General features: G+C 45.0%; 1 protein-coding gene and 1 long non-coding RNA gene across 2 annotated transcripts; one reads left to right on the top strand and one right to left on the bottom strand.

Moving 5' to 3' along the window:
* Window positions 1-48,119: 48,119 nt before the first annotated feature.
* On the bottom strand, window positions 48,120-63,074 carry LOC128045180 (uncharacterized). Its single transcript, XR_008199140.1, has 3 exons — window positions 62,666-63,074; window positions 58,821-58,961; window positions 48,120-48,292 (listed from the first exon to the last, which is right to left on the bottom strand). It is a non-coding gene; the product is annotated as an uncharacterized LOC128045180 (long non-coding RNA).
* On the top strand, window positions 51,288-107,319 carry NGF (nerve growth factor). Its single transcript, XM_052637656.1, has 3 exons — window positions 51,288-51,318; window positions 97,566-97,689; window positions 106,490-107,319. Exon 3 carries the CDS (start codon window positions 106,502-106,504, stop codon window positions 107,225-107,227), a length of 726 nt encoding a protein of 241 aa, XP_052493616.1. The 5' UTR covers window positions 51,288-51,318; window positions 97,566-97,689; window positions 106,490-106,501; the 3' UTR covers window positions 107,228-107,319.
* Window positions 107,320-144,179: the final 36,860 nt, after the last annotated feature.

The following is a 144,179-nucleotide window of genomic DNA, read 5'->3' on the forward strand; positions in this document are numbered from 1 at the left end:
GTGAACACCCCCTTCCAGTGATGAAATAAGGTGATCTAGAATTATAATCCCATGCGACCTGATCTAAAAACTGGAAAACATACAGGAAACAACTATTTTCAGACATTGGATGATAGCACAAGAGTGCAGTCAGTGAGAAAAAGGAGACAAATGAGGTGAGGCTTACCAATGCCTACGCTCTCTGTCTGGGGGTAATTCCAAGACTGGGGTACAGGAAGGAGAAACCCCAAAAGACTCCACCAATCTTGTTTTTCTTTTAAATATATAACTGCATTATCTTTTATTTAAAATTATTCTTATTTTTATACAGTTTTTAAAGGTCGTTTTCCCTTTACAGTTATCGCAAAATATTGGCTATATTCCCCACATTGTATAATACCCTCTAGAGCCTATCTTACAGCCGACAGTTTGTACCTCCCACTCCACCAATCTTGTTTTTTGAAAAGACAACTATCAGAGCTCTGGAAAGCTGAAGCAGCAAGACTTTCAAAAACAGAATATATAAGAGAAGAGAGTGACTCCAAGGAAAAGCTCCAGAAATCTGAAGAAGAATTGAATACCAATCTGTATACGTGTAGAGTAAATCCAGTGAAGTTTAGCATGAATAACATCTGAGACAAGAGCAATTACTCAAAATTATATGATGATTTCAAGAGCTCTCACAGGGCTGGGAATTGTAAAAATTCTCTTTGGACAAAATGGAGGAATCTTTATAAAATACATGGGGTATAAAATACAGTCTCCAGAAACATCCAAAGTTACAATTAGGACTAAACCAGTCTGAAATGAAGACAACTCCAGTCCTGCCTTAAAAGAGTTTAAAAACAAGCTGCAAGAAGCTCAAACTAATCTGCAATACCTTAATTGCCTGCTGATAAAAGTTAAACACTCTTTAAAGTAACATAGCATCCAATAAGATAATATTCACAATTTCTAGCCTCTACTCTAATATTGCTAATATACAAAGCAACAAAGTTACCTGTAACTAGGACAAAAGTCAGAAACAGACCAAGAGAAAAACAGTACTGATGAAATTAGCAGCAAAGACTTTAAAACTATTATAAATACGCTCCTGAATTTGTAACTGACGGAATTGTGTCACCCCTCAAAATCCATATGTTGAAGTCTTAATCCCCAGTGTAACTGTACTTAGAGATAGGGCCTTTAATGAGGTCATAAGGGTGGGGCCCTGATGAAACAGGATCAGTCTCCTTGCAAGAAGAGCCACCAGGGCTTTCTCTGTCTCTGCCTCCCTACCATTCTCCATTTCTGTTTTCTCACTCTCTCCTCTACCCATGTGAGGACACAGTGAGAAGACAGCTATCTGCGAGCCAAGAGGAGAGTTCTAACCAGGTACTAAATTGACAAGCATCTTGGACTTGCCAACTTCCAGAACTGTGAGAAAGAAATTTCTGTTGTTTAAGGCACCAAATCTGGGGTATTCTGATATGGCATCTCAAGCAGACCAATACATTTCTTCTGCTCAAGAATGTAAAAGAAAACATCTCCATGATGAGGAGAGGATAAAGACTCAGAAAAATTTAAGAAAAAAATACAATAACTGAAATGAAAAATAAATTGGTTGACATTGAGAAGATAAGCTACTGCAGGAGTAAGCATCAAGGAAGTTGAACACATAGCAATAGATACTATCAAAAATGAAGTGCAGAGAAAAAAAAAGAATGAGAAAAAGTGAGCAGAGATTCAGTGACCCATGGGACAATATCAATGGTCTAACATATATTAAATTTACAAATGGAGTCCCAAAAGAACAGGAAAGAGAAAGCAGATAATATATTTGAAGAAATAATGACCATTGTTTTTCCAAATGTTATGAAAAGTGTGAGTCTACAGATTAAGAAACCCAACAAATCTCAAGCAGAATAAACATAAAGAAATCACGCTATGGTATGTAATAATCAGATTTCTGAGAACCAGAGATAAAGAGAAAATACTAAAACAAGCCAGAGGGGAATACATAATTATACAGATAAACCAATATTTGAATGATGGTAGACTTCTCATCTGGAGAAGGAAATGGCAACCCACTCCAGGGTTCTTGCCTGGAGAATCCCAGGGACGGGGGAGCCTGGTGGGCTGCTATCTATGGGGTCTCTCAGAGTCAGACATGACTAAAGCGACTTAGCAGCAGCAGCAGCAGCAGCGTCATCAGGGGCTTCCCAGGTGGCTCAGCGGCAAAGAATCCACCTGCTGATACTGGAGACGCAAGAGACGTGGGTTTGATACCTGGGTAGGGAAGATCCCCTGGAGAAGGAAATGGCAACCCACTCCAGTGTTCTTGCCTGGAGAATCCCAGGAACGGAGGAGCCTGGTGGGCTGCCGTCTCTGGGGTCGCAGAGAGTCGGACACGACTGAAGCGACTTAGCAGCAGCAGACTTCTCATCAAAGAGAGTAGGACAGAATACAGTGGACTGACATCCTTGAAAATGTAAGTATTTGATGCCCCTGAACCCTACACTTTAAAAATATAAATTAATGTGGTAACTTTTATATTATGCTCATTTTACCATAATAAAAAAGAAATACCAAAAAGTTCAATCTAGAATCCTATATTCAGCAAAAATATCTTTCAAGACTGAGCATGAAATAATGCTAAAAAAATCTCTGAAATGTTATCAGATGTTATCAGATTATCATGCCATATTATAACCAAAAATGTTTAAATTTCTTCAGATAAAATTAAACTAATGATAGGAATTTGAATTTTGACTTAGGACTAACGATCATCAGAATACAAAAATAATTTTTTGACTTAAAAAATCTTTTAAAGAGATAATTAAATGGCTTAAAGTAAAATTAATCATGTTGTTGCTATTGTTTAGTCACTAACTCGTGTCCAGCTCTTTGCAAACCCATGGATTGCAGCACACCAGGCTACCTTGTCCTTCACCATCTCAGTTTGCTCAGACTCACGTTTATTGAATTGGCAATGCTATCAAGCCATCTCATTTTCTGCCACCCCCTTCTCCTTTTGCCTTCAATCTTTCCCAGCATCAGGGTCTTTTCCAATGAGCTGGTTCTCATCAGGACTTTAGTGTTTACAAGATAATGAAGAAATAAATAGATGACAACATAGCATAAAGGCAAAGAGGTGAAAGGGAAGTTAATGATGGTGAGATCTTTATAATGTAAGTGAGGAGGTATAGTGCTATCTAAACGTGGACTGTAAAAAGTCAAAGATGCTTACTGTAAACACAAGAGTAACCACTAAAATAATGAAACTAAGAAGCATAGCTAATAAGCCAATAGAGGAAGTACATTTGAATTAGTAAAATTACTTGATTAATTTTTTTAAGTAAGAAAAAAAGAATAAAGAATTGGTAGACAAAATAGAAAACAAATATCAAAGTGGCATTTAACTTAAGTAATTAAATGTTTAACAGGTAAAACATTTAATGTTTAATTAAATGTTTAACTTAAGTAATTAAATGTTATGCTCAAAGCACCCCAATTAAAATGCAGAGGGGGTTCCATGGTGGTCCAGTGGCTAAGACTCTGCACTCTCGATACAGGGGGCCTAGTTTAGATATCTGGTCAGGAAACTAGATCCCATATGCCACAACTAAGAGTCTATATGCCACAACTAAAGATCCCATGTGCTGGGGGACATTGTCCAACCAAATAAATAAATAGATATTTAAAAAATAATAATAAATAAATAAAATTCAGACATCATAAGATTTGATTTTAAAAAACCCCAAAACAAAAACAAAACAAAAGCCACAACTGAATCCAGATATATGTTACCTACAAATACTCACTTGGCATATAAACACTGATAGGAAAAATATATTATGCAAACATCAAACAAAAGAAAGCTGAAGTGGACTTGATAGTATCAGAAATGTGATTCAGGAACAGAAATAATATCAAGTATAAAGATGGACATTTTATAATGATAATGGTTTCGATTTATCAAGGAGACGTATTGACAATAGCCATCATTTCACTATATACAGTTAACTCTTGAACAATCTAGATTTGAACTGTGCAGTCCATCTATACACAGATTTTTTTCAATAAACAGAGTGCCTAGATTTTCATTTTGTAGATTTTTAAATTAACTAAGTGTGGGGGAAATTTTGTGTTCAATTAGAGCGCACAACATTGTGGAATCAAAAGAACAAGGGTTTGAGTCCTAATTCCATCCAAACTGTTTCATCTTCCTGCCCTTGGTTGCATCATTTATCAACTCCTTTGTTTTTTCTGTTTTTAAACTTACTTACTTATTTATTTTTGGCTGTGCTGAGTTGTGGCAAGTGGGGGCTACTCTCTAGCTGTGGTGCTTGGGATCTAGAGTGGGTGGGCTGAGTAGCTGTGGCTTCCAGGCTCCAGAGCATGGGCTCAGTAACTGTGGAGCATGAGCTTAGTTACTCTGTGGCATGTGGGATCTTCCCAGAGCAGAGATCGAACCTGTGTCTCCTATATTGGTAGGGAGATTTTTTTTTAACCACTGAACCACCAGTGAAGCCCAGTTCGTTTGTTTTTGAAGCAATGAAAGTAGTACTTGGATTTTTGACTGCTTGGGGTTGGCTCCCCCAACATCCGAATTGTTCAAGGGTCAACTGTATATGTTTATTAAATCATCATGTTGTACACCTTAAGCATACAATTTTTATTAAAAATCAATCCAGAAAAAGAAGACAGATAATATTAAATGTATGCAAATCTAATAACAAATATTTTAAAATAATTAAATAAAAATGGATAAAACTGAAAGTAGAGGTAGATTATGAGTATAATTACAGATTTTAATATTCCTCAGTAATCATAAAACAGGTAGACAAACCATCTTAATTGATGTTTATAGAACACACCACCCAACTAGAGTAGAATAAACATTTTTAAGTGAACATAAAACATTCACCTAGATCATACTATGGGCCTTAAAATAGGTCTCAATAAATTCAAGAGGCTTGAAATCATACAAAGACTATTCCTTCACTGTAACAGAAACAAACCAGAATTAATAACAGAAAGTTAGCTGGGAAATCCCCAAATATTGGGAAATTAAACCACACAGTTAAAAATACACCATGGGTCAAAAAAGAAATCACAAGGGAAATTAGAAAATATTTTGAACTGAAATAAAAATGAAAACACAACATAAAATTCATGGGATGAGGCTAAAACAATGCTTAGAGGGAAATTTATAGTGTTAAGTGATTATATGAGTAAAAAGTTCTTAAATCAATTATCTAAACTTCTGCCTTAAGAAGCAAGAAAATAAAAGTAAATTAAACTTGAAGTAAAATGAAAACAGAAATAATAAAGATATAAGGACACCAAAAAGCTTAAAATGGACAAATAACGAAAAAGCTATGAAGCCAATAGCTGGTTCTCTGAATATATCAATAAAATTGATAAGCCTGAAGTTTATTCGCCTGAGACTTCCCCAGGGTTAATGCTGAATGTTCCAGATTTTAGGATCCATTCAGGTTTGAATGAACTGGCACAGTTGGTCACTCTGCTGTACCCAGATTGATCAGGAAGTAGAAAAAGAAGGTGCAAATTAACAACATCAAGAATGAGACATATTTGATCTGTGTGATTCTTTGTTGGCACGCTTACTTGGCCTTTTCAGAATGATCAGCAGCACCCCTGGTCTCTACCCACTAGATGCCAGCAATATCCTAATTTTGTGACAAATGATGACATCTGTAGTCATTCTTACATGTCCCCTGCATGGGCAAAATGACCCCCGAGAACCACTGATCTGATATACATGGGTCAACTGATTAGCAACAGCAGTACCAATGTAATACAATGGGAAAAAATACACTATTGAATAAAGTGTGTTGCAACAATCATATCCTTACAGAAAGAAATGAATCTTTCACTATATAAAAAATTGCCTTTAAATGGATTATCTACCTAAACATAAGAGCTAAAATTATGACACTATCTGTAAGAAAGCACAAGAGAAAATCTTTGTGACCTTGGGTAAGCCAAAGCCTTTTTGGATTACTTAAAAATAATAATACATTGAGCATCATCAGAATAAAATGTCTGCTTTTCAAAGAAATTGTTAAGAAAATGTAAAACAAGCCACAGTCTGAGAGAAAATATCTGCAAAAAATAACTTGTTTTGGAATATACAAAGAAATTTTTGCTGTTTTTGTTACCACTGAACCACCAGGGAAGCCTATAAAGAAAGTTTATAACTCAATAAAAGAAAAACAACCCAGTGAAATTTAGCAAAAGATTTCAACAATCACCTTACCAAAGTAGATATGTAAATGCCAAATGAAAGCCCATAAAAAGAGTCTCAACATCATTAGTCATCAGAGAAATTAAAACCAAAATGAAGTATAGCTATATAGATACTCATCAAAATGGCTACATTTTTTTGTTAGATGAAATAAACTAAAAATATCTGACAGTACCAAGTGTTGACAGGTTTGTAGAGCAGCTGGAACTCTCATAAAATGCTGATAGGTATACAAAATGGTACAGCCTCTTTGGGAAACATTTGACAGTTTCCTATGACATTAAATATCACTTACCATATAACCCAGCCCCTCCAGTCCTAGGTATCTTCACAAGAGAAATGAAGACATGCTCACACAGTGGCTTACAGGCAAATATTTATGGCAGCATTATCATAACTGCCAAAAGGTGGAAACAGCCTAAAAGTCCACCACTGGTGAGTGAATAAACAGACTGGTAGATCCATACAACGGAATACCACTCAGCATTAGAAGGAAGCAAACTGCTAATACCTTCAGTGGCATAGACGAATCTCAGAAACTTTTTGTTGAAGGTAAAAGTCTGACACAGTAGACTCCATCTGATGTAGCCTTCTACCTGCATTCTAGACTTACATGCATTCTAGATTTCTGTCATTAAGGTGACAGAAATCAGGGAAATGTTTCTAGATGCTAACAGTGGAGGAGGGGCTGATTGTGAAGGGGTGTACGGGAACTTTGGGGGATGATGGAACTGCTGAGGATGGTGTGATTGTCACAACTAGGCAGCAGCACAAGGTGACAAGAGGAATGAAGGTCCTTGTGCTTAGAGGGGCAGACAGATGGCAACTCTACTTGGTGGCAGCCAGCTGCAGCAACTTTTCAGTGAGGGCTTACACTAGGCCTGGCAGTATGATGAACCCTTTAGATGCATTATCCCATTCAATCTTCAGAATAAACATCTGGGGTGAATTCTACAGCTTCCCATTTTTACGCATGAGGGAACTGAGCCCCAGAGAGTTTAAGTGCCATGTCCAAAGTCACCCCACGGGTCAGCAGGTGTGACTGATCCCCAAATATGAGCCTTAAATTAGGAACTTGTCTTGCCTCCTGCATGGAATGCTGTTATAACTCTTACTTCCATGTGACTGTGTTGCACAATGATATAATACCTATATTTTTCATCCCAACATGACCTTTTGCAATATAAGCCTGTGTGGTTATGCCACATGAATGATTAAAGCATTTCAGCCTAAATCGAGAGCCCCTGAATTAACCATTTCTTGGTCAATAAGGGAAAAACACTTGGGAGTCTTTCTGTGTGTTGCAGGGTGTATTTTCTGCAAGCAGTTGCTAAGATAGAATTTGGGGTGATATCTATAAAAGAAAGGGTAAGAAAGCAGGATTGGGCGAAGGGACCAGTCAAACCATAGTGTCGACCCAACAAAATCCTGGCAAACCCAGTGGGGCTCCCTGGGGTGAGTGTTGCCCAGCAGAGTGGCCCACACAGAGACAGAATGGCCGTGCTTTTTGTATCCCTGCCTCATTCAGTCACTGATTTAGGGTTGTCTCAAGAAGGATGTGACCTTGGGCAAGGCTACTCTCTACACCAGAGGCAGTCCTGAGATGCTGACTGCTCAAGTATCCCTCTATCCTGCAGCTGGTGAGCATCCTTGGGTTTGCACCTGGGCATGCACTTCTGAGTCCATGGTCTGGTGCTGCTTTCAGAATGCTTCCGCATGGCACTGCAATGTCATTGAGTTATCCCAAGTCCTCCCAGGAGATTTTCTTTTTCAATGGACATACTAATACTTGAAAAAATAAAATCCAGAAAGCATTGTCTGAACAAACTTGATTGGATGGTTTAAAACAAAAACCTGTGGCTAATTCATGTCAGTTCAGTTCAGTTCAGTTGCTCAGTCATGTCTGACTCTTTGCGACCCCATGAATCACAGCACGCCAGGCCTCCCTGTCCATCACCAACTCCCGGAGTTCACTCAGACTCACGTCCATCGAGTCAGTGATGCCATCCAGCCGTCTCATCCTCGGTCGTCCCTTTCTCCTCCTGCCCCCAATCCCTCCCAGCATCAGAGTCTTTTCCAATGAGTCAACTCTTCGCATGAGGTGGCCAAAGTACTGGAGTTTCAGCTTTAGCATCATTTCTTCCAAAGATGTCAATGTATGGCAAAAACCACCCCAATATTGTAAACTAATTAGCCTCCAATTAAAAGAAATTACTTTTTTAAATCGCTTAACATAATGTTGACCTTTTGCTTGTAATTAAGTGTTTCTTTTACTAGTATCATTCATTTATTCATTTAAAGTGGAGCAACATATATACACTACCATATGTAAAATAGATAGCTAGTGGGAGCCTGCTGTGTAGTATTGAAGAAGGCAATGGCACTCCACTCCAGTACTCTTGCCTGGAAAATCCCATGAATGGAGAAGCCTGGTAGACTGCAGTCCTTGGGGTCGTGAAGAGTCGGACAAGACTAAGCCACTTCTTTCACTTTTCACTTTCATGCATTGGAGAAGGAAATGGCAACCCACTCCAGTGTTCTTGCCTGGAGAATCCCAGGGATGGCGGAGCCTGGTGGGCTGCCATCTCTGGGGTTGCACCAGGTCGAACACGACTGAAGCGACAGCAGCAGCAGCAGCTGTGTAGTATAGGGAGCTCAGCTTAGTGCTCTGGGATGACCTAGATGGATGGGATGGGGGAGGATGGAAGGAGGTCCAAGAGGAAAAGGATATATGCATACATATAACTGACTCACTTTGTTGTACAGCAAAAACCAACACAACATTGTAAAACAGTTACACTCCAATAAAAATGTAAAATGTATGGTCACGCCTATGTACCAGGCACTCTCTTGATTATTGAAGATATGAAAACATACACAACATGGTAAGAATAAATAAATAATGGAAAAGACAAGCTTCTTATCCTTCAGAAGCCTAAAATTTACCACGTGAGGACAGCAGGGAATTGAGTAACAGTAGAAGTATGCTGCCTGCTTTATGGAGAAAAGGTGGAGAAGGTTTTCAATATCTGAGCTGGGCCCTGAAGATGAATGACTGGAGCTGAATGGTCAGGGATGGAAAGACATCCTTGGTGAAACTGGGAACAGAAGTGAAGTCAGAACTGGGAGTAGTCCAATTGTTGCAGGAAGGAGGATCCCTTCCAAGGCCCAAAACTGGGCTCTTGTCTAACACTCAGAAATGAATTGTCCGAGGAGACATGTGCTGACAAAGCAAGAGATTTTATTGGGAAAGGGCACCCAGATGGAGAGCAGTAGGGTAAGGGAACCCAGGAGAACTGCTCTGCTGCGTGGCTCACAGTCTCGGGTTTTATGGTGATGGGATTAGTTTCTGGGTGGTCTTTGGCCAATCATTCTAATTCAGAGTCTTTCCTGGTGGCTCAGAGGTTAAAGCATCTGCCTCCAATGAGGGAGATCTGGGTTCGATCCCTGGGTCGGGAAGATCCCCTGGAGAAGGAAATGGCAATCCACTCCAGTATTCTTGCCTGGAGAGTCCCATGGATGGAGAAGCCTAGTAGGTTACAGTCCACGGGGCTGCAAAGAGTCGGACACAACTGAGCGACTTCACCTCCCTCCTGGTGGCGCACACATGGCTCAGGCAAGATGGATGCTAGCGAGAGGGATTCTGGGAAGTGGGCGGACACGCGGTGTCTCCTTCTGACCTTTCCCGAACTCTTCCAGTTGGTGGTGGCTTATTAGTTCCCTATTCCTTATCAGGATCTCCTGTTATAAAACAACTCTTGCAAATGGTTACTGTGGTGCCTGGCCAGGGTGGGCGGTTTCAATCAATGTGCTTCCCCTAACACAGTGAGGATTGTGTAGTGTAGGATTGGCAGGCTGAGGGGAAGGGCACCCAAAAAGCTGGTTGGGATGAACTGTGAGCTCCTTTGAACACCATGCCAAGAAGGCTGGAGGAATCATATGAAAGCCCAGGACCCACCAAGGCAAATCCACTCTTATGACTGGACAACTCAGTGTGTCTTTCTTTCCAGATGCACGGGGGTTCTTTTTTTGTCTTTGGTTTGAGCCTTCTCTCCACGTAGGTTTCAGGATTTTTGATTTGCTTTCAAGCTCACTGTGGGCTTCCCTAATAGCTCAGCTGGTAAAAAAATCCACCTGTAGTGTAGGAGACCCTGGTTCAATTCCTGGGTTGGGAAGATCCTCCAGAGAAGGGGTAGGCTATCCACTCCAGTATTCTTGGGCTTCCCTGGTGGCTCAGCTGGTAAAGAATCTGCCCACTATGCAGGAAACCTGCATTCAGTCCTTGGGTTGGGAAGATCCCCTGGAGAAAGGAAAGGCTACCTACCCACTCCAGTATTCTGACCTGGAGTGTTTTCCCATTCTCCATGGTCTCATTGAGTCCTGTCTCAAAGAGTCAGACAGGACTGAACGACTTTCACTTTTAACCTCAGTGTATTCTTATTTGCCCATGTTATTTCTGACCATAGCTTCTAAAATCATGTTCTCCTATCCCTTTAGTCAAGCAAGTTGAGGAGATCAGGACATATTAGTAACAGTGAGACCTTGAACTGATGTCAGTACCACAACGGAAACACCATTCCCCTGTGGATAGCAAGTGAGCACACCCACACATCGGGCACCTTCTCTGCTGTTGAAAGGAAAAAAAAAAACGGAAAGCATTGTTGTTTAGAGTTTTAAATCTTTTATTTCTCTTGAAGTTTCTGCTCCATCTTTGTGGCCACTTTCAGTAGGACTAGATACAGATACTTTATTTTTACACGATCCCTTAGAATTCAAAATGAAATGTAACAGATTCACGTAATTGCTTGAAAACCCACCTCTGAATCACAAAGCTGATTTACATATAAAACAGGAATTAGCAAATGTTTTCTGAGCCAGTAAATGTTTTAAAGACATTCTGATGAGTCAGTGTTTAACCTTTTCTCGCATAAATAGGACAAAAGATCTTTGTCATGTTTTCTCTTAAGTAAATATATTTTAAAACTGTGCCTCCACGGTGTTTCAATTTTCCTTTCAGTTGTCACTATGAAGGGACAAGGCAGCTGGAATGAAGGATAACACATTACACCCTCACTCTGAATTTCCTGCCGTTTGTTTTCTTGGATCATAGCCTTAATGTTGTTTAAATAGTGCTGTGTATATTTAATTTCCTTTTTCTCTCCACAAAAAACAAACAATTTTTTAAAAAATCACCCCATCTTTCACGGTGGGTTATAAAAGTGTTCTTGAGCTAAAATTGAACTGGTCTCTTATTTAAACATATAAATATATACTTAGGTACTTTAATCCACTGTAATTTATTTTATTGATTGAGTGCTTGGGTAGAAATGTATTTGTACACATTTTATCCATGTCATGTGCTTTGCATTTAAAGATAACACTGCTGATAGTGACTGCTAATTGGGCAAAGAACATGTATCTTCCAAGGTACATGTACACAAAGTCTGTTCTTCACTGTTTTGCAGACTGTGTTATTTATGACTCTCCCTCTTCATCTCAAATCCTCCCCAAAGAGTGAAAGATACATTGAGTTAGAAGGATATTTAGAGATTATTTAGTCCAACTACCCAAATGAAGCAGGTACCCACTATGCTCTGGCCTCATCTTACAACTTTCAGAGAAGACATTCATCTGTATAGAAAGGTAGCCCATTTCATTGTCATTCATTTCTAAGTATTAAAAAATTTTTCCTAAGTCAAAATTTTATTTCCTCTAACTTCCTGTTATTTATAGTGCCCTTTCAGTTCAGTTCAGTCACTCAGTCGTGTCTGACTCTTCGCAACCCCATGAACCGCAGCACACCAGGCCTCCCTGTCCATCACCAACACCCAGAGTTTACCCAAACTCATGTCCATTGAGTCGGTGATGCCATCCAACCATCTCATCCTCTGTCGCCCCCTTCTCCTCCTACCCTCAATCTTTGCCAACATCAGAGTCTTTTCAAATGAGTCAGTTCTTCACATCAGGTGGCCAAAGTATTAGAGTTTCAACTTCAACATCAGTCCTTCCAATGAACACACAGGACTGATCTCCTTTAGGATGGACTGGTTGGATCTCCTTGCAGCCCAAGGGACTCTCAAGAGTCTTCTCCAACACCACAGTTCAAAAGCATCAATTCTTTGGTGCTCAGCTTTCTTCACAGTCCAACTCTCACATCCATACATGACCACTGGAAAAACCATAGCCTTGACTAGACAGATCTTTGTTGACAAAGTAATGTCTCTGCTTTTTAATATGCTTTCTAGGTTGGTTATAACTTTCCTTCCAAGGAGCATCTTTTAATTTCATGGCTGCAATCACCATCTGCAGTAATTTTGGAGCCTCCAAAAATAAAGTCTGACACTGTTCCCACTGTTTCCCCAACTATTTCCCATGGAGTGATGTGACCAGATGCCATGATCTTCGTTTTCCGAATGTTGAGCTTTAAGCCAACTTTTTCACTCTCCTCTTTCACTTTCCTCAAGAGGCTCTTTAGTGCCCTTTCAATTCAGTTCAGTTCAGTCTCTCAGTCGTGTCCAACTCTTTGAGACCCCATGAATCGCAGCATGCCAGGCCTCCCTGTCCATCACCTTTAGACCCAAACAAAACATGTACAGGGAAGTTTTCAGAAGACAATTTTTACATCTCCTCTTTTGTCTTCTTCAGATGAAAATTTCTCATTTCCTTCAGCAGTTTCCTACTATCTTGACAACTGACTATCAACACGTATCAATTTATCAACTTTTTTCTTTTGAGTAGTTCTCTTTTAAAATGAAGTAGAGTTGATTTACATTATTATGTTAGTACCTGAATATATATATCTTAATGATTCAATATTTTATACATCAGGGAAACTAGACAGATACATGTAAAATCATGAACTTAGAATATTTCCTCACATCATATACAAAAATAAACTCAAAATGGGCTAAAGACATAAATGTAAGACCTGAAACCATAAAACTCCTAGAAAAGAACATGGGCAGAATGCACTTTGACATAAATCATAGCAATATATTGTGTTGCCTCTGAAGGCAAAGGAAACAAAAGCAAATGTAATCAAACCGGAGCTAATTAAACTTAAAAGCTTTTGCACAGCAAAGGAAACCATCAACAAAATGAAAAGGCAACCTACTGAAAGGGAAAAATTATTTGCAAATGATATGACTGATAAGAGGTTAATATCCAACATATATAAACTGCTCATACAACTCAACATCAATAAAACAAACAACCCCATTTAAAAAATGAACACAAGAATTGAATAGACATTTTCCCAAAGAAGACAAATGGCCAATAGGCACATGAAAAGATATGCAACATCACTAATTATTAGATAAATGCATATCAAATCTACTATGAGATGTTATATCACCTCACATCTGTCAGGATGGCTATCAATAGAGTTTTACAAATAGGGCTCTCCTGGCGGCTCAGTGGTAAAGAGTCCACCTGCCAGTGCGGGAGACAGAGGTTCAATCCCTGATTCAGGAAGATCCCACATGCCTTGGAGAAACTAAGCCCATGTACCACGATGATGGAGCCCAGGAGCCTGAACTACTGAGCCCACATGGGACATTACTGCAGCCAGCATGCCCTAGAGCCTGTGCCTCACAAGAGAAGCCACTGCAATGAGAGGCCCAAGCACCACAGCTAGAGACTATATCCCACTCGCTGCACACAGAGAAAAAGTCCGCAAGGCAACAGAGACCCAGCACAGCCAGAAATAAACAAATACAGAAAATTACTTTTAAAACGTCTACAGATAATAAATGCAGGCATATGCAGAAAAGAGAATTCTTGTACACTGCTGGTGGAAATGTACGTTGATGCAGCCACTATGGAAAACAGCATGGAAGCGCCTCAGAAAACTAAAAAGAGAACTACTATATGATCCAGCAATTCCACTCCAGGGTATCTATCTGAAAAAAAAAAAAAAAAATGGAAACACTACTTTGAAAAAATACAAGCACCCCAACGTTCATAGCAGCATTATTTATCATAGGCAAGATATAGAAGCAACCTATGTTTCACCAACAGACAAATGGATAAACAAAATGTGGTACACATATATACACAATAGAATATTAGTCAGCCATAAAAAGAATTAAATTCTGCCATTTGCAACAACATAGATGGACCTAGAGAATATTCGGGCTAGAGAATGAAATAAGTAAGATGAGAAAGACAAATATTGTATGTTATCACTTATATGTTAAAACTTCTCATGTGGCCTGAGGAGTGATATGGACAGATACAGAGGAATCTACATGTCCCCCTTTCTTCTTCCTTCCTGTAATATGGCCTTACTCTTGACTTGTCAGTTTTTGCCTTATACTTCAAAGGTTTTTCTTTCCGTAAAAGTTAAGTCATATCTATTTATAGACTTAGTATTTGTCCATTTGACTTTTGGAGCTAAAATGTAGGATTTTGCATTTAAATCTCATTTTTTTTCTTTTCATTATACTGGAGGGTTTTTTGTTTTGTTTCATTTTGTTTTTGCTAATTCTATTAACAAACATAGTTTCTCTTCAAACTTATTTTCAGTTGAAAACCTACCGAACATATAATCTATATCTTTATTTAAGCTTTTGATGAAAACATTGTGTAGTATAGGTCTCAATATGGAACACCTGGACAAGCCATTAAAAACTCTTTCCCCTTCCGAAGTTTGTATCAGTTCATTAATTAACACCCTGATCCTTCAACCAGCTATCACTGGTCTAATTTCCGCTTTGTTCAAAAGATATGAGAAACTTGTTAAATGCCTTACTCAAACTATGCTATGTCTAAACAGCACTTTCTTGACATACAATTTAATAACTCAATCAAGAGTGGATTAGATGCCCTTCTATGGCTTCAACAGCAAACTATACTTACTAGTGGAGCCTGGAAGGGACAGTAAGTCCCCTACATATGAGCAAGTTCCATTCCAAGCATGGAATCCAATTTGTAAATCCAAGTTAGACTAGGTACCCAACTAACACAATTCATTATATAGTACTGTACCACAATAGGTTTATAATACTTTTCATACAAATAACATATTAAAAAACACAGAAAAATAAAGGAAACATTTTAAATCTTACACTTGAAAAGTACGGTAGTACCAGCTACATCATCACTGCTTTCATGCTCACTTCCGGATGTCCTCGGCTTGAGATAAAGACATTGCACTCCTCTTCTCTTTATGGTACAAAGTACACAAAAGCATAACCACTTGTAGAGGATGCACGCAAGCGACCATGTAAGCCAGATACATGAACCAACTTACGCGACTGGACATGCAAACACATGTTCACGACTCTGAAAGTTCACAGCTTGAAGGTTCGTACTGTACCGGGGTATAAAATAGATACTGGTTAAATTAGTGAATAAATGAAGAGTGGCATAATGGAATACAACAGAAAAATCAGTCTCCTCGTGTGTGTGTGCGCTTAGTCGCTTCAGTCGTGTCAGACTCTTTGCACCCGGGTGGGCTGCAGCCTGCCAGGCTCCTCTGTCCGTGGGATTCTCCAGGCAAGCATACTGGAGTGGGTTGCCGTGCCCTCCCCCAGGGGATCTTCCCGACTCAGGGGGTCAAACCCGGGTCTCTCATGTTTCCTGCATAGGTAGGCAGGCTCTTTACCACTAGTGCCACCTGGGAAGCCCCCTTTGCTCACCCGTCTGACCTATTCTTGATGACAAGCGGCGTATGGAACCTACCTTCGCCCAGTGGGTGGCTAATAAATGTGGAGACCATTTCCTGGTGTGGGAAGAAAGCAAGAACATGGTGTGACTAGCTGCTGGTTGGTGAGGGGCCGCAAATGATGAGCTCCATATCTTCTGTGACACAGGCAATGATGATAACTTCTGAGAGGGTTAAATGAGGAGCTTGAGTGGAGCAGTTGAGGGGATATCCAGAGGAAGCATACCAGGATCAGTGTGAAGATGACTGGTGGGTGCAAGACAGGAGCTTATCATTCAGATTTCAACGTGTATTCATCAAGTACCTATGTGCCAGGTACTACCATTCGAGGATAGAGCAAAAAACACACCAGATATTTTCCCACTTTACCAAAGCTAACATTTTAGTGGAAGAGACAGTTAAGTCAACCAATATGCTCCACGTTGATAGGCTAAGTGTTATGAATGAAGTTAGCAGGGTGATAATACTATACACAGACTAGGAGACAGAGAGAAGACTATTTGGATAAGAGTGGTCAGGAAACCATCACTTAAGCAACATTTGATGCTATGTAGCAACCTGGATGGGAAGGGAGTTTGGGGCTGAATTGGTACATGTATAGGTATAGCTGAGTCCCTTTGCTGTTCACCTGAAACAATCACATTGTTAATCGGCTATACCCTAATAGAAAATAGAACGTTTTTTAAAAAGTAACCTTCGAGTTAAATCCTGGAGCTGGGAAAGGGCAGTGGTGTTCTGATTAACTGGCTCTCAAAAAAAGAAGAAAAAAGGAAAGAAAGCTCTAAAAAAAAAAAAAAAAGAAAAGAGACTCTGATTTGTAGTTTTGCTGTTTCTCATAGTGTAAACACACCACCACCAGTTTCCAGATACCACCATGACATCACTAAATGCAGAGCAGGGAAGAAAGGTACACTTTTGACGCTGGCAAGCCTGTAGAAGCCCTCTCCAGCACACCACTAGAAGAATGTTGCAATGAAAAAGGAACCTCCCCAGGAAGGAGTTCAGGGTGACTAGGGACAGGAAGTGGGGAGGGAGAGGAGTGTGGAAAGCCAGAGAGGTTGGCAAATGCCAGCTTTTCCATGTCAGGAGTTGGATCTCATTCTAAATGAAGTGGAACAAGATCTGATTTACATTTTAAAAGGATCGTTCGCATTGTTATGTGGAGAATGAGTTAGAATAGCAACAAAAATAGAAGCAGGTAGCCAGTTAAGAGTTATTGAAGTTGTCCAAGCAAGAATTCGGGTGAGGGCAGTGGAAATAAAAGAAGCGGATATATTTGAGACATATTTTGGAAAGAGAAGGTAGTAGAACTTACTGGTAGATTAGATGTGACAGTTCAGAGAAAGGAACATTCAAAATAATTCCTAGGTAATCGTGACCAACTGGGAGGTTTCTATTGCCACTTATTGAGCTGTGGAAGAATGGAGGAAAAAATGGATTTGAGTTCAGGAAATTAGTTTGAGATACAGAATAGGTCTCTAGGTGAAAATGTCAAGTAAGCATTTGGACACAGAGATCTGGAACTAAGGAGAAAGACTGGGGGTGGAGATATAAAGTTGCCTGTCACCTGCATCAGATAGCAGTTGAACCATGTGACTGGTGGGGATTACATAGACCGAGTATATTAACAGAGAGAAGATCAACCCCTGAGAAACTTAACCGACTAGTGGCCAGCTCGAAAAAGCGAATTCAGCAAAGGAGATCAGACAAAGTGATCAAGAGAGAAATAGATCATTGTGCTGTCAGAGACGTCTGGAGGAGAAAGTATTTCAAGGAGGGAGTAGTCAACTCTGTTGAAGTCTGTTGAAAGTTCATGCAACATGAAGACAGTGAAGTACCCACAGGATGAAGCAAAATGGAGGTCCTGGGTGGCCTTGATGAGAGATATTTCAGGGTCAGATGATGCAGAATGAATCAGGGCAACACCACCAACTCTGACATGGCAAAGCAGAATTTGGCTCAGTCTGCCCCATCCCAGAGTTAGTCACTCCTCTGGACAAGTTGGTACAGCTGTCTGGAGAAGAAAGCAAGAGGCTGACAATCAGTCTCAGTATCACCCACTAAATAGCTGCATGATTCCAATAAGCCAAGTAACCTCTCTAGACCCTCACGTATTCTCATCAGTAAAATTCTGAGTCTGAAGTCGCTCAGTCTTGTCCGGCTCTTTGCGACCCCATGGACTGTAGCCTATCAGGCTCCTCCGTCCATGGGATTTTCCAGGCAAGAGTGCTGAAGTGGATTGCCATTTCCTTCTCCAGGGGATCTTCCCAACCCAGGAATCAAACCCAGGTCTCCCGCATTGCAGACAGACGCTTTACCGTCTGAGCCACCAGGGAAGCCCCTAGTAGACATCAGTAAAATTAGATGCTCTGAAATTCTACTTATTAATTTACTCATTCATCAAATATGTATAAAGCAGTGATTCTATGCCAGTCCTGAATAAGAAAAGACCAGTTCCTGCCCTTGAACAATTGTCTCTAATTTACTGACTTGCACTTTATACAGTTCTTGTGTCTGTTATGTGGCTTACCTCCCCTACAAGATGGTAGGGTCCTTGAGGCTGTATTTTTCTCAACTTGGTGTCCTCCACAGGGCCTAATACAATGCTTGGCACGTACTGTGGACTTAATGTCAAGGGCATTAATATGTTATACTCTTAAAAAGAATATTTATGATTTTCCAATTCATGTACAAATCCTTACCATTTAATATCTGGCCAAATTACTTAATCTCTCTGGGCGCTGATTTCTTTAACTGTAAAATGGGATAATTACAGTATCTATATCATAATAGACTGAAAATGTGATATGTGTTCATGGTGAAAAGTTCAGAAAAATCAGAATTTATTAAAAGGTGAACTAAATTACTAATGACTTCACAACTAGAGGTAACTAATGCAAGTATCTTGATGTATGCCTTCATACTCTTCTCTTTGCATGATGCAAAGATTATATCCTGAACTCAAGTGGCTCAAAGAGCCATTACGCATGATGGTGCTTGTACTGGAAATATTGTGTAGAGCTCTTTTATTAAATTAATAAAATTAATTAATTAACTAAACCTTTTTTTTCCCTTCATGCAAAATAGGGTGAAATTACTTTCATTCTGTTTCCAAAAATGTATATATTAAAAGCTACCAGTTATTGAGTCTTTGCAGTTTGAATGTTAAGCATTTTGTATGCATTATCCTACTGACTTATATACACTGTGATAAGTATCACCCCCATTTTACTGAGGAGGAAAATGAGAGTCGGAGAACGTGGCATTACTATTGTTCACCAGTATCCAATTCTACTCTCTTTCTGGACACATGTGAATAGCTATTCTCTGCCATGCCGATATTAGCTGTGGCCATATCTACTTTGGTCAGTGCTGGATAGGAACACTTCATTCCTGATGCTTAACTCACCACCAGTCTTTCTTCTGTCACGGTCATCATGGAAACCAGCATGGGTGTGGAGAGTTAATGTTGAGCCATCCTAAGCAGAACAGCTGTGCTGGAGAGTTGCCAGACCTGTGTCAGTCTTTGCTTGAGCAAGAATTAAAGCTTTCTTGTTTGAAGCCATTCAAATGCTGAGATTGTTTGTTACCGCAGCTTAGCTTGGCCAATCCTGATTAAGGCAGAGGGCTTAAAAAACTCCCCAAGATCGCAGAGCTTATAAGTAGCGCGGCCAGGATTTGAGCTCAGATCTGTATGAAGCCCATGTCCAATAGTTTATCTAAGAGTTAGGCAAAGATTTTGTGTGAAACAGAGAGTAAGCAGCAAAGAGTGAAACTACTATAACAGTTACTGTCATCAGCTTTCTTGTTTCACCTTGAATATGGTAATGACAGTGTCATCTTTGAAGTTGTATGGCATTTCTCCAGAACTGCACATGTTTGGAAACAAGTAAGCAAAACAGAATAACCTTACCAGTTATGGTAAAATGTGTGTTTTCAACATCATGAGAGGATCAGGAAAAGTCATGTTAATTTTGTGAAGCAAAGAGAGTTGGTGAAGCAAAGTTTGAACACAGGAAACATCTAAATTAAATCATATTCATTAAAATCCTTTACCCAGCAAGCAGTTTCAACGATACACCCTTCACTGGACCCTCTGGGAAGCAATCTAAGCCTCTTTGGGATGCAAAGATGATAAAGTTGATAAGCAGAGCAATTATTAAAAGTTTTAAAGACAGAAATTGCTGAGTACCCAGCCAAGTTGAGTGGGAAAAAGAGGGTGAAACAGGAAGGATACAAAAGCACTCATAGTTTTCAGACCACACAAACTGTTAAAACAGTATAAAGCCCTATGTGTTATGAAGAACTAAGGTAGGGACTCCCAAACTTGCAAAGAGCGTCCTGCACTAACTGCCAGAATCTGATTGCTGGGGCATTCCTAAAACTGTGGCCAAAACCACATGGCTAGCTTTTGTCAATTTCATCCTTCATAGTGGAAGACATTAAATTTGAATATGGCTCCTAATTTATTCAAAGAAAATAAAGATAGTATCTTCTTAGTGTCTCTAACCCATCAGCACAACCCGACCAAAGTAGCCAATTCTTAAAGACAGAACATTAATAAAAAGGAAAAGCAATCCCTTTCTTGGGTCAGTAGACAAAGAAGGAAATAGCTCCAACTGCCTATTTCCTTACTCTTCCAGCCCTGATCCCAAGACAGGATGTTATCATGGTCCTTAGGGATGGGTGACAAATGAGGTGCTAATGGATCCTTTGGACTGAAATTCAGATGCATGTGGGTCTTTGCCAAAGCTCTTGTCCAGGGAGAACCAAAGGAACGGGATTGGGTCTTGGTGCATCATTTAAACAGAATGAATGTAGCATCAACTGCAGTAACCTGGGCTGAGACCAGGTTCTGGCATCTTCTAGGGCTCCTCATCAGCTCCTTTGATGAGAAACAGGCTTACTTTTCATGAGGCTGTGTCCACTGTGGCTATTACATCAGAATCTGAGGTTTCATCAGTGCTGGCTTGATTGCCTTATCTAATATGAGATATTTATATTTAAGATTCACCATTAACGCATTTGTATGGTCAAGTTGTACAGAGCATTATAAAGCTGTCTGCAATTCTTGGCATCCTAAACTAGCACACACTCAAATACTAAACCTAACATATTCAAAACAATGGAACTCCACCTTTTCTCAATGGAACATAATCACAATGTTTCATAAGAAATTCCTCACAGCGAAAAGGTGTTTTTGCCATCTTGATGGAGTCTCCTTCTGTCTAAGTAAAAATATTTTACTCCTTCATCAGCCCTTCATGTGTGCATATGTGCTAAGTTGCTTCAGTTGTGTCCGACTCTTTGAGACCCCACGGAGGAGAGGCTGACCTTAGGTAACAGGCACCCCTCCTCCAGTATAACAAGACAAGGAGAAGCAAACGGGTCCCTGGTTAGGCAGGTAACTCACCACCGTTCCTGTCTGCAATCTGAATGGGCCACGATTGCACACTTTCAGCCTCTTTCACTTCCACAGGGACAAATTCTCTGCCATCCAGGCTGCTGCCAAGCCCTGCATGAAGAAACTACCAATAAGTGTGTCCTTACTCAGAGTGTCAGCATTCCTAGTTAGGCTTTTCCTCTCTGGATTTGCCATGGTAAAACATCCTTAAGAAGCATGTTTGGTTTCCTCTTCAGATAATGCCTTCTCCATCACTGCCACCTCATGAGAAGCTCTGGCTCTGCTTTGAGCCATGTGTTCAAGGGGTTTAGGTATAGACTTGCAGGATAAGTTAAACAGAGGAAGCTGGGAAGGCACTCTCCATACTCACCAAAGTTCTTTTAAGGAGAGCTATCTCTCCCAAGATACGTATTAATTACAAAGGAAAATACAAAGATTTTGAAAATTTTGCAAAAATTTTGTGGGAGAAAAATGTGGTAGACACCTCTTAACCCATTGATCAAGGTTAACAATCACCAGTAATGAGATACATTGACCTCATGTACTTCCTGATATGATGAACCCAGAAGTGTACATCATTCTTAAGATATTCATGCCAAAAATGCCTACCACAGTCTAATCATGAGAAGACATCAGACCAACTCAAATGAAGAGCCATTCTGCATAAACCTGGGCTGCAGCCTTCAAAAGAGTGAGGTTGTTCAAATGTCCTTCAATGGACGAACGCTTAAATAAATCAGGGGACATTGTACAATGGAGCACACAGTAAGGAAACTGAACAAACAATTGATAAATGAAACGACTTGGATGGACCTCAAGGGAATTTTGCTGAGTGAAAAAAAGCAGTTTTGAGAGGTCACATTCTATAAGAGTCTATTTATATGGCATTCTTGAAATGACAGAACTATAGATACAGAGAACAGATTCATGTTTGCTAGGAGTTAGGGGGTGGGAAAGGAAGGGAGCAAAGGCAGCTCCCTCCTTGGGTACCATAAGGGATCCTTATGACCGAACTGTTTTTGATGGCGGCCACAAAAAACCACCCATGATAAAACTGAATAGAATTTAACATACATGCATATATAGACACAGAGATATACACAAGTCCACGTAGAACTGATGAAACCTGAAGAAAGTCCATGGATTGTACGACGTCTATTTCCTGGTCATGCTTTTTGTGCTCTAATTATGCAGAGAGCTTCTACTGAGGGAAATCAGGTCAAGCGTACAGGGATCTCTCTGTATTGTTAATATTTCTTACAACTGTATGTGAATCTATAGTTACGTCAAGAAGTTTTAAAAAATATATTAAGGTTGTAAAAGTCAAGGAAAGACTTATTAGAGGTTCCAGATTAGAGGAACCTAAGGAGTCATGATAATTAAATGCAATATGGAAGCCTGGATTTGATGCTGAACCAGAAAAAGTACTAGTGTGGGATGAAGTCTGTAGTTTGGTTCATTGTACTATGCCAATGTTCATTTCTTAGCTTATATCAATGTATGATTATTATATAAGATATAAGAGTAGGGGATGCTAGATGAAGAAAACTCTCCACTATTTTTGCAACTTTTCCTCTAAGTTTAAAATAATTTCAAAATTTAAAAAAAAGTTTAAAAGGTTTGTAAAGAAAAGTTTCTTTTATCCTAATCAGAAATCTAACTGCCTTTTAAACATAAATTGGAAAGCTAGCAAACTAGAGGAAAGAAAATAATAAAGGGAAAACAAAACACACATATGTAATTTCTTAATATTCTTACTGATAAGGTTTCTTCACGTTTAAGACCATTTATAGCGGCTGCTAATATAATATAAAATCCTAGGGTTTAAATATCACATCGATACTACTTTTCTATTATACTAACCTCTACAGTCCATTATGTTACATTTGCCTGATCTAAAAACCATTGTTTTTTAGAGCAATTTTCTCCACTGATGATTGTTCTGTGAGCAAGCCATCTCCTGCTCCCCTCACTTGCCATTCGTGGTGGAGACCATAGCTAGGTGGAGATCCCAAGGCCACTTTGGTTCCAAAGAACCCATCCAGGCTGCCTCAAGCATAGAGGAGTGACCCACCGTGACTCAGCACACTTTTCAGTACAACTGGTTGGAATAAGATAGATTTCCTCACATCTATGATCGCAGTATCACACTTTCAAGGCCAAGGAACTCAGAGGACAGAACAGCCCACCCAGCAGTGTGCACTCTGCAGGCTTATTCTCCAGGCTCAGCTTCTGCCATGTTCTTTGGCTGAACCATCTAAAGAGCCAGGTTTTGCTGTGTGTATACTTTTTTTTGCCTTCCTCTAAATAAGTATTTTTCCAAGCGTGGAATTCAGAGGAGAGGTCACTTTTTCTGCATGGGAATCTGCCTGGTTTCTTTTTATGGTCATTTCTATATCCAGAAAGTCCCAGGTCTAGGATGGCATGGAATATTCTGGTGACGCTCCTCTGAGCAAGTGTCCCCGTATCCACTTGTTATCTTCTCACCTCAAATCTCATGCAGTAGCCACTCCTAGTTCCTACAGTCCCTGGTTTTTCTGCTCAAGTGGAAAAAGTACACTCCTTTAGTTTCTTCTTTGAGTTCTTATCTGTATAGCTCTGGTCCAAGGCCGGACTGGTCTGGTTTTCATCCATCTGACCACGGAGGTTACAGCAGGATGGACAGAAGTTTGGACATAGCAGTCTGGGAAAACTTCTCCTATAAACCTGACTTGATACATCTGTCCTGCTGGCAACCAGAGGCCCATCAAGCAGCCAGCTGGCTCCTCGCCTCTTCCCAGAGGCTTAATCCAATGAGGAGCTCCCTAATATGTTTCACTCTGGCGGAAGCAAGTGTCCTGCCCAAGACAGCCCAGTGGGCTGGGCGTACCAGGAGCCCCATGGTAGCAGAAGCAGTGTCCCACCCCAGGCAGGAGCACAAGGAAGATGTTGACATCCAGCAAGGAGAGTAAGACTGGTGGACCAGACTGTGTCCATCCTTGCTGTTTTCTCAACAACCGCCTCCCCCAAACACAAAAGATAAAGCCCCCGCTCTCATCTATCTGGTTCTGCTAGATGAACCAACAGAGCATAAAGCTAGTTTCCTGATATTCAGACCCCAGAGTCAATGGTTATTATTATACAAGAGGTCCAGCCTAGAACTTCAGGTACTTCCTTTTTAAGCCAAAGTTGTCTGGCACAAACAACTTTAAGGAAAAATGTGCTGCTCCACCCAAACCTCGCTGGTAGGAAACCCTCCCCTTCTATTGGGTTGGCCAAAAAGTTCGTTTGGGATTTTCCATAACATCTTATGGAAAAAAAGCAATCGAACTTTTTGGCCAACCCAATTGAATGTTAAGGAAATCTACTGTGCTGACACCTCAAGTGGTGTGACTGGCCTGGGCTTCAACCAGGGGGAAAAGGGGAAATACTCCAGGCCAGGAAAGGAACTGGGTGCTATTTGAGGCCTCCATTGAGGTCTCTGTCACTGTGTACTGCAGCTCAGTGAGGCTCCCGCAGTGAGTGAGCAGGCTGAACTCACCCTGCTGGCAGGCAGGGAGCACTCAGTAAGGGTTGGCTGATGGCGATCACGTGGCTGGACTGAGATTCCCCCTTTAAGGGACATGTGCTCACAGCACCCTTCAGCCACAGCCTCAGGTGCAAGGCACCAGCAGGAGGGGCCAACCATTGCCCTTCTCACCCACTCCTTGCCACTGTACTAGAATGTCCTTGGAAGGGCCCTGGCTGCCACGGGCACTGTAGGTGGGGGCAATCATCCGTGGAACTCTGTGACATTTTCTTTCTGTTTATTCTTTAAGTTTTAGTGGAATTCTGTGGTCCAGACTTGGTTTCAGACTCTGTGCTCTGAGAGTCAGCTAAAGTACAAAGGGGGGAAAAAAGAGAAAGTAGTGGGAAAAATTAGATTCTTGATTTGTGTCCAGATGGTTCTGGACGAAAATAGACTCAGAGATTCTCACTGCAAACTTGCCTCTGGTATGAAGCTCCCCTCCCCTCTTCATTTAAGGTCTTCTTGGTAGAAGAGGGAATGGGGATGGGAAAACACTGGGAATGTTCATTTTTCTTTTTCCCAGCCATATATTAAAAGGCAGCACAGGTTCTAGTTGAGGACTTTGGGGAACACAAGGAGTCGCCCTTTACCTGGGGCCCTAGGATGATAGGATTTTTCACCAACTTGGAAGAGCCCCTTGGAGGCAGGCCTGCAGGATGGGATAGTGTGCTCTGCAGGTGACAATACTGTGTGCTGGACACGAGGAAGGGCCACATGGCCCTCACCAGACTCCATTTTCGAGGAGCTTGAGGGAAAGGAGGAAGGCAGCACACAGACCCCGGGGTCTGGGTCCCCTGCCTCAGAGAGCAGCAAGGTTTCATCCCAGCCCCGTCTCCTTCCCTTCAAGGAGATGCTCGTGAGAGGGTACTCTCAGAGAGCAGCAAGGTTTCATCCCAGCCCAGTCTCCTTCCCTTCAAGGGGATGCTCATGAGAGGGTACCCTCAGAGAGCAGCAAGGTTTCATCCCAGCCCAGTTTCCTTCCCTTCAAGGAGATGCTCACGAGAGGGTACCCAGTCCTCTTTGAGGAGCGCACAAGAGCCTTGGGGCTTCCCTGGTGACTTGGCAGTAAAGAATCTGCCTGCAATGCAGGAGCCGCAGGAGACACAGGTTCAATCCCTGATTGGGAAGATCCCTTGGAGAAGGAAATGGCAACTCACTCCAGTATTCTTGCCTGGGATATCCCATGGACAGAGGAGTCTAGCGGGCTACAGTCAATAGAATCGCAAAGAGCTGGACATGACTGAAGGGATTTAGTGCACACGCAGGCATGGGGACCTTGAGGAGACACCTGTCAGCAACAGGAAGCCTGACGGATGGAACGGCCCCATCTCAGGACCTCCAGGGCATGAGCTTGACAACAAAACCAAGTGACCCTAGGGCCCCACCCTGACCAGACAGAGGCCATGCCCTGTGCTTCTCTCACCCCCCAAATTATTCCCAGTCACTCCTTTGAGGCTCACTGAGAGCCCAGTGTTCATAAGTCACCACACAAGGTGGGTGTCCTAAAGTCCAGGACCTCCTCCAGTGGCAGCCAGTCAGATGCTCATGAATGAATAGTGGCCAAATGGAAGGTGCTTTTTTAAAAATATGCTTTTCTACAATTGGGCTTCCTTCCTAATGTTCCTAATGTTGCAACTGTCTTACAGACAACCAGAATGCCAGTGAGTCTGTCCTTGGATCTGGGTGCCAGGGACAGGCAAGAGAGGAGAGACAAAGGGGTGTCAGTGGCAGGGCCCAGGCAGATGCCGGAAGCAAGAAACAGCAGATAGGCTAAAGAAAGCATCCTTGTGAAGGTCAGGTGGCAAGGAGAGAGTCCGATCTGAGACACTGCTACCGCCAGACTTCAGGCAGATGCTGAAGGAGAAGCTCAGTCCAGAATATCTCCTCAGGCGCTGAGACTCAGACGTGGGGACCTCTGTATAGTTTGCCTAGGGCCATGTCTGGGTTCAGCCCTGAGGTCTTTTTTCAGAGCTTGAGGACTTGAAATAAGATCTTTCAACTTTCTTAACCCACTTCACCTGTCTGTTGGGATTCCCTTGTGGCTCAGCTGGTAAAAACTCTGCCTGCAATGTGGGAGATCTGTGTTCAGTCCCTGGGTTGGGAAGATCCCCTGGAGAAGGGAAAGGCTACCCACTGCAGTATTCTGGCCTGGAGAATCCCATGGACTATACACTCCCTCCCTAGGGCCACAAAGAGTTGGACTCAACTGAGAGACTCACTTTTGCCTGTTAGGTATTTTCTCAGCTGCAAATCATCATTAGGGGAAACCTTATTGTATAGGCAATATGTTTGAACACAGAATAACAATATTTTACATTTTACTGTGCTTTATACTTAACAAATCACTTTCACATCTCTTCTCTTGTGTGAGTTTCAAAACTACCCTATGAGGCAGAAAGGAAATGACTGGATTCCACACACTGTTAGATTCCTGGAAGGCAGAGACTATTTTGTTCTCTGTTATAACTTAAGCATGATATGTTGCCTGGTGCAGGGTAGATGCTTAACTAAATATTTGTTTAATAAATGGATGAATGGATGGATGGTTGGATGGGTAGATGGATGGATGGATGGATGGATGAGAGGGTGGACAGATGGAAGGATGGATGGAATCTGCCTTGATTTTCAAGCTGGATTCAATTCCCAATTCCATTTACTACCTTTTGGCTTTGTCCAAGTCTTTAAACCTTATTTTCCTAACCTGTGAAATAGCAATAATGATATCATTTCTGCTACCAGTGTCCTAGTGATTGGGAATAGAGCCAGGGCCTGAACTAGGATTTCCTGATTTTTGGTTCATTGTTTGTTTCATTATGGCGGAGGGAAGGAAGGAGGAAATTATTGTGTGTTTGTCTGTCAGGCTATGTTTTAGGAACTTTAAAATCCCCATAGCAGCTGCATGGGGGAATTATTATGATTATTCCCAATTTACAGGTGAAGAAACTAAGAGAAGTGAAGTGACTTGTTGAGGTTCCACAATGGAGTTAGGATTCAAACCCAGGTCTACCTGACTTCAAAAGCCAGCTTTTCCACCACCTGCCATATTTTATTTTTAGAAAATGATTAGACATCTCTCAGGTTCCCCATCCATCCTGGAAACAAGATTGACAGTGACTGCCAAATACTCCAGTACTACAGTGGAAGCAGCCACTTGTGCGTTTGCCCCTGTTTTAACCATTGAATATAAACAACCCTGCAAGTTGGAATGTTTTGGCCAGAAACACGGTTGTCCACTACTACATTCTAGAGCATCAAATAGCTCTCTGGTTGCCCAATTTTTTTTATTCTAGACACTCTGAAAAATAGCAGGTAATGTAATCTTTACGAGACTAGATCTGTGGAACCATTTATGGCTCAAAACAAACTCAAAGTATATGACGATTTATCGTGGAAGTCACAGAGGAGGAAAACCTGGTGGAAAATGAAAACAGAGCTTAGCCTAAATCTTTTCATAGCCTTTCTATCAGAGTAATTAGTTGCGTTAACTTTTGGCCAGGAAGCAGGTATACAAAGCAACTTAGGACCCAAAACTCTGATACAGGATGTTCCAATATGGGGCACACCTGGGCTTGGGAGGAGGGGAAGGAAAGTGGGGTGGAGGAGAAAGAAGTAGCTTTAATCCTGGAGCAAATGGAAACTCTTAATGGGTGAGGCTTGAATATGTCTGTCTCCAAGATGTATTTCTTTATCAGTGAAGGCTCAGCTGCAAGTGACTAAGAGCCTAGCCTAAGTTAGTCTAAAGCAAAATGTTAATTTATAGGTCCACACAACTTACAAGTCTAGAGGCTGGCTGTCACAGACTTAATGTTTGTGTTCTCCCCAAATTCATACGTTGAAACCCTAGCCCTCATTGTAATGGTATTTGGAGGTAGGGCCTTTGTGGCTAATTAGGTTTAGATGAGGTCATGAGGGTGGGGTCCTAGGGATGAGAACAGTGCCTTTATAAGAGATCAGCGAGCCTTCTCTCTCTTTTTCTCTTTGCCATGTGAGGATTCAGCAAGAAGGCAGCCATATGCAAGCCCGGAAGAGAGCTTTCACCAGAACCTGATCAACTGGCACCCTGACGTTGGGTTTCTAATCTTCAGAACTGTGAGAAACAAAATTTTGTTGTTTAAGCCACCTGGTTTATGGTATTTTGTTATTGCAGCCTGAGCTGGCGAAGACACAGGTATGGCTTCAGTATGGCTGGCTACTGGAGTTCAGAGCTGGTCATTAGAATCTTGTTTCTCTCACCCAGTATTTGAGCTCTCCTTACTCTCTCAACGCTCCATTCTCAGAAAAATTTATGCCCCAGTGAGGCTACATTGCCTGCCAAATTCAAGTTGGAAGGGCAGTCTAGATGGAGGCATCTCCTTCTATTCCAGAAATCCCAGCAAGAACCCATTACATCTCATTGGCTCTGATAGGGAAACACGCCTATTCCTTAACCAATCTCTGTGGCCAGAGAATACGACATACTGACTGCCTGTGGCCTTGGCCATGTGCTTCACTCTGATTCTGTGGGCCTAGCCCCACCCAAAGAACACAAAATGAGGTGGGAGTGTGGGGGCTGAAGACACCAAGAGCACAGCAGGTTAGTGGAGCCTGGGTGGAAGCCAGGTCAGACCTCGAAAGCAAACCCCCCAGGACCAAGAAAAGAGTGAGTCAGCAGGGAGCAGATGAATGCCCACAAATAAACCACTGTGACGTGTCTCAATAACCTTGCACACTGAGTTTACTATTAAGCTGTGAAATGTTTTATCCCAAATAAGTTAAATGGTAGAGTTTGTTAGGATGGAAATTCATACCGTCTGTGTCTTAAGTTCTGAAACTCAGTTCATAGGGTTTGGTAATAGGGTTGGTTTATCAAAATTTGTCTAATTAAATCATTACAGATGTGCCTCACTTTTCACCATGTGCTTATTCCTTTTAGTGTGTATTAAACTGAATTTGAGACCAGGGGATTATATTTTCAAATGTGAGGACACTTAAGGGACCATTGTGAAATGCATCTATGAAAAAAAAACCAAAACACTCCCTTAATTTCTCTGTAAGTGTAGGTTGTGGCCCATTGGCCTTTTGTAAAGTGAGGCCTCAGTAGCATCGTTAAATGTGGTGAGCATGACCGTACACACAGCCTTGACTTGAAAATCAATAGCAGTAACTGCAGAAGAATCCTAAAAAACAAAACAATAACAACAACAAAACTTTCCCCAATGATGTTTTTCCATATGAGTCTATCCTTATAAGACTAAATCTCTTTAAATTCATTTCCCCGACTATGTTTCTCCCTGAACAACAAATGCCATAGAACAAATAGCCCTGCAGAGATATGACAGCAGAAAGACTCCAGGAGCCGATGGTCCTGGAGCCAACAAACAAAACTCTGGTTCAATATGGTTGCCATCAGATCAAGAGTCAGGCCTCTGTGCATCTCCACGCTACCAATTAGCATGACGCTCCAGCTGAGTTAAACGGTTCTCATTGGCAGCTTCCACCCCACGGGGGAGGCCATCAGGACAGATGCCAAAGTAGGCATATATTGTGTGTGAATTGTTCCGATTTGTTGATTTGGAGATTTTATTTGAGTTGTTGATAAAAGCTGATACTCAATTAGTACTAGAACTAAAGTTGTGCTTATTAGGAATTTTCTCTTCAACAGGCTGGGAACTCAGAGGTTTCCTTCAGCCAGGGGCACTCATGGCAATCTTTAGGACATTCTCTTCCAGCTTAAAACATTAGGATGTACGAATATGATCATGACGTAAATATCTCCAAGTAGGGCAACTAGGGCAAGGAGAACGTAATTTCTGCCTGTAAATAATAAAAGACTCTTTTCCATCATAAAAGATGAGAGAGGGGCAGATTGCAAAGGACTTACAAGTGCTTGTTGGTCCCACTTCACCCTCTCAGGAAGGAAGCAGAGAGCATCTTTTCTGGAAATAATAGGTAATCCTCTCCCTTGTGTGTTTCTAGGGGCACTTGAACCTCATTCCCAGAAGCATCTCCCCCAAGTGCTCTCAGGGTGCCAAAACTCCTTTCACAAGTCACACTGCTCAGTTCTTCAAGTTCAAAGGCAAACATCTGGGAGATGCTAGCTTAAATCTATGAACATGTACCTTAGAGATGCCAGAGCCTTTCCGGAGAGGTGGTATTGGTGACATCTGATATCCGTTGCGGGAATTCTCTCACTGAATCCTCCCAGCAACTGTATGGACAGGTGTACTATTACTAACACCCTTTTACAGAGGAGGAAACTGACATTTAAAAGCAAAATAAGGGGGACTTCCCTGGTGGTCCAGTGGTTAAAAATCCACCTTCCATTGCAGGGAATGCAGTTTTGATCCCAAGTCCAGGAACTAAGACCTCACATGCTGTGGGTAATCAAGCCCACACGCCATAACTAAGACTCAACACAGCCAAATAAATACATAAAAATGAAAAAAATCCCCCAAAACAAAATAAGGAACTTGCCTAGGTCCTGCAATCTTTTGAGAAACAAAAGGGTTGAGAAGGGAATAGAAAAGTATGAGGACAGGTAAGCTTCACAGTCGTTGCCAGGGCCAAGCCCCCAAACCATTCACAGCACAGCTCTCTCTGTTTTCCCAATAGGAGGAGTCAAAACAGGCATGGTGTAGAGTAAGGGGGGTACCCAGCAAGTAAAACACAACCATGTACCCGTCTGAGCAAACACATTCACCATCATTTCCCCGTGGCAGATTCCAAGGTGGAAAAGGAAGGCGCTGTGTGAGTCTCCCTTCTTAGCTCCCGTCAACCATGCACACACTCCATGCCACTGACTTCTTGCCCTTGGGGCCTAGAGGTTGCAAGTAGTGAGTAGTAGTAGCAGCAAACAAGAAGGAGATTCCCACCCACCCCCCACCCCCCTCCCCATCGACCTCACTCAGAATCAGATGCTGGCAAACAGAATGGAGCCCAGAATGAAGAATGATGGCGGTACCTGATACTCCCCCTGGGCCTCCCCTCACCACTACACTCCTCAAAGACCGCCATATGTAACATATTTAAGAACATAAACCACCCTCACATATCCCCACAGCCAAGAATTCTCCCTCAGTATCTACACTTTGCTTTGTAATTCTAAGCCAGTCCCACCACAGCAAGCTCTGGGGCATCCAAGATGGGACAGATCAGGAAACTGCTGACTTTGCCCTGAGTACCCCGCAGGCAGCTGATCCACCTGGGAAGGTCTGATATGCTGGACTGCAGACAGCTACCGCGTCCCAGGAATCCAGATGCTCCTTATTAAGATATTTTGAGTTTGTGTTGTTAATTTGTCCAATTATAAGGGAAGAAGGAGGTTCTGATAGCTCTCTCTGTAATTTCCCACACTTTGGGGGATCAAAATTCCCTGCCACATACTGGACAGGAGCTGAAAAACTTGACTTCTACTCAATGCAATTCCGAATCCGGTGGGTCATTCCTTGAACGACCTTATATTAAACTTCTACTTGTGTATCAGGACTAGTGATGGCTGCTGGGCTTTCTTCAGAGGTCCCCATAGCAACACACCCGAGACAAACCAACATGATGGCAAGTGGCCAATGCCGAAGGGCAGGCATGACCCGCACCACGGGAGCAGAATGCAGGGTTCAAGGCCTCAGCTGCGGCTGATGGCCAGAGAAGTGTTTGCCTTTATAGGGCAGCTCAGTCTTCTGCACTCTGGGGTCCATTTTTAGATTCAGATTCAAAGAGCATCAGGTTCAGTTCAGTTCAGTTGTTCAGTTGTGTCCAGCACTTTGTGACCCTATGGACTACGGCACGCCAGGCCTCCCTGTCCATCACCAACTCACGGAGTTTACTCAAACTCACATCCATTGAGTTGGTGAGGCCATCCAACCATCTCATCCTCTGTCATCCCCTTCTCCTCCCATCTTCAATCTTTCCCAGCATCAGGAACTTTGCCAATGAGTCAGTTCTTCACATCAGGTGGCCAAAATATTGGAGTTTCAGCTTCAGCATCACTCCTTCCAATGAATATTCTGGACTGATTTCCTTTAGGATGAACTGGTTGGATCTTCTTGCAGTCCAAGGGACTCTCAAGAGTCTTCTCCAACACCACAGTTCAAAAGCATCAATTCTTTGGTACTCTGCTTTCTTTATAGTCCAACTCTTATATCCATACACGACTACTGGAAAAACCATAGCTTTGACTAGATGGATCTTTGTTGGCAAAGTAATGTCTCTGCTTTTGAATATGCTATCTAAGTTGGTCATAACTTTTCTTCCAAGAAGTAAGCATCTTTTAATTTCATGGCTATAGTCACCATCTGCAGCTATTTTGGAGCTCAAAAATCAAAGCCTGTCACTGTTTCCACTGTTTTCCCATCTATTTGCCATGAAGTGATGGGACCGGATGCCATGATCTTAGTTTTCTGAATGTTGAGCTTTCAGCCAACTTTTTCACTCTCCTCTTACTTTTATCAAGAGGCTTTTTAGTTCCTCTTCACTTTCTGCCATAAGGGTGGTGTCATCTGCATATCTGAGGTTATTGATATTTCTCCCGGCAAACTTGATTCCAGCTTGTGCTTCATCCAGCCCAGCATTTCTCATGATGTACTCTGCATAGAAGTGAAATAAGCAGGGTGACAATATACAGCCTTAACCTACCCTTTTTCCTATTTGGAACCAGTCTGTTGTTCCATGTCCGGTTCTAACTGTTGCTTCTTGATCTGCATACAGATTTCTCAAGAGGCAGGTCAGGTGGTCTGGTATTCCCATCTCTTTCAGAATTTTCCACAGTTTGTTATGATCCACACAGTTAAAGGCTTCAATAAAGCAGAAGTAGATGTTTTTCTGGAACTCTCTTGCTCTTTTGATAATCCAATGGATGTTGGCAATTTGATCTCTGGTTCCTCTGCCTTTTCTAAATCCAGCTTGAACATCTGGAAGTTCATGGTTCATGTACTGTTGAAGCCTGCCTTGGAGAATTTTGAGCATTACTTTATTAGCGTGTGAGATGAATGCAATTGTGCAGTAGTTTAAGCATTCTTTGGTATTGCTTTTCTTTGGGATTGTAATGAACTGACTTTTTCCAGTCCTGTGGCTATGGCTGAGTTTTCCAAATTTGCTGGCATATTGAGTGCAGCACTTTAGCAGCAGCATCTTTTAGGATTTGAAATAGCTCAACTGGAATTGCATCACTCCACTAGCTTTATTTGTAGTGATGCTTCCTAAGGCCCACTTGACTTCACACTCCAGGATGTCTGGCTCTGGCTGTGTGGCACTGAAGTGGCTGTGAGGAAATACCCCATGTCCAGGGGCAAAGGAGAAGCCCTAGCAAGGCGGTAGGCACTGGAGAGGCAGCTGCGCAGCGCTGGAGTGACTTTGAGGAGATACACCATGTCCAAAGGCAAAAGAGAAGCCCCAGCAGGATGGTAGAAGGGGCAAATTTGAGTTTAGAATCAAACCCATTCCCGCAGAGACACTCAGGGGGCTCAAACAAACCTTGTGCGCACCGGGACCCAGAGACCCCACAGAGACTGAGACAGAACTGCGTTTGAGTCTCGCCTGTGGAGGTCCGGGTCAGCAGCAGACTGCTGCAGGGCAGGGGCTCTGGGCGCAGCAGACTTGGGTATAGCATAAGCCCTCTTGGAGGAGGTCACCATTAACCCCACCATAGAGCATCAGGATAATTCCAATAAAAGTAACCCAGCCGTCCATCACACACTGTTACATTCAGGGAAGTCCTGAGCAGGGGTGGAGGCAAGTGTTTCGAGGACCCCGAGCCTGTGCGGTCTGACCTGGCAGCAGGTGCCGGATCCTCTGCAGGCCTCCTCATGCCAAGGCCTGGGGACTTAGGGCCCAGAGTGCTGGCCAGCTTGCCCATGCTCCACTTGTCTGAATAGTCACTCACTCACTCATGCAACCAGTATTGGTGCTGTGCCTCTTGTTACCCAGTGCTGCTCTGGGGCCAGGGCTGAAAAAGGACAAAAATCACTGCCCAGTGGAGCCGACAGCCTAAGGCAGCAAGTGAGACAACAAATAAGAATAACAAGCCCTCTTGCTGTGTGCCAGCCACTGATCTCAGCGCTTCCATATTCCATTTTCTCCACTCTACGTTGTTTGTTGTTTTAGTCACCAAGTTGTGTCCAACTCTTTGCAACCCCATGGACTGTAGCCCACCAGTCTCCTCTCTCCATGGAATTTCCCAGGCAAGAAAACTGGAGTGGATTGCCATTTCCCTCTCCAGGGGATCTTCCCAACCCAGGAATTGAACCCACGTCTCCTTCACCAGGTAAACAGCCACCAGGGCAGCCTGCCCACCTATGAAGTAGGCACTAGTGTTAAGTACAATTTACAGACAAGAAAAGTGAGGCACAGAGAGGTCATGTAACCTCCCCAAGATCAGCAGCCAGGAAGTGGAGGAATCCTGGATTTGAACAGAGCCCATGCTTCCAGTGATCACACTCCACAAAATAAATGTCAGTTATACATCACCATAGGAGGTGATAAGTTCAGTAGGAAAGGAAAAACAGGGAAGCAGGATAGGAAGTGCTAGGGGGTATGTGTGGGAGAGAGTGGTTTGCGGTTTTAATTATAGGGGTCAGGAAAATCCTCATTATGAAGGGACACTAGCAAAGACTTGAAGGAAGTGAGAAAGTGAGTTATACAGACATCTGGTGGTGGGGAGAACATTCTGAGCAGCAGATAGTGAGTGCAAAAGCCGTGGCAAGGAGTAAAAATTCTGCACCCAATTTCAGCATGGGAGGGTGAGCAATTCCCTGACACCAGCTCAGGCTCGTAAAATTCAACTCAAACCTGACACTATCTCTGCAGAGATAGCCACAGAATCCATAGGCTAAAGGTTCAGTTCTTCAAGATTCCTCTCCCCGACAACCTCAGACCCCATTCATAAACCCAGCTTGTCTCCTATGCTTCTTCTGACCTATAGACAGGAGATTTCAATGACTCCTTCATTGGGTTTGATTAATTTGCTAAAGCAACTCACAAAACTCTGAGAAACATTTTTAGTTCCTGGATTATTGGTTTATTATAAAAGCCTGTAACTCAGGAACAGCCAGTTGGAAGAGATGCACACGGCAAGATGTAAAGAAAGGTTGCCAAGCTTCCATGCCTTCTCCTAGGGTACCATTCCCCTGAATTCCATGTGTTCACAACCAGAAGCTCTCTGAGCCCATCCTAGTGGGTTTTCATGGAGGCTTCATTATATAGACATGACTGATTAAATCCCTGGCCATTGGCAATTGATTCAACCACCAGCTTCTCTACCCTCTGCAGAAGCCAGGGGTGGGATTGCAGGTCCCAACCCTCCGATCATGAGATTGACTCTCCTTTTAACCAGCTTCCATCCTTAGGTGGGGTACAAAAGTCATCTCATTAAAAAAACAAGAGACACCTTTATGGCTCCCATCACAGGCAATTCCAAGGGTTTTACAGATTTTGTGCCAGAAATGGGTCAAGGACCAAATATATATTTCCTGTTATAAGTCACGACGTCACAGGGAGCCTGCCTGGAGCGGGCAGCAGCTGCAGTGAGGGGAAAAGGAAACTGAAGGAGTTGAGACAGAGGTAAGGGGTTGGGAAATCATACCACACAGGGCTGATGAAGGCACGACGCAGACCTGGGATGTTTTCTGAGTGACGGGAGTTGTGGAAGGCATTATCAATCAGTCAGTCCGTCATTCAGTCATGTCCAACTCTGAGATCCCATGGACTGTAGCCTGCCAGGCTCCTGTCCATGGAATTTTCCAGGCAAGAATACTGGACTGGATTGCCAGAGTATTTTCCCAACCCAGGCATCAAACCTGGGTCTCTTGCATCTCCTGTATTGGAAGGTGGATTCTTTACCACTAGTGCCACCTGGGAAGGCCGGGAGCCATAATGCTTTCTGACATATATTTCCCGTCTGTCCCCTTCTGACCTCAGGATAGGATTACTCTTCCTTGTCCCTCTGAAGCTGTGTGTGGCTATGTGCCTTGCTCAGTCAACAGAATGGGAGCAGAGGTGATGTGGTCACTTTCAGATAGAAACTTGGAATAAGAAGTGAGCTTTCTTGGATTAAGCCACTCAGATTTTGGTGTTGTTTGTTACCTCAGCATAATCTAGCCCAAACTGACGAGTACAGATTCCAAGAGGGAAGACCTGTTCTGGCAGGATCAGTCTGGCAGCGGCTGATATTCAGAGACAGGTTGGAAACAGAGAAAGCAGTTAAGCGAGTATTGCATCACCAGATGAGAGATGCAGATGCGATCAATCAATCCTCAGTAATATTGGAAACAACAAAAAGTGATCAGATTCCAGATACATGCAACTGAACCATCAGAATTTGCTAATGAATTGGATACTAGCAGAGAGAAAGTGGAAGATGACCCCAAGGTTTATGGTATGGTCAACTAGAAGGACAAAAAAAGCCCTCAACCCTCCAAACCAACGCCTTCGTGCAACACACACACACACACGTTTCAAAAAAGAACTCTATTTTTCTTTCGGCAGGCAGATGCCTGAAATTTCACTATTAAAGAGTCATTCTTCTTGGATAAGCATTGCCCTTTCTAGGCAGTTTATTTCAAAATGAAAATATCCACTAGAGAGGTTCTTCAATGTGGATTGATTTATTTTAGCAACTCTAAAGACACCCTTGAAATCATCTAGTCCAAGCCTCTTATTTCATTTGAAAAAAAAACAGAGGTCCAAAGAGGTAAATGATCTTTCCCAAGGTCATGTAGAAAATTAGAATCCAGCCGAGACCCGAAGAGAAGGACTCCTGACTCATAGCTCATTGCTTTCTCCCCTGCCTCTCGTCCAGGCTGCGTAGAGGGCTTCTAGCTGTGCACGCACTTTGGAGGGATGCAGGGAGGAGAGGCAGTGACTCCTTCACTATTCTGTGCAGACCAGTCCTGAGCAGGACTCAAGAGTATCCCCCTTCAAGGCTGAGAATCTTCCATCACATTAACCTTGACTTTACAGGTCCTGAAGCAAAGCCCATACCTGAGAAGAAAAAGTATTAAAAGGAACTGAAAAGAATACATCCTGTTCAACTCTGCCTGTGAGTGTGTCTGACAGTTAGCAAGCATGGGGCACATTCAAGTCCCTTCTTCCCTCTGTCTTGTTCAGTGCTTTCCTGCCCTGCCAGCTTTGTGCCACTCTTCCTACAAAGCATTCTTTGCACGGCTCGCCCTGGGTCGGGCACAGCTAAAAACAGACAGTGCCAACACTCCTCTTGGTATCCTGGCACATTGCATCCTGGCACGCTAACTAGAATCATTTGATGCTGCATTTTTATGTCAGGCTTTAAATCTGCAAAGTGCCTGACTATAATTTTTATTCGATTTTTATTATTAGTTGTACCTTTTAAAACAGCTATTTGAAACCGTTACCACTGAAACTCTTCTCTGACTTCGGCAAATCTTGGACCATGGCCATTTTTGGTGACTTCTGCCTTAGACTCAGTCCAGGGTCTAAGGAAGCCAAACCACCTTTTTAGGTAGTTAGTGAAATCTGCCATTTCCCACGTGTGGCAGAGTGGTGAGAGTCAACAAGCAGGTTTGGACCAGAATCTCTGCTTCTAAGAAGAAAGTAAAGAATAACCCCCTAAAGAAAAACATGGCAAAAGAGATTCACAGCTTTAGAGGCCAAATAGCAACTCTCAGAGCCACTGGCAGTCAAGGGACAGCTTGTAATGTTTATCAGGTCCCAGTATTGAAAAAATGTGTAGAATAAACTGAAATCATGTTAACTTTTCCTTCTGAAGTTTAAATGAATATCTGTATTATACAAAAGTGCCGAAAAGTATATCAAAGCCTATAAAAATAAAGCTAACTAAGACAGTGTTTCCAATGATTTTGCTTTTGTTGGAAAAGAAATGTCCCCATAAAAAGGCATAATTTGTGCCTCATTCTTCTGTTGAGCGATCTACGAATAGTGCACTTGACGGCCTGGGTAAACTTCCCTTTCTTCCAAGCAAACCAATTTTGTCTTTCCCTGCACACATGCAAGAAGTTTGGAAAGATCACTAAAGCCACACTTGGAACAATGCGACATTGTGCGCTGCTCCCGGACACATGGCCTGTTTCATATATTAAGTGCTTTCTAAATTCCACTAATGACAATGCCATATGTGCTGTCTTCAGTTTTTACCCCCGTTTATACCTTTATTTCCCCTCAACAGACCCCAGCTGTTATTAAAGTCCCATCACAATAAAGATTTCTCAATAATGAATGATCCCAAACAGTGGCCCATTTCTTGGAATAATTTTACCAAATTCAATTTGGTATGGTGTGTACTCAGATTTGTCAATGATGCAGAAAAAAAAAAAAAGCTGAATACCTGATCTCAGAAATGACCTGATCTTTGAAATGACAAGATTCCAACATAACCCCATGAACTCAATTCTGATGGGACCTCATATAGAATTCCAAATAGGAATGATGGCTTTGTCCTATAGAGATTTTAATTTTTTTTTTTTCTTTTTCCCATTTTGCCACTTTTTGCTCCAGGCCTTGATGGATGCATCACAAGGATAAGAGAACTTCAGCAATTGCCAGTCCTCTGTGACAACAGAGTCATTTCCAAGGGGGTTCAGGAGGACTTCTCATCACCTTAACCACACAATCAGGCCTGACAGTATGATACTGGTATTGACACCAGGTGGCTTAAGGAAGATTTACCTGGACCAACGTACACATCAGAGGCAGAGTTTAAACCAGCTCTTTGCTCATCCTAAGAACTTGGTAGCAAAGTAGCTCCTTATTTCATCTCAATCGAGGGACGACATCACACATAAGATCTTTTCTTCTCGGGCCTCTTGGGCAAGCATTTTTCCCCTCACCACAAAATGCTTTTCTTTCTTTATTTTATTTTATTTTTTTAAAAAATGAACTTGCTGCTCCAAACCGGCTTGGTATCTGGCTCTGGGTCCAGAACTTGAGGCTAAATGGTGAGGTTGCAATGTGTTTCTGGATTCTGTGGTTTCAAAGTTACTCTTTCCAAACCAGGGTGGGCTCTCTGAACAATGGTCAAGTTGGTGCACTCCGCGTCTCCCTGCTTCGTCACCGCAGCTTCATCTGGATAGAAGGAAATGCGTCTGCAGAATCAAACAATGATTCCCTTCACTGAGCACTCATCCTGTGCCAGCGAACATCCCAAGTGCTTTCCCTCCATTGTCTTGTTTAAAACCTCCCAGTGTTCCCCTGCGCCCACCAGATCTTCCTCCCCCAGAGGGCATCTCCCTCCTCCGAGGAGTCTGATGCTCAGAGAGGTTAAGTAACTTGCCCAAAGTCACAACGGTAGTAAGTGGTTGAGGTAGCCTGGACTCCATCCTAAGACAAAGGGATTTTGAAGGTCACAGGCCCAAGCCTCATGCCAATACAGTCTTCTATCAAACATCAATCACATGCTTTATGCTATATAACACAAACACAAGCTACTTTCCCAAAACGACAAAGAAGAAAATTTCTTAGAGAACTATCTAACTCAGCTTCAACTAAGGTCTTCCCAGTCCTCCCATGATATCCTGTAAGCCCAGGACTGACTTTCTCCCTGGGGCTGGGACTTGAACTCCTGGAAACACGGCCTGGCAGGCAGCAGGACGTATACCTGCTCAGTAGGGTTGCAGAAGCCTGTCAGGAAAATGCCTTCCCCTCCTGCACTTCCTTCTTATTTAAAACAAGATTTTGAAAGTAAAATTAACCAGTGTGTAGAATAAACAGAACAATAGCTGTGATTAATCTGTCAGAGACGGTATAATGTGATGCTAATAGGAAGAAATAAACTCCTGCTGAAGACCAAAGTCAGCTCTGCACATGGAGAACTTTTAAAATTAGAATGCCAATAAATGAATCTCCATCCTGGAAAAAAAAGTAAAAGAGCTCTGCAGGCTGGCAGAATGAGGGCGGAAAGACAGTCTGAGGACGTTCTGCTGCCCAGAGAAGCAGGAACCCTGAAGAAGAGAAGTTCTGGTCTGCAGCCTGGCCTCTTGTCCTCTAATATCCGGCAGCCCCTCTTTCTCTAACTTTGTGATGGTCGCTCAAACCTCCCCTTGGCCTCCCACGTACTGTTACAATCCATCCAGCTCAGCCAGGGCAGGTAGGAGGAGTGTGGGGCATGTCTGCATGGAGTGTGTGTGCCTGCAGGTGCGAAGGAGGGGGGATGACCCAAGTCTGCGTTGAGCACCCACCTAACAGAGCCTTAGGGGACAGAAGAGACATGGGTTGACCCCTGGGTCGGGAAGACCCCCTGGAGGGGGGCATGTCAACCCACTCCAGCATCCTTCCCTAGAGAATCCCATGGACAGAGGAGCCGGGAGGGCTACGGTCCACAGGGTCGCAGAGTCTGACACCACTGAAGTGGCTTAGTGTACATGTGAGTCTTAAGTTACAAGTGAAGGAACTGGAATTGTGAACCCAGATCTTTCCGGTTCTGAAGCCCAGGCATGTGTGCGTGTGTGTGTGCACTTCTCTTTGGGAAAAGTATAAGCTAATAAAGAGTCTGTGATGATGCATGTTCCACTTACACCCGTGGAAAGGCAAATGAAGAACTGAGGAGCACGCAGTGAACAAGCAGTTAATCAACAATAAAAAATGGAGTGCCTACTGCGTGCAGGCAGAGTGTTAGGTACTGAGGATGGCGTGGCCCCTGCTCCTCCTGAGAGAAGCTTGTTGGGAGAGAAAGAAGGGAGACTGACAGGTAGACAGGCCTTTATAATCCAGTGCAGATGCTGCAGAGCCTCAGCCAGAGGGGCTGAGGGGCCACAGAGAAGGACCCTACTCCAGACCTGGGAAGTCAGGCTGCCTCCAAGTCACGTCTGCACTGAGGCCTCGGAGACAGGCAGGGTCAGCTTAGTGAAGGTGACTCAGAGCAGGAAAATGTCCCAGGAAGAGGAAGGAGCATGTGCAAAGGCCCAGAGAATCATGACCCGTGGATGCCTATACAATATCTCCATGAACAAATATGAAATTATTTCAGCTCCCCCCACCCCACATCCTGGGTTCCCTCAAGTATCCCCTTCACCCAATTTACAAGTTAGCTCTGCCATGTTCTGAGTCAGCTCTGTGGCCCACTAGAATGCAGCTACCCCTGAGAGAACCAATGGATTTGAGTCCATTTCAGCTCAGGGCTGGTGACTGTCCCAGGCCATTTCCTGAGAGTAGAAATGGATACCTAAGGGTGATTGCTGGTTCCCCAAAGGGAGGCAGGTTTTGCCAGGCTCACAGTCGGGCAAACGTGAAGTCCTGCTGCCGCCAAGACTCTTGTCATAAAGGTGCTACCAGCAAGGGTGATGTGTGTGCCCACCTGCTGCATCTCAGCATCACAACAGGAACTCCCTGTCACTCCCACACTGCCACTCACTTACCAGGAATACAGCCCGGGACCGAGTGGGCTAAGGGAGCATGACCAGGGCTACGGTGTAATTAAACTGTTAAATGAGCCAGCACACCTGAGTGGTCTACAGTGTTCTTAGCTTCTACCAGACTGACAAAAATGATTTTAAGTACTTAAGCTTTGTTTTCTTTAAGGATTTTCCAACATACTTGTCAGTAAGGTGCAATGGATTACTCCAGTACTTAGGCCACCTGAAGTGAACAGCCGACTCAGTGGAAAAGACCCTGATGCAGGGAAAACTGAAAGCCAAAGGAGAAGAGGGCGGCTGAGGATGAGGTGGTTGGATAGCATTACTGATTCAATGCACGTGAACTTGGGCAAATTCCAGGAGATGGTGAGGGACAGGGGCCCGGTGTGCAGTAGTCCATGGCGTCGGGTGCAAGGCGGAGGGCGTGGATTTTGGAGCCCACAAACTAGGTGTGTGACCTCAATCTGGTTATTTAAACTCTGAATTTCAACTGATCCCTTCACTAATATGCATTTGTTGAGGCTCTGCTATACTCTAGGTGTTATGCGGAGTACTGGGCCGACAGTTCCTAAGATTTTATAGTTTAGTGGGGATGGTAGACTACTTGCCTATTGTGTGACTGTAACAAGGAAGGGCACATATACTTTCTTCTGCACTCCCAGTATTCGACTTCTCCCTGTTCTTCCAGAGGCAAGTGGTTTTCATAGGAGACTTTGGGGATTGTTGCAGCCAGGATGCAAAGAGAAAGAAAAAACCAACATTCAGCTCTCCATCCAGAATAGGATTTTTGAGTCCACAGCAAGACAATGGTTTTGAAAGCCAAGCATTCTCAGAATCAAAAAGGAGGGGTGGGGGAGCTTTCTGAATTCCTTAAGCTCCATTAAAATATCAAAAGCAGACTTGGAGCTCTTGATCAGAGTTTCAGTATAGGCCTAAGGTGGGGAGAGCTCTGGAGAGGAGACTGGCTGAGGGAAGGAGGAGGACAAAGCTTTTGCCTTCAGGCCAGCAGAGGAGAGTGGGCAGGGCAAAGACAGGCCAGACAGGAGACCACTGGCCAGGGTCCTCATTTTCCCTTCTTCTTGGGCCTACCCCAAAGGGTAGGATGAGCATTATAGAAAGGGGCAGGAGAGAATCAGAGAGTACTGGAGCATGCGCCTCCTTCCCTGGGTTCAGGCCTCTGAGAGATGCCCCGGGTTTGTTTTGGTGCCAAAACAGCAGAGAAATAAGAGTATGACATTGGGGGTGGGGGGTCCTCAGTAGAGACTTTGAGATAATGCCTCTGGCTCCCTCCAGCCTGCGTGCAGTGTGCAGAGATGGCCACTTTCCTGACATCTTTCCTGACCTCCAGACTTTTGTGTTGTACATACGCCCCTAAATGTTCCACAGGTCCCCCGCTTCCCCAAGTCCTATACTGAAGATCTCAGCTTCCTAGCCCACCCACAGGCTCCAAGACTGACACCACTGCTATAGTTGGCAGAAACATTTATTTGGCCAGGCAAATTGGGAACCCAGGGGACATCCAGGAGACCCTTTTCTCTCCCTTATCCCCTCATCCAACCATTCCCACATCCTGGCAACCTTACTTTTACATTTCTTTTGAGCATGTCTCCTCTCTACCCTTAGTTCCTAGTAACAGCTTAGGGCATCATTGTCATTGTTCACTTGCATGTGAACTTTATGTTTCCCTCCAAGGAGAGCAAACTGGGAGGAGAGAGTGGAAGACATCAGAGCATCAGGGTAACACTGCGTGGGTAGCACAAGGCACTGGTGCTGCACACACATTGGGTGCCCCCCAAGATGCCCCCCGTGCCTTAGATCTCACCATCCAGGTGCATCTGATGGCCGTTCTTCTACAAGCACCTGGGGGCTTTCTCTGGCTGCAGAAGCATGTTCAGATGAGAACAAGAGGCAGACTACTGGTGGTGGGGGACTATTCTCCCCTCTCCCCAAATAGCCTTCAAACAACTTCGAATAGGGGTTGGAGGGTAAACACCCTAGCTCCTTCCCTCCTCATGAGACATGACATTGAAGGATGACCATTTTGCTTGAGAATGACTATACCCCTCGGGTGATCCACACCCTCCTTGACCTCACCTGTGACTCCTCCGGCTTCATCTCCTGCCACTTTGTGCCCCATTCATTCTGAACTGGCTGCAGTGTCCTGGACGTACCACACTGTTCCTGCACACCTTAGTTCAAGTTTTCCCTCTGTCTGCAATGAGGTGTTTCCCAACATTCTTCCCTAGCTCTTACTCATGACTCAGCTCTAAGTTCATTTACATATATTTAAGCATAAGAGTCGGACAGGACTGAGCGACTTCACTTTCACTTTTCACTTTCATGCATTGGAGAGGGAAATGGCAACCCACTGCAGTATTCTTGCCTGGAGAATCCCAGGGACGGGGGAGCCTGGTGGGCTGCCATTTACGGGGTCGCACAGAGTCGGACACAACTGAAGCGACTTAGCAGCAGCAGCAGCAGCAGCAGCAGCAGGCATTTGCCATGTGCAATACAGAGTGCCTCAGAAGTACCTACGAAGGGCACTCAGTCTTTGCTTAGGGGGTCAAGGAAAGCACCCCATTAGAAGTATCGTCTAAGATTCCAAGAGGTGAGTCTCAAAGGAATAGAAAGGGACAAGATGGAACTGGGGGAGTGATGGTTTTTGAAGCACTGAAAAAGGAATATGGGGCCCGGAGATGCCAGCAGAGCTTATTAAATGAACTGAAGAAAAGTTCACCGAGGCTGGAGCTGTAGGAAAGAAAAGGAAGCTGCAGGAGGGGGAGATGAAGAGGCGTGAGAGGCCGGATGACACACGGCTTTAAGCAACAGAGAATTTATGTTACTGCAATGGACTCTGAAGCTCCTAGTGGGTCAAATGCTTCATTCCCAGAGCTTCCATATTTTCCCTGGGCTGTATCTTATCAGTTTACACATCTGCTTTCCCACAGGATAGCAAGTTTCTATGCGGCAGGAAACACTTCTCCTTGACCTCTGTTTTCTTGTCCCTAACACAGATCCTGCCCCAGAACAGGACTGTAATAAGGGCACTGAGTTGGGCTACTGAGGTGACAGAGAGCCACCCAGCCCAGACTCCTCCACAGGAGCACCACAGGAAGGCGTGAGGTCCCGGCCTGTGCCTTAGCATCACGGATCCTGTCAACGTGGCACCACGTGGCGGGAAAGAGCAGCCGTAACGCTCTACAGACAGACTCTGGGGGGCGCTACCCCAGAGTGTCTCTGCGGTGATCCCAACAGAAATGCCTGACACCCGGGCTGGTGGGGACTGAAGACTGAAGACCTGGGTGCAGACTTCAGGGCAGCAGCAGTGGTGTGGGGGCCCCTGAGGAGCACCGAGGACCCACCCTCGTGAGTGGGGAGCGGGAGAGCCTCAGAGGGGTCTGAACACCACACCCGCGAGGATGAGATCTGGGTGCTCTGTGTGGTGGCCATCAGGTCATTGAAAGCCCTTCTGGGGACAGAGCTGGACTATTCTGGGAAGTTGGAGTCTCACAGCTGTTTGCTTCAGGAGAGCAGAGGGGAGACTCCAGTCCCCTAGGAGACTCGCGCGACCTGCACCTAAAGAGGTCACTGCCTGTTTCATCGTGGCTGATTTCTGTGTCTGTCTCATGCTCCTTTCCAAATGAGGCTCAACCAAGTCACAATTTTATTTTTATGAGCCTGGAATATAATGTATCTTAAATAACTAATCTTTAATAATAATCTTTAATAAGGGCTTCCCAGGTGGCTCAGTGGTAAAGAGTCCACCTGCCAATGCAGGAGATGTGGGTTTGATCCCTGGATTGAAAAGATCCCCTGGAGAAGGAAATGGCATCCCACTCAAGCATTCTTGCCTGGGAAATTTCATGGACAGAGGAGCCTGCGGGGCTGCAGTCCGTGGTGTCTCAAAGAGTCAGATGCGACTTAGACACGACTCAACAGCAACAACACAAGTGGGTGAAACAACTTATTAGCATTTAAGTTTCATACAACTAGAGGCTATTTTGTTTACTTGCTTAATCTCTGGCCCCTAAAACAGGACTGGCCCATCGTAGGTGTTCAGAAATTATTTATTTAATATATTTAACTCTATAACTACAAGTTATTATACTTATGTCTCAAAGGGGATAGATCTTTCTCCCAAGGTTCATTTCTCCCCACCTTAGAGAAATGGAATCTTCCTAGTTGGAAGCTGGTGGCTTTCCTGGGCTGCGGTGCCCCCAGTGGAGAAGAGCTGAACTGCTCTGAGTCCAGCTAGGCTCTCTCGACTGGTTCCAAGGATGAGATCCGCAGGGTTGCTGCAGCTTGAGTTAAGGACAAAGACTTTGGGTGGACATGCTGAGGGGGATGGGGGGATGGCAGCAGAGCCCTTGCTGGTGTCAGTATATATGGTCTAAAATAAGAACCCGGGGAGCACCTGGCACATAGCGACACTCAATGTCAACGACTGAGGGGCATGTGTGAGAGGTCAGAGTTGAAGCAGGGGGTGGAATCATAAAACAAGGAGGGGACACCTGCAAGAATGAGCATGGCAAAGAAAAGAAAGTCATGGACTAAGCCTTGGGAGGCAAGTTACATTCCGAGGGCAGACAGAGAAATTAGAGAGCTAGATGGCAAGCCAGGGTGTAGTCACAAGAGCCTGGGAAAGAAAATGTTAGATGCTGGAGGTCACTGGAGAAGAAGCCAAGGGCTGGCATAGCCTGCTGAGCCTGGCCAAAAGGAGGAAGAGGCACGGTGTTTAACAGCAAGAGCACCACAGGCTTGGGTCCCATCTCTGCTCAGCCATTAACTTAGGCAGAGCAAGAGAAGTACCTCCTAGGTCTTCAGCTTCCTTATCTACAAATGGATGATGGCTACTGATCGGGCCTGGGTCCAGGCCTGAAACGAGGATGTGCTCAATGAATGCTGCCATCATAATATTGGTGGCGGGGTGCTTATTGCAACTGTGACCTTGAAAGAGACAATTATCAGTTCAGCAGGGGGAAGGGAAAGGCAAGAAGATGGGAACCAGACTGCAGGGAGTTAAGGGGAGCCAAGGAAATGGTGAGTGTCAATGACTCTGCTGAGGAATTTGGTAGTAAAAGGAAGTTGAGAAATCCAGTGATTCTGCTGCAGAAGGGCCAGTTGTTTCTTTAAAAGAGAAAAGGCAAGTGAGTGCTCACAAGGAAAAGGGAAGAGACCTTGGAGATGGAGAAAGTGAAGAGATCAGAGAGGAAGAAAGGAGATATCAAAGAAGAGGTGGACACAGTCCTCCAGAGGAGATAGGGGAGCCCCCCAGCTGCAACGTTCTCTGCTCCCTTATCAGCCTCCCGCTCCACCCAGGGTTGGGAGGTCTTTTCCTCAGCCAGAAAGTGTGATATCAAGAAGACTTGCCTAGAAGTCAAGAGACCTGAGTTCTGGTCCTGCCCCTGGTTGTCTGTACTCGGTCTGCACCCTTGTTCTTCTGAAACGTGTCCTCCTCCTGCATAAGCGAGGTGGCTGGAGCGATCATCTCCTCTCCTGCATAAGCGAGGTGGCTGGAGCGATCATCTCCATGCTTCTATAACTGTGTCATCTCACTCAGCATTATGAGATGTTTCCTCTTCTGTAGTGTTTCTGCACTCTGATCAGCAGGAAGGAAAAAAAAAATCTTTGAAGTGAAGCTATCACTTCCTCCAGCAATTGGGACAATATTTCCGTTCCACACGTACTGAGAGCAGATCCGGTGATTCCATCAGTGCCGATAGATCACTGCTGAGACTCCTGGTGTTTTAAATAGCATATGCACTCGGTCCTGGCCTTCTGGAATGAAGCAAGGGAGAGACAGGAGCTTTGTGCTAGGCTGAGTGTTGCTGTTGACAAGGCACTCGATGGCTGCAGGCTTCTGCATCCTCAGAAATAACAACAATTACTGCGCACTCCACAATCTGTCCTCCGAGGCAGCGAACGCATCAGCTGCTGGTTATTTTGATACCCTGGATAAAAAGCTTTCGAGAAAATCTAGTACAGAAAACATTCTTATCCTCTGCTTGTCTGCACCATTCCTTCTGCCTGCTGCCCTCTCAGCTGTTTGGATTCCTATAAATGTAGCTGGTCCAGGCTTCAAGGTCCTCGTTTCAGTGGCCAAGAGGAAGTCGTTTCTGTTTGGATCCTCCTGAAAGTGGAAGAAGCAAGAGAAGAGACATCTGGGTATGTGTCTGTGTGCCAAGGCCGGTCTGACCTGGAATCTGCTGGGAACAAATGCAGTGTGGATGCTCTGACAGCCGCGAATGGCTATGAGCATTATGGGCTTCAGAAAGCATTCACTGAACACCTACTGTGTGCCAGGCCTGGTGCTAGGACCAGGAGAGACAGTGATGAGCACAGCCAGGATCTAATAACCAGCCGCCACAAGAACACGAGCTCTTTGATCAGGTACCATGGTCATCTCACAGACTCGCACAAAGTTGTTCAGCCGCTACATTGTGTCTGACTCTTTTGTGACCCCATGGACTGTAGTCTGCTAGTCTCCTCTGTCCATGGGATTTCCCAGGCAAGAATACCAGAGCGGGTTGCCATTTCCTCCTCCAGGGGGTCTTCCTGACTCAGGGATCAAACCTGAATCTCCTACTTGGCAGGCGAATTTTTTGCCACTGAACTACCTGGGAAGCCCCTGGCACATTGTAGGTGCTCAATGATCAATCTCTGGAATGTGTGTTTGTTATTTACATGTTATAATTTACTCAAGATCCTTAAAACTCAGGGGCATTCAGGGATGGAAAGGAGTGCTTATTAAACCAACATGTGCCATCAGAATATGATCAACAATTTGGGGAATGGGGTATCCAGGCTTGTATCCTGTTTACTTTTAAATCTCCATCTTTACATTCTACATAAAAAAGAACCACAAGTGCCCCCAAAACCTTTTATCCTTCTGGGTGATAACACAAGGACACATACAAAAGGTCTGCATTCAACAACCAAATACTCTGTTATTCTAAAAATTTCAACTTCATCCCTGAATTCTTGGGCAGCGATTATGTAAGGCTTAGGGCTGGCACTTTCAAACAAGTTTATACATGACATGATTGATGAACGAATTTGTCCTATTGTCTGGAAATTCCTTTGTTTAACTGACTGGTACATTACCTAATGGATCACCCTACTCTGATGCCATGTCTACAGAAAGGGCCATTCATGGTGGCTCTGGTCACTTACACTCACCTCCTAGGTGTGTTCCTCTAGTTTGTATCTGAACAACTGAAGTGGATAAGCCTTTGCTGGGAAATAACGAGGTCATATCAAAGCTGAAGCTCCCTTCCAAGTCTGAGGCTTTCTTCCTACCTCATCCCTCTCAGGTAAATGGGTAAACCTAGGTATGGGGGCAAAGACAAAAACAGAAAGAAGTGGTAACCTCAGATCAATCTGTGTCAAGTGCCAAAGCAGAGCCTCCCCTTGTTCAAGTGCCCTCCACTGGGGAAACAAGGGCCACCTCTGTACTCAGAGCAGGAATCCCTATGCCTCACTAAGTCTGGCCCCCGTGGGTGACCTTCACATTGATTGCGGTGGCATGGCTTCACCCATAAAGGGAGACTCTGTCTCTCCCTCTCTCTCCTCACATGCCTTCCTCCCTTGTGGTATCAGGTAGAGTAGGGGTTCAGCATTCAGTTTGCTCAAGGAAGAACTGAAGAAACACATCTACAAGCTCAACACCAGAGGGGTTGGTGGAATGAATTTCCAAAGACACATGAATCCCCCAGAACACTATTACAATCAATGATGCACATTTAGTGGAAATCTGACTTTGGGGGTATTTCTGCCTTGCCAGTATGGGTCATGGGTCATGGATCAGACATGCTTCCCCCGTCAAGCTCTGACTGCACAGAACCCAAGAAATCTTGGAGGGTGATCCAGGAGATCCCATCCCACAGAAAGCACAGTTGGTGGAGGAAAAGAAGAATTTGGGTAAGGCTTGGGGTGGGGTGGAAGGCTGTCTTCCTAGGTCAGTTTAGAGTCACAGAACTCTTGCAACATTGATGAAAGCTGCGCACCCTCTATCCAGAAAAATGCAGGCATCACACACAGACCAACATGACTACAACTTCAGAAGGATCGATCGGGCTTCCCTGGTGGTGCAGAGGTTAAAGCGTCTGCCTGCAATGTGGGAGACCTGGGTTCGATTCTCGGGTCGGGAAGATCCCCTGGAGAAGGAAATGGCAACCCATTGCAGTATTCTCCCATGGACAGAGGAGCTTGGTGGGCTACAGTCCACGGGTCGCAAAGAGTCAGACACGACTGAGCCACTTCACTTCACTTCACTTCAGAAGGAGCAGGGACTCCAGGAAGGAAGTTTCCTGAGTCAGGGCCTTAAGTGAAAGAAGGCTCTGATTCTAGGTCCTGATGCTTAAGTGCTCTGCGCCTTTTCTCTACAGAAGACTTGCCCTTGCCCCCAAGGGCCTTCTAGGGGGATACGGTTCTCAGGGCCACGGCCCTCTGTCGTGTCAGAGGCTTCCCCAAGGGTCTTCTAGGGGGATACGGTTCTCAGGGGCACGGCCCTCCCTCGTGTCAGAGAAGCCTCTGCACCTTCATCTTGCAGAGCTCCCCTGGGTGCGCTTTTTCTCCCAGGGTGACAGGAGGCGTCCCGGGAGAAAGGGGTCTCTGGACTTGTCTCTTGTGGCTGCCAGGAGCAGGAGGAGCAGAAGCCTAGGGCAGGGAAGGTGACGTCCGACCGGGACGGACACTCCCGCCGGGCTCCAGGCGCTGGCTGCAGGCAATGCTGAAGGAAAGCGTGGGGAGGTGGGGGGGTGCGTGGTCAGCAGGGCAAATCCACCCACCCCGAGCCTCCAGTACCCAGCCTGGTGTCTCAGAAAATCCCCAGCCAGCCGGGTTCTGCGCGAGGCCCCTCCAACCGCGTGCGCTTCCTTTTGACCTCTGGAGGGTTGAACCCCTCCCAGGCCGGGTCCAGTCAGCCTTGCCGGGGCAAGATCGACCAACCTCTCTCCTCCCCAGGAGCCCTCGCTGGCGGGCACCTCCGCCTGGCCAGAGCAGGTGCGGGACTGGGGCCGGGGAGGGTTGGAGTGGGGGAAAGGATTTGGAGTGGGTGACTCAGGGAGGAGGGGCTAAGAATTCAAGAAGCCTGTGTTGAGCAGCTCGGCGCTCCGGCACGGCAGAGAGCGCTGGGAGCCGGAGGGGAGCGCAGCGGTGAGTCAGGCTGCCCCGAGCTCAGCCCGAGAGGGGTGCAGCGCGGGCACGGGCGCGGGCCGGCGTGGCTAGGCTCCAGGGGGAGGGTATGCAGGGATCGCGGTCTGGCGAGATCTCCGGGCACCACCGCCCCAGAGGTCCCGCGGGCTGAAGTGCGGCGGTGAGAGGAGCGTCCCGAGTGGGTGCGGGAGCGCGGGAGCCTCTGCTGGCGGGCGAGTCGTGGGGAGTAGCGCTCTATCAGGTCGTGGAGTTCCCGATCTCCCGATGGATGGTCGGAAGTCGGGGAGGCAACCCGGGCGCCTGCAGTCGCGGCACCACGGTGCCAGAGACTAGCTCGAGGGTTAGAAGGGGGACAGCGCGCAAGCGAGGGAGAGTAAAGGAGCGGGGCGAGAGGGATGCGCGGGCTGTGAGCGCTCCGGGACAGCATGAGTGGTGGTCTGCACCGCGGAGGGCGAATGCGCGGCGAGCGCGGGCTGCGGTGTGCGCCCAGTCTCGCGTGGGCTACGCTGCCCCCGGGACGCTGCTCCCAGGTATCGGGACGAACCCGGCAGGGGGTTCTGGACCTGGTGCAGCGAGTGGAGCCAGGGTCGCTGGAGGGTTGGGAGTCCTGAGTGATGGCCCCAGGGGATGATAGAGGAAGCCTGCTGATCAGCCTCCATGGAAGGTCCTGCTACGTGGGTCACACGCCTCACCTCCAGCTGTCTGCTGCCAGGTGTAGAAGTTGGCATGAAGGGGTGGGGCGGGCAGCGCCTTAGGTGCAGGCGGCAAAGACCCGGAGGAGGGAGAGACAGGACTTGGGGTCAAGGAGCGGCATCTTTGAGCAATCATAAACAAGCGGCTTCACTCAGATTACAACTCTCCTTTTGCTTTCAAAAAAAAAAAAAAAATCTGAGATTCTCATGGAAGGTGTTTTCTGCTTGAACTTTCTCTTCTCTAGTGACTTGAGAGATTAAAAAAGAGCGTGCTTGCTAGGCTGGTTTTTCCAAGTTGTTCCAGGTTGGAAGTTGTAACAGTTTGTCGGATAATTTATGGGTGTTTCATGCATTAAAGTGTATTACTGCAAAGCCTTTGGGTGCTATGGGTATTAAGGAAAACTTAGTGCACGTTCCCAGCTGGAAACCAAAATAGGACTCTCCTGGGTATCTCTGCCCCCTCTGTCATCTGAGGCCAATGGAAATCCTGGAGAAAAGGCACTTGATTAATTGTTCTGGCTCCATCCTCTGGGCGCACCCACTGCAGTGCCAACCGCCCCCACCCCGTTCCCCACACATGCATGGCCAGCTGCATTCTTAAATTCAGAAAGGGCAGTGGCAGACCCACCAGTATCTTCTCTCCAGGGTCTTCAGACTCTTGAAGCTGTCACTTAAGTCTGCCGGAGGGGACTGTTTCTCCTCTTCAGTGTGGTGCAGAAGGACAACAGCCGCTGGGCCCTGCCAGCCCTTCTTGCGCAGTGTTTGCTATTTCCTATCCAATGTCTGAAACTTTCCCCTTCTGAAGACCCACTGAACAAGGACTCCATTCGGTCAGGAAGGGTCTCTTTTGTGGAGAAGTCATAGGTCAGCCTGGCAACCCGAATGTCAATCCAGCATGGTCAGTGTTCCCGGACATTGAGGTAACTGAGGACTGGGGTTGGCGGGTGAGTGAGAGTGGTCTGGGGTCTGAGGCTGGCCCTGCTGGTGTTGACTCAGAGAGGAAATGAATGTTCCTCAGACTCTGGTCCTTGAAGGGGGTTGGGGTTAACATCACATGCCACCAAAATCCTCCCCCAGGCTTTTGCCAATGTTTTTGTGCAGGTAGGGGAAAAGGGCAACCTTCAAGGGAAAAGTGTTAGGAGGCACCAAGGGAAATGGGGAACCACGGTCTCAGGGACTGGGGACACATGTATTGATAGGACTGTAGAAGCATCTCAGAGGATTTTATAGCAGCTGCTAGTGCCATGCCATCCCTGGACAGCCATCTCACCCTAAAACTCCCCAGACCCACGAGAGAATTGGAAAATTGGCTCCACTCGGGGCAGCCATCCTAGTACTAGGGACTTCCCATATCCTTAACCTTTGTCCACAAGTGGGGTTCTCACCTTCTCCTACTTCCCACCACAGATCTCCTCAACCTGGAGGGGCAGAAGGAGCAGGGAATGAGGCTTCACATGCTCCTCTTCCAGAGAAAAATCTGCGCAGTGTCCAGGAAGGGGGCCCCAGCTGCCGACATCAGCAGGGAGGGTAGGGCACGGCAGGGCAGGGCTGGAGCCCGAGGGAAGTTTCTCATCATTGCTGAGATTAAACTGATGAGAAAATCACACAACTTTCCTTTTAAATGAGTGCTGAGCACTTCGGCTGCACATTCATGGAGTGCCTTATTTCAGTGGCAACTCCACTGGAGCCACAGAAAATGACACTCTGCCCTCAGCAGGCGGTGGAAGGCTTGCTGAGGACTCATATGAAGTCTGGATATCTATGAGCAAACAACCCACATTCCCAGAGGGTTTCTCTTTCTTTGACTGGCACCTCTGAACTTGCAAACCATCAACTAAACTGTCAGCTCCTAGGCTCAGCCAGTCCTGAGAACTCAACTCTGGGCCAGTTTCACAGAACAGCATTCTGTGGCCTCTAGCAAGTAAAGGAAGAGGGAAAGACCCTTCTCCAATCCATTGCCAGGGACCTTGCTTCCTGACAGTGGGGAGATCCTTAACATCCAATCTCCAAATAGTAACAAAATCTAGATGGCCCTGAGGCAGAAATGCAGCTGGAGAAGCTGAGGCTTTGTGGTCATTGACCTTTCGGCTGGTTATGCATAGGGATGGAATTGTCCTATTTAAGCCAAGATGATAGACCTTGAGCCACAAAATTTAGCCAAGACCAGAACAGTGAAATCACATAATAAAAAAAGATCTTATGCTTCATGGGTTTTTCATTACTCTTCTATGGTTTGGTTACCTTACACGTTTTGGAGGAATTCCTAGAGGTTGTTTGCCTCAAGAGAAATTATACTGAAATGATCTGTTAATATTTCTCTCCTGTATTTTGGGTAAACTTCCTGTGGTAGTTTTTGAGTTGTAAGACAGAAGGGAAAATAACTTTGTGATCTTGAGCGAGTCACTACACTTCGCAGCCTTCACTTTCCCAATCGATGGGAGAAGGGTAGTGTATTAACAGTGTTTCTCAATGGGGCTGTTGGCATTTGGAGAAGATTCTTGGTTAAGGGTGACTTATTTCTGTAATGCTGGAAGTTGAGTATTCCTGCCCCACCTGCCAAAATGACAGAAATGGTGACAACCCAAAATCCCCTCTCCCCCATGGAAGGCTAAATGCTTATTAAAAGGGAAATACTGCTCCCAGTTGAGAACTCTGTTGGCAATTACCAATAAGGACCTTTCTTTCAGGCTTTATGGTCGGGCCATCTTCTACTTAATCACTGAATTGGGGCTTCAGAGATCCAGCCCTGGGCTTCATCCTCCAAGAGCCAGTGTATCAGGGCTCAGGAAACTCAGTGCTGTGGTCCTGCCAGGCATCATCCTTTGCTTTTGTCAGTGGAGTGTGACTACAAATGGCCCACATGAAAAGAAAACCAGAAAGAGTTGGGGGGAAGGGACCGGTGGTATTAGAGCATGGTGGCTTCCTTCTCTGCCATATGCCATTAAAAATACCGGCAGCCTGCCTGCCCCGGGTGTCCACAGCACTGGGAGGAAATCCTTCTCTCCTTTACTAAATGGATCACACTGTAGCACCAGGAGGTCGCTTCTCTGCATGAGAGAGTGAGGAAGCAGAGCCCTCCCCAGCACTGACAACACTTAATACAACGTGGGCACATGTTGATATCAAATTAATACAACCGTGCCCAAGCTGTGAGAGTAAATGGGAATCAATAACGTGACATTTAATTGAAAAAGTAAGCTAGCAATGTACACTGGAGGGATGGTGCATATAACACTGGGCTTATTCTCACTTATCCTTACCTCTGCCACAAGGTCTCACTGGATGACAAGAAATAGTGCCATTTGGGTTATTCATAGTGTAAAGGGCTAAAACGAATAATTTCTTTGGAGGCTTTTATTGCTTGCTACCCACTCCCAAATCCCTGGAGTAGGGAATGGCAACCCATTCCAGTATTCTTGTCCTGGGAAATCCCATGGACAGAGGAACCTGGTGGGCTACAGTCCATGAGGTTGCAAAAGAGTTGGACACGACTTTGTGACTAAACAACAGCAACACCCCCAAGTTGCTGAAGAGGGAAAGCTACCAAAGAAGTAGAACTGGCAGGGTTCGTAGTTGATTCCTAATGAGGACACAAAAAGAAGAAAAGGACATCAGAGATGTAAGGAGATTCCCAGATGAGACTGAGACTGGTCTGGTGATGCAATCTGTCAAGTAGGACTAGCAACAATGCTTTTTGAATTGCCCAAGTTTGGCCAACCTCTTTCACACGCGGAAAATCTTTTTATTAGTAGTAGTATTAGTCAGTCAGACAGTCAGGGTTTCCCTGAAAATTCCCCACTGGGGTAAGCAGATGGAGAGGTTTTGGCACTGCCTGCGGTGGCCTCTGCAGGTGGAGAGCACTGCAAGTGGAATGATCTGGCTCTGAAGTCAGTGAGGATGAACAGCCCAGGCTTCCCCCAGAAGCTGTTCCATACTAAGGGCAGTTAAAATCCACTGCTACAGAATAGGCTCCCAGTAACCACAAAGTATGCGCTACTTGGTACACAGATGGGCTGATTTTCCCATTTCCTTTGGCTGTCCCCTCAGTAGCCAGGTTGGTGGAATATATCATCTGTCTGAACACCACACACATTCCCAAGTGAGCCCATGGAGGGCTGCCTGCTGGAAATCATGAGAGCTCAGCCCAGGTCCAGAGAGGGAGGTACTGTCTAAGTCCCTAGTCACTGTGGATCTGGCGCGGGGTTAAAGTGACTTGCATTTCTCACTTGTCCAGTCTAGTGAAACACCAGCCCGTGTTTGGACCCGAGCAGACCTGGCTTGGGAAAGATCCCCTGGAGAAGCGCACAGCAACCCATTCTAGTATTTTTGCCTGGAGAATCCCCACAGGCAGAGGAGTCTGGCAGGCTACAGTCCTTGGAGTCTCAAAGAGTCAGACATGACTGAGCGACTAAGCGCAGCCCAGCACAGACCTGGCTTGGGGGTTAGCACGCTAGGGTGCCATCTCATCCTTGTCAATAACCAGGTATTGAGCCTCCATGCTGTATGGGAGATGCTGAGGCAGGCAGACTCCCTTTGGACTGTTCAAAAGAAAGAGCAGTCATGCTTCTGAAGGCTGCTGGACTAAGGAAGCAGGGAGGAGGGAGATGAGCACTAGGAAAGCAGAGAGGCAGGAGGGCGTCTCTTGTACCTGGTGTTCCTCTTCCGGGAAACAGAGGTAACAGTAGGACCTGCTCTGTTGGGCTGGGCACCTCAAGCGGGGTGATATTGGTGGGATACCAGCACAGGCCTGGCACACAGTTGAGCAGGCACTCAACAAACACGAATTCTTTTCTGTCGTTCTCTCCCTCAGTGGTACTGATCTGAGGTATGCTTTTCACTTTTTTTTATGCCTCTGTATGTGTAAAGCTTTGCTGCCCTGGGAGAAGAAATCTTTCTGGAAGCATCGAATCTTCTCTAGGAATTTACCCATCTTCATTTTGACTTTCTGTAATTAACATTCTCATTGGGAGAGAATTTTAACCAAACGTTTCATCTTCTGAACTACCTCAGCCTCATAATATCAGAGTGAAAGGAAACTCAGAGATATTCTCCTGTGATTTTCTTTCAGAGGCAAACTTCTCAGACTTGTATCTCAGAGATGTTATGTAATGCTCTCTAAATAAGGCATTTCTTGAGAATGGCCATTTGTACTGGCAGCTTTAAGAATGTTTTGGTTCCTTACCCCACATAACAACTTCTCCCTCCAACAACTCATTTCCTTAGGATTTTATGTGTCTTATCAAGTTCACAAGAGAAGGAAGAGGAGGAAGTGAAATTTTCTATGTCAGCTGGGCATTCATGCTCTCCCACCCCAAGGGTCAGTGGCTGGGCAGCTGTTGCTAAATAGCATATAACCTGTGGTTAAAGGGGAAACAGTCCCCACCCTGGGAAGGCAACATCAGGCCATGGATCGATCTGCCTTCTTCCAATGAGCATCTTGATTAATATGCTAACCAAGGGCCTGGGCCCTGTGGAGAGTCATAATAAATATAAATTTTGCCCAAGGAGCTTGCTCTCAAATCAAAATATAAATGGCTTCAGAGGCTCATCAGATAATATAAATTAGGTAAGACTTAGGCTGGTGGGGGCTGCAGAGATCTAGAGAGGGTATGCCCCATCAGAAAAGGACAAACAATCTGTTGCTTTGCAGGTTTGTAGACCCAATGTGACCAGATCTTCCAACTTTTCCAAGAATTCAAACTTCGTGCTTGAGTGTATAGATCCTTCACTTTTCAAAGCATTCATGCAGATCAACAAAGCCTGCCTGCAGTTTCATCTCATTATCCAGATAGACACACTTGGAGAAATTGAGAGCAGTATCAAAATGGAAACTAGCTGAAGAAGTTCCCATCAACTCTGAGAGGCCTGAATGACCAGTGTCCCCTAGGAAGGCTTCCTAGGGGAAAGGAATGTCCCGCAGGCAGGTAGGATTGTATAAAAGCAGCCCTGGCATAAAACAGAACCAGCTTCAGACCCAATCTCTGTCTCTTATTGGCCCTGTAGCCACATAATGACTCTAAGCCTCAGTTTCCTCATCTGTAAAAGGGACTCATAATGCGAGTCTCAGGGGACAGTTGCGAGGGTGAGACGAAGGAGGGTTGGAAAGCCCTTACTTAATCCAGAGCTTGGAACATTGGCGGTGCCCAGTGAGGCTGAGTTCTGTCCTAATGGTGGGCAGGTGGGATTTAGCCAGTCCAGAGGGCATGAAGGACCAGAAACATGAAGAAGGGCTGTTCACTGAGCTTTGTGAACAGTGGCTTTCTGAGGACTTGGGCTTCAATTGCTTTTCCTGTCCCCAGAGAAGGACAGTGTTTGTAGGCTGTTTTTCTCCCCTCCTGCCCTCTTCCCGCTTCTCCCCAAGGCCCGAGACTGCGTTCCCGCTTGCTCTATCAGAATCCCACACTTTAAAAACCTGACCTGGGCCAACAGCAGAAAAACAGAACTCTACTCCATAAGAAGGAAAAGTACTCCGGGAGGCTGTATAGACACGCATGGCAAATATTCAAGGAATTCTTAGGAATAAAAAAAAATTTATAAATCTGGATTTTTGCATGAGGCCATCACAGGAACATGTTTTCTCAATTAGCATGCACATTGTTTGGAGTGAAGTCACTGAGTCCACGGCTCCTCAGGCTGACTTGTGCTGAAGCCACCTGATCAGGACCTTACTTTCCATGATCGAAATCTGATTCGATCAACCCTGTCCCTGCCCCTAGCTGCTGAAACAAAATCACCCCAAATTTAAACCAGGGTGGAGACATGTGCAGTCCATTGCAAAGCAATCAAATTTCAGATCCTGGGTGTACTCACCCAAAACTGAGGAAGACAACACTACTCTTGATGATGGGAGTGACAGTCTTCACAGACCCTTGCGTTGTTCTTTTCCTTGGGCACTTATTGTTAGATGGTGGCTGTGCATGGTCCCGTCAGAGCAGATGTGTCCTGTAAGTTCTGAAAGCAGAGAAAATAGTTTCTTTTGCGAAAGCATGCATCAATTGCTTAAAATATTACTAGTTGGTGCCTGAGATCAGCGATTATGTTTTCTGGATGGTTTCCTGGACTGACTCTTTTCCAAGCGAATGGCTTTGTCAGATATTTGTAATTTCTGAAATATTTGATTAATGATGTCCCCTCACCAGAGGGATGGTCCAGGGTACATGATTAGCAGCTTGCTTCAGAAACAGAGATACAGCCCAGCATCCAAAGGGATCAAGCAAGAAGCTGAAAAATTTTCAAACCCACTGTCATAGAATAAAGTAAGGGAAAATGGTTTTCAAACTACAGGTTGGGACCTATTAGGGAGATGAGAAATCAATTAAGTGGTACAACTTTTTTTTTTTTTAAAGAAAGAAATAGAGTAAAATTTAAAAAAATCAACATGCATTGCATGGAACAAAGGGAAATATGTGTGAAAACTTTGTCTTAATGGTATATATGTTTACACAATATGTGTGCACACTGGATCATGAAGGAAAATGTATTTTTTCACTATGAGTCATGGTTAAAAAAGTTGAAAAGCTCTTGGCACAGACAACAGCATGGTTTAGAAAAGGGCATCGCTCTGAAGCCAGACGAGCTTAGGGTTAAGTCCCAGCTCTGTGATTCCTAGCTGTATGATCTTAGGGAATTTAAGTTCTCTAGGCATCGGTTTCCTCATTTGCAAGGTCAGACTAATTGCCTCCTCATAGGGCCATTGTGTAGATTAAACGACAGAGATGTATGAAGCGCTTGGTACTGGGTCTGCCATCAAGGAGACTCAGTAAGCAAGAGGCACTTCAGGCATCAGTGGCCTTCTCCTTTCCCCTCTGCCTACTCCTTCATCCTCTTCTTCCGGACTACTCCACCTCGTTAGAATGATGACCTCCCTAAATGTTTTTGTCCCTGAGAGCTCTGGCCAGCCTAGCAAAGAAACAATAGCATGGTATGTTGTATGTATCCCTACCTTTCTACCCTCTTTCTTCTTTCATGTTGGCAGAGGCATCTTTCTGTGATTCTGTTCCCTGGACATCATCATGACAGTAGTTGTCCCAAGGGCCCAAGACATCCCCCTCCCTGTCACTGAGAACCATCAGCGGGGTATCACAGCATCACAGCCTTGCCCGGCCTTGTGACCGGGACAAATTCTTTGGTCTTAATGTGGTGGTACAGTGACTCTGGAAGGAGCTTCTGTTCCCACAAATCACATCCTTTCCTTCTCAGTATATTTTTATAAGGACAACAGGGCTAAGATACTATTAAAATGTTGACATTGTCAAATTCTTAAGAAGTCCCTGCCCAGAGCAGGGAGCCTAACATTTTCTTGTGAGCGAGGCTCCAGGCGGCCCCAGTATGGAGGATTTCAATTTCTCTCCTGCTATAAACAGCTTACAGGCTCCTAGTGTGGGCCTTGGAGCTGACGGCTTCAGGTAAGCCAAACCCTAATCCTGACTCCAGCCCTCAACCTGGCCCAGTCTGTCACTGACCCCAGACCTCCCCTCTCCAGCTGAGGGCTCGCGGAAGAATGACCCACACCAGGGGCCACAAAGGTGACATGGCCCCATTTTCTTGAGAGCCTGGCTAATGCAGTCCCCTGAGGACAGATCAGCCATGACAAACTGCCGCCTCTTTGTTCAGGCGGAAGCTTCACCTTCTCCCTCTTGTGTTCTCCGTGCTCCCCTGGGGCTCATTCCAGTGCTCTCTCTGTAAAATGCAACTTCCCACCCCCACTGGGGCCCCATTTTCACCACTCAGATTCAAAGAGGATTATTAGTGACATCTCCTCAAATGCTGAATTCCTGTCCAGACCAAAGATTTAATGCTCCTTTCTAGGCAGTTTTTTTTCTAGGCAGTTAAGACATCTCTATTTGAGGTTGCAGGGCAGAGGGCCTTACGGGGAGAAAGTGGGCGTGTTATAATTTTCATCTCTGTAAGAGTCTTCTGTACCACAACTCATCCCACCATCCCCTGTAAAATTCATGCCATCAGGCCAGTTGCACATGTTAAAGAACATTTATAGGGACTTCCCTGGCAGTCCAGTGGTTAAGACTTAGCCTTCTGATGCGGGGGCTGCATTTTGCATCCCTGGTTGGGAAGCTGAGATCCCACATGCCTCGCGGCCAAAGAACCAAAACAGAAAACAGAAACAATATGGTAGCAAATTCAATAAAGACTTTAAAAATGGTCCGCATCAAAAAATCTTTAAAAACATAATAACATTTAGAGCAGAAGGGAGACATTTGTCACAGCATATTCAGCCCCTTGCTCCTTAAGCAGGTGGATGATATTGAGTGAAGCATCGGGATCTTGACCAGATCATTAACAAAGCAGCTAAGAGGCTGTTAAATCCATCACTGTTGGACCTGAGTTGTTGTTGTTTAGGAAAAAGCAGAGGCTGACTTACATTTTCTGTGCCCAAAAGGGGAGGGAAAAAAAGCATATTTCCACCCTTTCTGAAACTTGCATTGACAAATGGAATCAATTGTCCCAGAACATGACACACCACCAGGAATGTTTCTTATGCATTAAATGAATTACCTTTCTTTTCATCTGAGTTCAAGGGTATTGCATCTGTCCTTATGCAGGGAAAGTGTGAACACTTAGAAATGTTTTCATTTTCTTTTTTGAGGAGGTCAGACACCAAAACCTGACTCCAGATTTCACACCCATGTGTCAGCATCTCCATTTCCATTTATCTTGGAAATGAAAGAAAATATTCTGGGAGTGGAACTTTTGAGTATTGTTTTGAATTTTTCTAAAAAAGAGTGGAACTTGTCAGAAACTAGAGGGCTTAATAAAGCAACAAATATTATTTGTTGTAGGTTATTTTTAAATCACCTTTATGACTAAGCATAACAAAAGTAATTTTAAGTTGGCACAGTACACAGAATATCCACATTCTACTCATTTTCACTTCTTTAATGATTATGAACCAGAATTATGACTGGCAACACTCATGCTTGTGAAGATTCCAGAAACCTGTCTGAAGCTTATTTCTTTTATGGATTGGAAAAGCTGTTATGTAAGAAAGAAAAATGGTTGTCAGATATAGATTATTTCTTTCAGCTCTGTCATACTGAGAGCTAGGAGAATGGGGATTTATTTCTGGGTCAGCTTCTGAGCTGTGTGACTTGGACAAATCACAGAGCCTCTCTGAGCCTCTGTTTCTTAATCTGTAAAATGAGAATAATAAGTTTGCCCCTGGATACTGGAACGACTTTCTGCCTTGAATATGGTTGCCAGCGGGGGAGACACTTTGACTGTAGGTATAAGAGGTGAGATGTGAGAACCCTGGAAAAGGACTTTGAGACTCCAGGCTCCAGTGTTGGCTCTACCCTGAGTTAGGTGAGGGCCCTTGACCGTCACTGGCTCTGTGTGTGCCATCCCAGCTCCCCCCTGCCCATCTCAAATGCAGTACCAGATGTGAAAGCACTTCACATAATCCTGGGAAGAAACGAGCTGCTCCTGCCACGGCGGGAACAGAGGCCTGTGCCAGGCACTGAGCGGGCCCCTGCGAGGCGCAGGCCAGGGGCACCGTGGAAAGAGCATTGATTTGGAATCAGACTCTCCAAAGCTGCAGGCCCAGGAGTGGGGCTGAAAACACATGTGACCAGGACAAGTTCCTGCAGCTCTCCAATTTCTAGTTTCCTCGGCTGTGAAATGGGGCTAGTAGCACTTACCTCTTGATGTAAAGATTAAACAACGTGACTCCTGCTAGGTCCTTGGCTTGTCCAAAACTTGGCTTTGTAGTGGTCCTTGGCACTAATCATGGATGAGTACCCGAGGGGCTCTCTGCTTAGCTGGTGACCTGGCTGAGGACAGTCCAAGGCAGATGTGGTTGCAGGATGCTTCCAGGACGTGAGGCTTCCTAATGGCCCCTGTCTCCTCTGCCAGCTTTTCCTTCTCCTGACCTCTAAATATAGGAGTTCCTGGGGCTCAGCCCAGGGTCCTTTCTTATCTGTATTCCTCTCTTCCTAGATAGTCTGTCTCGGCCTCTCCAGGCATTAAATAGGTTCTACAACTTCTGGATGTCTGTTTCCAGTCTGGCCCTCTCCCCCGGGCTCCAGGCTCTCAGGTTCTATCGCCATGTCTGCTTGGACATCTAATGGACATCTCAGATTTAGAGTTGTTGACCCCTGAACTACTCTTTTCCAAGTCTAATTTTAGTCTTCCCTATTTTAGTCAATGATGTCATTATTCCCAGCTGCTCAGACCCCAAATCAGGAAATTAACCTTGATTAGACCTTCCTCATCACCTTTATTTTTTTCTCATTCACTTATTCATGTTTATTAATTCAACAAACATTCTACAGTGTTCTTTCTGCTAGTTTATAGGAACATAACTAGAAACAGTGTATGGTTTCTCCCTTGGAGAAGCTTACTCTTAAGCCGACTAGGGCTTCCCTGGTGGCTCAGAGGTTAAAGCATCTGCCTGCAATGCGGGAGACCTGGGTTCGATCCCTGGGTCAGGAAGATCCCCTGGAAAAGGAAATGGCAACCCACTCCAGTATTCTTGCCTGGACCTATATTCTCTATGGTTCTTGGCCTATTTAGCCAAACAACCTGAAAGTGAAAGTCTCTCAGTTTTGTCCAACTCTTTGCAACCCTATGGACTGTAGCCTGCCAGGTTCTTCTGTCCGTGAAATTCTCCAGGCCAGAATATTGTAGTGGGTAGCTGATCCCTTCTCCAGGGAATCTTCCCAATCCAGGGATCAAACTCAGGTCTCCCACATTGCAGGCAGATTCTTTACCTCCTGAGCCACCAGGGAAGCCCATTCAAACAACCCAGTGCTTTCTTACACTGCTGGGTCAGTTTCTTCTGCACAGAAAAGTGAATCATTCATACGTACACACTTATCCCCTCTTCTTTGGATTTCCTCCCCATTCAGGTCACCACAGAGCACCAGGCAGAGGTCCCTGTGCTGTACAGCAGTTCTCACTAATAATCTGTTTTACACATAGTAGCTCATCACCTTTTCTATTCAATCCCCCAGCAAGTCTTCTTGCTTTCAAACTGAATACTGAACCTGGGCACTTCTCGCATCCCGCTACTGCCTCTTAGTCCAGATTACCATCTCTCAGCCAGATTACTACAGAGACTTCCTCCTGGATTCCCTGCCTCCACTCTTGTTCCCTACAACCTTTTAACCTAACAGCAGAGTGCCCTTTTAAAGATGTAAATCACGTCACATTATTTCCTAGCTCTTAACCCTCCAATTACATGTAGAAGAACATCCATATTCTGGGCATGGCCTTATTTCAGTGGTTCTTAACCCAGGGGACACTTGGAAACATCAAAAATGACAAACACATGATTGTCACGCGTGGAGAGAGTAGGGGGCTGATACCAGCATCGAGCTGGCAGAGTCCAGGGATACAGCTAAGCATACTGCAATGCACAGGACACCACCCAACAACAAAGAGTTATTTGGCTCCAAATGTCAGAAAAGTGAAGGGGAGAATGCATGTGTGATCTGGACCCTGACCCTCCCTCCAGTATCCTGTGTGGCAGCCTCACAGAACTTCTTGTTGTATCTGCAACGCATCATTCTTGATACTGTCCTGGGCCTTTGCACCTGCGGTTCCTTCTGTCTGGAACACTTCCACCCACAGATCTTCTTCACATAGTCAGGTTTTGATCATCATTTAGTTCTGTTTGGGTGTCACGTCTCTTGAGCGCTCTAACTCAATACATCTATCCCCACTCAACCAAACCCTGCCACGGTAGACTCTCCCCCCTTACCCTGCTCTATTTATGTCATAATACTTAGTTTTATTATTTGGTTTTTTGTTTGTTTGTTTATTATTTGACTCTTCCACAGGAATGTGAGAACAGGGACAGGGACGTTGTTGTGTTCATCAAGGGCTTCATCACATATAGGAGCTCAAGAAGTTTTCATTGAGTAAATGAATGAATGGTTGATGCGTATGGCACAGACAGCGATTACTACAGAAGATTAGGAAAGGAGATCATCAGTGGGATCCGGCTTGTGGGGGAAGGCTTCCTGGAGGGCTGTTTTGCAAGTTTGTGGGGTCCCCACCTGTTCAGCTAAGCTGGCCCCGAATGGAGCAGGGCATTGGAAGCTTGGCCTCCTCTGAAGCATGAATATACCTGGGAGCACCTCTTATAGATTAGAGCCGGCTGTGGACTTTAATATTCAATAGGATAGGGAGCAAAGTTGGAGAGCTCAGGGGTCTTAGATGTATGCTTGAAGAGAGGAGCCAGAAAAGAGAGGCAAATGGGAGAAAGGCAGGAGCAGGAAGGAGAAATCTAGGCTCAAGTTGGTTCAGATCAGGAACAGAGGTCAGTATAGAGGGAGGGAGGAGGTGGGGGAAAGGGGAAGAGAGGACATCTTCAGGGGAAAGTCTCTAAGTAGCTCATCCTGAAGGGCTGACTGTATTAATAGTTTCTGGAGAAGAAACTGGAAGTTCTTCTGCTATCAGTTTTCCAGGAGCCAAGTGAGGCAACTGTTGAGTTGCACCTAATAAGCTAGAAAGGCCAGTAAAGGGTAGAATCAGATTTCACAGGCAGAGACTGTGCCCTGAATAAACATTGTACTGCCCCATGTATCATGAGATACTACATAAGATAATTATGAAAATCGTGGCTCCAGGATAGTCTTAATTTCTAACATTCTGACCCATTGCCAAACATTGTTCCTGTGCCTCAATTAAAAAAAGCAAACCCACAAAGCCACCTGTGATGATGTACAATCTGTGTGCAGCACATCCAGGTGATGAGAGCGTGCCCCTTGCCCCAGGTTGGCCTCCCCATGATGCCTCACAATAAGGATGTTAACGTCCAGTTCTTGAGAGGAGTGGGTTCAGATTGTGGATTGTTTTTCCAGGGTCTCAGGAGTCCAGAGTCTGTAGATTATAGAGCCTTTGAGGAGGGGAATGCTTGGTCCCAGGTACACAGCTTCACTCATCCTCACGTCTCCTCCAAGTGACACATGGTCAGGGTCTGTGCCCTCGGGGCTACCTCAGGACACTTACTCATAACTGGTTCATTCTGCTGCCTGGATACTTCTGAGGGTATGACTACAGGGGATTAGCCAGCCAACACCTTATTTTATGAGTCTGTTAATGTAGGTTTAAAGTAATACACCTCAGATGTAGACAGCTTACTCCAACCTACCAAAAATATCATTAGGAACATTTACAAGGTCTAAAGAGTGATTTAATGGTGATGAAATTCAGATGCATTGCATCGCCCTAATGTCGAATTTAGCCCTGACTCAGTCCATAGAAATACGGATTTCCCGCAGACGCAATCTCATAGCCTTCTGGGTCCCATGTGCCTCACGGAGCTAGGGTGATGAGCTTGTCTGTCACACAGCCTCAGAAGTCATAAGACACCCCTGACCATCTCTGCCCTGCTTCTTCAGAGAGCCGCTGACACTCAGCTTTGACTTCTTGGTCACACAGCCTTTCTGCCAACTTGTTGCTGGAGCTCTCTTCCATCATTACGTGTCCTTGGTCTACAGAGGTGTGATGCTCTCAGACTTCTACTCCATCAAAAGGTGACCTCTGACCCTTCACTCACGCTGGAGATAAATGGCTGACAAAGACTCAGATGGATGCTTATCCCAGGGGCAGACGCTCTCAGCGGCCATCAAACTCCCTTGGTCAGAAGGCAGCGAACCACTCACAGACAACAGAGCAAGCAAAAGGAGAGCCCTGGCCCTTCTTCCCTGCTGATTGTGTCACTTCACACACATTACAAAAACTGTCTTTGGTTCTCGGGTTCCTGAACTGTAAAACTGGAATAATAACAATATTTCCTTTGTAAGGTCTTCCCTGGTGGTTCACACGGTAGAGAATCTGGAACCCCGGGTTCAATATCTGGGTCAGGAAGATCCCCTGGAGAAGGGAATGGCAACCTACTCTAATATTCTTGCCTGGAGAAGTCCATGGACAGAGGAGCCTGGCAGAACTGTAAAACTGGAATAATAACAATGCCTCCTTTATAAAGCAGTAGCTAAATGAGAGCGTATACGTAACAGCACAGTACTTGGCACCTAAAAGCTCTGCAACAAACGGCAGCTACTCACATTATTTTATTAAAATCTTGGAAAGTAAAATTTCAGGCTTCAGTCAATGACTCATGGAAATATTTTGAAACTTAAGGTCTTTGTGAAGTGAGAGGAGAAGGGGATGGAGTCTAAAACACTGAGAGAAAATCCCTAGCTGAGGAAGGCAGAAGTTCAACCTCGTGGTGTCACTGTGGTTACTATTCAGTTGTGGAGGTAAGCCTCAGTTAAGCCATCTATCAAACAGGAGTAATAAAGTTGCGGTGATGATTAAATATAATAATGCTACAATAATGCTTATAGATGGTTAACACAGCACCATGCACTTGAGGCTCAAAAGGTTTACCCTTCTTGTCACGGCTTTTGTTATCACAGCCTGTCTTTTACATGCCAGGTCCTCTCTCAACTCTTTACTCAGGTCAAGCTTATATATAGACACATGCAACCTAAGACTATTCCAGGATTTAGGCTGGAGCAGCCTTCCCCCGTGTGCAAGGGTCTGTCCCTGTCTCAGGGCGTTTACAGCCAGCTAAAAGTCACTCCCTCAGATTTCAGGGATCTGCTCCTCCCTGCCACCACGTGGCTTCATCATGAGGAAAGGTGATGCCATGCTATGCATGGACAGGGGCAGCTCCTTTCTTTCCTTACAGGGCTTTGGAGGTGGTGCCACCTGGCTCTCACCGTTCATCTCTGGGATGGTCACAAAAGCAAGGGGCCTGTAGCCCTTGAAATGAATTTCTGCAGCAATCAGGAAAAGGGCCCAGAGTTTTTTAAAAATAATTTTAATATATTTCTATTTATTTCTTTATGACTATGCTGGGTCTTTGTTCCTGCACAGGCTTTTCTCTACTCTCGGCAAGTGGGGGCTCCTCTCTCGTTGTGGTGTGCAGGCTTCTCATTGAGGTGGCTTCTTTTATTGTGGAGCATGGGCTTTAGGCATGAGGGTTTCAGTAGCTGTGATGTGTGGGCTCAGCAGTTGCAGCTCCCAGACTCTAGAGCACAGACTCAATAGTTGTGGGGCACGAGCTTTGTTGCTCCGCAGTATGTGGGATCTTCCTGGATGAGGGATCAAATCCTTGTCTCCTGTGTTGGCGGGAGGATTCTTTATTGGTGAGCCACCAGGGAAGTCCAGGGCCCAGAATTTAGCTTTTGCCATTCTTCTTGGCAGAAAGTGCTAGACTGGGACAGAAAAGAAATCCCAGAGACAAGGGTCCTTTAGCTTTCTTGGACTCAAGGGGAAATAAATTTTAAGCTGCCTCATTTATGATCAAAGCTACCAAAATTTATAAAATGTCCTGAGGATGTTTCTGCCCATGTGTTCCTGGGCAAACCTATAAAAATGGAGGAACATTTTGGCCCCAACAAACTTGGTGATTAGGACTAACTGTTACTGCCAAGGTGAGGTCTGCTTAAAGGTGTCACTGGGTTATCTCTGCACTGTTCAGGGCTTTAGCAGGATACAAGGATGTTTAAGACTTGGACCTGCCTACAAGGGACTTAGGAACTTATTGGAAGTTCTTACTTTGTTTTAATTCCAAGGAAACCTTCAGCCTTTGGGAAAAAGAATCACTGGGATGAATCAAATACCACAGGGCTGGCTGTCATATGGATTCTTCTATGGCCCAGTGGCCTTGGACACGAAAAGGAAATGGAAACATTTTATTATGAGATTTTCTTCTCCCTTTTCTCAGGCTTCCGTTGTCTGCCCCTGTCTACCCTCCACACCACACATACACACGTGCACACACACACGTAAACACACATGCACAGGCACTTATAACCACCGCCCCACACACACCCCCCACGCACACACAAAAGGGGAGACATTGCTGAAGCAGCTGCCAACATTCAAAAACTGCACTACATTTCGGACTTAAATATCCATAAACTCCTAGCATCAAAAGAATCATGCAAACTCATGCAGTCTTTATATATAGATACACGTTTTTAAAAGAAGGGAGAGAAAAGCCAGAAAGCTAGCAGGTGAAGTGTCTTGTCTAAAATCAGGGTTAGCAGGCAAGCCCAGCTCAGGTCTCAGCTCATTTCTTTTTCTCACTCTTTCATCAGCTATTTCATAAGCACCAACTTTGTGCTAGGAGCTGTGTGAGGCACCTGTGATTCCAGGTGGATGAAAACTGTACAAAGTTCCTCCCTCCTAGGGCTACAGACCAGACAGGAAGACAGTGGCAAGAAACAGAAACGAATGAGCAGTTTCCACTCCGAGTTCTCATGTGAAAGATCCATGTGCCATCATAGAGGGGGGGTCCTAGGAAGGCAGGGGAGGTTCCTGGAGAAAGGCATGATTCATTTGCGATCTGAAAGGCAGGCAGGAGAAAGAGAAGGAGGGATGTTCCCAAGATGAAGGGAAGTCTTCCTACCTCATCCAGGAAGCATATTTTTGATAGTGGTGTGCGGGAGTTGGGCTCAAGCAGGCTCACACCTGCTCCACTGCAAACTTCTCTTCCCAACTTCACGCTCAGTGAAGTCACACTAGTATCTTGCTATTGGCTGTGGTGGGAGTATTTACACCCCAGAAAGCAGAAGATGCTACAAATCAAGGTCCCTTTCCTTTGGAGAACCATCTTTACCAAGATGGTTCTACGTTCCACCTGCTTCCTGCTGTGGGCATCACAAACCCTGCCCTTTAAGCCAAACGCCTGTCCCCTGCCTGCAGAGTCTCTACCAAGAGCCTGTTCCCAGAAAGACACTGTCAACAAGTGACTGAGGCCTTGGGGCTGTTTATATCAGACACTGGGCCATCTGGCTTCTAAGAAAGAGCCCGTTCTTGTGGTCTTCGTCACCCCCTTGCCATCTAATGATATTTATCAACCACCCACGCCTGCCCAGTGCTGCATGAGACACTTGGCAGGCAGATCTCAATCAGGCTGTGACCCCTTAGGAATTCGGAGCCTGGCTAAGGCTGCTAGGCTGACATTGTTCTTCCTTAATATAACTCAGGCTGCTGGGGGCACAAGAACCAGGGGCTGAAAGCCCAGCCGAGGGCATGAGGTTAGGAGATGGCACCACTACTGTTTTCCCCAGTCTGCTTCTAGGTATAGGAATCACCAAGTGAGTGCAGGTCAGAGTTCATGGAATATATGATTTGGTGACGTTTTTAAAAGTCAATCAATTCTCCCATCCTTGTACCCTCCAGTGTCCTCCCAGTTTTATAAAGGGATTTGCCAAAAGAAAAAGTGAGTTTTGAGTTCTTAACAAAGACTGGCAGGAAGGCAGGTGGACGTCACTAAGGGGATGTTTTGCAGTGGAAGTACCTTTGTTCCCAAAGTGTGTGTGCACATGTGTGTGTGTGTGTGTGTGTGTGGTGTCTGCTGTGCATACAGAATACAGGGGAACAAACAGTGGCTGTGGATGGCAGTGCAGGTGCAGACGAGGAGGTTAAGCAGGGCTGTGAGATGGGGAATCTTGAAGAAAAATACTGACCATAGGGTCTGGTTGGGAAAAGAAGCTGGACACTCTATTTGATTCCTTCTGATCATCTTCCAGCTCCTGGATGGGAGCCTGTGATGATCACACTTGGCTCATGTTGGAGAAGGCACCCTTTGTGCTGTGGAAACTCAACCATTTTACTAGCTTAATCTCTAGTCAGATGCAAAAGCTGGGTGACACCAACCAGTGAGTCTGGCTAGGAGTCTACCCAGAGCCAGGCATGAATATGCAAGGACCAACTTATGGGGTCCTATGAAGCCACTCAACATTATCTTCCCATGGCCCATTGTGGGCATCAGCCACTCAGGGGATTGTGAGTCTCCAGCTGCTGCTAAGTCGCTTCAGTCGTGTCCGACTCTGTGCGACCCCAGAGACGGCAGCCCACCAGGCTCCCCCATCCCTGGGGTTCTCCAGCAGGCTTCCCTTAAAAGCAAAACCCAGAGTGATCAGGGCAGCATTACTGACACCCGGTCTTGAATCTGATTATCTGATTGGCAAACTGCACACGCAGGGCGGCAGGGGCTGTGCTGAGGGATGGAGGCTCCCCAAACGGGACGAAGCTGGCAGACCAGCAGGTGGACCACCAGGGTGGCAGAGACATGGTGATAGTGGAGCGGTGGCTGTCTGTGGGTGCTCTGTATTTAGAGCATGGAGGAGAGGATGAAGGAGAGAGGGTGGCTAGAGGTCAAAGAAGATGTGCCAAAGGAGGTTGGCACAGGGTGAGCTGCCCACAGTGATGCAGACAAAAGGCAGGTGGATGTGAAGACTGCTCCTGGCTGCCATGCAGAGGAGCTGCATCCCCTCCCCATCCATCTTCTGCCACTGATCTGGAGGCCAGGGTACCTACTGACCCTTCTGGCAATGTGCAATAATTTCAGGGTCCTGGCCCAGATCTCATGAGTCAGTGAGGAAGTCCAGAGGGGAGTCCTATGCACCCATCAGTAGAGGGGCTGCAGGCATGCAGGTTGTGTCCTGTATCACAGGGGTCCCCAACCTTTTGGGCACCAGGCAGTAGTTTCGTGGAAGACAATTTTTTCCATGGACTTAGTGAGGGTGGATGGTTTTGGCACGACTCAAGTGCATTGCATTTATTGTGTACTTTATTTCTATTATTATTACATCAGCTCCACCTCAGATCATCAGGCATTAGATCCTGGAGGCTAGGGACCCCTGCTGTATCGGGCATCCAGCTTAGGTGGTGAGTGGAGGCTCATCTTCCACTGATTCACACAAAAGCTCCACATGATCAGGGTGCAACCTGCCCCTGGGAAGCCCCCTTGGGTCCTAGAAGAGAGGCCAGAGAGAGGATGGGAAGCCCAGAGAAAGGGAAAGTTGTGTACCAGGAGCCAGGGGAGAGGCAGCCTTTGAGAGGGTGAAGACTCACGTCGCCCACTTAGCATCTCCTGGAGCAGCATGGACTATCTGTTCACTCCCCTGAAACCCACATGGTCTGAAGATCAAGGGGGTGTTTTCCATATTAACATAGAAACAATTAACTAGTTTATGTTATTACATGCATTGTTTAAATATTGTTAAATAAAATGGCTTAATGCCAATAATTACCCAAACATTTCAGTGACACAGGACTCCTGCCAGTGCAGGGATGGGTTACCAATAAGACAGCAAGCACTGAGGACTTACTTTGCTGCCATGTAAGTCACTTGATGGGGGTCCCCTGACTGCAGTCCCCAGACTGTGGCTCTGCTTAGTGCAAGCTCTTTATCAGCCCCAGGTGAAGAGAGCTTGGATAAAGTGCAAATTATTGTCTATGGTCAGATCCCAAAGTATGTGGGTGATAAACACAGTGGCATTGTTTCCTCGGGTGAGTCTTATTTTCCACATGTGGGAGGAATTCCAGACTAGAGAATTCTGCATCCAGACTTCATAGATTTTTTTTTTTTCCTAATTGAGACAACACAACTAATGATAAAGAACAATACCAGCAGGGCTTCTAAGCTCTGAAAGGCTCTGGGTCAAAACTTGACCTCCATAACGATTGGACAGGCTCCAACAGCAACTACTGTCTTCTGTTGTCAAGCAGGACCACAGGCTCCACCAGACCAACTTTCCATTGGCTTGTGGAGTGTGGAGACAGAGCAGATGTGCCTGCCTGCTAATGCGCTGTGGGATGGAGCCACTCTCTGTTCTTATTGAAATCAGATGCCCAGCCATCAGAGCTGCCCCGCAAACAGATGGTGGCTCCATGCGAGTGCCATCATTTGGAAAATTACAGAAGCCATGGCTCCATTGCCTCACCCCTGTGCAAGACTCCATTTTTACCAACTGGGCAACACGAAACCCCTCCTTTCTCCATCACACACTCCGAGGGGCCAGGCCTGTGTCACAATTAAGTACTTCTAGAAACTAAATTGGTATGAAAATTTGAATACCAAAGACAATTCCTTGTCAACATGATGTCAACATGGTGTACCCAAAATGTTGACATTAGTTATCTCTGAGTAGTGGGATTGGAATAGAAAGCACAGAGGCCTATCTGGAATTGCGCATGCCTGTTCAAGAAAATTAGACTCAATCTACAAGTAATATTCTACTTGTTATAACCAATTCTTGAGGTTATGGGGAAATCTTTGTTTTTAATATGCAATGTCATTTGGAAAAAATATGTCTTAAAAGGCTAGTTAGTTAATAAACTCTTTCAGTTGCTCTAAGATTTAAAAGTTAAATCAAAATTATATTGACTCTCTTTGAGGTTTCTAGGTTAAGATTCTATAATCTGAATAAAGCATGGTTAGAGTGAGTTGGTTGATTGGTTTTTGAGATTTATCTGTGTGTGTGTGTATGGCTTTGGTTTCCTCCTCTGTACAAAACAACTCTACTCATAGACCTATTCTGAGCATGAAGTGAGATAATCCATGTAAAGTATTTCCAGCAAGGTCTTCCCTGGTGAGCCACTGGCTAAAACTCTGTTCTCCCAACGTAAGGGAACTAGATCCCACAGGCCACAACTAAAGATTACGTGCTGCACCGAAGACCTGGTGCGGCCAAATAAATAGATAAAGTATTTTCAACAATACCTGGCACATATGAGAGATTTGATAAAACACAGCTATCATTATATACATATATTTCATTTTCTTTTAAAGGTGACACCCAGGCTCTGCAAAAACAATAGGTAGGCAATGAGCATATATCACGTGTCTTCTTTTTTGAACTTACCTGTGATATATGAGTGTGAAAAAACATCTAGAGCCCCACTTGAATTTCCTAACCTTCATCATGTCTTGGAGGGCTTCCCGATGGCTCAGTGGGAAAGACTGATCTGCCAATGAAGGCGATCCCTGAGTCAGGAAGATCCTCTGGAGAAGGAAATGACAACCCACTTCAATATTCTTGCCTGGGAAATCCCGGGAAAAGAGGGACCTGTCAATTAGTCCAAAGAGTCGGACACAACTTAGCAACTAAACAACCACCATCAGGTCTTAGATCTCTTCCTAGTTACTACTATAAACACTGCATAATTTGGTGAGGCAGAAATTTAGGACTGGAAGGACTCTTAGAGGTAATCAGTCCAGATCATTTTACAAATGCGATATTTGATGTGTGATGACTTAGCCAATGTCAGAGAGTAACAAAGACCAAACCAGACTCTAGGTTCCTGGCCACTTTCTGACTGTTTGTGCATCTCCTTTCAGTCTTACAGATGGCCTCTTGGTTTCTTTCCTGGTTGATGTGTCATGATACTCCCTACTGGTGTCCTACACTACTGATAATATCACACAGCACAGCCCTGGGTGTATAGCAAGTATTTGATAAACGGTTTGCTCAGCTCAACTCAACAAGGGTCTGCACCCTCTGACATGCCAGGCGCATGCTGGGCAGTATACGGAATAGGAAGCTAAATAAGACAGTCTCTGATTTCAAGAAGCTTCCAGAGACTGATGAGGAAAGGCACAGAAAGGGGACAAGGGAGTCTCAGGGCTGCTGCTGCTGCTAAGTTGCTTCAGTTGTGTCCGACTCTGTGCAACCCCATAGACGGCAGCTCACCAGGCTCCCCCGTCCCTGAGATTTGCTAGGCAAGAGTACTAGAGTGGGGTGCCATTGCCTTCTCTGGAGTCTCAGGGCAGGAAGACTTAATTTCATCTACAGAATAATAGTGAGTTAGCTCTCCAGAGCTAACTCCTTATCTTAGACATTTTCAAATCCCAGTATTTCCAAAATTTATATTTACAGTACTTGACCTCGCCCCTTAACTCCAAATTTTGGTATCAACTGCCTACTCGAACTCTCATCTGATAGGGATCGCAATTTACCACGTCCATACCTAAACTCTTGATTCTGCCCTTGAAACCTGCTCCTTCCCTGGTGTTCTCCATCTCAGTGAATTACAGCTCCCTCCTGCTGGATGCTAAGACCCTGGAATCATTCTTGATTCTCCTCTTCCTCACTCCTCCCACATCAGAGTCCATGCAGGAATCCTGTTCACCCTGTTCTTTCAACACCGCCTCCCACCGTGCCCTCCCACTGCCATGTGAGTCTTGATCATCACCACCTCTTGTCAGATTATCACAGGAGCTGCCTCACTGATCTTCCTGCTTCTACTCTTGGTCCGCTTTGTGCAGGTTCAGTCAGAGTGCTCCTTTCAGAATATATCACATCAGGTCACTTTCCTGTTCATTCCTTTGTAATGGCTCCCTCTGTCCTTAAAAATAAAGCCCGGAGCCCTCACTATGGTTCAGAATGTCCTGCAAGGGCTGTCTCCATTGCCTCTGACATCTCATCTTCTGCTGCTCTCCCCAGGGATCTGTCTGCCCCAGCTGCAGGGGAATGTTTACTGTTTTCAGCCAAACACGTTCCTGCCTCAGGACCTTCACACTGGCCATCCTCTCTGCCTAGACTGTTTCTCCCACATTACTGCAGAGCTCTCTGCCACTCTTCATCCGATCTCTGTAAACATCACCTCCTGGGACTTTCCTGTTACAAAGTAGCACTTCCCCAATTTGTAACTCCCAAATCCTTATCATCTTTGTTTTTTCCAGCAGTTACCGTCAGTTGACACTTTGTTGGTTATTTGTCCTTTCTTTTTCTTTCTTTAAACGTCTTTTTTTTTTATTATTATAATTTTTTAATTTGGCTGCCCTGGGTCTCATTGTGGCACATGGGCTCTTTGTCAGGGTGCATGGGCTTCTGTAGTTGGGGTTTGCAGGCTTAGTTGCCCCACAACATGTGGGATCTTAGTTACCAACCAGGGATCTAAGCCATGTCCCCTGCATTGGAAGGTGGATTCTTAAACACTGGACCACCAGTTCAGTTCAGTTCAGTTCAGTCGCTCAGTCGTGTCTGACTCTTTGCGACCCCATGAATCGCAGCACGCCAGGCCTCCCTGTCCATCACCATCTCCCGGAGTTCACTCAGACTCATGTCCATCGAGTCCGTGATGCCATCCAGCCATCTCATCCTGGGTCGTCCCCTTCTCCTGCCCCCAATCTCTCCCAGCATCAGAGTCTTTTCCAATGAGTCAACTCTTCGCATGAGGTGTCCAAAGTACTGGAGCTTCAGCTTTAGCATCATTCCTTCCAAAGAAATCCCAGGGTTGATCTCCTTCAGAAAGAAGTCTCTATTTGTCTTTTATTTTCTGTCCATATTCCTTAAATTTAAGATCCCTTAATGCAGGGAAATTTGCACCCTGTCCACTACTGATTCCCTATATCTTGATTTGTGCCTTGGCAGGTAGTAGGTACTCAGTGTATATTTGCTAAATGAGTGCATTAACAATGTGCTTTCATTCTGTGTTTCAGATTAGCTCTTTGTGTACTTATTACTCCAACTAGACCAGTCCTGTTCCTCTTTGTAATTCCTACAATTCCTAGCATGGTGCACCTGCACGGAACAGGTGCTCATCACATGGGTGTAGACTTAAATTGAACAGTTGCTAACTGCTAGCCACAAATTATGTGACTCAAATCCAGTTCATATCATCTATAAGGAGCACTGTACCCAGACGGTTTGTTCATGTTTCTGAGAGATGGTCCAGTATTTTATTAGAACTTAGGCAGCCACTCTGGGGAGAAGGAGTAGCACAAATGAAGCTTTGTGTGCTGCAGAAAACAGAGGTGCAGTCACAGCAGAGCCAGCCTCCCGAGCCAAGCTCGGATGGAAGCAGCAGAAGCAAGTGTGACCAGAGGGCTGACTGGCCGTGAGCCACCAGGGTCAAGGGTTTGTCTTGGGGGGAAGGGTGTACCATACGTCCTCCACAGCACCATGCAGACAAACCTCGGTGAGGTGGACACACCAGGATCTTTGCTCCCGTCGCATTCTGCTGCACTTCTATAGGACCTGACAGCTTTGTTCCTCAACTTAGGTGCCGCGTCCATGTGTTTGCAGTATGCTCAGTCACTAAGTCATATCCAGTTCTGCAGCCCCATGGACTGTAGACTGCCAGGCTCCTCTGTCTGTGGGATTCATCAGGCAAGAATATTGGAGTGGGCTGCCATTCCTCCACGAGGGGATCTTCCCAACCCAGGGACTGAACCCGAGTGTCCTGCACCTCCTGCATCGGCAGGCAGATGCAGTGAAGTACCACTGCACCACCTGGAAACCACACATGGCTTGGTGTCTTTCTGCAGTGTCATCCTCAGGACCCGTGCCCCCAGGCCCTGGTATAGATGAGGCTGAGCTATAACGAGGCCCATTCCTGATAACTCGCTTCTTTAGAAAGTCCAAGAACAAAATTCCAGGCTCTATGTTGGGCTAGCACATGACACAATGTACTAGGAATCATTTTACAAATTCATCTTAAACACAAAGCAACTTGCAGAAATGGATTTAGCACTGCCTTCAACTGTATCCTCAGGCTCAAATGTTTCAATAGAAATAATTCACAGAATGTCACTTGTCTGCTTGTGTTTTCTCCCAATGGCAATAGAATGTTACTCAACTCCCCAGTTCACCATCAATTATTTTGAAACTGCTCTGTCTTTTAATAAAAAAAACCCTTTGGGATCTGGAAGACTTGTTTCAAAAGTTAATTAGAAAAGAGAAAACAATTCTACATTTGAAAGCTATATTAAAGTTAGATAAAAGAAGCGTTTAATAAGGTAAAGAAACTTAATAGGTATTTTTGCTTTTACCTTTTTGTAGACCGGTGCCCGTAAGTGTTCCTTATAATTGGAAACTATGTAAGGAAACCCACCAAAATCAAAGCAAGTGCAGATTTACAGGAAAACAAGCAGCAGCTGTCCCAGATTTTCTAGGGCTCTGGGGCCAGCAGTCTGCTGAGAATTTATCAAGCCCCATTGAGCAGTTCAGGGCAAAAGACATTTAAAAAAATAAAAGTACAAGCCCACTGGGAATATTAAGAAAAGAGTCATCCAAATTTTTAAAGCATGTCCATCCAAGGCTTAAGCTGTTATAGTAGGCCAAAACTGGACTCTGTAAACCAGAGACGCAGAGAGGCCACTGAGAAGAGTTCCTCAAGGGCAGCATAAAAATTATTCTGGGCTTCCCTTCACACAGCACGGTTTAGAAGGACAGGACTTCTTTTCTCCTCTCTCTCAAGATTCCCCAGATCATAATTTTATGGCTCCATTATACTTTTTTTGAAGCATTGATCAGTTCAAGAAACCATTTTCTTTGGATAATTTATTCTCAAATTTCTAAGTGTATTGATTCAAATTTATGTTACCAAATCTTCAGTTTAAAAAAAAAATATTTCCATGATCAAATACGTTTGAACTCAAAAAAGTGAATCCTTCTAGAGATTCCCAGTGCATACTGGCATATAGAAAGCTCTGATTAAAGAAAACTGTTTCTAACCCAACAATTCCCAAATGCATCTGACCATGGAACCCTTGTTTTACCAAATTTCTTTTGACACCCCAAGGGGTAGGAAACACTGATTTAGACACTTCTGTGATTTCAAAGTCCACTTCCTATTGAGATCATTCGTTCATTCATTAAATGGATATTAATTTGTTGGCTTCTATGGACCAGGCTCTGTCTAGACATCAAGATAGACACAAGAAGAAAATGTCAAGGTCCCTGTACTCTTAGTAACTATCAGTGTAACAGGAGCGGTAAACACGTGAGCAAATATCAACAATTTCATGTGAACCCTGTCATTGCTAACAGTCTGCACGACACAATTTAGAACCTGTTATTCACTAAATATTTCCTGTGTACTGGTCTCATCTCCTCCCCTATACTGTTTATTACTTGGTGCTAAGCTTGCGCTTTATGCTTGTCTAGTATTCTCTCTGATACTGAGCATGGAATTGGACATATAGTAGGTCATCCAGAGAAAACTAGTTGATGAATTCAAGATTAAACTAGATGATCCCTGAGTCCTTTTTAGTTTTGCAGAGTTTCTAAGAGTTTTTCTCAAATATTGGTACAATTCTATGCTTGCAAAATTATGGTGAACCACAAAAGCATTAAATAATTCATTAGCTCTAGTTATCCAAGGGCTATTTTAATGCTATTGAAGTAACAAAATTAATGTGTGCTGCCCCTCCAAATGGGCAAGCCATAGCAAACCAAAGCAATTTTCTCTGCTCATAGATACAGCTTAAGTGTTAAAACTTAGTGATTTGACCTTGTTATCGGAGAACAGCCAAGTCTCTGATTTTCCATATGGGAATCCCGAGACTCAAGAGAACGTTTAGCCATTCATTATAGAATTTAATACAGATTAGGTTAGCCACAATTGGTAACACTTGGGGAGCTGTTAATTTCTTGCTAGCAATTTCACTGTATATTCCCTTAATAAATTTCAGATTTGAACTTGGCATTGTCATCTAGATTTTATGCACGTTTATTTGATTTATGTATGCTGAGTGGTTCCTAATCATATGATCAGTAAGCAGACAGCATCTCAGACACTTTATATATTTGAGAAGTGTTCAGAAGCAGAGAAACTTCATTTCAAAAGTGAATAAGGAAGTGATTGTAGGGGGGTTAAGTTACTTTGGGTTCTATTATGATATGGCAGGGTTTCTCGGTCTCAACACTATTAACATTTTGGCCCAGATGATTCTTGATTGTGGTAGGTGGACCTACACACCATGGGATATTTAGCAGCATTAATGGCCTTTACCTTTGAGATGCAAGTAGCCACTCCCCACCCCATTATGACACCAAGAATGTCTCCAGATGTTGCCTAATATCCTCTGGGGTGGGGCTGGGGGTCAAAATCACTCTTGCTTGAGAGCCATTTACTATAAGAGAACCCCTGGTGATTAAAGTCAGTTCTAGACTTTTTTTTTTTCATTTTGTGGATTATCTGTTTGTCTGTGCACAGAGCATGGAAATCAAGGCCTACTGTGCTTTGGAACTAAATAATTCCTTTTTTCTAGCCCATGTGGTCTGGGACAAGTTACCTAACTTCCGAGTCTCCATTCCCTTGTCTGTCTGGGACGTAGAAGTGAAGCACACACTAGCAAGCCCCTAGCATTACTCCTGGAGAGGGTCGGGCATGTTTCAAATGTCAGTGGTTCTCTCCTCCTCCTCCTCCTCCTCCCACTCCTCGTACCCTCTTTCGCCCCACACCCTTCCCCAAGCCTGGGGTGAACACAAGCAAAAGATAGGCACTCGCGCTACAAATAGCTTGGTGGTTTGTTTCCAATATTTTCCTTCCATAGAACAGATAATCAGGAGCTGCCATTATATCCAAACCTTATGTGAGCTTTGGGGGAACAGAATCACCTAAGACAACAATAGATGAAGGAGAATCCCAGTCTCATTACATCTTCCAAGTATAGAAAGTGTGTCCATAGGCCCCGGAAGCATTCATCAGCTTCTCATTCACTGTTCAAAGCAATGAAACTGTGACTTGAGTAAAGAGAGGCTGCTCACAGACTAAGCCTGTCCCCCACCTGCAGCCACCCAAAGCCTGGAGTGAACCTGCTGGCTTAGTGACATTAGCTGCCCCACCGCAGAGTGCAGAAGCCCAGGCTGGGCTCCTTGAGGGGACACTACAGAGAAACAAAAGCTGGTGTCACGTGAAACCCGACAAGTTTCCAGAAAGAACTTATGGAAAGGTTTATGGGCCTTATTTTTTATTATAAAGGCATTACAGAGATATTACGATTCATTTGGGAAATGGGCAAGAAGGGAAAGAGATCACCCTAAGTTCTAACACTGAATACAACTGTTTTTATTTTAGATAGTTACTTCCTAGCCTGGCCCCTGTGCACATGTGAGTTCCCTTGGCTGCAAAGATTTCATACATAGTCTTCCTAACTTGTTTCCGCCACCACCTCACCCCACCCCTCATCCCACACTACAGTATGAGCATTCCTCCAGGTTCTTACTGTCTCTACAGTTTTCATATTTAATGACTCACAGATGTTCTAGAAAAAGATTTCCATCAAGTAACTAATGACCTATCCCATTATTGAGGACACTTGGCTTTTGATTGTGCAATTATAAATAATTTAGGGGGAAAAGTCTAAGTATAGATTTTTCCTCAGGATTATTTTTGTGGGATAAAGTCTCAAAAGTGGGACTAATAGGTGAACTCAATGGATATTTCCACAGTTTTACGTACACAACTATCAAATTGTTTTAAAATACATTATTCTGACTATAAAAAATTCTTCATGGCTCACTGAAAACTATTTAGAAAATGGTGGTGGTTTAGTCGCTAAGTCATGTCCGACTCTTGCAGCCCCACGGGCTGTAGCTCCTCTGTCCATGGGATTTCCCAAGCAAGAATACTGGAGCGGGTTGCCATTCCTTTCTCCAGGGATCTTTCTGACTCAGAGACCAAACTGGCGTCTTGAAACTGCATCCCCTGCGTTGCCAGTGGATTCTTTACCACTGAGCCACCAGGGAAACCCACCCCAAAAGTGTAAAGAATAAAGGGCTTCCCTGGAGGCTCAGTGGTAAAGAATCTGCCTGCCAAAGCAGGAAATGCAAATGCAGTCCCCAGGTCATGCTTTGTTAGCCTCAACTAAGACAGATGAGTAATTCTAGTCAGCATAGCAAGGGGTCTTGTGAACGTGCAAAGAAATGGCTACCGTGAGCTCAACAGGACAGCTACAGCTACCTCCACATCATCCACCTTCCGTTTAAGACCATCTTACCAGCCCTTCAGCAAGTCTGTGTTCTAAAGTCAATGTACAAGACAGCAGTGAAGCGAAGCCAGGTTTACCTTCAAAAGCCCCTTAGGAAGGCCCTGTGCTGAAGAATAACAATGCCTCTCAATAAGTTTAACCAGCTGGACTTTCCTTCAATGTGGGAACAGACTGCTCTTTCTTGGGTGGAGCACCGGATGTTGTCGTATGGCTTCAAAGGGGTCATATTGTTTAAAACATACTAAATCCACACAGGCTCACAGAAGGGGAGGTTGATGGAAAGGGACACTGATGAAGAACTGCGTCTCCACCTCCTGCGCTAGCTTTGTAGGACCACAAGAAGAATCAGCCTCACTATTTACATCGTTACTCTCCTTTACTTCTTTCATGCCCTCCTTCCTACTCTCCTTCCTTTTCTCTCTCTCTCCCTCCTTTTATTTGTTCTAATTGTTGATAATCTACACACGATTAATACTCTTAGAATGAGAAACTTCTCCAGGGAATCTTCCAGCCCGGGGACTGAACCTAAGTCTCATGAATTGCAAATAGATTCTTTACCGTCTGAGCTACCAAGGAAGCCCCAGAATGAGAGACTGTTATATTTTAAATGTTTTTTATTTTATTTTCTCTTTGGCTGCATCAGGTCTTAGTTGCAGGACATGGGGTCTTTACTGCGGGATGCAGGCTTCTCTCACTGTGGTACTTGGGCTCCAAAGTTGCTCTGAGACGTATGGGATCTTAGTTCCCAGACCAGGGATCAAACCTGTGTCCCTTGTATTGGAAGGCGGAGTCTCAGCCATGGGCCACCGGGGAAGACCCGAGAGGCTACTATCTTTATTCAGCCTGAATTGAATATGGCTCATGATAGGGAGTTCTACCGCAGCAGGCAGTAGTTCCCCTTTGCTCGGTATCATTGGCAACCTCGTGTTGAGGGAGGATCCCTCTTCCAATTCTGTGCATTCCCCCCAGTTGTGTCTCCTGGAACAATAGAGAACAGCTCTTCTTCCCTCCCTGTGAAAGTGTTCCTAAATTTGTGACACCGCTAATTCATCCAGTCATTTTTATTATGGGATGGTTTCCAGGTGTCCTGCCTTCCTGGTTTGCCTTTATCATTTGCCACACTGGGAACAGAAGCATGGTGGATCTTGGGCAGAGCCTGTGGTTGCCCTCAGCTCCTTCACTGACTGGCTGGGCTGCAGTGACCAGAAGATGGCAGTGGCCCAAGTCTAGTGGTGGGAGCACACCCCCAAGACAACCTCTCTGCAGCTCCAGCCCCAGAAGCCTGCATCCCAGATTTATGCATGGCACCTGGTGAAGCAGTGATGCAAGCTCAGTGTGAATTCCGAGTGCATCATTTGTCTGTGTTTGGATTTGGTCAGGGGGTTTATTAATGAGGATTTGATTAAACAAAGTTTACACTCTAACTGACTCCAGCTGGATCTCCCATCAAGGGGAAGCCCCGATTCCCCTGCTGTTGTCCTTTTGTTCTTTCCACTTGCAGTTTCTCTTCCAAGGCATTTTCTCTGCATCTGATAATGGTGAGGTCACGATCACATTTATTTTGAGGGGTCAGTCTGGCACACCCAGCACAGCGGCTCTGTGATGAGGAAATTTTGTGTTCAGGGCATGGTGTACCCTGGGATATGCCTTACCCTAACCTGTGAACTGAAATCACTGTGTCATGCTGCCAAGGCAATGCTATCATTCGGTTTGGGCTCCGATTTGGAATTTTTCCAGCAGAAATTGTATTCTCATAGACTGCTAATTGAAACATCATCAGGATTATCTTGTACGGTCACCAGAAGCCAATTCAGTGAAATCTGGGTTCTTGAGGGAAGGAGGTGCTAATTATAAGTGGCTCTGATTACCTTGCTTGGACTGTTTCTCCAGGGAAATCCAGGAACCACATCTCGTCAGCACAGAATAAAGAGCATGTCTGTTTACGATTTGTGTGAGTGCTTCTTTCCCCTCACTGGAGCTGAGGCCAAGGCCATCTTCAAAGTCTTCTCTCAGTCTGTGTGTCTTCCTCTCATTTCTTTCTCCCTCCGGTTGCCCTCTCCTTGCTACTGCTCCTTTGCCCTCTGGGTCCACCTTCACCTCTTTCCACTTTGGCTGCTGCCCCCCACCCCCGACCCGGGTCATTTTCCTGCCCTCTCTCTCTGCTCTCTTTTTCTGCTTTTGCACTTCCTCCCACTCTCCTCCTCTCTCAAGTGCTTCTTACTATAGTTCCATCGTTCTCATCCCATGTCTTCAGTTTCCCTCTATGATGACATCAGATTTCCTAAGGGCAGGGCGAACCCCAGCTCACTGAGTTTGTCCCAGTGCCTGCAGGTGTTGGGCTGGTCTGATTCCATCTGTTCAGAACTCATTCATTCGTGCCACAAACACTCTTCAAGCTCCAAGCTGATGGGAAACGAGAGAGGCGTTTCTCCCTCTGTCCCTGACCTGGCCCCGGCCCCAGGCTGGCCCCTAATTGGAAGCAGCAGATTGAGCACCAGAGCCAGAGCCATCGTCAATGCCAGCATTACTCAGATGCCCCATTGCGCCCAATGGGGATGGGGCCAAGCCACATAATTCATGGCCAGTGTGTGTGCTTCTGGTGTATCTGCCAAAATGTCACTGTCAGCCTGAAGGTGACAGCTATTGCTCACCGGTGAAAAGCCTTCTTGTGATTTGCACTCTTTCTGCCCACACTATTTTGAGAAGTTAGAAGACAGCAAGCCCGTCTCTTTCAATGGGAGTTTCTGAAGGCTGTAGACTGGTGGGCCAAAGAAATTGCCAGATTTTCACTCCAGAACTTAGAATGAAAACCATTAATCTGCTGCAATGTAGCAGCCTGACTCCTAATGGCAAGCCATTTACTCAGTTCAGTATAACTCAATGTGGCAAATCAGAAGGAAGTGAGTGCTTCCCTTTTGTCTAGGTGTCCTGTCTGTTTTTCATAGCACGAGATTCTCATTCTTCTTGGAAAAGACCATTTAATTGGCTAACAATGAAAACGACCAAGTCTTCTTTAAAAAAAAAAAAATCACTGATGGTGACTCACCCTCTTCTTTGCCTTTGCTTCCCCCCTATTATATACACGAAGTACTCACTGCTGGGAGCGTGAAGCCTGGACAATTGAACCCTGATTGAGTAATTTACACGGTTCTGGGAAATAAAGTCAACAATCCACAAACCGTATACCCTTCTGGATGCTCATCCACCAAGGACCCTTGACATTCGATCTCTCTGACTTTCTGTTCAGTGTTTACTGCTTTTGCCCATCCCTCAAACCGAAGTTATAGCTTGGTAATTTCTTGTTTTAGAAAGTGACAAACAGAACAGGCAGAGAAAACACTGTATATTTTGGAATAAAAATGAAATCATTAGGGTAAGTTTCTATTCTTGGTGACTGGAATTTTACTCTGGTTCTGATTAAGCACAACAAAGATATTATATGTGATGTTTTCCTGTAAATGTATGAGATAGTTTTCTATTGCATGTCCATGAATGGAAATATTAACAGACTCCACTTGGCTCCATCAGGCTCTGGCTTGGTCTTCACACCCAAAAAGCCAACCAACAGAGAATCACATCCCAGCCCAGAGTGAGTAGTTTCTGTCTTGTTGTGGTTTTTTCAGGTTTTTTCACAGTTTCACAATTAAGAGGAAGTCTTATCCGCAAAATAGGACAGCACATGGAATAACCACATTCCCTTGTCTATGAATTGCTCAGTGAGTAGCAGCGGGGCATGCTAAACATCTGTCGTCTGTGCCTACATTACTGTCAGAAAAATGGGTCCATTCAGACTCTGTTTCTTGGTGGTTAGAGGATTTAAGTGAGGAGGGTATTTCAGTGTCTATGGACTCCCTTAAAGTAGTAAATAAGGAGAGTCTCATGACAGAGAAGTGGCAAAGTCAAGGCATTCCATAAATCAGGAGGTCCCCATTCAGTTTTTAAAAGTGATTAGGTGAATTCAAGAACAGAGAATATGCAGGATCCCACCTATACATTATCCATATCACAGAAACAAACCAACTCTCAGTACAAAGCCCAGAGGACAAAGCTGTTGCTCCTCTGAACCATCAGGTTTGTGAGCATCTGGAGAAGGGTGATGAGCAGTGACCACCGAGTGGGAGCCCTGTGCTCTTGTCCTTCCTGCCACCCACTAAGCACTTGCACTTCCCCACTTCAGGTGGAAGTTTCCTTATCTGTAAACTGGGGATAATATTGATCTCAGAAGATTGTTAATAAGTACTTTAAAAGGTAATCTCTAGAAAGCTGTTGGTAGAATGTCTGGCACCTAATGCACAATAAATGTTGCTTATTATTAGTGGTAGTAGTTGTATTCACAAGGTTTATGCTAGCAAAGTACATATATATATATGGTTTTGCTGGGTCTTAGCTGTGGCATGCCAGAGAAGGCAATGGCACCCCACTCCAGTACTCTTGCCTGGAAAATCCCATGGACGGAGGAGCCTGGTAGGCTGCAGTCCATGGGGTCACTAAGAGTCGGGGACGACTGAGCGACTTCCCTTTCACTTTTCACTTTCAAGCATTGGAGAAGGAAATGGCAACCCACTCCAGTGTTCTTGCCTGGAGAATCCCAGGGACAGGGGAGCCTGGTGAGCTGCCGTCTATGGGGTCGCACAGAGTCGGACACGACTGAAGCGACTTAGCAGCAGCAGCTGTGGCACGCAGCATCCTCAGTTGCAGCATGAAAACTCTTAGTTGTGGCATGGAGGATCTAGTTCCCTGAACAGGGATCGAACCCAGGCCTCCTGCATTGGGAGTGTAGAGTCTTAGTCACTGGATCATCAGGGAAGTCTGAAGTGCTTATATTTTAATGCATCATATTACATTACATTTAATCTTACACCCAAAATATTGGTAATTCCATCCTTTGTGGTGCCTCTCAGGCAGCCTAAGGGAGACGCCTAGGGGTTTTGGGATTCTATCCTACCAGACACCCTTTTCCCCATAAGCCTACACTCAAACTTCTGGAGTCTAAACAAATGTCTGGAGGAAGAAGAGTGCCAGGGAGCCAGCGCTCTTCTGGGACTGGTGGCCCTTCTGCTGCTGCAGAGGGGCCACGCAAGAGCCACCTCAGGCTGGCCTTTAACTCCTAGGGAACTCCCCCCATCTTTCAAGCGGGAGCCAGTCACTGCATAGAGTCACACTAGCCTGAGGGGTACCTCCTGGAGGCTGAGGGGAGGGGTCAGGGAGAGCTCTCCCTCCTGCAGGGGCCTAAGCACAAAGCCCACTCACCTTCAGACTGTGACCGAATGGAAAAGCTCAAAGACGCTCGGCAACAGTAGAGCTGCTGCTGCTGCTGAGTCGCTTCAGTCGTGTCCGACTCTGTGCGACCTGGTAGATGGCAGCCCACCAGGCTCCTCCGTCCCTGAGATTGTCCAGGCGAGAATCCTGGAGTGGGCTGCCATTTCCTTCTCCTAACAGTAGTGCACTGATCCTCAAACATTGCACAGGCAAATGGAAGAACCGGCCTCATTCTGGAAGACAAGGCACATAATTCCTTCTTTACCTTTGGAAGTGTACATGTGTTTATTTACAATGTCCTTGATAGTTGTAGGTACTCCTGTTTTGAGAGAATGTTATCAAGGTCTAAACTAATGTTATCAACATTATTAGAAATACAAAGTCAACAACAATAACAAAACTCAGGAGAGAAAAAAAAAACAAACAACTTCCAGAATGGGTGCTGGGAAATAGTCTAATGGAATACGTAGATGGAAAGCAGGAACACAGATTTCTAGACCCAGCTCCGTTCACCACTCAGTTGGGAGTTATATGGAACATAAATAGCTCACTTAACTACTTGCAAGAGACTAAATGACCCCCAGCTTGGCCCTATTCTGGCTCAGCAAGAGGAAGCCTTGAGAAGCATTGGTCAGACTTCCCTGCCTGACTCCAGAAAGTTATTTAATCCTTTAGTGATGGTGGTGATGGTGATGGTAAAATGGCGGCAGTGGTCATGCTGGTGGTGGTGATGGGTGAATGACAGGCTGGCGGTGGTGAGGAAGCATTGAGGGAATGATGGTAGTGATGACTGGACGGTGGTGGTCATGGAGATGGAGAAGATCCTGGTGGCGATGGTGGCAGAGGTCACGGTTGGAAATGATGCTGCTGTGCTCTGTGGGTCTGAATAAGACACCTGACTTGTATACATGCTGTGATCTGTTTGAAAGGTGGGCAGAGAGCCATGGGACACCTAGGTACTAGGCCTTCATGAGCACAAATGCACAGAGCATTTGGTGCTGGGTTCGGCCTGTAACTATAATGTATGTATTTCAAGATGCTTCCTTTCTTGGGGACAATGTAAGCAAAGCAAAGATGCTTAAGCAGACTGCTGTCCTGTCGTTGCTGTTTAGTTGATAAGTCATGTCTGACTCTTTGTACCCCATGGACTGTAGCCCGCCAGTCTCCTCTGTCCATAGGATTTCCCAGGCAAGAGTACTGGAGTGAGTTGCTGTTTCCTTCCTCAGGGGCTCTTCCTGGCCCAGGGATGGAACTCCTGTCTCCTTCACTGGCAGGTGGATTCTTTACCACTGAGCCACCAGGGAAGTACATATACTGTTCTACTGGCTGTAAATTTTGGGAAGTTTTGCTTATTGAAAGCTTTTTTATTTTTATTTTTATTTATTTTTGGTTTTTATCCTTAAAAATGTTTCAATATTTATTTTGGGAATATGGAAATCAGGTCTGTGGAGAGAAAGAAAAGTAGAAATAATTAAAAAGGAAGTTGAGGCTCCAATCCTGGACACAGATGGGTGGATACTGCAGGTAAGGAGGAGAGCCCTTTGTACGCAAAGTGCACCATATCTGGCTCAGGCCTTAGAGGTCACCACGGCCACGCACGGCCACACTGGATGGGTAAGGGCCCCAGGATAGACGGTGAGGACCAGAGCCAGGCTTGATGGCTGTGGCCCAGAGGGACCTGGGGCCCAGGGACAAAGGGTGACACTCTAGACTGGACATGGAGGCATGAGTCCCTGGAAGGCCTTGGAGGTGCAGCTCCCTTTCACAGACAGAGGCGTGGTGCCAGGAACTCAGCTGATTCACAAAGAAAGGAGTGAAACGCTAACAAATGGTTTTCATTATCATCGTGTGGCCTCCACCCTCATTCTGTACGTGTGTGCTCTGCTTTTTTCTTTCTTTTCATCTTTTCATGGGTTGTAACTAAACGATGAGGTGATTGCCATCCCAGCAGATTGCACAAGGGAACCGATGGCTGGACTGGAGCATAGCTTTCTCCAAAGAAATTCTGGACAAGAAAAATAAGCAAGCAGAAATAAGGAGTTTGTTTTGCCCGACACCTCTGTGTTTTTTAGTGTTGGTAATGAAGGCGGAATGAGGCTTTGCTCAGAGCTAAGACAGTTGGTTCCTTAGCAGTGCACCTGTCAGCCCAGCCACGGGGCATTCTCCTTCCTAAATAAAACAGCATTGTCAACATGACAGGGGGTGCTCACCCAGTAATCCAGGAATATAAATTGGGACCTCTTGTTATTAATCAATATAATATTTTAAAAAAGGATTTACTTTGACTAGTCTGGTGCAGCTGTGGGAAGAGTTTTCAATTCTGTTGCATAAACATTCTTTAAGGGCCTGGGGCTTCCCTGATGCTCAGATGGTAAAGAATCTGCCTGCAATGCAGGAGAAGTGGGGTTCGTCCCTGGGTTGGGAATATCCCCTGGAGAAGGGAATGGCTACTGAGCCAGGTATTCTTGACGGGAAAATCGCATGGACAGAGGCGAGTGGCAGGCTACAGTCCACGGGGTCACAGAGAGTCAGACACGACTGAGCAACTAACACAGACACACAAGGGCCTACTCTGAGACAGCCCCATGGAGAGAAAAACACCTAAGATCTCAAGAAGTTAATGGTCCAGCAGATGCCAAAATCTGTCCCCAGTCCCTGGATACGTGAGCACACGTTTGACCATGAAGATGCCTTTGTGTTGATATTCTTCTTGAGATCTACTTCTGTAAGGCAGCAATCACCATCGGCCAAGACGCTATGAACTCCACAGGGCCTGGCAAGTTTTAGTCATAGCTGGAGCAGCTTCCTTCCTCTGACTTGATAAGGCTGAAGAAGATGGATTATTTCGAAAACAAATATCTTAGTTCGTTACTCAGCATCTTTGTCAGCGAATGATTGCAGATAATCATCCTCCAGCTGCACTGCGCTGCACTCAGACGGGGCCACTGAGCATGTGCCTGGCCAGCCATTCCAAAAAGACTGGGATATAAACAACGACTGGAACATAAACAGGATTTCTTCCTGCCGGAGACAGCCAGACAAGGGCACGGGATGGACGGGGGGCACCACTTTCTATTCTGCACCCAGCCTGCCAGGAACCCACTGCCAGATTAGAGCTGAATGTCTTTAATGGTATTAATAAGAAGGGCTGGCATTTATGCAGCACCAGCTAGGTGCCAGGCCCTGGGCTAAATGCTTATTTCTTTTAAGCCTCTCAACAACTCAATTCTGACCTTTGAGAGGAGACACTGAGGCAAAGAGAGGTTAAGTCACCTGCTAAAGGTCATACAGCTGATAAGTGGTGAGGCTAAAATATAACCAGGCCCAGGCCTCAGGGCCATGTTAATTCGGCCATCAAGGGACGTGCAGAGTCGCTCTCTTTACAGCTCTAACAGCTTATAATTCTGTAAAATAACAATTGAGATTCTAAAACAAATAGTTTCTATTTCTTTGAAACTTAAACATCTACACTTGCCTCTTGAGTGACTGAGTGCCTGGTTTCTCTCTTCCTCTCTGTGTGTGTGTGTGTGTGTGTGTGTGTGTGTGTGTGTGCAGTGATAGAACAGGGAAAACTGTCTGCCTTCATCTCTGGAATTCCTAATTACCCACAGTGCTCTGGGCCCTGGAGACGATGCGCACTGTGGGTCCTTTGTTCGCTCTGGAGTAAATTTCCTGAGTGGGGGGTTTTGCTTTTGTTCATGATGTCATGGTCAAATAAGGCCTGAAAGAAGAAACACTAGAAGACTGAGAATGTTGTGAAATATAATTGTATGAGAATCAAGTGACTTTAGGGAGACAGCAGGTTTTCATCTCCCCTGATCTTTCCTCCTGACGAAAAGAAGGAGCTTGATGAAACTCCTTAAAGGGAGCTTTAATGCCTGTCAGCCCCTTATTACAGTTAGCCAGGAATTCCCTGGTGGCTTAATGGTAAAGAATCCTACCAGTGCAGGAGACACGGGTTTGATCCGTGGGTCGGGAAAATCCCTCGGAGAAAGAAATGGCAACCCACCCCAGTATTCTTGCCTGGAGAATTTCAAGGACAGAGGAGCCTTACAGGCTACAGCCCATGGGGTCGCAAAGAGTTGAACACAGCTGAGCGACTAAACAACAGTTAACCAGCCCATTGACATTCTGACAGTCCCCATCAGGCATATATGATCTGTATAATAAGTGCCCAGTTGGGGCTGGGATTGTTAAAGACATACACAGGAAGTAGCTAAAATAGCCCAAAGCCTCCTGGCAAACACATACATGCAAATAAATTTTTCATTTCCAGCTCTTATCTTAGCCTCGGGTTACCTAGGATTCGCATGTGCGGCATGCCTGGGCAAAGCTGGGCTGCGTTATCTCTTTCATGCTTTGAGTCAGATTTTCTGAGTGTGAAGTCAGCAGACAAGCCAGGAAATGTCAGCACAGAAGAGCGAGAGAGCTGTCACTCGCTCCCTAGAAGGGGTATGGAGTGGGATGGTATCTGATGTGCCCTTGGGACTCGGTATCCCCAGAATGTGCTGGCTGCCTGTGATCCATGTTTTCTTGGAAGCAGGGTGTTTGGGGTGCAACAGTTTTTGCAGTGAAATTGAAGTCCAGCTGCTCAATAGAAATAGCCAGATGGCTCAATGGCAAAGAATCCTCCTGCCAATGCAGGAGATGCTGGAGACGCAGGTTCAATCTCTGGGTTGGAAAGATCCTCTGGAGAAAGAAATGGCAACCCACTCCAGTATTCTTGCCTGGGAAATCCCATGAACAGAGGAGCCTGGCAGGCTACAGTCCATGGGGTCACAAAAGAGTCAGACATGACTTAGCAACTAAACAACAGCAACATCTCATGGACTCTTTAATGAGTAAGGGTGGCCTTCTACAGGGATTTTTACATTCAAGTCCCACAGCTTGTGTGTTATCCCTCTTTCATGGAAGGATGAATTGCCTGCCTTTTTTAAAGCCCTAGAACACTGTGTGTCTGTTTAGTCAGGATTTTTCCCAGGTCTTTTTCAGGGCTGTGGATGTTAAGCTGGTCTTAATTTCTGAAGTTACATCTGAACTGCATTATAGACTTATGTATTGTAACATTGCTTGACCTGTTGCTTGGAAAACGTACCACACACTGAGAGGAAAAGGCCTGCTCAAGAAGAGCTGAGGATAGTTAATCTGATAAACCAAATGGAATAAAGAGCTTGGATCCCAGTTGGCTCTCATTGGCAGCGTTTTGTTTTCATTCACGTATTCCATCCCAGGTGGTCATCTCCATCTACAGTAGGCTGGAGGCCTTGGTAGGCACTGATATTATTGGATGTAAACCTTGATTCCAACCAACCCTAGAGTTTTCCCTTTTCCCCAGTACTTCTGTCTGCTCTTAGTCCCAAGTACGCAAACAATAGCCAGGAAAAGCCCAGCACAGAACTGAAATGGATCTTTTTCCTGTGGTTTAAGAATCAGCCAGTTGGAACTGAGGAGATATTTTCTTAGGGTTGCAGAAAAGTATGAAAAACTCTTGGATTGTTTTTGGCACTCAAATGTAGATCATAGATATATCATTAGTATTACTAAGCTGATGGGCTACACTACAAGGACTGTTATTTAGTAGCACATTCTTGCAAAAATGTATTGGCTTCAGCTCTGTTATGGAAGGCTGCTGTGTTAGATATCTTACCTTCTGCCACATTCATGTCGTTGTGATTACGCATGTTATGAAAACCCCTCTATGGCACTGACATTGCATAGTTTGTGAGTCCACAACTCATAGATCCAGTCGGGCAAGCACCATGACAACTGTGTCCCACCACACACCCAGAAGGCTACACACATTTGTACCAAATGCTGATTGATTTTGAACCTCAAGGTCAGCACCATGATGATTTCTTCCTTGAGCTGCCTCTCTGGGGGAACTGCTAGGAAGAGTTTGTAATTTATTTGAGAATCTCCGAAAGAGCCATAGGACCATTTCTCTTTGAGAGAAATGTGTTAAGACACTTCAGAATTGTCAGCAATGAAACTTTCAGTCAAAAAACAGAATAGCGGTTTTGCTGAACCTGAATATCTTCTTAAGTCCTGTTGCCAGATGCACTATTTTCCTATTGGTTGTGCCAAAACCACTAAATAGTTAAAACATGTCAAATCATCTCAAAACGGCCAAAACTGAATTTTTTTCCCCAAAGAAAGAGCTCCCAGTCAGCAAACCTCACAGTCATATTCCATACTAAAAAATGTCTGATTAGGCTAAAAATTAGAAAAAGAGACTTTCAGTGTAAAAGATTTCAGATTTTCTTTGTGTATAGGCTCAGAGTGAGAACTAACAGAGAGAGGGAAGAATTAAGGGGAACAGTTACAGCAATGAAAACCACAGCGACAGCACCAACAGTTATTATTATGCCCTCAGCAACATGTTCTTGCTGCCCAATCTCCCTAGCGAGTTTTCCCAGCTCACAGAACTCCAGCAGGTGGAATTCAGGAGGGAGGGGGCTGAAGCTCACGCCATCTACTCTAGCATTTTGATGTGATGTAAGCTGGTCTTAGGACTAGCCACTGGGTCCCAGTACGTGTGAGGGATGAGTGGTCTAAGAAGTCTTTTTGGTTAAGCATCTCCCAATTTTTGTTTTTAAAAATGTCAGCAAATAGTCCTTGGGCTTGATAATAAGCTAATCATAGCTCCAACACCAAAGAACATTTTAAGTGGTGTGCAAGGAGTTAAAAAAAGAAAAAAACTTTCAACATTCACAAATGTCAATTATACCTAGGTAATTCTGGGGATGGAGTGTGGGAAGGGGAGGCAGGGACAACTTCCCCTCAAGAGTCTGAGAGCTATATGCTCACACATTCTTGTTGCCTATGGTGTGACCATACCTGCACTTTATATTTTCTGAGATATGTTCATTTCTTGATCATTTTTCTTCATTGCTAGCTCATCAAAGCCAGTGTCAAGTTTTCCATTCATCCTGTGCAGCCCTGATTCTCAGCCCTGACCTTTCCTCGGGGTCACCTTGGAAGCTTTACAAAATATAGTTTGTATTTCAAAACTAACCAAAATATCATTGAGACCTTATGAGAGTGAAAGGGAGGCTGAGACAAGTGTCAACAAAGAGGGCCATACAAACATGCTCAACTTCAGGGGGTCTTCAGAAGAACTTTAGCTCCAGCTGACTCAAGGCTGATTGATCTTGGGTTCTGAGGCGTGATCTAGACATAATGTTAATTGTGATATGGAAAGTTATGGTCAAGCAGGCAGCCTGCAGAAGTATTCTGACTCTTGAGTTATCACTCTCTCTCAGCCCTGATTCCCTCACTCCAGGGGGAGATTGCATTTGGAGGGGGTCCAGAGTGGAACCCTCCAAAACAGTGCTTCTGAAACATAGGTATGCATCAGTATCAGCAGTAGGGATTAAAACTCAGATTTGCTGGGTTTCACTAAGCATGGCTAGGCCTATGGTAGCATATACATTTCTAAGAAATTCTGAGATATTGCTAGTATTATGGTAGACCTCACTTCGAGAAACAGTGCTTTAAAGTCTGAGACCCAGCATTATCCTGGTCTAGAAGGAATACCTGAGACCCAGCATTATCCTGGTCTAGAAGGAATACCAGATTACGGTAGTATTCCTTCATGCCCTGAAGGAGGAATAGAATATGGTCCTGAGGTGAGCTGGGATTTATTTCCATGCATTTATAAAAGTGAAAAAGCTCTCTGATTAAGTGATTACTGCATGAGAAAAAACAAGGTTTTAAAAATAGATATGCATTTGGGGCTGTTTGTTCCTAATATCATTGCATTAGAAATTGGTAATATTTAAATCAGATTTAATTTTAGAGCCCCAACCTTCACTAGCATGAGACTAAAAACAATGACAATAATATCTATGACAATCACTTAGGATTTCAGTATTCTGGGCAGGAAATTGTGGTCTCCAGTAGCAAACTACCTGTACCTACACTGAACAAGAGAAGACCAAAGGAGATGCAAGACAGGGTCTCAAAGATAGCAATCAGACATCTAGATGTGGTTGGCAGGGGGCCCTGGAATTCAAAGGGGACTATTGCGGTCAATCTACAGCCCATCCTCCAAGAAGGCAGTTCTGCCTAGGAGTTGTGGAATGTTTGATTTAGATTGACCATCCCTCCCCTTCAAATCAGCTAGATTGGAGGCCACCCTGGCATATAGTGGAATATATAGAATGTTTTCAGAGAGAGTCACTGTTACTTCCCTGATTGTTCCCTAGATTTAAGTAGGGGCTTTTGTGTCACATTGGAAGGTATAGTCAGCAGGTAGGCCACAGCAGTGAGTTCTGCAAGCTCATAAGTTCCTTCTATTGCTGTATAAGACCACCACATATTCTTCTCACCCTCCCCAACACCCCCTCCTAAGCCATGTGGGACTTCTGGGGCTCTGTGATAGCTTTCCTTCCCTTCTTCCCTGATGCAGTCCTATTCATCCTTAAGAACCCTGCTCAGATGTTACTTCCTCTATGACCTGGCCAGATAAAACGAATTCTTCCCTCTGCTGTTTCCCACATCATGTCAGAATTATCTATCATGCTTAGCACATTGTGCTTTAAATGCTGTTCATGTATTTGCTTTCCTCACCTCTAGCTTTTTTGCTCTTGGATGTTGTGCTTATGTCTCATTCTTGTGTCCCTAGTACCTAGCACAGTGGCTGGTGCGGTGCCTGCAAGTTTAGAGTTTAATCAATGAATTAAATGAATCCCAGTGTTTGTACAGAAAGGAAAGCGTTCCTTAGATGCTCAGTATGGGTGCAGATTGGAAATATTAGTGCCCATAGACTCACAGCGATCAGAGCTTCAGGGGACCTTAGTTAGCATCCCTATTGGTTCCTCATCTGTGGAGAAAGATCAGCGAGGCCTAAAGATACTTGGCAAGTTGGGCCAGGACAAAGTTCTGTAGTTTTCAGTCTGGTGATCAGTCAGATATGGTCAAACACCCAGTTGAAGGGTTTGTGGACCAGATCGATCAGATCCTGTTCCCGTGAGTGATGGAACCAGATCCCGGAATGCCCACCTCCTCCTACCTGGAGGACCTGCTGTCCTCCCCTTCCTGTGCTCAGTTCAACCATGATTCAGGGTGAACAAGGCCTTTGCTACAAAATCTAACTTTTTTTAGTGTTTGAGTAAGTGTTCATCTCTAGGCCTCAACCCCAATTGAGGTTTGGAAGCTATTTCTGGTACTTCTGAAGAAAAAGGATATTTTAAGTAGAGTGGGTAAGAAAGAGAAAAGATAACATCCCAGTCCTTAATTTCACAATTTGCAGCAGCAGGAAAATCACTCCATGCCCTTTCCACCACCTTGTCCTCCAGCTCCTCTGCATAATCAGGGATTTGGGGGCTGTGGTGTCTTCACCGACCTTTGCTTCGGTAGTTCAAGCTGAGAGTGGGTGTTGCAGGGAGACGGAGGAGGGGGTCCACACTGGGAAAAGGCACGCTGGGAAAGGGGGGTTGTGGAGCTGAAAAGATAATCTAGATAGGAGAGATAAAGGTGTCATTTTGGAACTTTTTTTTGGCGGGGGGAGCTATCCACACCTACAATAAAATTCTACAGTAGACATTAACAGTTCACTCACTCATTTGTAAAAATATCTCATGTCACCCTCCAGCTTAAAGCCTTCCGCTCCTTTCCCATTGCCTAAAGGGTGAAACCGTAGTTGTCACTACACCCCTGCACACGTAGTTGCCCACTACATTCTTCTCTCTCTCCAGTTCATTTCTTAGGTCTCTTTCCTACATGCTTGGCATCTTTGACTTGTTTCTACCCTCCAGGAACTTTGCACTTACTGTTCCTTCTGCCTGAAATGCTGTCTCCCCCATTCCTTCTCATCTTTCAGATCTCAACTTGAAGATCATTTCTTCAGAGATGGAAGACCATTTCCACTAAGCATCCTGTCTTTAGTGGCCCCTCACTACACCCCGCCATCACCCTCTATCATCCTATCCTGCTTACCTGCAGAGCATGTAGAGAATATAAGATGTTATGTTTATTTATATAAGACTGTAAACTCCATGGAGTACAGACCTTGTTGATCTTACTCACTGCTGGGTCCCTAGCACCTAGGACAGTATTTGGTACATGGTAGAAATATGTGCTCAGGAAATATTGTTGAATGAATGAGTGAAGTGCCTACGTATACAAGGTTTATAAAGGTAAAAGGAGAATAGAAACCTAATTCCTTCCAGGAACTACAACCTAAAACTGAATAGAACTTTTTCTCTCATTGCACCAGCTCCCTAGCTCCTGATTCCTAAAATGTGTCTTTACTAAACTTTGATCTCTGAGATTGTCATCCTAGTTCCGTAAGAGATCTCTGTTATCTATCAAATGGTTAAGTTGTCTTGCTTTCTACCATGACTTGGTCTGGAGTTTCATCAAGGCACCAGCTTGTTTTTCATTGTCAGGACTTTATCTTCTGAATAATTTACCTTAGGTATACTGGTCCAGAGTTGGGTATGCTATATCTCTGTGTATAATGTACAGAAGGATTCCATTTTGATGCTGGGTTAGGGACCTGTTAGAGCTGGACTCTGATGTGGGACTAGAAGTGCCTACACAGGGCATAAGATCAACCATAGACTGTGTCCAGGGAGATACCAAGAGTTCTGGCACCAGAATGAGAGGTGGGTGCCGCCCCACATCTGGGCAAGGTCAAGCCCCTGGCAATTTTGGTAGCTGAGCTCTGGCTTCTTTGGTTCTGATGCTGGCAGAGGCCCAGCACTCAGGAAAATGAGGTTTATCTTCTTGCTTGGGGCACAGCTACCCATCTGCTAGACAACATGCTGAAGCACCCATCTAATGCCAGCTCTCTCCTCCCACAGAGTCCTGGCCTGGGGTCGTGCAGTCCAAGGGGCTGGATGGCATGCTGGACCCAAGCTCAGCTCAGCGTCTGGGCCCAATAACGGCTTTTCCAAGGGAGCAGCTTTCTGTCCTGGCCACACTAAGGTAAGCACCCACAGGGCATCTGGTTCACCAAGGTTCCTAGTTCTAGAGATGCCAGGCTAGCTGGAAACAAGCCTGCAGCTGAGGATGGGACTTTAGTGCTAGCTGTCAATCAGAAGGGGCCCAGGTGGCTCCTAGTGATGCCCTGAGCCTGTCTGAAGGGGATGTCACTCTTGCTTTCAGGCTGGTCCCACAGTTTTCAGGGACATGATTAAACACTGAGCCACCCTGTCTAAAGGATCAGAACACAGGACCTCCAAGAGACAGACAGCACCAGACCCTCCACACAGCTCTTGATCTGTCTGAACAAGTGATCTTAGGAGACTGAAGGTCCCTGATCACTCTTCATGCCCTTGCCTGTGGAGCGGAGGGTAGGGAGAGCTCCAAGTCTGGAAACAAGGGTGAGTTCCCCTTCCACGAGGCTTCTGCCTGTGGTCAAGATATTTACTCTTAACTGTGTCTCAGTTTCCTCCTCTATAAAATGGGAAGAATAAGACCCACCTGCCAGATTTGTTGTGCTGGGTAATGAGACAATTATGCCCAATTAACTGATAAGATGTAATTATGATCTCTCCTCATTCATTTTAAGATGTCTCTAAGAATTCAGATAAGTAGATTCCATTTCCACTCTGCCCTGAAGTAGACGATAAATCCACAGGTGCCCGCACCTGCTAGCAGTTTCTGACTGCATACCTCTGTCATGGGCATTTTAAGCACTTTTGGATCAAGCCTACATGATGTTGAGAAAGCCTGATAAACCAGATAAAATAACTAAGTACCTAATTACTCCCTGGATCTGGATTTATGGCTTCAGGAAGGTAAAACTTACAGCCTGCTGAACAGGATTTTCATTTTGATGTTGGAAGCTGAATGAATGCAGCCCAGGATCTATCAGTTATAGTGTGTGTGCAGCCTCGGCCCTCTCGCCTCCAGAACAGCTGAGGCAGAGCAATGCCAAGTGCCCGCATGCAGAGCCTGCCACTCACTAGCTGCATAACCCCAGGTCACCATGCCTCTCCGAGGTCCATTTCTCTCCTCTCTAAGATTCAAGGATTGGACAGGATGTTGTTGTTAGGTCACTAAGTTGTGTCCAACTCTTGGCAACCCCATGAACTGTAGCACGCCAGGCTTCCTTGTCCTTCACTGTCTCCAGGAGTTTGCTCAAACTCATGTCCATTGAATCATTGATACCATTCAACCATCTCATCCTTTGCCACCCCCTTCTCTTCCCCTCAATCTTCCCCAGCATCAGAGTCTTTTCCAATGAGTCAGCTCTTTGCATCAGGTGGCCAAAGTATTGGAGTTTTAGCTTCAGCAACAGTTCTTCCAATGAATATTCACTGGGCCCCTCAGCTTCCCAGGCAGAAATCCCTGAGGCTGCCACAGAGAAAGGCACTGACTGTATAAAATCCAGCTCCGCTGCTAGCATCTCCCAGGCTGAATTTATTATGGGGAAGCATGAACTGGAAGGCATGTCAGAGCTGATCAAGTCCAGAGGTTCAATGCATTAGAATCTGCATTGATTTTAGCCCCTGGAAGGCTTATTAAACTACAGACTGGAGGGCCCATCCCCAGAGTCTGATTCAGTAAGTTTGGTGTGGGGACCGAAAAACTTGCATTTCCCACAGCTTTTCTCCCAAGAAAAGATTTCCTTTAGGATTGATTTCCTTTAGGATTGACTGATTTGATCTCTTTGTGTCCAAGGGACTCTCAAGACTCTTCTCCAGCATCACAATTCATAAGCATCAGTTATTCAGCACTCAGCCTTCTTTATGATCCAGTTCTCACCTCCATGCGTAAATAATGGAAAAACCACAGCTTTGACTATATGGACCTCTGTCGGCAAAGCGATACCTCTGCTTTTTAATATGCTGTTTAGGTTTGTCATAGCTTTTCTTCCAAGAAAAGCTGTGGGAAATGCAAGTTTTCAGGCCCCACACCAAACTTACTGAATCAGAGACCCTGGGGATGGGCCCTCCAGTCTGTAGTTTAATAAGCCTTCCAAGGGCAAAAATCAATACAGATTCTAATGCATTGAACCTCTGGACTTGATCAGCACTGACGTGCCTTCCAGTTCATGCTTCCCCATAATAAATTCAGCCTGGGAGACGCTAGCAGAGGACCTGGATTTTATACTGTCAGTGCCTTTCTCTGCGGCAGCCTCAGGGATTTCTGCCTGAGAAGTTGAGGGGCCCTAAAATTCCTCTCTCACTCCACGCAGGCCCCAACAACCAACTGTGTCCCAGTCTTTAGAGCTGAAGACAGCAGTCAGTTTACATTTGGAGTGGAGGCCAAGTGTAAAACACAAAATGACTCCTGACCCACACTCTAATGTGGCGAATGAGATGGAGAAGGAGGCTGGATTTTCTCAGCCACAAGGATTTCCTCTCCAGCTAGCATTTCGTGACCCTGGTTCACCAATATAATCGCTAGTCTAAGAATCACTAACAGCTCCCTCTCAGCACTGCTCCAGCCAAGGCAGGGATTCTCTCACTCCCTCTACAAGGCATGTCCAAAGGCACACTCACTGAAAGGCACTGGCTGTCTTGCCCACAGAGATGGACCAGTTACTTAGCTCTGCCCAGCAGCTTCACCACCTATTCAGGTGAGAACACCTATGTGAAATCATACACCTGGTGCAGGAAATTTCTCTTATTCCTGGAGTATGTGAATGACTGGAAAACCACAGAATGTACCTCCAGCCCAGAAGAGGGCAAGGAAGCTGGGTGGCCCTTGAATAGATGGAAGTAGGCCCCCGGCTGGTCCCCCTACTCTTAGTCATTCATCTTTCATTCTCATAGGAGCAGGACAAACACAGACATTCACACATTAAACAGAACATGTTCCATCCTGCAAGCCCCTAATTGCATCTTCCCCAGGTAATCTTTCTACTACTCACAGGTCTCTGCTTAGTGAAACCCCAGTGAGGGCTGTCACCACTTCAGAAGTAAGGCTTCAATGTTTGTTTTTAAAAATAAATAAATAAAACTCCTCCCTGATTCACATCAACCAAGGTGAGAATATTCTTTTGTGAACTGTGCGTTGTACCTTAAATCACTAGAATAAAATACGTACTAATTTTTTCTTTTATTTCTTATCTACTCATTATTTTTTAAACAAAAGATTTTTTTTCTTTTATTTATTTATTTATTTATTTATTTAATTTTAAAATCTTTAATTCTTACATGTGTTCCCAAACATGAACCCCCCTCCCACCTCCCTCCCCATAGGGGCTTACTATTATGCGTAAGTCAATTTAGGAAAAAAAAAATCCTTTTGCTCTAAAGCCTAAAGGAGAGATATATTTGCAACATTTTAAAATCTTGATGAAACAATAAAGCAATCTTTTCATGATGCAAATCTCCATTGTGTTCAAATACCCCCAGTGAGGACAGGTTAGGGGCTTCCCAGGTGGCCGAATGGTCAAGAATCCACCTTCCAATGCAGGAGGTGCGGGTTGGATCCCTGGGTGGGGAAGATTCCCTATAGAAGGAAATGGCCAACCCACTCCAGTATTCTTGCCTGGGAAATCTTATGGACAGAAGAGGCTGGCAGGATACAGTCCGTGGGGTTGCAGAAGAGTTGGACATGACTTACCAAATAAACAACCACCACAACCACTGGTTACCTTGACAATGTATTGAGGAGCAGCATTAGACTTTAAGAACTCCATGTAGTCAGTTGAGTAGAACCAGCAGAGTTCTAGGCAGAGCAGAAAACTTTATAATTGCTTACACTCAGAGTGTCAGAGCTGGAAGATACCATAAACAGATGGAGAAATGAAGGGACACAGAAAGAAGAGACTTGTTCACACACTCAGACTCTTAGAGGCGGAGCTCCTTGTGAGGGTTAGGTCACCTGCTTGGGAAAAGATGAACAGGATGTGCTTCTGCCTCCAGGGACTTTGCCCTTTAGGAGGGAGGATAAGAGCAGAATACAATGCTGTAAGAGAATTTTAAGGAAATGCTTCTCCTTTACGGAGAAGGAAGAGAGTTGGTCTCTCTGAAAACAGGAAAAGCTCCCCAATGAATGTGGCATTTAAGCGGACTCTTGTAGCCAACGGGGACTCTTGTAGCCAACGGGGACTCTTGTTTACCAACGGGAAGGACTCTGACCAGCAGAGGTGGGGAGCAGGAAAGGCACTGGTTGGTGGGGGGAGGGGTAAAGGGGAGAATGCCTGGCACAGGAGAGTCTGAACTGAGGGCAGCGGCAGGGAAGCACAGAGCCGGCACAGCCTGTGAGGAGACCTGTTTGCCAGGAATGCAAAATACGTTGAGGGAGGAGCTGGAGGGCAGGGTCTATCTGCCAGGCTGAGCAGTCCTAGTGGCTCCCTAGGCAACTGCTCACCTCTGGATCTCCTGAACATGGTGATGTGATCAGAGTAGTGCTTCAGCAAGTTAAATGGAGCAACCAGGGATGGTGGGCAACCAGGATATAAGTTGGGAGACGGTTGCATGACCTGAACCAGAAACACAGAGGTGAGGACAAAAAGCACAGTTTCAAAAGATGACACTGAAACAGACAAAAAGGGCTGGATGAAAGGCAGAGAGGAAAACGCAGAGTCCAGTGAGGAGCTGAGGCCTGGAGTTGGCGAATGAAGCAAGTGGTGGTTCCAGGAATAGAAAACAGAGATGCAGAGAAACATGTTTAGGAGGATAGGGAGAGAGGCTCATGAGAGATAGTAGCTGTGAAACTACTTTCATAAATCATCAAGTGGCCCAAAATGGGGCAGCTGCTTTTGAGTAAAGAGAAAGGAGAGGATGGTGGTCCTAGTGGGGACGTTGAAAATGAAGGTTCTTGTTTAGGACTGCTTGGTTTTAAAACGTCGACACCCATGGGGAGTTGCCTATCATGAAACTGGGAGTTCAGAACTGGCTTTCCAAGGGGGCATTGGACCAGAGATCCTGGCATGGGCATCAACTGCACAGACATTTCAGTTGACTCTGTAGAAGAGGATGAGCTCAGCCAAGGGGAGACTGTAGAGTGAGGTAGGAGCCTCTGGTAATGGGAAATAGGGAGCAGTGCGTCCCTTATTATCATCAAATACATTTGATGACTACATTGTAGTCTTTTCATTTCCCTATCCAAACTCTTCAGTGTTACTAATATGGATATGAAGGGATGAATTTCCATTTCATTTCTTCTCCCTTCATCTACCTGATGAGAGATAATGTTTCTGAGAAGCAGAAAGAAATGAAACAAGAAAGGGAGGGAAAGCCCAAGGCTTGAATTAGCAGCCAACTGACTAATCAGCTGGACATTTATCTGCGAGACCATCAGCCTGCAGAACCAGTGGCGGCCAAAAAGCCAGATGCGTCACTGCCTTCTCTGCATGGCTGGTGGGAGAACTGGAACAAACACAAACATTTTTTGAAGTAACCAAAGAGAAAAGAATTTGGTGGTTTTATTCTTGGTATCTCACCAAAGAGCTGTCTAGCAGCTGAAGAGAAGCACATTACTGAGAAGAAGAATGCACTGCTTTAAAACCGATTAGGAATGCAACATGTGGTCATACGCACAGCATCCAAAGGAAACCAGGCGTCATGTTGGAGAGAAGGCAGATGGGGAGCTGCTGCGGACATCCCCATCCACGCTCTCACTCACTCCCCTTGTAGAGTTTGAGGACCTTCTACACGCCAGGCACTGCGCACGGCCTCAGGAAACTCAGGTGGCACCACTTCCAAAGTGCTCTGAGGGAAACAGAGAAGTAAACCATGATTCACCACACAAGGAGAGGTAACAGGGTTAAGCACAAACCATTAGAGCTAAAGGGGTAGAAAAAACCATATTTTTGTTTGTTTATTTTTTCATGAACAAGTATCAACTTTTATTCAATGAAATTAACTGGTGAGAGAACCAGTAAGATGTTATGACCAAGTCCAAGGAGAATTCAAAGAACAGACATGTAAATGTAAACACTGCTGCTGCTGCTGCTAAGTCACTCTAGTCGTGTCCGACTCTGAGCGACCCCAGAGACGGCAGCCCACCAGGCTCCCCCGTCCCTGGGATTCTCCAGGCAAGAACACTGGAGTGTGTTGCCATTTCCTTCTCCAATGCATGAAAGTGAAAAGTGAAAGGGAAGTCGCTCAGTCGTGTCCGACTCTTCGCGACCCCCTGGACTGCAGCCCACCAGGCTCCCCATCCATGGGATTTTCCAGGCAAGAGTACTGGAGTGGGCTGCCATTGCCTTCACTAAAGAACATTGAAATGAATTTGCTGAAATGCTACAAAACTGGACAGCAGCCAGAGACAATCATGAACAGACAATATCCGCACCTCCCCACCACCGACCCCGGACAATCACATACATTTATATCATTTACATTAGCTTAACAATAATCAATTACAGAGAACAGATGGGGAGCCCCCAGCAGGAACACTCTGTGATTGTATTTTTCTCATTTTTGATGCCTCTCATGACATTGCCATCAAAAAAAAAGTAAATCTATTAAATCTCATCCACTATCCATGCAGGTGGATGAGACAGGCTCTGCCCTCTAGGACCTGACATATAACTAGTGGGGAGATAGTCTCAAATCACTAGGCTTGAAAAGAAGCCTGACTGAAGTAAAACTATGTGCTATGAAAAGACGTGGACGGAGTGTGCTCCAAGAACGAATTAACAGCAATATAACTGAAGAAAACAAAGTCCTTGATCACAGGACATTGGAATGACTCAGAATTAAATAGGTGTATACTGCTAAGTCACTTTAGTCGTGTCTGACTCTGTGCGACCCCATAGACGGTAGCCCACCAGGCTCCCCGTCCCTGGGGTTCTCCAGGCAAGAATACTGGAGTGGGTTGCCATTTCCTTCTCCAGGACATGAAAGTGAAAAGTGAAAGTGAAGTCGCTCAGTCGTGTCCGACTCTTAGCGACCCCATGGATTGCAGCCCACCAGGCTCCTCCATCCATGGGATTTTCCAGGCAAGAGTATTGGAGTGGGGTGCCATTGCCTTCTCCAAATAGGTGTATAAGCACCTATTTAATCCTAACAACAGCCCTGTGAAATAGAGTTTGTGGTGGTTTAGTTGCTAAGTCGTGTCCAACTCTTTGCAACCCCATGGGCTGTAGCCCGTCAGGCTCCTCTGTCCATGGAATTTTTTCAGGCAAGAATACTGGAGTGGGTTGCCGTTTCCTTCTCCTGGGGTTATCTTCTTGACCCAGAGATCAAACCCATGGACCCATGCCTCCTGCACTGCAGGTGGATTCTTTCCGGCTGAGCCACCAGAAAAGCCCTGAAATAGTGTTTATTGCCTGCTTTTTATCATTGAGGAAATCAGAGCTCAGAAACATTAAGTAGGTTTCTGCTAACAAGTAGCAGGACTAACCCTAGGTCCAGTGCAGAGTTCTTCTCATTACACTGATTTAGTAGAAAAGAACAAACACACACTTCTGAAGTTGAGAATGGGGAGAGATGGCTATTGGTTGGGTGATCTGAGAAGGTCTCAAGGAAGAGATGGTACCCATGCCAGGCTGGAAGAATGGGCAGAGAGCAGAATGACCTGGGGGAGAGATATGGGGAGGGAGTGCATTGGAAGTTTAACACCCTGTCTAGGGGTTGCCTCTAACCCTACCAGGAAGATCTGGGGAAGCTTCCCAGAGGAGGTAACATCTGATACACATCTGCAAGTGTGTGTAGGAGCTCATCAAGAGTGAGCTCAAGAATGGAGCTAGTTTCACGGCAGGTTGCCCTGGGGGTGGTCGCTGGTAGGCAAGTCAGTACAGTTAGGTGCACAGTCCCATCTGGCAGGAGCTCAAAAGGAGCCTGTACTGCTAGTGGGGACAGATGATTTACACTATTTGGTCTATTCTCACTTAAGATTAAATCATTTTTGAAAAGACACACTTAAAAATAAAAGAGAAAGTGGAGGAGGAAGGAAGGGTGGAAGGGTAGACTGGCTTAGTGAGGGGTCAGGTTTAGATTCTATTTCTGGTTCAGTTTTTGTAACTGTCTGCCTGTTACTTCATTTCTGTGGATCACTTTCCTCGCATATGAAAGGGAGATGATAAATCCTAACCTAAGTCACAAGGTAACAAGAAACTTGAAGTGAATGCATTTGAAAAGCTGAAAAACATCACTCATGAAAAGAGAAAACATTATCAATATTACAGGCATGCACCGGTGGCTGAATAGCTAGACTGGCTCAGATGTCCCAGAGCTATATACTTTTTTTTTTTTTTTTGCCAGATATGGATTGGCATATTTGGATTTTCAATCATCAAATCTCAGAGCTGACCTGGTGCTCCTACCTGCAGAGGGTGGGTTCAAGGCTGAGGCTTCAAGATAAATCCCCAGCAGCCCTTCCCACTGCCTTCCCAGGGAATTCAAACCATTGCGCAGGCCACAGCGCTGGGAGAGGTGTCAGACTCACCTTCCCCAAGCCATTCTGCTGCACACACACACACACCACCTGCCCGTGGTGAGACTGCCTCATTGGCGGGTGGAGAACTCGAATGACTCTTTAAGCAGTGCCACCCAGGTCATACCACAGCACTAGGCAGAATTTCTGGGACTCTGTCCGTTCTTTCCAGGAAAAGCCCATCCCTTCTAGATGAGGTGCCCAGACGCCGGGTTGTCTGCGCCAGCCCTGTTTAAGCCTGTCACCCTAGCGTTACAGTCATAGCATCGCCTTTCACTCTCCGAAGGGTCCCAGTTTGAAATTCCAGGGTCACCTTGCCCTTAGCCACCAGGGGAAGCCTCCTTGTCATCCTCTGGGAAGGTCAACTCCGAAGGACCCGGAAACCACCCTCATCCAACGCTCAGCGCCCCGCGGAATAATCCTCATTTCTGTTTCATTCCAGGTGCATAGCGTAATGTCCATGTTGTTCTACACTCTGATCACAGCTCTTTTGATCGGCATACAGGCAGCACCGCACACCGAGAGCAATGTCCCAGCTGGACACGCCATCCCTCAAGCCCACTGGATTAAACTTCAGCATTCCCTTGACACAGTCCTCCGCAGAGCCCACAGCGCCCCGGCTGGGCCGATAGCCGCCAGGGTGGCAGGGCAGACCCACAACATCACTGTGGACCCCAAACTTTTTAAAAAGCGGCGACTGCGTTCACCTCGCGTGCTGTTCAGCACCCAACCCCCACCTGTGGCCGCGGACACTCAGGATCTGGACTTCGAGGCGGGCGGGGCCGCCTCCTTCAACAGGACTCACAGGAGCAAGCGGTCGTCATCCCACCCCGTCTTTCACCGGGGGGAGTTCTCGGTGTGCGACAGCGTCAGCGTGTGGGTGGGGGACAAGACAACCGCCACGGACATCAAGGGCAAGGAGGTGATGGTGCTGGGAGAGGTGAACATCAACAACAGTGTATTCAAACAGTACTTTTTTGAGACCAAGTGCCGGGACCCCAACCCCGTGGACAGCGGGTGCCGAGGCATCGACGCGAAGCACTGGAACTCGTATTGTACCACGACCCACACCTTTGTCAAGGCGCTGACCATGGACGGCAAGCAGGCCGCCTGGCGGTTCATCCGGATCGACACGGCCTGCGTGTGTGTGCTCAGCAGGAAGACTGGGCGGAGAGCCTGACCTGCAGCAGCCCCCAACCCTTCCCTGCTCCCCTCTACACTCTCCTGCGCCCCTCCCTACCTCAACCTGTAAATTATTTTAAATTATAAGGACTGCATGGTAATTTATAGTTTATACAGTTTTAAAAAATCATTATTTATTAAATTTTTGGAAGCAGCTTGTGTGCTGGCCCTCCAGTCATTCTGCCCAGGGTGACCATTCGCAAGTCTTGGTTCGGAGGCTGCAGGGAGGAGGGTCCGCAGTACCCCCTGGCTTTTTCTCAGTGTGTGTGCGCTCATTCGTGTCTGACTCTTTGTGACCCCATGGACTGTAGCCCACCAGGCTCCTCTGTCCATGGGATTTCCCAGGCAAGAATACTGCAGTAAGTTGCTATGCCCTCCTCGAGGGGATCTTCCCGATGCAGGGATTGAAACACCGTCTCATGTATCTCCTCCATGGCAGGCAGATCTTTACCACTGAGCCACCTGGGGTATATTACTCTTTCTCTCAGACACACCTGTAACCCTCACCGACCCGTCACTCCCAGCCAGCCGTGCCACTTCAGGGAAAGCTCACTGGGTTCAGATATTAGCCTAAGCCGGGCATGATTAGGAAGGGACGTCTGTTGGATTGCAACTTTGTTCTGCATTCCAGAGCCAAAGATACCTAATCCTTGGATTACCTGCCCCACAGCCCAGATTCTTGAGCCTTGATTGCTTCATTTGGGGAAATTCATGGAGCCTCATTAGAAGGCAGATCCCTGCTGGGCATAGAGTTACCTCCCACCTCAGAAGGGCCCAGGCTGGGTCCTGGAGGGCTCACTAGATGGATAGGAGGAGACTTGCACCAAAGACTGAGGCAGGCTCTTTTTGTGAGAGGATGATCTGCCTTTTTTTTTTTTTTTTTTGCTGAAAAGCTCTCAAAGAGTTGTAACAAAATAATCTCAGGAGGCCTGTCAAGGTAGATCTGATTACATGTTAAGATCGCCTTAGTTCTAATGGCTGGCCCTCAATTTATACCCCGGTGGCTTCCTGCAGAAGAAGGACTCCATTCCCCCCAGAAAACATGACAACCTTTAACACTCCTGCCACCTATTCACGGCCCCACAGCAACTTCCAGTGGCCCCAGCATCAGTCCAGGATCACAGGAGCCAGAGACCAGACCAAAAAGAACTTTTTTTTTTTAAAGAACTTTTTAATTCCTACCAGGGTGACTTCCACAAGTGACCAAAGGTGGATGGGGTCATGGGACCGGCAGAGAAGATGACAAAAGTGAGTGAGAACCAATACAAACAGCCGGGTAAGGGCGGAGGAGGGGTGAGGACTCTGCTCCTCCCTGACAGAGAACACTAGACAAGAGAAAGACGGGGGGTCAGGGGGTCTGATGATGGGAGCACAGCAGAGGAGGAAGGTGTGTCATCTTTACCAGCATCAGGATCCCTGGGCGTCTAAGAAATCCAACACCCTGGGTAGTTGCCTGGGTTTTGGGTTTTTGGATTGTGTGTGTGTTTAAGCTCGGGGAGTGCTCATCCACACTGGCTGTATCAGGAGAGTCTTAGAGATAGTTGGAGGTGACAGGAACTCCAGGTACAGCGTGGAGCAGGGCTCTGTCCATCCTCAAGGTGCCACTTTCCCCTGCAACATCTCTGTCTGTTTCGTGTTTTGTTTTTTCCCCAAAGGCACAGAATTGTTTCACTTGGAGCACTTACATAGGGATGAGAATCTTGCTTTCCTCCCCTTCCTCTTCCCCCCGGGGTAAAAGGCCGATCCAGTTTTTTGTAACAGGCCAAAACTGTCCCTCTGATTAAAAAAGAAAAAAGGAAATGGTGGGATCCATTCATCTGTAACTCCCTGTTCCCCTGCCTGCCCGCCATCCTCAACCCAATCCAGACAGGGCAAATTAGAAACATAGGGAGCTTTGGCATGAGAGACATTTGATTAGGGTGAAAGCATAATGAAATGGGCCCTATTTTTCCTATCAAAGCTACTGCAATTGGAATAAAGATTTATGTACAAGAAACACCAACCAGAACATTCTGTGCTGAGATACTTGCTCAGATAAAGGCTGCAGGGAGGCAGCCCTCCCGCTGACCTGTGACTGTGGCTTTTTCCTGGGCTCCAAAACCAGTGGCCTTGGCCTTCCCGGCCCCTCCTACAAACAGTTCTGGGGTGGGGGGACATTCCTCTGAGGGCCAGACAGGCCTCCTGGGTCCTGAATGTGGGGAGAGAGGGAGGCATTCAAGAAGCATCCACAGGGAAGCAAGGCTGTTTGTGAGCAGCTGCACCTTGTGGAGAGCCTGGAGAGCCACCACCAGCCCTACAGGACCCTGAGGGTGACTGGGACCCCACTGCCTGCCTGGAGGGAAGGCAGCCTCCAACCACTGAGGAAAGACTGAGGCTGACAGCTGGGTAAGAGAAGGTGCCCCCTCTCCACTAACACTAAGGCCTCCCTCAAAGGCAACATTTGCTCTAGGCTGAGTTCTGGAGTCCCAGCGTGGGAGCCAAAGTTTTCACACAATGAGAGGGGATGTGAGTTTGGCTGAAAAGACTCAGAAAGGTCCAAAAACAACCCAGAGCCTGGTGGCTTCTATAGTTCTTACCCGTCTCCCCCCTCCACCCCCGCCAACATCCACACAGCGGGGAGCTCTGGCTTCCAGACCCACCCAGGCTGCCCCCCATGGGCTTGCTGGGTCACCAGAGCCCCAGACACTTGAATATGTTGAAAAAACAGCTCAGAACTGCCCATTATATATTGCCCAAGCACAGCACCTGCAAATCCCGCCAACTTCCACTTCACTTGCCTCACTGAGATCTTCTTAACTGGGGTCCACAAAAGCCCAGATCCCTCTTCCCTCCAGCACACCTGCCCCCAAAATGAGTGCAGATCCTGACTTGTCCACAGGCTGACCCGGCCCAGCCCTCCCGGTGAGGCCCGCGCTCCCCTCAGCTTGAGACAAGATTCCCAGTTCTGGGGACAAGAGCCACGTTTTGACACATGGATTCTAGTTTATATTTCAAGTCTGTCCCCGTGACTTCCCCCTCCCTCAAGCACAGCACCAGCCTCCCCCGGACCTGCATTCCCTCCTAATAGAAAACCTACAATGGGGACGCAGCTGTTCAGCAGACCTGAGTAGAAGTGTTGGCGACCGAGACCACAGGGTCCCCCTCAGTGGTAAGCTCAGTCTTTCCTTCACAGGCCTGACTGGAGCTGTGGGAGCCCCGCTGCCCTGGTGCTGAGGAAGCAGCCAGTATGACGGTCGGAACGCTGGGCCTGGTGTCAACAGAGCGAGCTCTTAGGCCCAGCTCCCCCATTCCTATCTGTGCAGCTTTGGCAAGCTCCTATTTGACCCCAGTTCCTGCAGCTGTGAAATGAAAATAATCATCCCTATATCCCAGAGTTGTGAGCATGAAGCCAAACCAAGTATTTGAAAGTAAACAGTTGTGTTCTATACAAGTGCAAGGCAAAGTAATTTGTTCTAAACTTAATAACTTCTGTGTTAATTGTAGGAGAGTGACAATAATGCTGGTACTCAGTAGATATCTGTTTGCTGTCAGATACATAGATTGGGTAAAGGGAATCTGGCTAGTAGATGTCATGGAATACAACTTTTCATCTGTGAAATGGGGATCACAATACTTTCCTGGTGGCTCCAGCGGTGAAGTATCTACCTGCAATGCAGGGCACATGGGTTAGATCCCTGGGTCGGGAAGATTCCATGGAGGGGGAAATGGCAAACCATTCCAGTATTCTTGCCGGAAAAATCCCATGGACAGAGGAGCCTGTCTGGCTACTGTCCATGTGGTTGCAAAGAAGTGAACACAACTGAGCATATGTGTGTATATGTGTGTGTGTGTGCGTGTGTGTGCCTAGTGTATAATAAATTTTAGTGTTGAAAAGTAGAATTGGTAGAGAAACTCTAAAAGTTTGTTAGAATGGAGTGGACAGCTTTCAACAAGGCAAAGGAGGGTCATGAACAGACAGCTCTGCAGGATATATCACAGTCCCTTTCGTGACAAGCAATGCTGATAGTGATCATCAGCATTTACTAAGAGCTTGTTCTATATGAGCACAGCGTTTAGTAGTTCATATCGATCAGCTCCGAACAAGTCTATGGGCTCTAAAACCAAGACCACCTTAAGGAGAATACCGGAAGGCTGTTCTTTCTGTTTTATGCATCCCTGCCAGAGAACTGCTCCCTGGCTATCTGGGATGTGTTTACTTCCCCATCCCTTGGCAAGTTTATAAACCACTGGCTTTGAGAGTTTCCACGTGTCAAGCACGTGGGCTCTGTTTTCTTCCAATTCACTTGGGTCTGCAACTGGAAAGCTCTGACCTTCTCAAAGTTCACCTGGGTTTGTGGAAATGACTCAGGGACCTCGGGTCCAAGATGAAGTTGGGAAGGTCCTCCTGCAGCAGTCTCCTGAGGAGAATCCCTCCAACCCAGGGCTGTTTCTTAAAATGAAGGAAGTGCTCCATCTGTGTCCCCTCAGCACCTGGCCCAACCTTGCATGTGGCAGGCACTCCACCAGTGTCTTAAGGTAATTAAGACAGAAGTTAATGCCCATTGTTTCTCAAACACCATCACCACCGCCACATCTCCACCCCCTCTGTGTCTGCACTGTATCAGCAGGAAACGGGTTAATGGTCTAAACTGAAGATCATTTCAGAAGCCACTGCCTGGGAATCATCTGAGCAGCTTCTCAAGGTTGCTGTCTAATGAAGAGCACGATCAGACCACCACGGTCAAACCCTGGCCTCACCACTAGCTGGGCTGAGTGACATCAGACAGGTTACCTTTACTCTCTGCATTTCAGTTTTCTTATATGGAAAATATGGATGATGACAATAGCACCTACTTTGTTGAGTTGAAAGGCACTTTGTCCAGTGTCTGGCACATAGTAAATTATTATGTATAAACCATATGTAAAGATATACACATCTATATCTATAGATGTGTAGATATAGATATAGATATGTGTGTAGCTATAGATATATATATACATCTATACATATGGATATAAATATCTATATATTCCTAGATGCCCACTTAAAGACACAATATACAGATACACTGGGGGCTTCCCGTATGGCGCTAGTGGTAAATAATCCACCCGCCAATGCAAGAGTCCAAGGTTTGATCCCTTGGGAAGATCCCCAAGAGTAGGAAATGGCAATCTGCTCCAATATTCTTGCCTGGAAAATTCCATGGAACTAGGAGCATGGTGGGCGACAGTCCCTGGGGCTGCAAAGCGTCAGACATGAAGGAGCACACACAGATACACTCACAAAGAGAGTCCTTGCGAGCTATGAAGCAGCCAGGAAGTGTACATTCCACGCTTATACGCACCCACACACTGACTTAAAATCACAGAACAACAGACAAATTACTGCAATGATGCCACAGTGATTCTGAATGATGGCCACAGTGATGAGAAGCAATCAGGTGGAAATAGTAAACCCAGGAAGACTTCCTGAAGGAAACAGCTTCTGAAGTGTGTTTAGGAAAAGAAGTTGAGTGGAATTATTGTCTGTGCTGGGACTTCTTCCAGATTTACAAACAAGGTAAAACCCAGATACGAGGTTGCCCAGCTCTGGATGACAGAGAGAGAACAGTTGCCCCTGTTCTCTCACCTTGGTCTGAATGATTGGGTCAGCCAATAAATTCATTCGGGTTTTCCATCTCATCTTACAGAAAAACTTGAACTTATTGGCCAACCTGGTACAAACTGGCAAAGGAACCAGCTTCACCTGTAAACACAGAGCATGAGAAAACTCAGATAATAACAGTGTGAAATCCTACTGGTAAATTCTATTTCCCCGTATGCTGTCCACTCAATCTTTGTATTCAATAAAATGCTGATGGGCTAGTCAAATAGCTTCTGAATATGGGACTTCCTCCAGCCTTATCAGCTGATTTCCTTGAAGCTCAAAGTAAATAGGAAGAAGAGGGGCCCTCAGAGTGGGCACCGGGCTTCCCTGGCTCCAGGGATGGACTTGGGTGGGAGGCCAGCTTTGACGCCCTGGCTGACACTCGGAGCCACAGCTAGGTGCAGTCTCCGGCCTGGCGGCTTCTCCCTCTTTATCTCGCCCTCACCATTCCTTTCACTTTGACATAATGAAAGTGCAGCTTGCACACTGTCTTGAGATTGCATATGATAATTGGAAACATGTGTCCGAGCTGGCATCCCTTCAAAGGACTTTGGAACTCGGACTTGGGCCGTCTTCTGATTGCACTAGCAATCCCCTGAGCTGGCTTTCCAGCCTTCACATTCCTTCAGCTGCACCTTAGCATTAACTCTTGCCAGGAGAAGGCTGCTGCAAGCCGAGCTCATTCCAAAGGCTCTGCAGAGGCTGGCAATAACAATTCACAGGTATGCAATGAGGTTCCAGATTTGGCATCTAGGCAGGAACTTTTCAACAATAATAGCAAGAACCAGCAGCCCCATTCTCCTCTTTGCAGAAATGGCACATTGATGGGTCAACACCCCAGTGGGAGCCTGGGTCTTCTGGGCACTGCCTGGACTCTCAAGGGATATGATGCTGCTTCCTTTTTGATTTATCAGGGTGATTTTCGCTTCAAAATATACCAAAATGTCTTAATCTTATCAGAAAACTCCCGACAGAGAAACAAGAATCTCTGTATCTCCAATCTCTGTGGCAACTCTCCATTTAATCACCCATGCTGTATAACTCGGAAAAGGCAATGGCACCCCACTCCAGTACTCTTGCCTCGAAAATCCCATGGACAGAGGAGCATGGTAGGCTGCAATCCATGAGGTTGCTAGGAGTCGGACACGACTGAGCGACTTCACTTTCACTTTTCAGTTTCATGCATTGGAGAAGGAAATGGCAACCCACTCCAGTGTTCTTGCCTGGAGAATCCCAAGGACGGCAGAGCCTGATGGGAAGCCTTCTGTGGGGTCACACAGAGTCGGACACGACTGAAGCGACTTAGCAGCAGCAGCAGCAGCTGTATAACTGCCAGGAGAGGCTGAGGGGACTAAATTGGATGAGCAGAGACCAACTGCATAGCAACGACATGCAGGTGCCATGCTGGGCCCTAAGCAGACAGAAGATAAGTGAGGTTCCTTGGCCTCCAGCTCTATGTCTGAACTGTAGGCTAGACACAGAATTTTGATCTTTCTTTCAACTTTTAGTCCAAATATAACTACAGCCACACACCCATAGCACATCAAATACCCCCTGGTATTGGCAGCAATCACCCTGCCCCTCACCTTGGCCTCCACTTGCTTGTTCTTGACTTCCTCTCACTCATTTCTCATCCTCACTGAGTTCTAAACCCTTGACCTCGTGCCCTTGACCCTGATCCTGACCTGAGTTTTTCAGGGAAGTGTTTCTCAAACTTTAATGTTCTCCTGAGTCACCTGGGGATCTGATTCAACATGTGGGTAGGAGGCTGAGATCCTGAATTTCCAACAAGTCCCTAGACATTGTCCATGAGGCTACTCCGGGGACTACACACTTGAGTAGCAAGGTCATAGACCACACATGGCCTCCCCTTGGTCTAGACCTCAGTTCTCCCCTGGGAACTCTAACCAGACACATCTTTAGTTCTCAGAGTCCAAATTGGCTTTGGGTACAACAGTGCTGGTTCTGCTCCAGTCACTGGGAATTCAGCCTCTGCCTTATGCTCCTGAGTTGCTGTCCCACAAGGTCAGTGCTGCTATCCTCCCTTGAGAAGGGAGAAGTCAGAAAGGGCAGATCCAATTGACATCATGCTGGGAAGAATGCAATGGGAGCTACAACCAAGTCTCGAGGAGGCAGAGACTAATTGCAAAGAGAAACCTGGGGCGGAGGCAGGGTTGCAAGTGTTAGACCTCGAAGGTGTATTTGGTGTTGAGACAGAAAGAAACAAAGGCACCAGTCACACAACACCAGGCTCATCCTAGCTGTAAAAAAGTTAGTGACAAGCAAACACCATAGCACCCTCTCCTCTTTGACCTGTAGTTTCCTTGTCTTGATAACAGAGGGATGAAAAATCATTTTCATTAGCCTTAGACACTGTGAACTGTCCTAAAACTCCCCAGAGGGGCTGTTTTTTTACTGCACTGAGGACAGTTTACATAACACTTGATATAACTATTGGCAATGGCTGTAAAAATGAAAAAATGTCACAATTAAGTGTGTAAAACAAGTAGCACTTTTCCATCTCAGAGTTTGTCACCCATCAGCTTCAAGTAGATGAATATCATAGCCAAACCACATCAGGAGTCACTGAAGCACTTGAAAATCTCAAACTAGACCCCTTGGTAACCATATGTAGAGTTTCCACCTCTGGCTCTCATCCGTAAAGGGTGATATATAGTTTATTTATGGTTTGTTATATTTGAAGAATGTCATTTAAAAATAACAACCAGTTCGATTTCTTCTCTATTTAGTCTACAACAGTTGCTGCTGCCATTATAATCTCTCTTTTATCCATTAAGTAAAAATATTACTATTTTGAGCAAAATATCATGGACACACACAAAAGAGTGTGGCTTTCAGTTGCCCTAAGAGACACTTTGCTGGAAGCAATTGTGACGATTTCAAGCTACTTAAAGTTTATCAGAACAGATGGCCACCTAGTTCTCTCTGAACTAATATTTGATGGAAGCAATAAAACCAAATGAATGTTGTATTCTTATATCAGAAATCATATATTTATATAACTTAATGAAGTTCTTTGGTTGGCATCATTCAGTGCCAGAGATTTGTAGCTCTAGGTGATAAATATAAATTTATCTGGAAAATATTTTGTTTCAGAGACTGTTTGAGCTGTGGTTATTGCTGTTGGGTTTTTTTTTTTTAAACAACAATTTTCTACACAGAACAAGAGCCAGAAGATGAAAATGTGGGCAATATTTCCTCTAAATCAGTCTTGCTCACTTATTCTGGCAGCCTCTGGATTCAGCACAGACAAGGATTACAGCTGGGAAAGCTATCTGTTTGCTGCTGATTCTTTTCTTCTGGATTTACCTTTCACTTGGGGCATTTTCCTGATTTTTCTCCATGTGTTCCGGGAAGCCCTCCCTATGTGCCTCCTGTTAAACATGACTCTTATCCACTGAGAAATCACACAGGCTTAAGATTCATGGCTGGGGAAAGTGATGATAGGGACAGAGTTCTATGAGCAAGAGGGCCCAACATACATCAAAGGGTTTGGATGACTTGTGGTCACAGAACTTGAAACTCTACTCATTCAGAGATTTATTCTACATAGACTTTAATCATGGCTTTATTGGGTTGTGGTTTGTGTGTATTGGGTGAGTCATAGAGGCTTTTAGGAGGAAAAAAGGCTTTTCAATTTTCTTATTCATTATTCATTATAAAAGCAATAAATATGCAATGAAAACGGAATACCCAGATCCCAGTGGAATGAGGGGAGAGTGTCAAAAAAAGAAGGGCAATGTTTAAATCAGAATCCTGACTGTGCCACCTAATGAAGAAGGCTCTCAGCCTGGTGACATGTGCAGACCATCTGGGCAATGGAGTGGATCTAAGTACTGCTTTCTTTTAACAAAGACATTGTGCACAGCTCAAGTGGCAAATAATGATAAGTCCAGGGGAACACACTGAACATCTCTGCTCTTGACACACCCATACAAGCTACATGCTTTTCTTTGCCCCTTATTAACCATAAAAAACCACACAACTACAATAACCCTGCTCCAATAGTCCACATTGGTCCAAACTCCTAATCCACCAAAATTCTTTTTTTTTTATTTTAAGAATTTATATTTTGGTAGGGAAGAGGCAAGCATAGCCTCAGGGTGGTTAGAGTAGGCTATGGAAGTAGAATTCCTGGGTTCAAATCCTGGTTTTCCCACTGACTGGCTGTATTAGCCAATTCAGGCTGCTATAACAAAATAACCATAGATTGACTCTAACAACAGAAATGTATTTTCTGTAGGCCAGGAAGTTCAAGATCAAAGTTCCCACCAAGGGCCCTCTTACTGGCTTATAGATGATTGCCTTCTCACTGTGTCCTCACATGCTGGGAAAGACAGAAAGACAATGAGGAAGAGCTCTCATGAGGACACTAATCCTGTTGGGTAAGGGCCCCACCCTTATGACCTCATTTAAGTTTAACTGCTTCCTTGAAGACCCCATTTCTGAATACAGTCACATTGTGGGTTAGGGCTTGAACATCTCAATTTTGATTGCTGTTGGCAGTGGTTTGGTTGCTAAGTCATATCCTACTCTGTTGACCCCATGGATTGTAGCCCACCAGGCTGCTCTATCCATGGATTCCCCAGGCAAGAATACTGGAGTGGGTTGCCATTTCCTTCTCCAGGGGATCTTCCGAACCCAGGGATTGAACCCAGGTTTCCTCCACTGCAGGCAGATTCTTTACTGCCTGAACCTCCAGGGTAGCCCTGTGGGCACACCATTCAGTCCATAGCATTAGGTATTTGACTTTGAGCACGTTGTTTAAGCTATTTCTCTGCTTCTAAAATAGACAATTATATATAATTGATAATTTTAATCTACCTCATGCCTTTGCAATAAGCATTATCACCTCTGTAGAGCACTAGCGACCCACTCCAGTACTCTTGCCTGGAAAATCCCATGGATGGAGGAGCCTGGTAGGCTGCAGTCCATGGGGTCGCTAAGAGTCAGGCACGACTGAGTGACTTCACTTTCACTTCTCACTTTCATGCATTGGAGAAGGAAATGGCAACCCACTCCAGTGTTCTTGCCTGGAGAATCCCAGGGACAGGAGCCTGGTGGGCTGCCGTCTTTGGGGTCGCACAGAGTCGGACACGACTGACATGACTTACCAGCAGCAGAGCGCTTAGCATACTGTCAGCTGTCAAGAGCTGGTTTCACTCATATAGAAGCAAATTCCCGGACTTCATCCCATTAGAATGACCAAAAAGGATCAAAGATTTGAGACTCTTAGAGAAGAAATGGGAACCTGTAAACCAGTTCTGACCTTGAGAAGGAGAGGCAGAAAAGGAGACAAGAAAGTCAAGTGCTAAGGAAAGAGGATTCTCATTCCACTGTTGGACAGCCTAGATGTTAGAAAGTTTCTCCTAATATTGAACTAAAAATATTTCCCCAACATTTAGACCCATTCACCCAAGTATTGTCCCTAGGAAGTGTTCTCTGGAACAACACATAGAATTGGCACACTCTCTTCTCCATATGACAAATCTTTGAAAATACCTAAGTCTTTTATTTCCCAGGCTAAACATTCCCAGGTCCTTCAATCAACTCTGTATGAAAGGGTTTTCAGCCCCTTTACCATCCTGGCCAGCCCTCTCTGGACACACTCTAATTTATCCATGTTCCTCTTCAAATGTGGTGTCCAGAAGGAAACACAATACCCCAGATGTGGACTGACCAGCACTAATTACAACGGGACTATTAACTCCTTTGATCCGCATGGCATATGTCTATTAATGGCGTCTAAAATTACACAACCTTTTTCAGTTGCCACATCATTCTAAAATTTCCTTTTGAGTTTATGGTAAATTATAACTGCTTGGGTTTTTGTTCTGTTTTGTTTTGTTGTTTTCTTACTGTTATTAAACCAGGACTTCTCCATCTCCCATTTTTGCCAGTGATTATTTAGCTTGAACACAGACGTGTGGTTTACTGAATGGTGAGACTTAAAGTCTTTGTGGGCAGGAACTGTGTCTAACTCATGTTAGAGTTTCAGAGCCTATCACAGTGTCTGGCTCAGGGATGTGTTAGCTATACCTTCTGCCAGCTACTTCCCACTATGATGACAGCCTAAGGAATAAAGGCACCAAGAAGGCACCAGGCATAAGCTTGATCTTTACTTTTAATTATGCTGCTGGTGCTAGCATTGGCTCCTAAATCCGTATAATGTCTCCCGCTCCAGCAACCTGAATAGGAGCACCTCTGATGTTTGTAGAACTTCTATGAACTCACTGAAACAAGCACATCTGATGACAAGCAGAGCAGGGAAGAAAAAGAAAAGAACAGGAGAGCAAGCTGGAAAGGGGTGAATAAAACAGCAATTGCTCAGTCTAGTTCCATTTATAATTGCATTATTGCTCTCACGAAGAGCCCCACCCCTTCCATTTTGTGAGAGGAGGGGGAAGCCTTGGGCTCCCCCTAGAGGTCAGAGCATAAGACTAATAAGAGACGCTCAATAACTCGACTGATCACTGATCATTTGCATTCTTTATGAATCTTAATTTCATAATGTAACATACTGATCCTCTTACCTATGAGGAAGGATAAGGCCAATCTGGAGCTTTTAAAGAAACACCAACAAATGAGACCTTAGTCCAAAGAAGTAATTGCAAACTCTCTTTGTCTGAGTCCTGATTCTCTCACCCTGTTTATTTGCTGGCTCCTGTTAGCTTTGGACCCCAGGCAGACTTCCACAGACTTGCAAGTTAAGCAAATACAAATACCTGCATTTGCTTAACTTGGACCTTAACTTTCTTATTCATAAAGTTGTTCATCTAAGCCAACAGCTGCATAGAAGTTGGGAATACAGTGGGGAAAAACATCAGATATGGAAAAAGAAAAACTACATTATGGTCTAGTGAAGAAGCAAGATAGCCCACATATAAATGAAATTGCATTAATGATGACAGTTACAAATAGAAGTATGTGGGACCAGGAGCACCCCTCCCCCAGAGGGATTTGATCTTGCTGGGGAAAAGAAAGTCATGTGTGAGGTGAGGGATGAGTGGGATCAACCAGGTGAGGGTAAAAGTGAGGAAACTTCCAGGCAGAGACAATGGTCTTATGAGAAAGGTCTGGTGGAGGAGAGCCCAGAGGTCCTGGTAGTTGACAAGAGGCCAGTGTGGCTAGAATAGAACCCAGGAGAGGGAGCTGGGAGGAAGGTGAGGCAATGGAAGAGAGTCGCTTGGCTTGTCACCAAGACCTGCCTCCAGATTAACTCTAGTCTACAGCCAGTTTTCTTTAAACTTGCCTGACAGATAACTCCTAATCCACCTTTCCCCATCCTGTCTGCAAGGCTTTCATGAGCTACACTGTCAATGCCTTGAGGAAATCAAAATACAGCATGTGCAATGACTCTGATTGGGTCTATCACGGATCTTCAAGATAGAGCTTCAGGCGTAATCGATGGCTTTTGTTTGATTTTCTTGTTTAACATGGAGTTTTTGAACCTACTAAAAAGCATAAGGAAGCAAGAAGAAGAAACTGTGGGTGCTAGAGAAGATTCAATACGGGTGAAAAACAAAAGTCCTTCATGAGGAAACACTAGGTGCCTCCCTGACGTCTTTCTATACATAAGTTTCACCTTTCCCTAAGGGTCACATAAAAAGCCTCTTGATGAAAGTGAAAGTGGAGAGTGAAAAAGTTGGCTTAAAACTCAACATTCAGAAAACGAAGATCATGGCATCTGGGCCCATCACTTCATGGGAAATAGATGGGGAAACAGTGGAAACATTGTCAGACTTTATTTTTGGGGGGGGCTCCAAAATCACTGCAGATGGTGACTGCAGCCATGAAATTAAAAGACGCTTACTCCTTCGAAGAAAAGTTATGACCAACCTAGATAGTATATTCAAAAGCAGAGACATTACTTTGCCAACAAAGGTCCGTCTAGTCAAGGCTATGGTTTTTCCTGTGGTCATGTGGGGATGTGAGAGTTGGACTGTGAAGAAGGCTGAGCACCGAAGAATTGATGCTTTTGAACTGTGGTGTTGAAGACTCTTGAGAGTCCCTTGGACTGCAAGGAGATCCAACCAGGCAATTCTGAAGGAGATCAACCCTGGGATTTCTTTTGAAGGAATGATGCTAAAGCTGAAACTCCAGTACTTTGGCCACCTCATGTGAAGAGTTGACTCATTGGAAAAGACTCTGATGCTGGGAGGGATTGAGGGCAGGAGGAGAAGGGGACAACAGAGGATGAAATGGCTGGATGGCATCACGGACTCGATGGACGCGAGTCTGGGTGAACTCCAGGAGTTGGTGATGGACAGGGAGGCCTGGCGTGCTGTGATTCATGGGGTCGCAAAGAGTTGGACACGACTGAGCGACTGAACTGAACTGAACTGAAGGGTCACATCGTTCAGCAATGCTTTTCATTTGTTCAGTGTTTTTCCTTACCAGTAAGAAATCAGCTGGGAACCATGCGATTTTAAGCCCATTTTCCTCTCGTTCCAGTACTATTTAACACTGGCGGCAAATCTGTAACCAAGTGGTATCATCATCTACTCTTATTGTTCTTTTATTTAATCATCATTCTTTCAACAAACACATATTAACTTTTTAATATGTGCTAGACACTGGAGACAAGAAAATATGAATAAGACAAGAGTATTTGCTCACAGTGAAGTGGAAAAACCAGGTATGATCTAATTATTGAGTAAGTAATGGAATAGATATGAATATGATAAATGATAATGCGAGGTGAGACAAAGCTCTTAGCTCTGCCTACAGAGGCAAGCTGCAGGCAGGGGACTGGGGGCAGGGGGGTGGGTGAGTTGGGGGAGGCGGCGCTTTTACAGGGGGAGCATTGAGCTGAGGCTTGGAGAACAATACAAGGACAAATGGAAATTCCAAGCATTGAAAAACAGCATTTGCAAAGGCACAGAGGTAAAGGAAAGAATGGGATAGTGTGTAACCATAAGAAAGTGGTTTGGACAGAGTCCATGATGTCCACAAGCGCCAGGAGAGATAAGACTGGAAAAGCAGGTTGGAGTCATTCATGATGAGCTCTGAACGTTGTTCTTCAGAATTTAGATGTTGTTGCACAGGCAATGGTAAGCCTGTAAAGCTCCAGTTTTCACTTTTAGAAAGATCACTGGGACAGTTACATGGAGGATAATTTGTAATCATGAAGAGCCCAAGAAAATTTTAACACACCTGACATCAATGACTAGTTGGTCCGTATACATTTGGTGATTTACAGATGATGTTACCTTGATTTCTTTGATAGAAAAATCTAAACCTTACTGACAATCGCAAGATCTCTGGAAAACAGCTGGAGTGACAGCCATTTCTCCCAAAATGTTTTCTGTAGAACACTAGTCCAAAAGGGTGTTAGTAGGTGTTAAGTATAGGGGAAAATATCTGCCAATTATATTTAGGTTACTACCCATAGGGAGTAGAGTTACCTTATAGGTAACCCAAATGAGATAAAGCAAAGAAAGTGCTTCTGTGTTTCTTCAAGAAACATCAAAGAAAATAAATAACAGGTAGCTACAGACACAGACATAATCACTTGCTTCTCTTTTTGTGATGTTTCCTTTGGACATGTGCTAAAATGGGCTGACAGTGGTACTCTCTGAGCACTCAGCTTCTAGTAAGAGGACAAATGCAGCTTCAACCTCAGCCAGGCAGCAGGGAGAAATTAATTTGTAATTCAAGAACTGGACTGTGATGCTCTGTAACCTTCCCCTGGAAAAGGAGTCAGGTGAGGTAGGTGGTACCAGCCAGGCTGATCAAGATAAGGAGGAGGTTCAAGGAGCCAGCCTAAATCATAAAAAGGCATGGCCAGAGTCAAAAATGAGCAGAGGTCTAGGATATGAGTATGAAACAATGACCACAGAAGAATGCTTGAGTATCAAGATGAAGAATCGGAGTCTGACATCAAGCCTAGGCCTGAAGAGAAGATCCAAGAAGGGATCAGGTCCCAAGAAAATACAGAGACAGTGTAGGAGGTTGGGGTCAAGAAATGAATGAAACAGAAAGCTCCAGGCCTTTCTCCATGCACGGAGATGGGTAGCTCAGAGCATCTTATGAGATGCGGTTATGTGGTTTACCTTATGTCTACCTTATCCATTCAACACAAGAGAAGAAGTGCTGCAGGGTGTACTCAGCACCCAGCACTCAGTACTCAGGGAGGACTACCGGCAACCACTGGCCACATGTGATCTGCAGAGCCAATGGACAGGAACCGGGCCGCCGCTGGGTGCAAAGCCTGGGTTGTCTCTGCACTGCCTCCAAGGCTGACTGATGCTCATTTTTGCTGGCTCTCTCCTCCCCTGACCCAGGCATATGGGCAGGGTCTGGGCAGAGGTGTCCTGGAGCCCAGTGACAGGCAGAGCCTTCCACATGCTCACATGCAAGGTTTTATCCACAGAAACTCCATCAGTTCCATATCAGGGAGGCTGTGCAAAGAATCCTCAGCTCAGGGACATTCCTTGTCCTGCTCAAAGATAGTGGCGAAAGTAACAGTGCTTAATGTCTGAAGAGGATTTCACAAGAATAGACTTGCAAGTACTCCAGCTTCAGGTGTTGGTGACACTGACTGCCTGAGGTCCTCGGTCTAACATTAGTGACAGGACACTCGGGTCTGGCTAGGAAGAGGGCTCTTCAGGCCCTCTCTCTTCTGTAAAGGTGGTCTCCCTTCCCACTTAACAAACACTAACCAGGGATTCTGTGTGTGTGTGTGTGTGTGTGTGTGTGTGTGTGTGTGTGTGTGTGTGTGTGTAAGATTCTGGGAGCACTAGGAGAAATCAGATAAGATCCTGTGGTCACAGCACTGCCAGCCCTCAGCCCTCAGGCCTGCAGGCTCTGGCTCTCCTAGGAGGAGTCTAGAGCCTCTCCAAGAGGGCACTGGCTCCAAGCCAATCCACTAGCAAATATTCGTGCCATTGTCTTATTCATCCTGGGTTCCTACCAGCACAGTGCCTTTCTCTTATCCCTTTGCATCCTCAGAAACCTCCTTGCTTTGTACTCTTCCCTGCTGGCCTAGGCTGAAGTCTGACACTCCCCGAGGCATCATCTCCACCCCCAACCCTCTCCGGGTTTCTCCTTCTCCCATTCGCCCTGTATCCCAGGTGAAGGTGGGAATGGACAGGGAGTGGCCTCAGGCTCCCATCATTGCTCTCAACTCCTATGAGTCTCTCCGCATTTAGGCCTTGGCCATGATGCTTGCTCCTTCTCATGACCATGAGAAGAATATAAGCAGCCTTAAGATACAGCTTAGAGTCACTGTTCATTCTGCCAGTTTTAGCTTCTGGTTTTCTCAGATCTGTCCTCTCTCTCCCTGCAGCCACTGCCCTGTTATAGACCATAATCATCTCTTGCCTGGAATACTGCAGTCGATTCCTCACTCATGTATCTGTGTCCAGTCTTGTGGCCCTCATACCTGCCTTTATCTCCCTCCCAGCCTATGCTATTTTTTTCTTGTAGATTTCATTTTTAATTTTTCAGTTCAGTTCAGTTGCTCAGTCATGTCCGACCCTTTGTGACCTCATGAATCACAGCACACCAGGCCTCCCTGTCCATCACCAAATCCTGGAGTTCACTCAGATTCATGTCTATTGAGTCAGTGATGCCATCCAGCCATCTCATCCTCTGTCGTCCCCTTCTCCTCCTGCCCCCAACCCCTCCCAGCATCAGAGGCTTTTCCAATGAGTCAACTCTTCACATGAGGTGGCCAAAGTACTGGAGTATCAGCTTTAGCATCATTCCTTCCAAAGAAATCCCAGGGCTGATCTCCTTCAGAATGGACTGGTTGGATCTCCTTGCAGTCCAAGGGACTCTCAAGAGTCTTCTCCAACACCACAGTTCAAAAGCATCAATTCTTTGGTGCTCAGCCTTCTTCACAGTCCAACTCTCACATCCGTACATGACCACAGGAAAAACCATAGCCTTGACTAGACAGACCTTTGTTGGCAAAGTAATGTCTCTGCTTTTGAATATACTATCTAGGTTGGTCATAATTTTTCTTCGAAGGAGTAAGTGTCTTTTAATTTCATGGCTGCAGTCACCATCTGCAGTGATTTGGGAGCCCAGAAAAATAAAGTCTGACACTGTTTCCACTGTTTCCCCATCTATTTCCCATGAAGTGATGGGACCGGATGCCATGATCTTCATTTTCTGAATGTTGAGCTTTAAGCCAACTTTTTCACTCTCCTCTTTCACTTTCATCAAGTAGTTCCTCTTCACTTTCTGCCATAAGGGTGGTGTCATCTGCATATGTGAGGTTATTGATATTTCTCCCAGCAATCTTGATTCCAGCTTGTGTTTCTTCCAGTCCAGCATTTCTCATGATGTACCCTGATTTTAATTTTTTTAATGAATTTATTTTTAATTGGAGGATAATTGCTTTCAATATTGCATTGGTCTCTGTCATACATCAACATGAATCAACCATAGGTATACATACATCTCTGCTCTCTTGAAACCCCCTCCCACCCCATCTCGCCCCTCTAGGTTGTCACAGAGTGCCAGGTTGAGCTCCCTGCATCATGCATCAAAATCCCACCAGCTGTCTGTTTTACATATGGTAATGTACATGTTCCAATGCTCCTCTTTCAGTTTGCCCCACCCTCTCCTTTCCCCACGGTGCCCACAAGTCTGTTCTCTATGTTTGCGTCTCCACTGCTGCCCTGAAAATAGGTTCAGCCTATACTGTTTAAAACAAATATTACTCTAATATGTCCCAAGTGGTTGTGACCGCAGAGATGTAGCTGAGATTTACTGAGGGCTTACATGATGGCAGACCCTGGGCTAAGTGCTTACTGTGTTACTATTACTCTCCCCACTTAACAGAAGAGATATCCACAATCGAGGGAGGCTAAGTCAAGATCACATAGCCAGTAAGTGTCTTAGATGGAGTTCAAAGATCTAACCGTCCTACTCCAGGGCCTAAGCAGCTAACCATTTGCCACTGAAGAAGACATCATTAATACTCACAAAAATTCCCAGTTCTTTGCTCCCCCACGTCTCTGCTCACCCCTTTTAAAGTTAAGAGAGGTCACCTAACTTGCTTCAGTGTGAAGTGAGTGGATGTGATGGGGCTCATGTTGTGGTGGAAACATTTAAGTACCAGTGTGTGCTCTCCTCCTATGCCACAGTGAACTCCAAAGCTTTCTGTTGAGACGGTGAAATCATAAAGGGACAGAATCCTTGTCTGCCTAGATCCTGAGTGGCCAGGTAGAGTTGCATGCGTGCATGCTAAGTTCCTTCAGTGAGTCCCCCATCAACCTTCAGGGTTGAAGGATAAACAAGAAATAAACCTTTGTTTTATGAAAACTTTCAGCCACTGAGATTTGGTGATACATAGAAACACACACACACACGATACAACTTAGCCTGTCTTCATAGATAACAATATACTGCCATGCTTCAGTTACAAAACCAGACTCTTGTCTTCTTGGAAAAGCCTTCTTATATTCCAGGTTTGTTCACTGCATTTACTAGCTATGCAAACTCAGCTAAATCACTTACCACTCTGAGCCTTGGTTTCTTCATTTATGAGAGTGTTGATGTAGAGCTTAAGTTAAATTGTACTCAACATACCCCTACAGACAGTAAGTACCATCCTCCATGCTGGGTGTTAGTTGATATGGAAAACCTTTTCTACAGCTGGCTCTGGATCTGTCTTAACTAGCTGCTTAAGGCTGTCCTCCAGAGCTCACAGCTGGAAAGAAACCCAGGGTCAAGCCCTGGCTGTGCCACTTACAAGAATGTCTATGATTACACAGGGTGAAACCACAGGCAAGATATTACTTAATCTCTCTGTCTCCATGTCTTCATTTAGTAAAGCAAGGATGTTTATTCATACCTACCAGGTCTGCGGAGAGGGGTAAATGACATAAAGCATGTGTAACTCTAAGGATAAACCCACAGGTGATAGAAACATACTTGGTACTGACCATGATGTCACCTCTTACTTGCTGTGTGACCTTGAACGTGTTACTTAGACACTGTATGCCTCAATTCCTCCATCTATAAAGAGAGAATAGTGACGGTACCTTTACCTCCATCGGATTTTAGTGAAAAAATAGTGAATTCTTCACATAGAGCGGCACTCAACAAATGTTAATTATTCCTTAGAAAGCTGTTTTACACATATTAGGTTGTTTATATTTTTTATGTTTGTGCAATATGCAATCTCAAATTTTATATTTATTGAGTGGGCAGCACAATATGCAATCTCAGCTTTTACAATCATTTACTGAATGGGTACTTCCCCCACCTGGAAAATAGGGACTGAGTTTTATTCCTCCTCACAACTCCAGTGCCTGGAAAGCATACTGCCTGAAAAGTTGTTTGGGGGAGGAACTGAATGCATTTATCCCATGTTTCTAGTCTCTTCTTTCTGTTCTCTTGAAGAAAACTCAATCTCTTGGCCTTAGAAACTCACAGGCTCTTCTGGGAATGGTCTGGTTGTCAAACAAGTTGCTTCTCACAAATGTCCACACACGGAGAGAAGGGCCCAGGGCTGGGTGGGAAGGCGTGCGTAAGCTCTCCAAATTGCCTCAGTCTCTGGGTCGTGTTTTTCTGCAGTCTGAGAGGTTTTGTTTTTTATTTAAAGAAACAGAACCGTTTCCAAGGAAAACTCATTTTGTTATGGTTCAAAACCATTTCATTTGTGATATTATTTCCTCTGCTGAGCTTTCAACTTTCTAAACCCCTCTGAGGCTGGATTAACTCCAGGGCTGGGAGCGCTCTTGTTGGGGGCTGAGGGGACGGGGTAACCCCTCGCTCCTCAGCAGAGCCCACCAATGGCTGCAGAGCCTGGATATGCATCTCAGAGAAATAAACCACTATGCCCCAGGTTTCTATTCAGATCCTTCCAGCAGCATCCTTGCAAGTGGACATTTCCATGGCTCTTTAATCATGGAACTTTCCCGAGAGAAAGCGTAGGGTCTGTGGCCAGACACAACGCAGCTGAGGTCAGGGTTGGTGAGATGAACGTCTCTGAATGGTTTTGTGGCCAACAGTTGGGGTTGCTTTATCATGTCTGAGGGAAATATCAGTGGAATCCCACATAGTGACTACTTGTCCTCACAATTCATGATCACAGAGTGCTCCTAATTTTCCTCTAACCCCCGCCAACGTGTTGTGCAACTTGAGGGCAGCCAAAGAAAAGATCTTCCTTCATGTGATGGAGTATGTTTAAAAGCTGTTCTGTAAGTGACCTGGGGGCTTTTGAGGCTTTTCTTGAATAGGGAGGAAAATTCAGTCTGGGACACAGAATTCACTGCCGTAAATTCTCCCAGGTAAGATCTGCACCATCACAGTGAGGAGCAGGACACAAGCCAATGTTTTCCTTACATCTTGAGAGGTAGTTCAGACCAGGACAGGATGCTACACTGAGATCGATTTTGAATCAATATAAGACTGAGCTTTCTGGCATAATTTTCCCAAAAAAATTAAATGGCCTTGGATGGAGTGAGTCTCCTGTCACTGGAATTGTTTAAACAGACTAAACCCCAGGCAGAGAAGTTATAGAAGAGATTCAAACAAATGAATGTATTAGAAGACATTAGTTATCCCTTTCCAGTGAACGGTGTTGTGATGGGATTAAAACATGTTCACTCACTAAGAGGCTGGTATGTGTGCTCTTTAAGGTCTCATGAGACATGTAGAAACAAGTGAAAACCCAGTCCTTGTGCTTAGCCTTGTGCTCAGGAGACAAGACACCTGTGTCAGTTAGGATCACCTAGTTACACTAATTCCAGAAACGTAAAACAATCAATGCTTACAACAATCAATGCTCCTATATGGTACATGTCTTTCATAAGTCATGGAGGTGGGACTCTGCTCTATATCATCCTCAGGGATCCCGGCTGACAGAAGGTCAACTGTGTGGAGTGTCAGGATCACTACAGCAGCAGGAAGAGAAAGAGTTACGCACTGACTCTTCAGCTTCTGTCTGTAAATGACACGTGCCATTTCTGCTTGACCGGATTGGCAGAAGCATGGTGTAACTAACAAGAGTTAGGGAAGTGCAATCCTCCTGAAGGCCCACGAGGAAGAGAACCAGAAATACTGCTGAACAGGACTAATACCCATCATATCACAATTGCACGCAACAACTGGACAACAATATAAGAAAGTATGTGTTACAATAAAGACTAAATGGGCAAAGTGCTAAATGACCTATTAATGAATGAATGAATGAAAAATCCAAGTGAGTTGGATAATAAGAAAAGACTTGGTGTCACAAGTAGGACTTGAACACAACATTAAAAGTGAAGTAAGTGAGTAAGTATCCGGTAAAGAGGAAAACAGCATCTTCAGAAGAGATGAGAAGACCAGAGGAAAATGGGAAGGAAGAAAAATTGTCTACAGCAGCCCCGGAGAGCAGTGAAAGATGATGTTCATGGAGGATTTGACTGTGAGCTGAGTTTGGAACTAAATTTGATAAGACAATCAATGGGGACTCACTGAAGTTCAGTTTAAGTATATGTGACAGACTTTTGGAGCACTCACTCCTGTAATATTGCAGGAGGCTTAAATACTGGTTAAACATTCCCTATCTTCTAGGAACTAACACAATTTTAGAAAGTAAAAGTTATACTGTAACACAGGCAGAATCTGCTGTTTCACAGCAGAAACAGAAAGACAAAATGTAAAGATGGGAAATACACTGTGCATGTAGGTGGAGATGGAAAGGGAAGAAAGGGAGACAGGTGGCCCGATATCCTCAGGTAATTCAGAGAATGGCCATACTGCTGCTGCTGCTGCTGCTAAGTCGCTTCAGTCGTGTCCGACTCTGTGCGACCCCAGAGACGGCAGCCCATTAGGCTCCCCCATCCCTGGGATTCCCCAGGCAAGAACACTGGAGTGGGTTGTGATTTCCTTCTCCAATGCATGAAAATGAAAAGTGAAAGTGAAGTCGCTCAGTCATGTCCGACTCCTAGCGACCCCATGGACTGGAGCCTACCAGGCTCCTCCATCCATGGGATTTTCCAGGCAAGACTACTGGAGTGGGGTGCTATTGCCTTCTCCGAAAGAGAGTGGCCATACCCTGAAGTATTTTTGTGCTTCCCCAGCCATACCCGCCACAATAGAACCCAATGCAAGAATGAATTGGTATTGCCCACCAGATTCTTCTCAGATATTTCATGACATCACCAGTGGGTAGTTCACCTTCTTTTCTCAGACACAGTCCTCCTGTCTGCCACAGACGGTGCCACTGGCTCCTTTCCTGCATTAGCTGTTCACAATGAAGGAATTTCAGGAGGTCGCTGAGCTGGCATAATAACAACAACATCCAACATTTACAGAAGACCAACAAAATGGGTCAATCAGGCATGTTATTGCCTTTACTCCTTACAACACTGGTCGAGAAACCTGAGGTCCAAAAACTATGCGTTTTCTCCAAGATCACCCAGTTGGTAAACATCAGAGCCAAGAGGCAAACCCAGATCTCTCATCCTCTATAGTATTACCTGAAGACTAAGGATTGCCTCTTATAGATCTCTACAGGCCTCGTCAGCACAATGCCTGGCACAGAGAGATTAATAAGTGTCCACTGAAAGGGTTAAAGGAATGTGAAATCAGGTTGCTGCAGTGGCAAACATATTTTCTTTCTAAGAGCAAGGAATGCATGTTAATGAATCAGGAGAACTGAGGTGGCAAGTAGGGTTCTAAAAAATATTGATGGTAGGCATTGGAGACTAGAAAGAAGAGGTAGAATTGCTGGGATCAGTAGTAAGTAGCACCTTGTATTTTTACAGCCCTTTACCATTTCTAAGGGCTTCTGTGGCGGGGAGGTGGCCAAGAATCCACCTGCCAATGCAAGAGGCATGGGTTCGATCCCGAGTCTGGAAGATTCCCTGGAGAGGAAAATGGCAACCCACTCCAATATTCTTGCCTGGGAAATCCCATGGACACAGGAACCTGGCAGGCTGTAATCCATGGGGTCGCAGCAGAGTCAGACACGACTTAGTGATTAACACAACACGACAACAACCATTTCTAAATTGTACCCATTAAATTAATTCAGTCTACTTTACAAATGAGCCAACAGAAAGAGAAGAGGAACTAAAAAGCCTCTTGATGAAAGTGAAAGAGGAGAGTGAAAAAGTTGGCTTAAAGCTCAACATTCGGAAAACGAAGATCATGGCATCCGGTCCCATCACTTCATGGCAAATAGATGGGGAAACAGTGGAAACAGTGTCAGACTTTATTTTTCTGGGCTCCCAAATCACTGCAGATGGTGACTGCAGCCATGAAATTAAAAGACGCTTACTCCTTGGAAGGAAAGTTATGACCAATCTTGATAGCATATGCAAAAGCAGAAACATTACTTTGCCAACAAAGGTCCGTCTAGTCAAGGCTATGGTTTTTCCAGTGGTCATGTATGGATGTGAGAGTTGGACTGTGAAGAAGGCTGAGCGCCAAAGAATTGATGCTTTTGAACTGTGGTGTTGGAGAAGACTCTTGAGAGTCCCTTGGACTGCAAGGAGATCCAACCAGTCCATTCTAGAGAAGATCGGTCCTGGGTGTTCTTTGGAAGGAATGATGCTACAGCTGAAACTCCAGTACTTTGGCCACCTCATGTGAAGAGTTGACTCATTGGAAAAGCCTCTGATGCTGGGAGGGATTGGGGGCAGGAGGAGAAAGGGACGACAGAGGATGAGATGGCTGGATGGCATCACTGACTCGATGGACGTGAGTTTGAGTGAACTCCGGGAGTTGGTGATGGACAGGGAGGCCTGGCGTGCTGCGATTCATGGGGTCGCAAAGAGTCAGACACGACTGAGCGACTGAACTGAACTGAACTGAAGACTCAAAGGGTCTCAGATCAGGATTGTTCACCCCAAAGCCCTCTTTTCACTTTGATCATCAATTTTCATTGTGCAGGCAGATGGCTGGGAGCAAAGAAATTTAGGTAGCAGGTATAATTTATTAACTTAAGGGAAAAAGTTTGGGAGGAAGGAGCCAGGTTACTTGGGCTCCCTGTTTAAGACTGGACGAGATGTACATACTCAGCCATTATAGGGACAGTGTCCTCTAGAATACCAATCAGCAGGCTCTGAGAGAAGGATGTGGGTCCAGCCTGAAACCAGGGACTATGGTCCCAACACCTTCTGAAGAATGAAAGTCATGGGGGAAAAATCCTGACAGAGATGGAACAATAGCAGCAAGCAGCACAATGTTGCAATCTTTAACAACAAAATGTAACAATTCTACATGCAAACCCAACCTCCTTTCTGCAACCCCTGTCTTTTCAGCTGTGGACACAGCAGGGAAGCCTTTAGAGTTAAGGGGGTGAGTCTTAATGTCCAATTTGCCCCCAGTACACACACCATTACATAATTTTCACTATGCTGAAAGCAGTCAGTAAACGAGGTTCCTAAGGGTATTGGGCAAATAATGACATAGTCCCTTCATATGGGTAATTATTACTGGAAAAAGAAGAGTTGTTTTTTTTTTTTTTCTAAACAGTGTCTATCACTTCCTATCATTTTTCTCCCTTTTTGTCCTTTAAAAAAAAACACCATGTACCAGAAAAAATAAAGTCATTTTTAAGATTCCATTTGAAACACCTGACAAGAAAAGCACTCCTGGAGAATTCCTTTTGTCCTTTGGAAAATGGGATGCCTTGGTTAATTCCATACATCTAGCATGTTGGAATTTTGGTTCAAAAATCTGTCTCCTCCACAGGAATAAGATCCCTTTTGCAATCAGGTAGTACACATTTAGCAGATGTTAGGTCTATAAATGATAGAGACTCAAAAAATTGAATCTTGAATGACAGTATGTATCAACTCATCTGAAGAGCATGAATTAACCAGGATTATTGAGTGCAGTTGTCTGAACTATTCTTACTTTCCATCTCTGCTCAAAGCCAAGTAGGAGATACACACAACCTCCTGCCAGCAAGCTCATACCAAGTTCCTCCTTGATATTCCCTCTAATTTGCCTCCTGAAGGACAGACGCCAAGTAGAGCAGTTGTGTTAGCTATGGCATTTTGAGATTTCTGTAACAGGCTTGGAACCACCTCTCTCTGTAACTGTGTTTGCTAAGAAGCTGCCGTAATATTAGTTGTCTTGCAGTGGTGAACCCGGCTTGCCTCTGTCCTGGCCACAGTCAGAACTGCTCACCTGTTTTTGTTTGTTTATTTATTATTTATCTATCCGACTGCCTCAGGTCTCAGTTGCATCATGCAGGATCTTTCGATACTGCACTGATTTGTTGCACACAGGCTGAGTTGCTCCGTGGCATGTGGGATTTTAGTTCCCCAACCAGGGATCAAACCAGTGTCTCCTGCATTGCAAGGCAGATTCTTAACCACTGAACCACCAGGGACGTCCCTGCTCATCTGTTAATTGCTTTACATGTATTCTCAAGCCACTTCATGTGGGTTAAAACTATTTCTCAATTTTAATGTTAAGCTTGGTGAAGACCTAGGCCCCATTTTTTTGGTTTAACTGTATTATCAGTCAGGATCAGGAATGTAGACGCCTAATTAAATCCACCCAGAAACAAGAGAAGGCAGGAGAAAAATCCTCCAGGGTGGAAACAAAGGGTTGCTGTGAGCCAGTCCTGCCTTGTTGTAGAATCAGTTCTCTGTGGCCCCAAATTTCAATGGTGCCGAAGCTCTGATCATCTTCACGAAGATGTTATGTTCAGGCCACGGAGCTAAAACTGTTCTTTATACAAACACGGACTGTTTTAAAATATTCCATTCAAATGGATTGCCACATTACTTAAAAACAGTTCTTCACTTTAAAAAGCAGCTTCAGACAGCCTGTTTAGATTTCCAAAACATCTGCGCCTGTAGAGCTAGGAAACTTTCAATTGAGAGCATAGAAGCCGTCTCCAGTAGGTCTGCTGGCAAGCTATTCAGAAAACAACCACAGGATGAGAATAAAACAAACTCTCCAACAAGCGATCCCTTTCTACAGCACACACACTAGCCTCACTTCTCTTTTATTTTATTTTTTCCAAAAATGGTTTGTCTCCAAGGCATTTCCCCTGATGTGAAAAGAGATGGACTCCCAGGGAGCAGGCTGGGATGTAAAGGCAGGCAGTGGCCACCTTTCATGGCCATCTTTCCAGGAACCAACATCTTCCCCATGTCCCCATGCATTTCCCTCCAGACGGAAACTCATAAGATGTTTTTCTTCTCAGAAAATTCTCCCAAACCCACCAGACCCTATTTCCAGAATGGCAACTCTCAGAGTCAGCAGGAACCTTAGAGGCCACCTAGTGAGATATCCCTCCTCGTGTAGGAATTTCCTCCATCACCAGGCCCTCTAGGTTGGAGGTGGAGGTGGGGAGGAACTCTCTCTCTTCTATGTGTGTGTGGGGAGGGATGGGGGAGTCTTCCAATGACAGGCACTTGCCACCTCTTACTTATTAATTCTCTCTCACATACTAACCCCAAACTACTTCCCTGTAACTCAAACCATCAGACCTGTGAAGCCTTAAAGGATAAATCAAATCTCTCTTTTCCACGACAGACATTGAAATATGTCCAGACAGTTGTCAGGCCTTTGGGCTAAACAGTCCCAGTTTCCTGAACCTGGCCCATACCCAGTGGAATTGGGAAGATCTTCCCCATTCAAGCAGCCCCAGTGGACATGGTTCTGCTTAAAGATGTCTTGCAGGCAGGCAGGGAGCTCTCAGATAGGAATAAAGTCCTCTGGATGTGGTCTGTGGAGTACAGAGGACACTGGAATCATTACCTCTTATATCCTTTGTTCCTTAAACTATGGGACAATCATAGCATTTTATGGTATAATCTGTGTGTGTGTGTGTACACTAATTGGCTTCTAAGTCACTTTACCTCATCCTGGATTTTAATAATTCTTTGAAGCATAGATCTGATCTAGACATTTGCCTCTGAAATTTTTATCTTCACAGTTTCAAGACTTCATTTAGCCTGTTGAAATCTTTTTGAATCTTGACTTTGTCCTTTAACATATCATCTGTTTCTCCAGGCTTTATGAGGAAAGTGACTTCTGCATATTAATCAGAGCCCCAGATTAAAATCTATATATACATACAGCCCAGGACAGAATATACAACAGTTAACAATGTTTATTGAATGTTTAGCATGTGCCAGGCTCTGTTCAAAACACTTTCCATGAGTTAATATATATAAGCTTCACATCTATCTAGTATATAAGCAAGATTAATATTCCCACTTTATTGATGAGAAAACTGAGGCACAGAGAGGTTAAGTGACTTGCCCTAGGTCACTCAGTTAACAAATGGCAGAGGACAGGTAGCAGGTTCAGTCTCTGGGTCTGGAAGATTTCCTGGAAGAGGGCATTGAAAGCATACTGGAGGGCCACTCCAGTATGCTTGCCTGAAGAATCCCAAAGACAGAGGAGCCTGGTGGACTTCAGTCAGTGGGGTCACACAGAGTCAGACACAACTGAGTGAGCACTCATTCACTCAATTTGGTGGTGCTATTCAACCAACTCGTCCTTTCAACCCCTTCTTTTGTCTTCAGTCTTTGCCAGCATCAGGGTCTTTTCCAATGAATCAGCTCATTGCATCAGATGGCCATAGTATTGGAGTTTCCGCTTCAGCATCAGTCCTTCCAATGAATATTCAGGATTGATTTCCTGTAGGATGGACTGGTTTGATCTCCTTGCAGTCCAAGGGACTCTCAAGAGTCTTCTCCAATACCACAGTTCAAAAGCATCAATTCTTCAGCACTCAGCTTTTGTTATAGTCCAACTCTCATATCCATACATGACTACTGGAAAAACTGTAGCTTTGACTAGATGGAACTTTGTTGGCATAGTTGTCTCTGCTTTTTAATATGCTGTCAAGATTTATCATAGCTCTTTTTCCCAGGAGCAGGCGTTTCATGGCTGCAGTCACCATATGCACTGATTTTGGAGCCCAAGAAAATAAAGTCTGTCACTGTTTCCACTGCTTCTGTTGTTTCCCGATCTATTTGCCATGAAGTGATGGGAGTGGATGCCATGATCTTTGTTGTCTTTTTTTTTTAATTTATTTTTTAATTGAAGAATAATTGCTTTACAGAATTTTGTTGTTTTCTGTCAAACCTCAACATGAATCAGCCATAGGTATACATATGTCTCCTCCCTCGTGAACCTCCCTCCAATAACCCTCCCCATCCCACACCTCTAGGTTGATGAAGAGCCCCTGTTTGAGTTTCCTGAGGCATATAGCAAGTCCCCACTGTCTGTCTATTATACATATGGTCATGTAAGTTTCCATGTCATTCTCTCCATACGTCTTGCCCTCTCCTCCCCTCTCCCCATGTCCATGAGTCTATCTTTATGTCGGTTTCTCCACTGCTGCCTTCAAATAAATTCTTCAGTACCATCTTTCTAGATTCCATATATATGCATTAGTATATGATATTTATCTTTCTCTTTCTGACTTACTCCACTCTGTATAATAGGCTCTAGGTTCATTCACCTCATTAGAACTGACTCAGATGCATTCCTTTCCATGGCTGAGTAATATTCCATTGTGTATATACACCACAACTTCTTTATCCATTCATCTGTCGATGGACATCTAGGTTGCTTCCAAGAGCTGGACATGACTGAGCAACTTCACTTTCACTTTTCACTTTCATGCACTGGAGAAGGAAATGGCAACCTACTCCAGTATTCTTGCTTGGAGAATCCCAGAAACAGAGGAGCCTGGTGGGCTGCCTTCTAGGGGTCGCCCAGAGTCGGACACGACTGACGTGACTTAGCAGCAGCAGCAGCATGTCTAGCTATTGTAAATAGTGCTGCAATGAACACTGGGGTTCATGTGTCTTTCTTCAGTTTTGATTTCCTCAGGGTATATGCCTAGGAGTGGGATTGCTGGGTCATATGGTGGTTTTATTCCTAATTTTTAAAGGAATTTCCATACCATCTTCCATAGTGACTATATCAATTTACAGTCCCACCAACAGTGCAAGAGGGTTCCCTTTGCTCCACACCCTCTCCAGCATTTATTGTTTGTAGACTTTTTGATGATGGCCATTCTGACTGGTGTGAGGTGATGATTTTCATTTTTCAAATGCTGAGCTTTAAGCCAGCTTCTTCACTCTCCTCTTTCCACTTCATCAAAAGGCTCTTTAGGTCCTCTTCACTTTCTGCCATAAGGATGGCATCATCAGCATATCTGAGATTATTGATATTTTTCCCATCTATCTTGATTCCAGCTTGTGCTTCATCCAGCCTGGCAGTTTGCATGATGTACTCTGCATATAAGTTAAATAAGCAGGGTGACAATATACAGCCTTGACATACTCCTTTCCCAATTTTGAACCAGTTCATTGTTCTATGTCTGGTTTTAACTGTTGCTTCTTGACCTGCATACAGATTTCTCAGGAGATAGGTAAGGTGGTCTGATACTCCCATCTCTTTAAGAATTTTCCAGTTTGTTGTGATCCACACAGTCAAAGGCTTTAACATAGTCAATGAAGCAGAAGTAGATGTTTTTCTGCAATTCTGTTGCTTTTTCTATGATCCAATGGATGTTGGCAATTTGATCTCTGGTTCCTCTGCCTTTTCTAAATCTAGCTTAAACATTTGGAAGTTTTCAGTTCTTGTACTGTTGAAGCCTGGCTTGGAGAATTTTGAGCATTACTTCGGCAGCGTGTGAAATAAGTCCAATTATGTGGTAGTTTGAACATTCTTTGGCATTGCCTTTCTTTGAGATTGGAATGAAAACTGACCTTTTCCTAAGTGATCAATGCAAAGAAATAGAGGAAAACAATAGAATGGGAAAGATTAGAGATCTCTTCAAGAAAATGAGAGATACCAAGGGAACATTTCATGCAAAGATGAGCACAATAAAGGACAGCAACTGTATGGACCTACATGAAGCAGGTGATATTAAGAAGAGGTGACAAGAATACACAGAAGAACTGTACAGAAAAGATCTTCATGACCCAGATAATCATGATGGTGTGATCACTCACCTAGAGCTAGACATCCTGAAATAAGAAGTCAAGTGGGCCTTAGGAAGCATCTCTATGAACGAAGCTCATGGAGCTGATAGAATTCCAGCTGAGCAACTTCAAATCTTAAAAGATGTTAAAGTGCTGCACTCAATATGCCAGCAAATTTGGGAAACTCAGCAGTGGCCACAGGACTGGAAAAAGTTAGTTTTCATTCCAATCCCAAAGAAATCGCCTAATGCAAATAATGTTCAAACTACCGCACACTTGTACTCATCTCACACGCTAGCAAAATAATGCTGAAACTACTCCAAGCAAGGTTTCAAAAGTATGTGAACTGAGAACTTCTAGATGTTCAAACTGGTTTAGAAAAGGCAGAGGAACCAGATTGCCAACATCCGTTGGATCATAGAAAAAGCAAGAGAATTCCAGAAAAACATATTCTTTCATTTCATTGACCTGTTTGTTATGCATTCTAAAATTCTACCAAGGACACAGAGAAATTTGAACTGCTGGTCAAAGCCAGAATCTACCTTTTCCTATTTTTTAAGAGACAGATATTTATATGTTTCTGTTTCAGTGTGAGTAATTCTATATACATTCTAGGATGAATGTTCTCTAGGCTTGGAAATTTGAACTAAAAGTAACTACTTCTTCTTAACTAAATTGGGCCTCAATTTCCCCTTACCTGTATCTACAATTTCCTTTGTAGACTGATAATTTTGTGTGTGTGTGTGTGTGTGTGTGTGTGTGTGTGTGTGTGGCTCCTATACCACCTTTGGGCTGCCCTGATAGCTCAGTTGGTAAAGAATCCACCTGCAATGCAGGGGACCCTGGTTCAATTCCTGAGTCGGGAAGATCCACTGGAGAAGAGATAGGCTACCCACTCCAGTATTCTTGGGCTTCCCTCGTGGCTCAGCTATAAAGAATCTGCCTGAAGCATGGGAGACCTCGGTTTGATCCCAGGGTTGGGAAGATCTCCTGAAGAAGGGAAAGGCTACCGACTCCAGTATTCTGGCCTGGAGAATTCCATGTACTGTATAGTTCATGGGGTCACACAGGGTCAGATACGACTGGGCAACTTGCACTTTCACTTCACTTTTCACTTTCATACCACCTTTGAACCTTACTCAAATGTCACATTCTTAAGGAGACAAAACTTTTGCTGAATACCTTATTCTAAATTCCAACACCCTCCCAATACTAATTCTCCTTTCCTGCATTACCATTCTCAATAGATCTCAGTGCCTTTCAATGTAGTATGTAAGTTACTTACTTGTTTGGTTTTATGGCCATACCTCTACAAGGAGATGCTGCTGCGTCTCCAGGACCTGTAATAATACCTAGCACAGAGAATATCCTTGATACATATTGTTGAATGAACAGAGAAGGCAGAAGTAGCAATCGCTCAAAACTTACATTAGGTACTTTCCACGTGGCAGGCACTGTGTTAGTAACATTCAACTTAAGTAGTTTATGTGAATCCTCCATGAAGGGCTCTCACTACACTCTCATTGCTTGTTTTCCTTCCCTTTCACAGCACTTAGCATATTTTGTCGCTATATATGTACTTGTATAATCATTTAATTTTGTCTTTCCTATTGATCCATAAGGACAAACATCTAGTCTACTTTGTCACTTTTCCCCTCAGTGCCTGACTCAGAGTAGGAACTCAGTAATGAATGAATGAAGGAATGTACATTTCTCCTCTGAGGCTTTGGTCTCAAACCCCAATGTGGAACCCCAGCATATCCAGTTGGTACATGTAATTCTTTTACCAGAACTAAAGGCAGCCTAGAATCTTGGGTCTTTTTATCTTTATGAAAACTAAATCAAAGTATTTGTACTCCTTCATGACTTTTATGATTTTTCCAGTAGTCATATATGGATGTGAGAGTTGGACTGTAATGACAGCTGAGTGCTGAAGAATTGATGCTTTTGAACTGTAGTGTTGGAAAAGACTCTTCAGAGTCCCTTGGACTGCAAGAAGATCAAACCAGTCAATCTGGTTTCAGTCCTGAATATTCATTGAAAGGACTGACACCGAAGCTGAAACTCCAGTACTTTGGCCACCTGATGCGAAGAACTGACTCACTGGAAAAGACCCTGATGCTGGGAAAGACTGAAGGCAGAAGGGGACGACAGAGGATGAGATGGTTGGATGGCATCCTTGACTCAATGGACATGAGTTTGAGCAAGCTCTGGGCATTGGTGATGGACAGAGACACCTGGCGTGTTGCAGTCCATGGAGTCACAAAGAGTCAGACACAACTGAGCGATTGAACTGAACTGAACTGATGACTTTTAATTTTAACTCAACATGAAATTTATATAGTGCATATAGTTTTGGTTCACTTATTTTTACTTTGGTATAGTATTCCATTACACGAATGTATAACAATTTATTCAGCCATTCTAGTGTTGAGGGACTTTGTACTGTTTCCAGTTTTTACTGTTACAAATAAGGCTATAATCTTTCTCATGGTTTCTGGTGCACTTGTGCAAGTTCTAGAGGAAATATATACTGATGTGAAATTCTTACATCACAACATATTCATGTCTTTATACCAAGGAATGCCATAGAGTTTTCCAAGGAAGCTGCATCAATTTATACTAGAACTAGCAGTGTCTGAATGTTTCCATTCTTCCATATCCTTGATAGTACTCAGTACTGAAATATTTATTAATTTTATAAATCTAGGTGATAGTGCTTCCTAATTGTGACATTCCTCATGAAGTTGAGCTAGTTGACTAGTGTTGTTTCTTTAATGTGAAATGCTTGTTCACGTCCTCCATCCATTTTTTCTAATGTGCTATGTTTATGATATAAGTGTGTGTGTTAGTCACTCATTCGTGTCCAACTCTTCGTGATCCTGTGGACTGTAGCCCACCAAGCTCCCCCATCCATGCAATTTTCCAGGCAAGAATACTGGAGTGGGTTGCCATTCCCTTCTCCAGTTTATGATATAAGCTAGATACTAATTCTTTATTGGTTGATAAGTTGCAACTATTTTCTAACAATTTATGACTTTTTAACTTTCTTTTGAAAGAAAAAGTTCTTCGTTATAATGCAGTCCAATTGATCAATCTAATTTTTATAAAGTCTGCTCCTTTGAATATCTTTTAAGAAATACTTTGCTATTCCCAAAGTCAAAAAACATTTTTCTCTATTTTTCCCTAACAATTTTAGTTTTCCTTTGAAGTCTTGCATCTGTGTATATGTGATAAGAGTCAGTTCTTTTCCCACATAAATAACAGTCGTCTCAGTGATATCTCTTAAATGGGTCATCTTTTCCCAGTTGATCTTCAATGCCAACTTGTCATATAATGGTTTATTTTTTTAATCAGATACGTAAACGTTTGTCTGGGCTTCCCTCGTGGCTCAGCTGGGAAAGAATCCATCTGCAATGCAGGAGACCTGCGTTTGATCCCTGGGTTGGAAAGATGCTCTGGAGAAGGGAAGGGCTACCCTCTCCAGCATTCTGGCCTGGAGAACTCCATGGACTGTATAGTCCATGGGGTCACAAAGAGTCAGACACGACTGAGTGACTTTTGCTTTACTTTCCTGGAGTCTCTTTCCTGTTCCATTTGGGCTATTTCCCCATCCCTTTATCCAAACCATTCTGTCTCGGGAGCTTGTCTCAGTTTGAAATAAGACTTGGTCTGGCAGAACAAGTTCTCCTACCTTGTCATTTTTTTTTTTCAGGCATGTATTTGCTATTTATGACTTTTAGTTTATCCACATTCCTTTTAAAAATACCTTTTCAAATTCCTCAAACCCCTGTTCATAGTTTCATTACACTACATTGAACCCATGGATTCATTTTTAAGGAAATTAGCAACTTTATAATGTTGAGTCTTCTTGTCTGTGAACATGATATGTCTCATGTCAAATAAATATGGACAAGTATTCAAGTATTCCTCAATGTCTTTCAACAAATTTTTATACATCTCTACAGAAAGATTTTGCATATCTTTCACTAAATCTCCTCCTAGGGGCTGAAATTTTTTTGGTGTATGCAGGAAGGATAATATTATAAAATCATTTTTGTGGGGAGGAAGGAGCAACTCCTTTCTTGCTCTGAGAATTTCTATGAGGAAGGAACTTCACCTGTGAAATAATCCTGGCCTGTCTCCACCCCTCACTCATGCTGGCCCTGAGGGAGAAGAAGCAACATAATCTGATTAATGATTTGGAAAGATAAACTTAGCTTGTTTTTCCCAGTCCCTTCTCTTGCTCCTGGGAGCCACTCTATCTATGAGAACATGTGGTCTTGATTATCCTAAGCCATGCATAAAGCTTAACAGAAATAACTCTTCTCATATAGAAGAGGCCTTTGGAGTTCCTATGCTATTAGTGACTAACTGGATAAGGCTGTCTAATTCTGGAATTCAGGGTTATGAATCTCTCCATATACACAGATATAAACCATATTTTCCACAATCAACATTTTTTACAATAGTGTTTCAGCATCTATCTGCCTACTCTTTTTGCCTGGTTCGGAACTAGGTTGGGAGGAAAGGTGCAATGAATTGGTCTCCCTTCAAACTTCAATGCATTCCCTAACTGGATATTGCTTCCCTGGTAGTTCAGCTGGTAAAGAATCTGCGTGTAATGGCACTGCCATTGTATAGACACACAAGAGACATTTACATATTTGGCAAACTTCATAAATCTTTTATTAATTTCAATATTTTTCCTATAGATTATATATTTTAGTTTTCTATATTGATAATATTATCATCTGAAAATAGTTTCACATGTTCCTTTCTAAACCTTATAAGTTTCATTTATAATTAATGTCTTACGTACTGGCTGCTGCTGCTGCTATTTAGTCGCTAAGTCGTCTCCAACTCTTTGCAACCCCATGGACTATAGCCCGCCAAACTCTCCTCTGTCCATGGGATTTCCCAGGCCAAGAATACTGGAGTGGGTTGCATCTCCTCTAAGGGATCGTCCCAACTCAGGGCTCAAACCTGCATCTCCTGCTTAGCAGGCAGATTCTTTACCACTGAGCCACCTGGGAAGCCCATTTACTGGTGACTGCTGCTGCTGCTGCTGCTAAGTCGCTTCAGTCGTGTCCGACTCTGTGCGACCCCATAGACGGCAGCCTACCAGGCTCCCCCGTCCCTGGGATTCTCCAGGCAAGAACACTGGAGTGGGCTGCCATTTCCTTCTCCAATGCATGAAAGTGAAAGTGAAAGTGAAGTCGCTCAGTCGCGTCTGACTCTTCGTGACACCATGGACTGCAGCCTACGCGCCTCCATCCATGGGATTTTCCAGGCAAGAGTACTGGAGTGGGGTGCCATCACCTTCTCCGATTTACTGGCTAGGCACTGGCAAAATATTGAAAAGAAGTGATGATAGAGGTAACTTTAGAGGACTTGCTTATAAAATAGTCTGAATGTGGTGTTTTTAGGAAAACTCCCTAAACTTAATTCCTTAAATGGTTATAGGAACATTCATATTTTCTGTTTTTTTCTTGGAACGGTTTGATAAGTTTTCACATTTAGTCCAGGGCTTTTTCCCACTCACAAAACTTTTCAAATTTTATTAGAAACATTTTTCATTGTACTTTCACTTTCTATGTTATTCAATTCAGTTCAGTCACTCAGTCGTGTCCGACTCTTTGCAACCCCATGAATCGCAGCACGTCAGGCCTCCCTGTTCATCACCAACTCCCAGAGGTTACTCAAACTCATGTCCATTGAGTCGGTGATGCCATCCAGCCATCTCATCCTCTGTCGTCCCCTTCTCCTCCTGCCTCCTATCCCTCCCAGAGTCTTTTCCAATGAGTCAACTCTTCGCATGAGGTGGCCAAAGTGTTGGAGTCCTTCCAATGAACACCCAGGACTGAACTCCTTTAGAATGGACTGGTTGGATCTCCTTGCAGTCCAAGGGACTCTCAAGAGTCTTCTCCAACACCACAGTTCAAAATCACCAGTTCTTCGGCATTCAGCTTTCTTTATAGTCCAACTCTCACATCCATACATGACCACTGGAAAAACCGTAGCCTTGACTAGATGGACCTTTGTTGGCAAAGCAATGTCTCTGCTTTTGAATATACTATCTAGGTTGGTCATAAGGAGAAGGCAATGGCACCCCACTCCAGTACTCCTGCCTGGAAAATCCCATGGACAGAGGAGCCTGGTGGGCCTCAGTCCATGGGGTCGCTAAGAGTCGGACATGACTGAGCGACTTCACTTTCACTTTCATGCACTGGAGAAGGAAATGGCAACCTACTCCAGTGTCCTTGCCTGGAGAATCCCAGGGACGGGGGAGCCTCATGGGCTGCCGTCTATGGGGTCGCACAGAGTCGGACACAACTGAAGCGACTTAGCAGCAGCAGCAGCAGGTTGGTCATAACTTTCCTTCCAAGGAGTAAGCGTCTTTTAATTTCATGGCTGCAGTCACCATCTGCAGT

Source organism: Budorcas taxicolor, chromosome 3 (genome assembly GCF_023091745.1).
Source record: "Budorcas taxicolor isolate Tak-1 chromosome 3, Takin1.1, whole genome shotgun sequence".
Classification (NCBI taxonomy): Eukaryota; Metazoa; Chordata; class Mammalia; order Artiodactyla; family Bovidae; genus Budorcas; species Budorcas taxicolor.

Coding starts and splice junctions, on each gene's coding strand:
- NGF (XM_052637656.1), top strand. CDS start 106,502: ATGTCCATGTTGTTCTACACTCTGATCACAGCTCTTTTGATCGGCATA.